Source organism: Anolis carolinensis, chromosome 1 (assembly GCF_035594765.1).
Source record: "Anolis carolinensis isolate JA03-04 chromosome 1, rAnoCar3.1.pri, whole genome shotgun sequence".
NCBI classification, from domain to species: Eukaryota; Metazoa; Chordata; class Lepidosauria; order Squamata; family Dactyloidae; genus Anolis; species Anolis carolinensis.
The window spans coordinates 30,540,028-30,684,206 of record NC_085841.1 but is presented as its reverse complement, the minus strand read 5'-3'; the positions used below and the strand labels follow the sequence as shown (position 1 = coordinate 30,684,206).

Genomic DNA, 144,179 nt, shown 5'->3' with positions numbered 1-144,179 from the left:
TGTCTCCTGGCCATAGTTCGCTCTATCGTTATCCCAATTTCTTTTACCCCCCCCCCTCCATTCCCCGCTTACCCTCCTTACCATTATTTTGACTTCCATCGAAATCGAGGGGAACTGCCTCTTCCACTACAAGGGCAAACTCCCGATGCCCCTCCCATTTCAGCCACTCAAGCCAAAGCTGTTCAACAGCCCCCATCAGCGATCCCAGAGACCGCAATTTCCTCTCAGATAGCCAAAACACAACCAGCATTCCCGGAGAGTGAACAAGCTCAGAGCCAGCCGGCTCCATCTCCAGAAGCAATAGATGCGGGAGATATAGATCCATCTATGGAGGATGATGGACCCTCGTCTACACCTCTAACGGAAACGGAGCAAGATCCCCTCCGTACTGAGGAATTTCGCAACTTTGCTGCCCTTCTCATAAGACTCTCAAGAGCTCTTAACTTGGAGACACCGAAACCCACCAATGTTGTGAAAGACCCGTGTTTCTCTTCTTCGGAGCAGCAATCACCAACACCTACGGCACTACCTACCCTGCCCTATTTGCTCCAGATTATAAAAACAGTTGGCGTTGCACCATCTTTGGTTCCAGCTACCCCAAAAAGAGCTGAGAATCTTTACAAGTTGGATCTGTCGGCAACCTCCTGGCTTGCCAAGATGCCCAACGCTAACTCTGTTGTGAAGGACGCGCAACCTAAACCGGCCCAGAAAGCCCAACTTACCCCTTCTGATAGGGAAGGCAAAAAATTGGACACTATGGCGAGAAAATTTTATTCTTCCGCTTGCCTTTTCGCTAGGATGGCTCACTTTGGAGTATATATGAGCGTATACCAGACGTATCTTTGGAACAAGATTGGTCCCTTCCTTGAATCTCTATCTCCCAATGAGCAGATCTTAGCCAAGGCGTTTAAACAAGAAGCCACGCTCCTCGCGAGTCTTCAGAAGGAACTAGCAAAAAACACCGCCGATGCATCTGGCAAACTTCTAGCAGGAGCAGTCGCCCTACGCAGACACGCTTGGTTGAGGGCTGCTACACTGTCCCCATCCGCTCGCTCCCTCATCGAGGATCTTCCCATGGACGAGGCCGGGTTATTTAACCCTGAAACTGACTCACAATTGGAACATTCCCACAAAATGAAGCAGACCATCAATAAATATGGGCAACATCCTCACCAACCTTATTCTTATCATCAGCGTCAGCGTTGGGGATATCAATCCCAATACTACCGGGGACGTTACAGCCCCTCATTCTCTCGGGGAAGACAGCGCCAGCAGTCCACCTTCACGGGGAACCGTAAGCTGTCTTTCCCTTCCAGGGGTCAGTACAAGGGGCCCAAGTCAGCGGACAATAGGAGACGGCGTTTTTAGCCCGACATCTCCATTGCCCGCGTCGTTATTCCCAGTTCATTCTGAAGCCCGGTTGGCTTCTAGTTCTCTAGTTGTTCAACGCCCCTCCTCTCCAGAGGTTCCCCGTTTATACCTTAACAGGCTCGTTCCATACTTGAATGAGTGGCGGCGAATCACATCGGATTCATGGGTTTTGAGTATTGTGGAGAAAGGTTACTCTATTGAGTTTCTTTCCCTTCCACCAGTGGGACACATTTGTGCCACCTCCCCATCAGATGTACTCCTTGAGGAAATATCTGTCCTAATTGATAAAGGAGCCATCTCTTCTATCTCGCCCAGTAAGATCCATCTTGCCTATTTTTCTCGTTATTTCCTGGTTACCAAACGGGGAGGGGGCCTCCGCCCAATACTGGATTTGCGCGGCATTAACCGTTTCATAAAACCACGCAAGTTTCGGATGGTGTCTCTCCCCACAATTCTCCCCTTCATTAGGAAAGGAGCCTGGTTAGCCTCGGTGGACCTCAAAGATGCTTATTTCCACATCTCTGTTAAAGAGGACCACCGTAGATACCTTAGTTTTGCAGTAGATGACCGTTTCTTCTCCTACAATGTTTTACCCTTCGGCCTCTCCACAGCCCCAAGGGTTTTCACTAAATGCATGTCAGTAGTGGCAGCATACTTACGTCAGCAGCACGTCATGGTCTTTCCGTATTTAGACGATTGGCTTTTATCTTCAAATTCTAGAGACCAACTAAAATCTGACATTCGTTTCACCCTATCTCTCTTACAGACTCTAGGCCTCATTGTCAACCAAGAAAAATCCCACCTCCTACCCACTCAACGCATCAATTTTATTGGTGCCATTATAGATTCCAACGCTCAAAGGGCTTTTCTACCACAAGAAAGATTCCTAAACCTGAAGGCTATGATTACAGAGCTATGCCGCTATGGCCAGGGCACTGCCTGGTCAATCCAGTCCATCTTAGGCCATATGGCGTCCACCACAAACGTCACCGCATTCGCGCGACTGCGCCTAAGGCCTCTCCAAAATTGGTTTGTACGGAAATTCAACCCGCTCCTCCACCGTCAGGATCGCATTCTGTCCCCTCCACCAGCAATCCTGAGGTCTCTCGCATGGTGGATAAAGGAACACAATGTCTGCTCGGGCCTCCCGTTCAACTCTCCTCAACCATCTGTATCACTGACAACGGATGCATCCTCCCAGGGCTGGGGCGCTCACCTCCAGGACCTGACCGCACACGGCCACTGGTCAACCATAGAACTCAGTCTCCACATCAACGCACTCGAGCTCCTGGCGGTGGAGAAAGCCCTCAAATCCTTCGCCCCCCTTGTCAAGAACAGAGTCGTCCAACTGATCACGGACAACACTACAGTAAAATTCTACGTCAACAAACAGGGAGGGACTCACTCACAGACTCTCCTCTCCATCGTATCCCGGATTTGGGAATGGTGCATTCAGAGACATGTCTTCCTGGTGGCAATTCACCTACCAGGGGTGCACAATGTATTGGCAGACTCCCTGAGCAGAACAACTCTAAACAACCACGAGTGGCACCTCCATCGCAGGGAATTCAAATTCATTACTCGCCGGTGGGGGACTCCCACGATAGATCTCTTCGCCTCACCAGCGAATACACAGTGTCCTCGGTTCTGCGCACGTATGCGCCCTCACGCATCCCCAGGATGCCTAGGAGACGCTTTCCTCTTCTCATGGGTACCAGATCTTCTGTATGCATTCCCACCTCTTCCACTCCTAGCCAGAGTGGTCGCCAAGATTGTGTCGGACAACTCCAATTGTATTCTGATCGCTCCCTGGTGGCCACGCCAACCATGGTTCGCAACACTCCTGGAGGCATCACGGGGCGATTATATTCATCTGAGAAACAGTCCAAACCTCCTCACGGTCCACAACGGCCTGGTCAGACACCCGGACATACCATCCTTCCGGTTAATGGCATGGAGGATAAGACCACAGCTCACCTCTCCGACGCCGTCCGTGCTATAATCCTTGCAGCTCAAAAAACGTCTACTAAAAGATCATATACTTACAAGTGGTCTCGTTTCAAACATTTTATTTCCCCCTCTGGAAGTGACCCCTTCACAGCTCCAGTTTCGACGGTACTTGACTTTTTCGTTCATCTCTCTTCCAAACAGATGTCACTCTCCTCTATCAAATGTTATGCGGCGGCCCTATCCTGGTTTAGGAGAAAGGCAGGACAACCGTCACTCTTTCAGGACCCTCTGCTCCGTCTATTCCTAAAAGGTTACAAAAATACTTATCCACCCAGTTCCCTGCCTCCCCCATCATGGAGCCTAGAATTGGTTTTGTCACAGTTGTCAAAACCCCCCTTCGAACCCATGTCGTCCATCGACCTGGCCCATCTTTCGTGGAAAACTGCATTCCTGGTGGCAATCACCTCCGCCAGACGAGCAAGTGAAATTACAGCCCTCAGGGTCGATGCCCCTTACATCAGATTCTCGGATGATAAAGTGACCCTCCGAACAGACATCTCCTTCTTACCCAAAGTAGTGTCTCGTTTCCACATGTGCCAAGATATTGTTCTTCCCGCACTTTTTCCAAATCCGTCCACTCCTCTGGAAATGTCTCTCCATTGCTTAGACGTCAAGAGGGCACTGCTTTTTTACATCAAGAGGACTGCCGCCCACAGGAAGTCACCCAGACTTTTTCTTAAATATAGGAACGACACCTTAGGCTTACCTGTATCCTCACAACGTCTAGCTGTCTGGATCACATCTACCATTCGTTTAGCCTACCAACTAGCAGGTAAAGACCCCCCATCCCATGTGGCGGCGCACTCCACCAGGTCCCTTTCAACCTCTCAAGCCTTTCTTCGGGGTGTCTCATTGGAAGATATCTGCAAAGCAGCCACCTGGTCATCCCCATCGACCTTTGTATCCCACTACAAGCTGGACATCCAAGCCAAACGTGATGCAGCCTTCGGCAGAGCGGTGCTATTTTCCTGCGTGGCATGACCCACCTCCAGGTTGGTAGCTTGTTAGTCACCATATGTGCGCATTTCACAGACAACACGTAAGAAGAAGTATAGGTTGCTTACCTGTAACCGTATTTCTTCGAGTGTTGATCTGTGAAATTCGCACAGCCCCGCCCAGCCTCCCCGCTGATGTCATGCCTCGTTTTCTCAGCTGCTGTCGGCGGCGGAGAACTGAGGCGTAGCCCCGCCTATAAGCATATTTATACTATGGGGAGATTGGGCGGGGCCTCCGCCAAAAAAGTTTCATCTAAAGCTTCTAGAAGGTTCCGAAATCTGCGCAGGCGCATTGGGTAAACCATATGTGCGAATTTCACAGATCAACACTCGAAGAAATACGGTTACAGGTAAGCAACCTATACTTATCCAACGTTCTGCCGACCTGTTTATGTTGGATAAGTGAGACTCTACTGTATATTTATAATCTTATATTATCTGCTTAGAACTGGATTCTACACATATAAATGAATAAATAAATAAATAAACAGATAGATAGGATCCACATCACTATAGCTGGAGATTACATTTCAAGCATTGCTGATTGGTGAGGGTCTAAAAGAACAGAATTCATAATGGAAAAGTGATCTTAGTATTTATTTTATCTTTGTGTTGTTGCACTCATCCATTTTTTAATGCATTTAACTGTTTTAAAATAGGGCTGATGCAAAATTTCAAAGGAAGGTAAAAATATTCTTAGGGTTGTCATCAGCCGTATTGATCTTTATCCAGATACTATTGGTACTTGCCATAAGCATGTCTTGGCCTCAAAGGATTGCCAAAATAAATCCCTGGTTTTAGCTATTCTAACTTCTTACAATGCTCCAGGTATAACATCTCTATGGAATTATGCTGCCATTAAAGCCCACATGGTAAATAAGCTAAATTATAACTAGCTCTTTCCTCTCCTTTCTCGTCTATTGTGTAGACCACTTTTGTTTTTCCATGTTTCACTTATTTAAAGTAAATGCATTTATGTTTCTTGTCCCTTTTTTATTTGTTCCTCTGGAGGTATCTGGACCTGGTACAAATACGTGCTTTAGGGTTAGAAAGCTTTTCCTTTCAAATAAGAAAAGATGCCCCTAAGAAATCTATATTTAAGTTGTGAGTCCTTCACAGAGGCAAAAGTGTGTGCATCATGTAATTTCTGAATATACATAATGTTTTACAATATGTTTTACAGAGAAACATGTGGCTAATACTAAAACTTTTGTTTGGTATTTCAGTAGAACACAAACTTTGTCATCATCGTCAGCTCTTCATGGCATTAATTTTGACTGTCCCTTTTTGTTATTTTTAAAACCTGGTCACTGCAAGTGGCATGGTGTGCATAACAGTTCATTGAAGAGAGGATGATTTCAAATCCAGGGAATTCCTTGTGAAAGCAGAATTCAAAGATCCAAAGCAGCAAATGACAGACTAGATCTATTATACTACCATATCATGCTTTTTGAATTACAGTTAGACGCATATAATGCAATTCAGTGCAGTTCAAACTGAGTTATTTGGCAGTGTAGATCCAGCCTCGTTTTTGCTCAAAACTGTATTTGCTGAGGCTGCTTTCCAGGTGGTAAATGCTTAATGTTAATGGACAGTTTCCAATCTCCTAAGTTCATCTCAGTCGTTTAAAGTGAATACCTTCCAATATCAGCATTTAGCATCTGGAAAGGAGCCTCAGCAAACAAGAGTTTGTGAAGTCGCAGTCTTCCCAATATATATTTCCTCATGTCTACATTTTCTGGTGCAGAATGCAGCAGCTAGACTGATGTCAAGCATACATTCTCTTTATGAGTTAACTCTGGTCCTGCAAACTCACTTCGAGATGTTGGTGTTGACCTACAAAGTCTTAAAGGACTTCAGCCAGTATATCTGTATATTTATCCTATTTGAGGCTATCTGAAATTTGAGGTCTTCAGAGAAGGTGATGCTATGTGTCCCAACACCTTGTGGAATTAGATTGGTAGTTACAAGTAACAGATCTTCCTCTATAGCAGCACCTCACCTATGGAACTACCTGCCCAAGGAAGTTAGGCCGACTCTGGATGCATTATAGAATTATATTATAGAATTAATGCAGTTTGACACCACTTTAACTGCCCTGGCTCAGTGCTACAGAATACTGGGATTTGTAGTTTAGTAAGGCACCAACACTCTTTGGAAAAGAAAGCCACATCTCCCAGGACTCCATTACATGGAGCCATGGCAATTAAAGTGGTGTCAAACTGCATTAATTCTACAGTGTGGATGCACTCTGTCTCTTTTGGTTGGTTCTGGCAGCCAACTGAAACAGTGCTAACATTCAGTGTTTGAAATTGCTGTTTTAATTGTTTCGAAACTGAATCCTAGGGTTATTTTTAGATGGCTTTTAGAATATTTTAATGTTTATTTCTTGGCCATGTTTTAATTGGCTTTTATTTGTTCACTGCCTTGGGAGCCCTTGTGGCAATACAGAAATAATTTAAATAAATGAATGGATACTTAGTAATTATTTCTGAGAGAGTGTGTGTTATAAATTAGCATCCATACATTTCATTTCTTCCTTTCACCCACTTGTTTGGCAATGCATACATGCCCTCTCCTCTCTCTTGATCCCTCCTCGCCGGGAAGGTGATGATTGCTGGCATCTCAGACCAGAAGGAGCATCTATTTCTACATGGAAGCCTCCTGGCTTGGAGCTGGGTTTTGTAACCACGTCTACCTTTGGGCTTAGAATGACGTGATTCTAATTCAAGGGGTTTCTCTTCCCCTCTAAAGAGCATGAACGGTGTTCTTCGGAGGGGAAGAGAACAGCTGTGCCCAGATAGCTGCTTCCCTTCAGGGCTGTTTCGAGTTCAGTGCTAAACTCCGTCATCTGTGGAAGTTTCTCCCCAGGGAAGAGTGGCCTGGTGGTTCTACTAGGACGTCGAGGTGATGGAAAAATTCCCTGAAGTCTTTTGCGGCTATGATGTCAACCATCTATTTTTGTCTTTTGTGGTGTGTAATGTCAAGACTGCCTTTTGCTTACATAACAAGCTAGCTTTCATGAGTTTCATGATGCTCACATGTGTTTATTCTATTTACCCAAATCTAATGCCATTTTTAGTGGCCCTACAGCACAAGAGTCTCCTCCATCAGAAGTGAGCAGCACATGACTGTCTTTATGGATGACTATATAGTCATGGAGTTGGAAGAGACCACAAGAGCAATCCAACTGAGCCCCATATCATGCAGAAACACAGCACTGGATATGGGGGTCATATTGTATTCACTTCTATGGAATACATAGAGCAAACAGTTTGAGGCAGGCCCACAAAGAGTGTATTGTTCTTCTCTGTTCGAACCCAGCATCTCTGCCACCTGAGACAGTGACATTATGTTAGAGCTGGCCCTGCTGATATAAGGCAGCCTCCTCTGCCCGTTTTCCAGGTCCTTCAGTACCCAGCAGATCATAACAGCAGGTGTTTCACTAAGCAATTGATGTTGAGCACTTGTGGTTAGAAATTTGCTTCCTATAAAAAAAAACAGAGCCAAGATTTTGATGTCCCTTCATAGGCTCCTGCCAGATCACAAATGAATTTCTTACTGTGTGTCAGGATGGCTTCCTGATCCTAGTTAGTACCATTTCATCTCTGCTGCTGTAAAAGGATGCCAACTGTCATTCTAAATTTAATTTGCCAGGAGTGCTTGTTATCTCTGGCATATTTTCCATGCAGCCTGTTGGCTATATTTCCTAAGCAGAGGCTGTGGAGCAGCAGCTTTCAGAAACAGTCAGAAGCAGATCTTGGAAAACTTACTCTTTGGTATTACATCTCCAGAGGAGTCATTGATCCACTTTTGATCAAATATGGGCTCTCTAGGTATTTTCTAGACTCTCCGGCATGAATCTATGGTATTCTTGATCTGGAAATCCTTCCGTAAGGTTTGCTATTATTTGTTGCTTTGCGTATCCACACAAAATCTGCATGAAAATAACATTTATGTACATTGAACCAACAGAAAGCAAAGGTGTCACTATCTCAACCACTCATGTGGACAATTTCGGGGTGTTTTGGATTTTGGAATTCAGGTTATGAGATGCTCAATCTCTGTTCTACAGTACATGGGAATTGTCATTGGAGCCATAAAACATACTACAGCTCAGTGGGAAAGTGTGGACTTTGTTAATTTTTAATTTTAATGCACAGAGATCAAAGTTCAGTGCCATGAGATTACGAAATCAGAGAAAGTCAGACTGAATACACCAAAGGTTGTGTAAAGTATGGTTACTTTACTGCCTATTAAATACATTACCTCTTGCTAACTCTGTCATTTATTTTTGGTTCCTAGAAATAATTCAAGATGCACAAGTGGGATAGACACTGCCTGTAGCCAAAGCAGCACCAAGAGGAACAACAAAACTCAATAAAACTTGAGGATTATCCAAAATTTAAAAAAAAACTTGGAGAAGGCATATCTCAGGTGTGTTTATAAGCACCTATGCTAAAGACAGTCAACCCTTCACATTTGCTGAGGCTAGAAGTGTATGATCCCTGTAAATGTGGAGAGAACTTTTATCTGGGAGAACAGCTCTCTATGAATCTCTATGTCCTCCTGCATGTCTCTATAGTCAACTTCAGCTGGAGGACTCAGAGATTCCTAGTGAGATGTTTTCTCCCGGAATCTCTAGATCCTCTAGCATGACTCTATGGGCAACCTCCAGTGGAAATCAACCATACAGTTGCAATTGAGGACCTAGAGATTGTTTATATCAGTGGTTCTCAACCCTTGGCTCCCCAAATATTTTGGCCTTCAACTCCCAGAAATCCTAACAGCTGGTAAACTGGCTAGAATTTCTGGGAGATGTAGGCCAAAACACTTGGGGACCCACAGGTTGAGAACCACTGGTCTTTATGGTCAACTTAGTGTCTCTGTGGTTCTCTATGGAGCACCTACACATTCTTGAGAAAACACCTTACTCAAATTCATGAATAATCAAATCCATAAAAGCCAATCCTGCAAATGTGGAGGGCTGACTACAGCACTCCAAAATAAGGAAGGATTGTTTTTACTATTAGCTTTGTAATGTTGCCACATATTCCTATTTTAGCTCAATAATTCCGCCTTGTAAGGAGCATTATTAATTTATTTCTGCAATGGATCTGTTTCCAAATCTGAAGTTCAAGTCAAACTAAAGATAAAAAAGAGAGTGCTATGATGGTCTTGAACTTGGCCCTTAACACTTCACAACTGAACAGCAGAATGAACAAGCAAACGCGGGCCATCTGATCACTGTTCTGTCCATTCTTGGAGGATAATATTTTACTTCAAATTGTGTATAGCAACAAGAGCCAGCATGGTGCAATAGTTTGGGTGTTGGAGTAGAAGAACTATGGGAGACCAGGGTTTGAATTCCCTCTCAGCAATGGAAACCCACTTATTTCCACATATGGCTCTTTACACATGCATATTTCTGCAAATCTTTCTCCCTTTTTGTCCTTTAAAAACCCAGTAGGTTTCCATGGTCAAAGAAGGATTCAAATCCAGGACTCCATAGTCATAGTCAAAGATTGAAACCACACTGGCTCTGACAAATAAAGAATATGTATTTCATATTATTCATTTTCTTTCCTTTTTTTGGATGGTGACAATTTTAAACACTGAGCTCTCGATGGAGGGGAGGAGGGATTGAGGGAGCAAAGCAAAGTTAAGCAATGGGGATAACCACTCAAAAACTGCACACACAGGAGGAGATCATTGAGTTGATTCAGTTAAATCCTCTACTCACGAGAGAACAATGGAGGCCAATTGAGCGAGTAAGTTGTTTGGAAACAGTCCGCAGCCCACAACAGCGATGAGCACACATAAAGAACGCACATTAAGTGTTAAGAAGTGGAGAGGACAACTATAGTTGGAGATCTATTTCTTTATAGCGAATTCCTCTGACTCATCTCCTTGAGTGTCTCCTTACTCTCTCTGCTGGAAGCTAACAAGGCAGCCCTTCTCGCAAACAAACTTTCAGAGACAAAGAAAGGTAGTCCTTCTCTTCTGTAAACAGTGGGATATAATTTCCTGTGTGAAAAGCTGATATAGTGTGGCAAGGGGAGCTTTGACTGCATTTGACACAGGTTGTTGCCATGCCAAAACTGATTTAGCCAACAGCTGGCCACTGGAGCAGGAAGCGTTTGGAATTCAGTTGGCATGGTTTTAAAAGTGCCGTTTGGGAAATGAGAAAACGTGACCAGCTGAATTTAAATGTATAAAATGTATGGAGATGCACACCCATATTAATCCCGGTGTCGATCATTCTTGTTTCCATGTGTTGGATGAGCTGTTGTGTCCTTGTGTACCCTTCCTGCAGCTGCTCTTGTTTGCTTGATCTGCTACAGTCACACTTTGCAGGTTTGACTTTTGAGGATTTGAATATTCACAGATTTAGTTAAAATTTACTCTTTTGGAATCCTTAGCTCTCCAGTGTGACACTATGGTCATCTACCACTCAAATCTGACCACAGAGTCACACTAGAGGACATATACATGATTAGAAATGATGCTTCTCTAGACATCTGTAGGTCCTCCTCCTCAACTCTAGCATCAAATTAAGGTGGAAATTTACCGCAAGTCACATTGGAAAACCTAGAGATTCCTAGAGAGGTGTTATCTCAGGAAAAAAATTAGAGAAAAAAATATTGGTGGTTTTTCACTCTTGTGGGAATATGAATGTGGAAGGTTGACTGTATATTGGGCACTCAACTTGGAAAATATATGCTTCTTAAATTACTGTTATGGTCATGATGGTTTGCTGCAGAACTCTTTTAGCTATAACCAAAAAAGAAGCTGTGGTTGGACAAGACTGTTCTAGGTGATTTTTGAAAGTGTGTGTGTGTGTGTGTGTGCGTGTGTGTGTTTTGTTTTTGTTTTTTGAGCTAAATCATTGAGAAATGCCAAAGTGGCTCAAAGAGCTCCTGAATATCAAGAATAGGTTTGCACCATGTCATCTGGTCTAATAAGTACAGTGAGAGATTATTTTTCTGGCTCATCATTCTGAACTGGCATCAAGTGAAGCTTCCCTGTGTTGGCAGCCCCATTTTAGGAGGCCAGTGAGACCAGGGAGAAACCTGTTGGCAAAAACCCAGGCAAACGATGAGCCTGAGCTGCCCATTTTGAATGAGTCCCTGCTGTGGTGAGCATACAGATCAGGCCCAATTGAAATTAGCCAGCAAGGAGAGGTGATTTTCAGCCAAGGAAGATTTTATTATCTGCAGATAAGATGCTAGCTAGTGATTCATTCACAAAGTAGATAGCATACAGAATGAAATATGCATGAAAAATCAAAACCAAAAATAACTGGAAACTTTTTATACTTCCCAAGATTCCCTCCTTCTAAATGAGCTCAAACATTTTGCTTCTCTTTTGTTGTATTTAATATATACATTCTGAGGCAGTGGAATCCATTCTAACTATTGGTAGAGCGAGCCTGCCTCAAAAACATCAATATTACTTATTATTTAATATTTATTTACAGCATTTACAGGGGACTCCGGGCGGATCACATTACACATATAGGCAAACATTCAATGCCTTTTAACATAGAACAAAGACAAGACAAACACAGGCTCCGAGCGGGCCTCGAACTCATGACCTCCTGGTCAGAGTCATTCATTGCAGCTGGTTGCAGCTGGCTTGCTCTCCAGCCTGCGCCACAGCCTGGGCCTATCCTTTGAGATTTGTTTTCTTTCAGAGTGCTCAGATTTAATCTCCCGATGTTTTCAATAAGGAAAATAGGTCATTAGTAGAAGAATCTGACCCGAATCCTGAAATGGAGGCAAATAAATGGGAGAGGTAACCAGTTGAGATCTTCCCCAATGACGATTTGCCTATACAGGAAAGCATATAGGTACCCATAGGTTTCCTCCAATAACCAAAGGGTAGTTTAGGGGACAAGGAGAGGTTCAGTGTGGAAGGTAGCACTGAGGCCTATCCCCTGGGTGTCAACTCAGTTTGGGGGCACCTTTTGGAGCACAGAAAGCAAGAGAACATGGGTCTCGTGATCTCATACTAAGTTTGGTTCTGTGCTGAAGCAAGTGAAATTCTGTATCAAAAAAGCTGCCTCATGCTCTGTGTGATATACTTGAATTCAGCAAAAAGCAAGCACGTGATCAGCGTTATGTTGCCTGAAGCAAAGGGCAAGCTAACTGGTCTCACAGCTGAATCTTATTTCAAGTCTGGTGTCCGGACAGCTTCTCCCATTGCATTTGAGGGCAGCAAGATAGCTGAGAGGGCACAGGCCAGGTGATGCACACTTAAGGGCAGCGGACTGTATTCCAATACCTTGCTGCTCTTCTGCACACTCTGTCCTTGGCCACTTGAGCCAGCTGTCTTACTCTACCTAATGACATGCCTGGCCTTTATTACCAAATTTGTTCCACTTCCCCATACCAATGTTCCCCATACCAATGCATCGTTTGTTTGGGATGGGCATCTGGTATGGGTACCTAAGTTTAAGTAACAGAAATGCCAATCTGCCATGGCTGACTAGTTACAGTAGAATCTTGCTTATCCAACCTTTGCGGATCCACAGTTGTTTCTCTAGGCAGCAATTCTATCTTCATTTGTAGTCAATTTTTTAGTAGTCAATGTTTTTGTAGTCAATGTTTTCAATACATTTCGATGTTTTGGTGCTAAATTCGTAAATACAGTAATTACTACATAACATTACCATATATTGAACTGCTTTTTCTGTTGATTTGTTGTAAAACATGATGTTTTGGTGCTTAATTTGTAAAATCATAATGTAATTTGACATTTAATAGGCTTTTCCTCAATCTCTCCTTATCATCCAACATTTTCACTTATCCACTGTTCTGTTGGCCCATTTATGTTGGATAAGCGAGACTCTACTGTATACAATTTAGCCTCCATTCCATTCCATTCTGTGAGTGGGGAACTTGATGCCTTCAAGAAGTCTATCACACCTAGACAGCAGAGATAATGGTAGAGGATGGTGGAAGTGGCAATCTAGGAATGTTTGGAGGGACAAGTGTTTTCTATCCCTGATCTAGTCTGTAAAGAGAAAGTCTAATTAATATTTCAAGCTTGCTGAAATTGACCTGCTGTGGCTATTTTTCTTACTTTATAGAGGATAGTTTTCTATTTGAAGATAACTGATGCTTTTAGGGCTTTCTACATCTGCTCGAACAATTATAGTGTATGACCACTGTCGTAAACAGATGGGGTTTGGCTTCCTCACAGCCCTATGCCCAAATGTGACCAGCTGCCTAGTGGTAGAGAAAATTGCTTTAGGTATGTAGTTCAAGGCTGGGACCACTGCAGAGGAGTGCATTTTCATTTGGTTCTAGAATCATAGACACATAGAGTTGGAAGGAGCTTTATAGGCCATCATTCAGCTCCCAGCTCAGTGCAGGAACTCCAGATACAGCATTTTCAGAAGGTAACCATAGATCCTTTTGAAGATGTTCAGACAGAGAGATCTCACCACTATTGTCAAACCATTCTTTCCATCAAGTTCTTTCTAAACTTTCTAAACTTTTCTAAACAAAATCTGCCCTCCTGTAACTTAAAGTCATTAAACGTGGTCTGGGACAATAGAGAACCTGTACCCTTCTCTCTGTGAAAGTCCTTGAGATATTAAAAAAGAACAACCCCTCAGTCTTCTCTTCACCAGGGCGAACATGGCCAACTCCTTTGATCTGTCCACTTATGTTTTGTTTTCTTTGTTGCTTTTCTATTGCCCTCCTCTGTTACTGATTTATCTGCATGGATCTGATAGATTTTGGATAGATGCTTCCACACTTGGTGTTTCTTTATTTGATTTTGCACTATATATGACCCATAGGAGCCCATCTTCAATTTCTCAACAAAGTTGCCTTCTACCCCAAGTGACCTCTTTAACCAGCCATGGGACAGGGAGAATTGTAGTCAGCCCTTCACATTTGCAGGGGTTAGGGATGCAGGATCCCCACAAAAGTGGGGGGGGGGGGGGACAATTTATATCTGCCAAACCTTAATACTGTTGATCTCGTTTAATGCACATGTTTAATTACCATGTCCACAGAACATATATTTTATGCATTTATAACTTACTAAACTTCTTTTTGTTGTTGTTTTTATTTGTTAGTCTATGTATTGCCTGCCATTTTCCACAATGGGCCACAAAACTCCCCCCAAATCCCCTTTAAGTATTGATGGCAAACTTGTGAATAATTAAATCCATGAAAGTTAAAACTGCTAAAGTTAAGGTTCAACTGTAGTTGTGTAGGGGCCCAATTCTACCACTGACCACGAGGGGATGCTGGACCCTGTTAGTAAAAGAGCTGGATTGTTTCATTGCTACATACCCTTTATTGCATCAATTAGCATCAATAAAGCTCAACTTAGAGCAGTAATGTGTGTCAATGTTCAGTACTGATCAACATCTTGGGGATGTCTATAACCATAACCAATCTCAGCTTGGAACAGAACAAATATGAAGAGAGAACTGGGATCTTGACCTGACCCATCAACAGTCCGATGTTGGATGGTAGATTGAGAAGTCATATTGTTCCCATTTCAATCAGATGTCTTGTACATATTTAAATTACAATGATTAATTCTAGATTTACGCATCTGCACATAGCATAAGCACAGTTCATGCATATTTTGTGTCTCCTATTCTCTTAGAGGGTGTGATGTGATGCATTTATATTTTGACAGTGCATAAACATCCATAATAAAATGCAAAGGCTATCTCTTGCTGAGAGCAGAGATGTTTGTGTACCTGGAAACTGAACACATTGAACAGGTTTGACCTCGTTCAAAAGAGTCAGCAGAATTCCAGTTTCTGTGACGTTTGGCTCTCTTCTCGTTAAAAGGTTTCCAGCTTGCTTAGCTGGTATGTTCTATCACGTTGACAGATAATTTGTCAAACGCAGCCGCGAGGACAGATGCAAAAGAATGGGTACAGTGTCACATTTCCAGCAAAGAGATAAATTTCCTTTTGAGGAGTTCACATCAGGCAAACGATATATCTGCTCCTGTGTTTTTGCCATGATGACAAAATGACTTAATGAATTCGGAAACTGGGCTTCTTTTGTTTTGCTTCACAATTCCTCAAAGCCAAGTGCATAATTTATGCCTTAAGGAAAAAGTAGGACTCGGAGTCATGACTCATTTGTATGGCTATGCAATATTAAAGCCTCCAAGAGACATCAATGACAAACTTGGCATACAGGTTACAGGAATCCGAGACGCTGAACAGCAACACAATCTGTGCCATGTGAAACTAGAGAGGGACTGGTTGATTGTGTACTCTACAACAATCAAATAGGAACAGCACAATCTGAGCTAAGGAAGCAATACTTCTGGTGCAGTCACTTGCACTTCCTTACCTGGTATATGATGCAAGCAATTTTATGGTCAATTGTTTCACTTTTTTCATGTCAGAAGTGACTTGAGAACATACTGCAAGTTGCTTCTCGTGTGAAAGAATTGGCCATCTACAGAGACATTGCCCAGGGAATGCCCAGATGTGTTACCATCCTGCTGGGAGGCTTCTCTCATGTCCCCTCAAGCTAGAGCTGACAGACAGGAGCTTACCCCAGCTGTTTCACTGACTGTTTCACTGGTTACTATAGATTAAGGACACACACATGCAAAAGCAGCCAGGAATAGAGTTTGTGGCTAATCGGAATTATAGTAAGTGTTCGTTCACTCTCTACGTTTGAGCATTATGGGGAAGTAATGTACATTTAGTTTCATGTAGTGTAGTAAAATTATGTAGAGCCCATGGTTTGTGCATTGGACTACAACTCTGGAGAACCATGGCTGTTAAAGTGGAATTAGAATACTATAATTGTCATGTTAGTGAGCTAGAGTTTGATTCCTTACTCAGCCATAGAAACTCACTGGTTGAAGGAGCTGAGCATGTTTAGCTTGGTGAAGAGAAGATGGAGAAATGACATGATTGCTCTCTTTAGGCATAGAGAGGAGGGAACAGGCCTGTTCTCCACTCCCCCAAAGGGCAGTACCAAGTCTAAAGGTCTGAAGTTACAGGATAGATTTTGACTGAACCTTAGAAGGAACTTCTTGACCACAAGAGCAGTTTAGCAATGGAGCCAACTTCTCAGAGAGGTGGTGCAGTCTGCTTCTCTCTTGTTGGTTATTCATTCAGTCACTTCCGACTCTTTGTGACCTCATGGACCAGCCCATGCCAGAGCTCCCTGTCAGCGGTTGCCACCCCCAGCTCCTTCAAGGTCAAGCCAGTCACTTCAAGGATACCATCCATCCAACTTGCCTTTGGCCGGCCCCTCTTCCTTTTTCCTTCCATTTCCCCTAGCATCATTACCTTCTCCAAGCTTTCCTGTCTTCTCATTATGTGGCCAAAGTGCTTCATCTTTGTCTCTAATATCCTTCCCTCCAGTGAGCAGCCGGGCATTATTTCCTGGTGTATGGACTGGTTTGATCTTCTTGCAGTCCAAGGCACTCTCAGAATTTTCCTCCAACACCACAGTTCAAAAATGTCTATCTTCCTTCGTTCAGCCTTCCTTATGGACCAGCTCTCACCACCCATAGGTTACTGTGGGAAATACCATTGCTTTAACTATGCGGACCTTCATTGCCAGTATGATATCTCTACTCTTCACTATTTGATCAAGATTGGCCATTGCTGGTTGCAGTCTGCTTCTGCAGTAATCTTTGCACATAGAAATATAAAGTCTGTCACTGCCGCCATGTTTTCTCCCTCTATTTGCCAGTTTGTCTGGTTGCCATAATCTTGGGTTTTTTAATGTTTAACTGCAACTCAGCTTTTGCACTTTCTTCTTTCACCTTGGTTATAAGGCTCCTCAGCTCCTCCTTGCTTTTAGCCATTAAAGTGGTATTGTCTGCATAAGTTGTTAAGTTTCTTCCAGCAATTTTAACTCTAGCTCTGGATTCATCAAGCCCCGCATGTCGCATGATATGTTCTGCGTACAAGCTGAATAGGTAGGGTGAGAGTATACAGCCCTGCCGTACTCCTTTCCCAATCATGAACCAGTCTGTTGTTCCGTGGTTTGTTCTTACTGTTGTTACTTGGTCGTTATACAGATTCCTCAGGAGACAGACAAGGTGACTTGGTATCCCCATACCACCGAGAACTTGCCACAATTTATTATGATCCACACAGTCAAAGGCTTTAGAATAGTCAACAAAACAGAAATAGATGTTTTTTTGAAACCCCCCACCTTCCTCCATTATCCATTCTCTGGATGGCTTCAAAAAGATGCTGGACAGCTCCCTACTTGGGTGGGAAACCTGCTTTGAGCAGTTTGTTGGAACTGGTGGCCCATGAGAACCCCCTTTTAACTCTCTAATTCTATGCTCCACCTTTTATCAGCTAAAGTCCAGGTTTCCTTGGGAGTGAAGCATCGGGGGAAGGGGGCAGGAGGTAAGTGTCCAACTACTATCTTCTTGTGGAACACAGAACAATGACACAGAATTTGCAAGGACCACTGGAGAGCCCCCGGAGGTCCATACAAATGACATGAACACTTGTCTGCTACTTCATTGAGAAATGGAGTTAATAGGAGATTACCATATTTATGTCTTCTAACTACGTTCCCTAATGCAGGATCATACTTAAAAGTCATTACATTGCTTTAAAGAAGCAGTTATATTATAGAGGGTCACCCAAAGCATAAGACATTATTATGATGTCATCACTTTTGATGATGTCATAATGACGCATTATGATTTGGGTAACATTCTAGAATGTTATTACTTTTCCAAAATGACGTAATAGCTGGCTGCACTATAAACTTGAATGCAATGAGCGATATTTACTCCCAAAAGATTATTGTGGATGGTTATTTGGGGTGGGGGCTATTGATAGTGCATTATTAAGTGTTTTGAAAGAAATTAAAAACCAGCAATGACACACCACTAACACACAATTTTTTTACACATTCTAACAACGAATGCAAACTAAATTACTTTCATAAAGTAAAACTGGAAGCTCTGGTCTTTTGATCCAGTCCAGAAAAGTCAGTCTTATGATCTCATCGCTGCACGAAACACTGACAAGTAATCATAGTACCTATGAAACGCTTTCTGTGAATATGAATGCCATATAAAAGACAGCTGCTGGGATTGCTATAATTACAGGGTGCATTCACACTGCAGAGTTAATGCAGTTTGGCACTACTTTCACTGCCATGGCTTAATGCTATGGAATCCTGGGGTCTGTGGTTTATTGAAGCACCCACCATTTTTGGCAGGCAAGGTTATCACCTATCCCCCTACGAACCTGCACGATCTCTACGTTTGCCGGGGCAGGCCTTCCTCTCGCTCCCGCCTCTGTCATAAGGGTGGTTGGTGGGGACGAGAGAGAGGGCCTTCTCCGTGGTGGCCCCCCGACTCTTGAACTCGCTCCCCAGGGAAATTAGGCAAGCCCCCACCCTGGTGGCATTCAGGAAAAGCTTGAAAACCTGGCTCTTCACACAGGCCTTTGGATAAAGATTGCCCATCCCCATAACAATCATGTTCCACGACCATTTTTGCACTGGTTGCACTTTTTCCTGGTTAATTTGACAGTGACTCAGGGTTTCTCCCATCCCAAATTGCTCTCCCACGAATCTGCAGCACTTTATCAGTTACCTCGAGTTTACAGATTTATATAATGTGCACTTTACCTAGCCTATTATTACAACCTCGCTGCTTTTAATTCCATATTTTATTAAGTCTGTTTTTTATTTTTATAGGTTAATGTTTAAATTTTTTAATTGTGTATGTTTTTGTCTACTGATGTATTATATATTGTTATTGTTTTTATCCAGACTTGGCCCATGTAAGCTGCCCTGAGTCCCCTTCAGGGGAGATGGAGGCGGGGTATAAATAAAATTATTATTATTATTGTATTTTATGACACAGCAAACAAGATAGACATGCTGGATTTCGTGGTGGCTGGGTTGCCGTGGGGGGGGGGGGGGGCTTAACTACTCCAATGATGACTGAGAGCTGTGCTGGCGGTAGTGTAACTACCGGCAGGTCCTATCAAACCAGAGAGGTCTCAGCTGAGGAGTGGAACTAAGAGCACCTAACCCATTAGCATTATGGAGAATCAAACCAAAACGAAGTCTATACTGGCTTGGTCGTCGCCCAGGATAAAAAGGACTGTGATGGATGCTGCTGATTCTGGACATCCATCAACAAGTGGGCTACAGAATCAGAATACAAATGAACAGAAGCGGCAGAAATATACAACGCCAGAAAACTGCACAATAATAATAATAATAATAATAATAATAATAATAATAATAATAATTATTATTATTATTATTATTATTATTATTATTATTGGCCTTGTAAACCTATGACTCTCATGATTCCATAGCATTGAGCCATAGTGTTACAGCGGTGTCAAACTGCATTATTTCTACAGTATAGACACACCCACAGACAATCGGGAAGATCCAAGAGAATCCAATCCTATTTATTATTTGCCACGTGGGATCTCATATGCCAGCAGCCTCTTTGTTGACTGGTTTTCACCCAGCAATGAGTTGAGTGGATATGTAATTACTAAGGCCACATAATTATACAAAATATTTTCTGTGACTCATATCCAGAAAAAAAAACAACTAGATGGATGGATTTCATGGATCATTCAATAACAGGGATTTCAGAAGAGGTTTCCACACACATTACTGAAAGTATCTAGTGATGAATAGAGATGCCTGAATGTAGAACAGCAGAAAATAAGCACCTGTTTGTTTTCATTTATTCCAGTGGGAATGCTGAACAAATACATAGAATTCTCTTGCTTAAATTAACAAAACTAAATTAATTTTTGACAAACAAAATGCCCATGTTAATATAGTTCTTAAATAACCAATTTTCACCTTTGAAGATGAGTAATTACCATGCTGAGGAGGAATAAGTTATTTAAATCAGTGGATGCTAAGTTACAATTTATGTTATTAACTTACTGGTTAAGAGGAAGAGGAAGCTGTAGATTACACCAATACTTCTTTCTCTCTTGTTTTTATACAACTTTTGAAACGTTTTTGTTTTTAAGTAAGAATGTAATGGACCACAATGGGTCCATGCGAGAGAACATCATACTTTAGGGGAAAGTTAAGTGTGCATGTAGGTGTGTTTAATAATATTCGTGAACACTACGCTTTGTAGAGTACTATAATGTGAAATAAAACAAAAGCAAGTGTCCCCTACTGAAGGATCTTAGCAATCAAAACCTCAAAATGGTGAAAGGTGTGGGGGAGAGGAAGAACAAAGGGAAAACTGAGATCTATAGGTGAAAGAGATCCAAGAAGAGTGGGAACATTAAACATTTTGAAAGAGTTTTCTGTAGGGATGTTCTTAAATGGACTGTGTGGTAGATCTCAAGACCTCCATTCCCCAGAATGCATCAGGACCACATTAACTGACTTAGTTCAAGGCTTTGGGATCCTGGGAGTTGTAGTTTGGTGATGCACCAGCATAATTTGGGAGAGAAAGCTAATGACCATGTAAAATTACAGCACCCCTTTTTTATCGTGTCAGAAGTGAATTGAGAATATACTGCAAGTTGCTTCTGGTGTGAGAGAATCAGCTGTCTACAGAGACATTGCCCAGGGGATGCCCGGATGTGTTACCATCCTGTGGGAGGCTTGTCTCATATCCCCACATGGGAAGCTGGGCTGACAGGTGGGAGTTCACCTTATCTCGCAGATTTGAATCGCCGACTTTTAGGTCTTCAAGTCAGCAGTTCAGCCGGCACAAGGGTTAATCCATTGCGCCACTGCGGCTCCTTACAGTACCCATGATTCCATGGCATTGAGCTATAATAGTGAAGCTGCACTGATTCTACTATGTATTACCAACTTTCCCCATTATGAAAGGACATTTTGACCTTTCTATGTATGGGTAGTAGAAATCCTAAGTTAAAATACCACAAGTATTCTGGGTCCTGCGCTTTTGCCTCTCCCCTCCCTTCCAATTACTATTTTGGGAGGGTGACTCTAAATAACTATTCTGAATTAAATTTGGTCTGGGATGGAAAGATATTTATCATCCTGCACTCCGTTCACATAATTCCCCCCGCCCCTTTAATGCCCCCTCCCAGGCAGAAGTGCATGCTTCAGAGTGGACTTTGTGGCCTCTCTAAATGTTTATTTTCTAAGACTGGGTCAAGCTGAGTTTCTTTCTTAATGCTACAGCTTTATCATTCTGTAGGACAGCCCCAAGATGAGTTTAGCCTCTGGTTTGGAGTGAGTTCATGCATGTAAACTTCCAGCAGCAATTGCCACAGGGGAAGTCATTACCAATCATTCCCTCTGTTCATCTCCCAAGGAGGGTATTTGCTTCAGGATTCTAGAAGAAGGAAGTGACTAAATGTTGTATGGACTCTAGGGTATTTTCAACATAAGCACTTCCAAAATATTTTTATTTTAAAACCAACCATACACACTGAAATAACATTTAGTCTTATGCATTTTTCAACAGAAATGCTATGTTGTGGGTCAACTCTTTCTCTGCATTATAATAACAGAAGGTAAGCCTTTTGGGATTAAATCAAAGGTCCTCTGTCCAACCTTTTACAAAGGAAAACTGGGACACAATTTCCTTGGATTGTGTGACTGGTACAATAGAAATCTACCTCATGTGGTTTTCATTCTGTTTTTCAATTACCGTACCTATATTTGCACAAGATTTTAAATTTAAATTTTACATCATTTGATCAAAGCCATTGCATATTCAGTTTACAGATACTCCTTATCAATTATACATATGCATAGATTCCTATTCATTCAAAATGTGTACATTTTTGTTTGGATTCCTCAGTGCTGTGCATTATAACCTGTCTCAATCATTGTCCAAAGATCATGAGGGCATCCACAACAGATTGCATCACGGCTGGATATTTGTTTGGTTACAGCTACTTCACACTTAACACATTGCCTCTTCTTCTTTCTTGTCACATCGTTCTGTGACAACCTCACTATTGAATTTAACTTGAGTCTTTGACCCTCCTGTTTAGTAACCCATCTGGCAAACAATGTTCCTGAATGCCATGCACCATACTCTCAGCCCTTAGAAATCATCCTATGTTTGTCTCACCTTAGGGTTGCAATAAGAAATGACTTGAAGGCACACAACCACAGCAACACCATAGGATATGCCTCCCACTCCCCATTAGAGGCTAAATAAGTAGTTGTACCCTGGCAAATTCCTTTCTCCAAAATCTTGTAACCTTACAAAGAGGTGGAAAAGCCAACATCCTATAAGATTAAATGTCACTGTAATGAAGATCTGAAATAACTGTACGACTTTGTTTTGGCTGTGTTCTGTGTGTGTTATAAATGGATCTTCCCTTTCCTTTACATGAGGAAAATGACTGGAAGCCATTTTTGACGAAGGCAATGACTGAGTGAAGCAACAGAGAAAGCAGCAAGCCCATCAAAGGAAAGATGCCCAGTAATCTTTAGTATTGAACTCATTTGGCCTTATTTCGGCTTTCAAAGATAGTACATCATGCATGTGAGGGTGAGCAACCTGGAAGCAAGATAAGCACGCTAAATAAACAAGATGCTGCTTTATGTAAGAGACTGATGGAAGTTATTTGCCTTTCAGTAGATTTCCTTGCTTTGATTTCCTCTACAGATCTACATTCAGATTTATAAAACATGAAAAACAAATTGCAAAGGATGAGTGGTTATGGAGCCTGCTGTAGTGCTTTTAACAGCAGTCACAGATTAAACAACAGAAGTGAATGTAGCTTTAGCTGGAATCCAGTTCCTTTCAAAGTCTGGCCAGTAGTGAGGCATGATGGGAGTTGCAATTCCATACCATGTACAGGGCCATAAGTTTCCCAGTTCAGTTCCAGTCTAGAAGGCATGTTCCAATTCATAGTTACCTAGCAGTACTGCAGAAACTTACATCACATACATCAAATTTATTTTGTCTGTAGTGCAATGTCAATTACAAAACATTATGATAACATAGCATGCCTGGCCCCTCCAACCCAACCCCTGCCAGCTGTTCCCAAACTCTTATGATAGAGTGGGCAAGTACACCCCCCTTAGCTTTTTCTATGGTTTCTAGAGGTCATGTGTGTGTGTGGGGGGGGGCTGTGGCGCAGACGGGAGAGCAATGAGTCACTGACCAGGAGGTCATAAGTTCGAGGCCCACTCGGAGCTATGTTTGTTTGTCTTTGTCCTGTGTTAAAAAGGCATTGAATGTTTGCCTAATATGTGTAATGTGATCCGCCCTGAGTCCCCTTCGGGGTGAGAAGGGCGGAATATAAATGATGTAAATAAATAAATAAATAAGAGCATTTTCCACATGTTTGGTGCCCCCCAAGGGATTGAAAATACTAAAAAAAAATGCCCACTTTGGTGCAGAGTGCATCGCCAATTTACTGGACCAATTTAGGCATTTGGGGACATATTATTGAGGGACCAGGTATGGCACTCCAAGGTCTCCTAATATGTCTCAATGCCCTTCCACAGTGGCCCACTCCTGATTTAGGAGAAAGGAATTATGTGGCCTAATCCACATACATGACTTAACCAGAATTTCACAGAGGGGAAAAGCATACAATGTGTCTTTCTATTAAAAAAGAGTCCATCTCCTAAAGCTCCATGGAAGATGCTTCACAAAAACAGCTGTGATATCATTGTTAAGTAACTGAGATTTAGGACTTGGTGCCATTTCAGAAAATAGCCTCAGTTCAACGGAAGGTTATTAGAAGATCAATTTGACAGATGTACAAGTTGGTCGATTGTTCTAGTCCACGGCCAGGGCTGGCCCTAGGTAATCTTCAAATGTAAGCGAACAGAATTTTGCCTCCCCCCCCCCCCCCCAAAAAAACCAATCACTGAAAAATAAAAGCATTGGATAAGTGAAAATGTTGGATACTAAGGAGGGATTAAGGAAAGGCCTATTAAACATCAAATTACATTATGATTTTACAAATTAAACACCAAAACATCATGTTTTACAACAAAATGACAGAAAAAGCAGTTCAATACATGGTAATGTTATTGAATTAATAAATTACTATATTTACGAATTTAGCACCAAAACATTGCCATGTATTGAAAACACTGACTACAAAAACATTGGCTATTCACAAATTGACTGCAAATAAAGATAGAATTGCATAAAATAAACTTGCAGTAACAACATTGTCAGAAGTTAAATCCGTAAAAACTTCAGTCCTTGCCATAGACCCAACTTAAGAAAGGTCAGGGCATTCTTGGGGATCCACCTCATTCGGCATATCTTTAAAAAATATTGCCATCTGGCAGATGGTACAGGGTGACAAAGACAAGGACAAACAGACTGAAGCTTTTATCCTGGAGCTGTGGTTATTATGGACTCTGTGTTTTCACACTAATGTGGCATTGGGGGCTCTGTGGTGGGGGTATGGAGGGATGGGGGTGTTGTTTTGTAGTATGTGCAGGGGAAGGCATGTAATTTTCTCATGCAATAGCACAATGACAAATAAAGCTATTCTACTCCAACTCTACGATTCTATTCCCGTTTTCCTCATCACCAGACATCATGACTGGAGCTGATGGGAGTTGTGCGACAGAAGGCATGGGCAAACTTGGGCCTTCCAGGTGTTTTGGGCTTCAACTCCCACCATTCCTAACTGCCTGAGGCCCTTTTCTTTTCCCCCTCAGCCGCTTAAGCTGAACAGCAGGTGGCTTTTGGCCCACCTCCAGAATGCCACAGCAGGCGAGGGGTTAAGCGGCAGTGGGCGGGGCTTCAGGCCACATGGTCAGCCAATCAGGCGCCTGCTGCTGCACCTGGCCAGAGTGGCTCAGCCTTGAGGCGCGGTCTGAGCCACTGGAGAAGTTGCCCCAGGGTGACCGGGGAGAAGTTGGCGGCACCGAGCCGGTGTCTGCCAGCCGGCCAACGTCTCCCTGACCAGCCCAGGGCAACTTCTCCAGCTGCTCAGACCGCGCCTCAAGCCTGGGCCACTCTGCGCAGGTGCGGAAGCAGGCGCCTGGCTGGCTGGCCGTGTAGCCTGAAGCCCCGCCCACTGCCGCTTAACCCCATGCCTACCGGACCGGGCACAGGAGACAGCCCGGCAGCGCCGCGTGGCAGGAGAAGGCCACGCCTGGACGGAGATGCATGAACAGTTTCTGAAGGCGCTATCCTCTAGGGGACGCCGTTGAGGCACCTCTGCCCAGGCGTGGCCTTCCTGCGGCTGTGGCCTGGCCGTGGCTGCTGCAGAGGCAGGCCAGGCCGTGGTCGCAGAGGCAGGAGGTGCCTCAACGGCACCCCCTAGAGGATGGCGCCTTAAGCAACTGCCTAATTTGCCTTGCGGTTGAACCACCCCTGTCCACGGCAACTACATAGAATACAATACATTATGCAAACTGTTGAAGCTTCACTGACTTCTTTATCAGGTAAAATATTAATAATCATACATGAGGAAAAGAAATTGACCATGTTACAGTCACAGGCCACAAAAATCAAACCACAAATATGTGGGAGTGTCACGACCCAGGCTACAGAGCACCAATAACCATACGCAGAGACCAGATTCTATCTAATATCTTTATTAAGGAAATATATAAAGTTAATAAAAGCAAATGTAAAAGTTAGTCCAGAAGCAGACCTTTCAGGAAAGGTCAAAATTAGTCCAAGGAAACAATGTCCAATATGAAATATTAAGGTCCAAAGTTGTAATCCAATAACCGAAACACTCACTTTGCCAGGCAAAGTGAGGGGAGATGACAAGGTCCTTTAGTCCATGAACTTGAGCAAGGCTAGGAAATAACTTGATACTTGAAACAAGGCTTGAATCGTGGAACAAGGTAACGAGGAACAAGAACAAGGTCCGTGGAATAACTTGGTAAAATCCGTGAAACAAGGCAAGGTTTAGTCCTGGGAAACAAGGCAAGGTCCGTAGGTAAACAAAGGCTGGGAAACAGGAGCGAAGGCTGGAAACAAGGACAAGGCTTGAGCAGGAACGAGGCTTGAAACGGAGCGCGCTGTCCAGACACAACTCGCTCCGGAGGCTGACGAATTGACTCCGCGAAGTTACTTCGCGGGTAAAACACCTATATAGAGTCTAACTTTCCCGCCGAAGCAGTTCTCTGGGAACCAGAAACGAAAGCTAAACTCTGAGACCAGATGTTTGACTCCTTAAAGATTCTCACGAAAAGCAGGCTTAATTGGCTACATTCTTAGCTGCTATTCTAGCACTCCTGCGCGAAGCTGCTTCCAAACCCCTCTGTTGTTTACAAAACTCATGGCGAGAGAACACGGGAGATGTAGGCTCAGGGTTTGTTTGACATACTTCTGGGACACAACTTTCTTGCAGGTGCAAGGTTCCCAGATCTGCCTGGGAAAGATCTGGCTGAGAAGATTCCAGTTCTGACTGGGAAGGTAAAAAACCCAAGTTTTCTTCTTCATCAGGCATTACAATGTCATGAGCAGGACTACAAGGCCCATGAGTCATCACACTATCCCCCTCCTCAAGGCCCCTCCCAAACTGGGACTCTCTCCCCGAGGCGCGAGGTCGCGGCTTGGCGGGATAGGTCTGATGAAAGCGACGGGTTAGATCAGGAGCATGGACTGTGGAGGCGTCTTCCCAAGAGCGTTCCTCAGGGCCAAAACCCACCCAGTCAATGAGATATTGCAGGCGGCGGCGGTGAAAGCGAGAATCCAAAATGTCCTGAACCTCGAACTCGTCCTCCCCATCCACCAAAATAGGGACGGGGGCCGGCCGGTCTACATCTGGCCGCACACCATCCGCCGGAAGGAGCAGGGAGCGGTGAAACACTGGGTGAATGCGCATTGAACGCGGAAGTTGGAGTTTGAAAGTCACGGGGTTTAATTGTGCCACCACTGGATAGGGACCAATGAAACGGGCATCTAACTTCCGGCAAGGGCGATGGGAGGGCAAAAAGCGAGTGGACAGAAAAACCCGATCTCCTACCTTGATTTCGGGGCCCGGCTGGCGATGTTTGTCCGCGTGACAAATGCTGGAGATTGGAAATTGGGCATCGAGTTATGCTGAAAGACCTGGCATTTTTTATTTGAAGTTATACAGTTTCATAGGGTCCTGTGTCCCTAACCCCAGTGAATTTAGGGGGCTGATTGTAGTCTGTGGCCTCTTCTCCACAGCCATAGAAAATCCAAATTATCCATTTTGAACTGGATTATATGGCAGTATAGACTCATATAATCCAGTTCAAAGCAGATAATGTGGGTTATCTGCTTTGATAATCTGAATTATATAGCAGTGTAGAAGGGGCTAGTGTTTGCAATCAGGCATTCATATCAAACAAAAATAATTCACAATTGCAAGTTTCCTTTCAAATGCCCTACAGATGCTGTGCATTATCATAATTGTGATACAATGGAACCTGAGTATTTGCTGGGTTGTGGTTCAAGGATCCCTGTAGAAACCAGGTCCAGGTCCCATCATATACAATGGCATAGTAAAATGGTGCCCTTTATATAAAACGGCAAAATTAATGTTTACTTTTTTCAAAAATTTGTATTTGAATTTGAATATATTCATTAAGTGGATCGTTGAATCCATGGATATGGAAGCCTGGCTGTATATTCTGGTAAGAAATCAGACCTTTTTGGATATTTTCTGGCACTGTGTTCCTCAAGAAAAAAAAGGAATCACTTCAGGCGAAGTGGTTTTGTGCCAGCAAGTGTAACAACCGATGACATCACCCTCTTCAAAGATCTGAATGGAGTCCAAGGCCCAACACCTGGAAGGCTGCCATTCCGGCTTCCCACACAGGAGATTAGAAAGTCAATGGGCTTTTACAGAGCACTAAAAGGAATGTGGGTAAAGCTAAAGTGTGCGCATGTTAGTGTGTATTTGGGGGGGGGGGGCATTCACAAAATATCCAAAGAACAGTAGTCAGCTTTCGTTCGCAAAATAAAGCTCCCATGTCGAACTGCCAACATCTTTACACACTAGCAGAATAAGGCAGAGATTATCAGAAACTTTGAGACAGAGCTTTGTAAATGTTACTTAAAGCTACTAGCTTGAGACAGTCATGTTTGCTGGGCCCTTATTAGTGGCACCCCCGTAGCTAGAGGGCTGAGACTGAATTCCCAGATCCTGGCTGTTGCTTCTAAGAAACGTTGACAGTGGAATTTTGTAAATGCTTGGCTTTTCCAGCTGTTATTTGCCCGCAGAACCCACAACAAAATGCTACAAAATACAGTGGCACGTTGCGGGTAGCAGTGGGGCATGCATTCCCCTGAACAAAGAGATGGTGCCTACTCCCCTTTCTTACAATTCCTTTCATTACTCAAAGGAAAGACACTGTAGACAAATACTTTAACAGTAAGTGTGCACCTACACTGTAGAATTAATGGAGTTTGACACCACATTAATAACTCAATGCTATGGAATGATTGGAGTTGTTGTTTTACAAGGTCTTTAGCATTCTTTGCCGGAGTTCTGGTGTTTCACCTTAAACTACAACTTCTAGGATTCCACTGCATTGAACCATGGCATTAATCCTACAGTGTAGATACCCCCTCAAAAGGCAGCGATTATGATGCTTCTTCAGGAGCACTACTTTGTAGGACCTATGAGTCTTTTTGAGAATTAGGTGTATATGTGTAAAACAATATACACTTGTGAGTATGATGTGTTCCCAAGCCATATACAGCGGGCCTTGGAATCCGCTGGGGTTTAGTTCCAGGATCCCCGTGATACTGAAATCTGTAGATGTTCAAGCCCCGCTATATACAATACCGTGGTAAAATGGTACTCCTTACAAGGTAAAGGTTTCTCCTTAACATTAAGTCTAGTCGGGAGGGGGGTTGTGCTCATCTCCATTTCTAAGCCAAAGAGGCTGCGTTGTCAGTAGATGCTTCCAAAGTCATGTGGCCAGCATGACTGCATGGAGTGTCGTTACCTTCCTGTCGAAATGGTACCTATTGATCTACTCACATTTGCATGTTTTCCAACTGCTAGGTTGGCAGAAGCTGGGGCTAACAGCAGGTGCTCACCCTGCTTCCCAGATTCGAACCACTGACCTTTTGGTCAGCAAGTTCAGCAGCTCAGCGGTTTAACCCACTGCGCCACCGGGGGCTCCCTTATATAAAATGGCAAAACCAAGGTTTGCTTTTTTGGATTAAAAATATTTTCAGCTATGAATGATTCTTAAAAAAACAGTGACTTCCTCGCAATTTGATATTTTCTATTGACATTCTATTGTTTGAAGGCAAATCTAGAAATATGGCCACCCCATAAAATTGGTTACAGTCCTAGTATCAAAATAATCTGTGAGTGGCTTGTAAAGGTATTGAAGTGGAATTATTGAATATATAAAATTAATAATATCAAGTCATGTTGTTCTTAATTGCCATCAAGTTTGATTTATATCAGCCCTAAGAATAGGAGCTCTCCAAATCACCCTGTCATTTTTCAAGTCATATTAAGTTATACATATAATGATCAAGTGTGATGTCTTCTTTTGAAGAATTTTGAGAATTGGGTGGAATTAAAAAGATAAGCCCACTGAGTGACTTTAGACAAATCGTGCTCACTCTTAGCCTTAAAAGAAGATAACAGTAAACCTCCTCTGAATGAAAGATGCCAAGAAACCCTGTGATAAGGGCCACCATAAACTGGAGTCAACTAGAAGGCACATAAAAAAGCGCTCAAGGAAGGTGATAACAATTATCTTAGGCCCCTTCTACACTGCCATATAAAATCCAGATTATCTACTTTGATAATCTGTATTATGTGACAGTGTAGAAGGGGCCTTAGAGGTCTGCTGTGCTTTTTCTGTTTCCTGAGATAGAACTGAAGTCCCCATGATTTATTGGGATGATCATATTACAAATAAAATTAGCTGATCTTTGTTGTATGGATATGCTGGTTTAACTAAAGCAAACTGCTTTATGCCAGTCCCAAACTGTGCTATACTACACTGTAAATACTTAGGATGGAGCAGCTGCATTGCAATGTGTTCCGCATAATGTGTGTAGAAGTTATTTTCAGCATTTGAATATTAGTTTATCTGTGAGCTCAATCCTCTAGAACAGCCTTTCTCAATCTGTATACTCTGGAGATTATTTAGCAGCAGTATAATTAGCTTGCAATAAACACATCTGATAACGGTTTTGTACTTGTGTCTTGGTGACTGCAGGAAACTGATTCTCTTCTGAACGCTCAATACAGGCTTTCAGCCAAAAGCCGTTGATGTTGGTTGGACTCCTCCATATTCACAGTGGTGAGTTTAGCACTCACACCTCTGATGAGTCTTGTGGCAACGTTCTAATTATGGACTGATCCATGCACTCATATCTTTATAGACAAGAGACTTTTAAATCTCTCTTTACTCTCTTTTTTGTTTCAGAACAGCCACAATAAGAGGAACTTGGTTTTACCCCAGAAGTGTAGCTTAGTATCCAGTTCCTTATTTTGCTTTCCATAGCATGCAGCTATTAAACCCTTGACATGATATTGGCACACCATGAATTTTCTTCCCTGTAGGGGGATGTGGGGCAGGGGCAGAGCAATATGCAACATGGTGGCATTGGAACACATCTTTCAATTTTCTAAAATTGCAGTTCTCACACCATTACTATATATTTCCAGAATTATGTACCTGCACCAGTGGGCAGAAGAGGAGAGACTTGACAAATGTTTTGGGTCATGTTTAGTTACTCATTTTACAGACAGGAACCTGTGATTGAGAAAGAGAGAAGCCTAACCAAGGTCAGGGAAGTATTTCATGTAATCATGAACCAAGTCAGGGTTTGGACTCTGCTCTTCCACATCCTAATCCCTCTTCATTGAGTCATGCTGGGTGTTGGTGTCACATTCACAGCAAAATAAAGCACTAGTTTGCCAGGGTTGCTTTAGAGAGCTAGTGCCTAAAGGAAAGATTGTTGGCAAGCATTTTAAACATGAATTTTAAGAAAAATATAGTTAGAACAAAGTATAGCAGAACTGACTTGAGAGAATGAATATTTTAAACAAATTTGGAGACCATCCTGTAATAACAATGTTCATGTAATACATGTTGAGCATCTCTTACCCAGAATTCCAAAATACAAACTGTTAAAAAAGCCAAAATATTGGTGGCAACTTTGCTTTCCAATGGCTCAGTGTCCACAAATTTTGTTTCATGGATAATCATATTAAAAATATTTTGTTGTTGAAGGCTTTCATGGCCAGAATCACTGGGTTGCTGTGAGTTTTCTGGGTTGTATGGCCATGTTCCAGAAACATTCTCTCCTGACATTTTGCCCACATCCATGGCAGACATCCTCAGAGGTTGTGAGGTCTGTTGGAAACTAGGCAAGTGGGGTTTATATATCTGTGGAATGTCCAGGGTGGGAGAAAGAACTTTTGTCTGCTTGAGGCAAGTGTGAATGTTACAATAGGAAGCAGGCAGGTTGTGAAGCTTCAAGGCTTTTCAATGCTAATCAAGGTGATCAACTGCAACATTCACACTTGCCTCAAGCAGACAAAAGTTCTTTTTCCCACCCTGGACATTCCACAGATATATAAACCCCATTTGCCTTGTTTCCAGCAGACCTTACAACCTCTGAGGATTCCTGCCACAGAAGTGGGTGAAACAGGAGAAAATGCTTCTGGAGCATGGCCATACAGCTTGGAAGACTCACAACAACCCTTTTTAAAAATATTGTTTGAAATTACCATCAGGCTATGTATAGTAACTGGAAATATGAAACATACATGAATCCCGCAGTTAGACTTGTGTCCCATTTGCAAGATATCTTGTTAATTACATACAGCAAATACAGGTACAGTAGAGTCTCACTTATCCAACACTCGCTTATCCAACATTCTGGATTATCCAATGCATTTTTGTAGTCAATGTTTTCAATATATTGTGATATTTTGGTGCTAAATTCATAAATACAGTAATTACTACATAGCATTACTGCATATTGAACTACTTTTTCTGCCAAATTTGTTGTCTAATGTGATGTTTTGGTGCTTCGTTTGTAAAATCATAACCTAATTTGATGTTTAATAGGCTTTTCCTTAATGCCTCCTTATTATCCAACATATTCGCTTATCCAACGTTCTGCCGGCCCGTTTATGTTGGATAAGTGAGACTCTACTATATTTCAAAATCAAAAAACAAACAAACCCCCAAACAAAACAAAATCCAAAACAATTCTGGTCCCAAGCATTTCAGATAAGAGATACTCAACCAGTATCAGGCAATATCTTATCAAATTCAATGGTAGGGAAGTGAGGAATGTTACGGTCCTTTCCATACTATCATGCCATATTGCTATCCATTACTGAGAACAAAAACAATAACATTTGTACAAGTATTGATATAGAAGATTTTCTTACCTGAGAGGAACAGCAATCTGGGAGTATGATTTTGTTTGGGAAAATACTTAGGAGAGAAAGATTACATCACAATTATCTTTTGGCCACAAAAGACACACACACAAAAATACCATCTTAAAAAAAATAACAGTCAGATACTGGCCTTAAAAGGCCATTAACAAAAAAAAATACCCAGTCTTTTTCTCTCTCCAATGTTTTAGCAGTAATTAGATTCTGTAATATAAGTGAAATGCAAATAGTCTTTATTATAAGTGAGTGCTGAAACATGGGAAGAAATATCCGGTCAACATTGATAAGTTACGTTGTATGATAAGAATATGGGAATCTTTTCCTTTGGGTCTAGACCTCGTTATAGAACATAAGGTGTTCAGCATGAACACATACAGAGAATAGGTACATAAATATAAACACAAATGTCTTATTAATACCAGTATTGTAAGATATAATGCAGGTCTAAAGATATACTCCAAAACAATCATTTATGTGCAAGAAAGGCCCCTTCCACACAGCTGTATAAAATTCACATTGAACTGAATTATATGGCAGTGTGGACTCAGATGACCCAGTTCAAAGCAGATATTGTGGATTATCTGCCATCATATTCAGGGTTATATGGCTGTGTGGAAAAGCCCTTAACTAACCATATGTGCACCTGAAGCTTTATTTGAAGTTTTACTTAACAGCACTTTCAACTTATTCACCTGCTTCTTAGAAAGCTGTCTTATACAAAGGGTACACCTACATTGCAGAATTAATGCACAATTTAAACTACCATGGCATAATGTTATGGCATACTAGGATTTGTAGTTTGGTGAGGTACCTGCACTCTTTGTCAGAGAGGGCTGAAAATCTTGGAAAACTACAGCTCCCATGATTTTATACAATTGAGCCATAGCAGGTAAAGTGGTGTCAAACAACATGTAGATGGACCTCAAGAATGACCTATCCATTTTTGCCAGATTTGGTGCTAGACTGCCTGGCTTTGTCCTACCTAGTTACCTAGCCACATATCTTAAAAAAAATAAATAATGAGAGTGTGCATACATTTTGTATATGATAATTTTAAATTTATATTCAAATTTAGAAATAATTACTTCGAAAGTTGTTTCTATGCAATTTCAAAACCAGATTTAGACTAGCCCGACTTCAAAGAGAAGATACTAATTTTTGTGCTGTGTTTCTGTATTCTATGAATAATATACATTCTGAATACTAAAACTATACAAACAAAACTTTATGTGGGGGACAGTCAATCATTACTCCTCTCTGATTTTCCCCATCACACGTATTCATAGCAATTCTTTCCCTTCTTCCATTTCTTCTCAATTCTGCTCATTTTTTCTTGGCTGCATCCTATGCTATTTTCCTCCAAACCAAATGTCAGATGGTCCCATGAACCCCAGGAACCTGTTGCTCTGAAGTTGCAAATACTATGTTGCTACCATAGGCAGATGTCCGGCTTAATGACTGCCATCTATGATCAGCTCATATATTTTTGAGGTATATAACCAAGTGATCCACACAATGTCCCCCAGTACTAAAATAGCAGAATCACAGAATATGTAACGGTGATTCTTTTTCGGTTTTATTGTGACTACAGTGGGGTTCGCTTTTTGCATTATGTGACAGGAGTGGTTGGTCCTTTATCATAATAAATTGCTCTACTTAATATTTGGCAAGCACTGTGTGCTAATAAACACTTCAGTGTCATGTCTGTTTAAATGCATCTGCAAATGCCCATCTGGATTATGCAGTGATGCAGCCTTCGTCAGCCTGCAATAAACAGAGCATAACAAAGTGTGTGATTGTTAGTTTTAATGAGAAATTTAATGCCCAGAAGATCTCCTAAATAATTCAGCTACCACCACTGGTATATGGAAAACTTGTCATCAAACACAATGGATGCCTCTTGGAAATGATGAATGGCTTTTATATCTTCTTGTCCTGTTCTGAGACAGAAAGTAGAATAAAAAATTGAAAGGTATTTCATAGGTCTCCTCTCAAGGTCTATGTGATAAAGGACAAGTTGCAGTGCAGTTTTAGTACAGCTCCATAGATACTCAAACAGTGATGGTAAAGTAATACATCCAGTCCGTGGGTATATCAGCACACAGTCAATTCCCTAAAATGAATTACTATTGCTAAATTATCACATTTCCTAAACGGCTTGGATTATACTTGAGTTATCTAAAGGATACACATAGTTTATGGTACTCTCCAAACCCTGTCTCTTGCTCTAAACTGTGTAATGTATGATATTAATGTTATTCATAAGCCATCCTAATGAGATTCTTTTGAAAAAGCATGGTAAAATTATTGTAATAAGTACATAACAAATCCCAAATGCTAAAAAATTGTTGGTTGAGAAACAGACTTCATCAGTGTCTATAGACCCTGTAGAGTTAATTATGATCCATAGACATTTATGATTAGATCAATCATGCTTATAATGTAGTAGTAGTAGTAGTAGTAATAATAATAATAATAATAATAATAATAATAATAATAATAATAATAAACTTTATTTCTAGACCCCCTCTTTCCCCAAAGGGACTCAGGGCGGTTAACATACATATAAACGGCAAACATTCAATGCCACAATTTCTTCATAATATCAAAAGTATAAAATGACAATAACATACACATTATAATAAAAATTCCACGTTAAAAAACAATGAATTTAATCATGAAAATCACTAAAAACATTATTGCACAGAGCGAGCATATACCTGGACCAGTTAAAGTGACCAAGTTGCTGAAAATGTTCAATTAACAGAAGTTAGAAATCTTACTTTCTCAAAAGGTATTTTGAACCGGGATATTAACAGTTCATGGAAAGCTGTGCCAAAGCCTGATGAGTCTCAGGGCCTTTCTACACTGCCATATCGTCGAGAATATCAAGGCAGGTCATCCACATTATCTGCTTTGAACTGGATTCTCTGGGGCCCCTTCCACACAGCTATACAAGATCCACATTGAATTGGATTAAATGGCAGCGTGGACTCAGACAATCTAGTTCAAAGCAGATACTTTGGATTGTATATAGCTGTATAGAAGGGGGCTCTGTTTCTACTTTTGGACAGTGAATAACATGGAACACATATTCAATACTCTTCTAATCTGCATATTGTTGGGAAATAGTGCTTGAAGAGCTGCTTTTTCTTGTTTTGTCTGGCACTGCATATTGTATTGAAGTTCTGAAGAAATGCAGGTTTCTTAGAACACAAAACCTATTCCCCTAACCTCAGCTAACGTGGCGGGCTGACTATTTCTGTGTCATTGTTCCACCACAGAAGTCACTCATGGATAAATTAGTCCACATCTACATGCTTTGAAATCTGAGTTAGAGAACTCTAGAGAATCTAATTGCATAGTATGTCTGTATCACATAATAACTGTGCAGTATGTTCTAGACCTGCATATTATGTCATTTTGCTTAGATATTAGGGAACAAAGATTCCTCAGCCAGAGAACTGTGGTGCCTCTCCAAACTATGTACAACACCCAGGATTTCATAGGATCCCAGGTTTCCATGGCAGCCAAAGTGAAGTCATAGTGCTATAACTTTTAGGCATTGAATTTTTGCCTATTTACTGTAAGCCGCTTTGAGTCTCCTCGGAGAGAAAGGCAGGGTAAAAGTGATGTAAATAAATAACTGGAATGACCTGCCGGAAGAACTCTGATAGCTAGATCAGCTGCTGGAATTTAAGACTTAAATAAAGTTTCATCTCTTCCGGCAGGCCTACTTGCTCAATTTTAAGTTATGAATTTCAATTTGCATTTTATCAGTGGATTATCATCGTCGTCGTATTCGTCGTCATCATCATCATTATAGTGCTATAATTGTGTAATGTGAGAGGGATACTCACCAGTGGAACAAAGAGGGGCTTAGCAGAATTATGAAAAATGAAGAAAGGACAATGCAAAACATTTTGTAATTTTTGACTGATGAAACTATATCTATGAAAGATTACATAAAATTTTAGACAAATTAAATCTTCTCCAATACCGTTCTCCTGCTTTCAATTTGTTTAAATATTTTGGGCAATCATTTTGCATTTTCATTGTGTATGAATTATATGTTGCAGAATCATTATTAGTTATGATTATAACAAGAGGCGGCAATGGAGAAAGAATAAAGTGGGGGGAACAGGAATAGAAGGGAATAATGACTGATATTCTTGTGGTATTTTTAACAATCCAATTTCAACTTTTAATTAACTGCTAACAATGCAGTCCCGAGCATTTTCCCTTTAGGTGTCCACTGAGCTCAGTCCTCTAACAAATTTATTGATTATTGCAGTCTCACTTTAGATGCTAAATATTTGAAACTTGTTAGAATGAATGGCAACTTTTTATAGAGTTTGTACCAGTTTGCCACATTTAACTTGTACGTGCCACTCTGTTTCTGTTCTGTAAATCTGTCTTCTGGTAATGATCTGATGCAAAGTTTTCTAGCTTTTGAAACACGCATACTGACATTTAAAGAGGAAACATGTGAGTCATATAGTGTAATTCCATTCATTTCCACTGAAAAAAGTCATAAAGAGTTCAAAAGGACTTACTTTCGTTATGTGTATAGAATTATGTAACCATACATTTGGGGAGTGTTTTAAGTACTTGCCTATGTACACTTCTGTATCTGTGTGTTTCATAGTTGATTGCATCCACTTATGATAAAGAGAAGGAAAATGAATTATGCCAAGTAAGCAAGATACACACAAAGTACTACAAACTGGATGGATAGGGAAGGGATTACACAGTCTTCCATTCCTATTTGGCTCACTGTTCCTTTTAATTTGGTGATTTTTAGCTTAGGAAAATTGAATAATAAATAATAAACAGCTATGCAAGAGTCAAGGCAAAAATTTAAAAATATAGAATAAACAGGATCATGGTGCAGTAGAAAATCATTATTGTTGTGGAACACATTCCAAAGTTTTTTTTAATTGGAGAATAACAAAGAATTTATATAATATTGTAAGCAGCTTTGAGTGCTTTTTGTTAGAAAGGTAGGATACAGATTTGTTTGTGTCAAGAGCGACTTGAAAAACTGCAAGTCGCTTCTGGTGTAAGAGAATTGGCTGTCTTCAAGGACGGTGCCCAGGAGACGCCCAGATGTTTCTGATATTTTACCATCCTTGTGGGAGGCTTCTCTAATGCCCCCGCATGGAGCTTGAGCTGTCAGAGCGAGTTCATCCGTGCTCTCACCAAGTTGGATTTGAGCTGGCAACCTTCAGGTCAGCAACCCTACCTTCACGTCAGCAGTCCTGCCGGCACAAGGGTTTAGCCTATTGCGTCACTGGGGGTTCCTAGGATACAGATGAAATAAATATAAATAGGCTGTCTTCTACTAACCATTTACGTTTTAGATTCTTGTCTTAAAAGTACATAATGAGCAAGTCTCATAATTCTGTTGTGAAATGAACGTGTTCAAGATACATGTAATTAAATGGTAACTTTTTAGATAACATTTCAGATAACAAATTGTTCCAGACCACAATTCTCTTTTGAACTGTCTTTTTAACTCAAAGGAGATTTGTAATTCAGGTCAATTTTATACTACATCTGGCAAATAAAGCAACATACAATTAAAACTGTCTCATCAAGAATTTGTATAAGATACAGATTAAGGTCTATATTTGTGTTTGTAAACCTAACAACTATTATAAAATGTTTAGATGAAAGCTCCAACAATGCCTTAAAATTGCAGCATTGTACTGCTGTGGTGGCTTTAAAAACTAATGAAACATTTGCTTGTTTTTACATGCCTTCAAGTGGAGTCTGACCATATGGCGTATTACAGAGGTCCAGTCAAAATCAGTGGTATCTTTCAGGATACTCCATTTTTCCTGAAAACATTTTTTGGTGCACTTAACAGTCAGTCAACACTATGTGACCTGTGTGTATGTTCAGTCCTGTTCTCGGGTGTGGGTGGGTCCTCAAGTTTTTAGTTTGCGTATTTCTACTAACCTTTGAGTCCTTCAGGTCTGGTAAATATCTCCGTTTTGTGTGGGTCTGCAAATATAAAGATAAGCTTTCAGAATACAAGCTTGCTCTTACCATGTATGATGACAGTCTCTAACCTGCACGTCATTCTCAAATTTCAGGGCAAGGAAATATATGGATACACACACACACACACACAAAATTAAACAATGTAAATTGGGGTGAAATAAAATGTACTTCTGAAGCCAATGCCAATTTAAATCCATGGGCTCTTTTCTGAGGGAACAGAGCTGTTCTCTTATGGTGGCCCTTTTAATTGCTATTATTTGCTGCATGATAGCTTTGATTTATGGGAACTACAGGAATGAGAAACTTTCATTATCCTTGGTACTCAACTACCTTCTCAGATCTTGAAAACTAAGAGCCCTGGCTTCCTTAATTGAATTAATCTACCTGTAGTAGGGGTTCGAGAGACAACAGGAAGTGAGAGAAATTACTCCCAGGAAGGGAAATTCACTCCAGGGAGAGTTGTCATGGGGAAAAGGTGTCTCTCCCCTGAAGCTTTAGCACAAATCCCTGTTTCCACAACAAGCCAAATGTTTCAAAATCCAATTGTTGCAAAGGAAACACTACAGAGGCGTTAACCCTTCCCTATGGCCCCATCTACATTGCCGTATAACACAGTTTCTGAATCCAGATTATCTTCTTTGAAGTGGATTATATGGCAGTGTAGACTCACATAATCCAGTTCAAAGCAGATAATCTGGATTCAGAAATTGGATTATATGGCAGTGTAGATCCAGCCTATGACTCTGCAGACCAGGGTTTGACTTCCTGTTCAACCGTGAAATCTCTCTGGCTGATCTTAGGTAAATTGCACTTTCTTAACCTCAAAAGGAGGCAAAGGTAAATCCCTTCTGAATTTTTTTTTTCATGTCAGGAGCAACTTGAAAAACTGCAAGTCACTTCTGGTGTGAGAGAATTGACCATCTGCAAGGATGCTGCCCATGCTGACAGATGGGAGCTCACCCCTGTCCCCAGATTCGAACTGCTGACCTTTCAGTCAGCAGTTCTGCTGGCACAAGGGTTTAACCCGTTGCGCCATCGGGGGCACCAGTAATAATGATGATACCAAAAATAAGGTTGAAGAACTTTTCTCCACACACCTTTTCACCATGGGGCAATGCTAACATTATGAAGGGATGATGGCAGTGTGCAGCTCCACAGCCCGTTTTCTCTGAATAATGATAATCATGTTAACAATAAGGCTGAAGAACCTTTCCCCATGCATTTTATTTCCAGGGGGGTCAATACTAATACTGTAATATGGTGGGAACATGGCAGTGCCCCATAGACTACTTTCTCCTGTTCATCAGCACCATCATCACAATGATGATGAGTCTTTCCCCACACATTTTGTCTCCATTCATGGTTCAATGGAGGAATAATGGCAAGGCGCTGCTGCTCCACGGCCTGCTTTCCCTTTCTGATTGTCAAAGAAGGTTGATAGAAAGAGGAAGAAGAAAAGGGAGGATGTGTTTGAACATCTTTACTTTTCTGAGGGAAGGGAGCAGTTCACTTTATTTGGCGGGGGGGGGGGACATATTCCTAGATGCCCATTTCTGAGGGAATGGGACAGTTCACTTTTTGGGGGGGGGGGTGATATTCCCACAAGATAATAATATGCCCATTTCTGAGGGAATGGGACAGTTCACTTTATTTGGGGTGTGTGTGTTGATATTCCCACAAGATAATCATATGCCCATTTCTGAGGGAATGGGACAGTTCACTTTTGGGGGGGGGGGTTGATATTCCCACAAGATAATCATATGCCCATTTCTGAGGGAATGGGACAGTTCACTTTTTTTGGGGGGGGTTGATATTCCCACAAGATCATCATATTTTCGTGTCTGAAGGAATGGGGCAGTTCATTTTATTTAGGGGGGGGGAGATATTCCCACAAGATAATCATGTGCCATTTCTGAGGGAATGGGACAGTTCACTTTAGTTAGGGAGGGGGAAGAGACATATTCCCTCAAAATAATCATATGCCCATTTCTGAGAGAATGGGACAGTTCACTATTTAGGGGGGGGGGGTTGATATTCCCACAAGATAATCATATGCCCATTTCTGAGGGAATGGGTCAGTTCACTGTTTAAAATGGGGGAAATATTCCCTCAAGATAATCATGCATGCACACTTTTCTGAGGGGATGGAGATAGGTTTCCTGTTAGGAGGGAGATGTTTTTTTCCACACAATCATGTGCCCTTTTCTGAGGGAATGGGGCAGTTCACTTTTTTTAAAAGGGGGGGGGGAATGTTGCCTCAAGATCAGTGGTTCTCAACCTGTGGGTCCCCAGGTGTTTTGGCCTACAACTCCCCCAGAAACCCCAGCTGTTAGGATTTCTGGGAGTTGAAGGCCAAAACATCTGAGGACCCACAGGTTGAGAACCACTGTTCAAGATAATCACATGCCAATTTTTGAGAGGATGGAGCAGTTCACTTTTTAAAAGGGGGGGGATGTTTCCTCAAAATAATCAGGCACCATTTTCTGAGGAAATGGGGCAGAGATATGATTTAGCGGGGAGAGAGATATTACCTCAAGATAATCAGGCATGGGCCAACTTGGGCCCTCCTTCCAGGTTGTTTGGACTTCAACTCCCACCATGCCTGACAGCCTCAGGCCCTTTCCTTTTCCCCCTCAGCCGCTTAAGCGGCTGAGTGGGAAAAGGAAGGGGCCTGAGGCTGTCAGGCATGGTGGGAGTTGAAGTCCAAACCACCTGGCGGGAGGGCCCAAGTTGGCCTATGCCTGCTCCAGAGAATAATGCGCCCTTTCCCGAGTGAGGGAGGGAGGGGGTGCCGCCGTGCTCAGACTGCCCCTTCCGGCGGGGAGGATCGGAGGGAGGCGGCCTGGCGTTGCTGAAGGAGGAGGCGGACGAGGAGGCGGAGGCCCTGCCCGCCGGGGGCTTGGCTGACTCCGCGGGCGGCGGCGGCGGCGGCGTGTGACGGACGAAGCCCTCCTGCTCCTCCTCTGCCTCTTCCTCCTCCTCCGTGTCTGCTGGGCTCCTCGGGCCGGAGGGAGCGGCGCTTGCTTGCTGCAGTGAGGGACCCGCTTCTCGGAGAGGAGGCGAAGACAAGGCGCACCCTTCGGAAGGGCTCCTTTCTTTCTCCAGGGCCCGGAGAAGCCACGGTCCTCGCCGCCATGAATCCCGCCGCCAGCTCCTTAGCACCGGCCTGGGGGAGGACGCCGGCCGGGCGGAGGTATGGAGGGGATGGAAGCGATGGAGGAGAGGCGCGGGAGGCGCCCTTTTCCCCTCCGAGGAAGGAAGGACGCCCTTGAGAGGGTCCCCATTCCAGCCCCTTTTCTCCTTGGCCTCTCCTTCTCCTTTGAGGAAGATGGAGAAGGCAAACTGTTTTTTTTTGGGGGGGGGGGGGGGTCTTCTCCTTACGCTCATTTTAGTCAGGGGATTTTTCTTTTTCCCGCTCTGGGTTTTTATTCTCTAGCGCTCTTTTTGGGGAGATAGTCGACTCCCTCCCTCCCCAGTGGCCTTGGGAACCCTATAGACACCCTCATGGTTTCCTTCCTGGTGTGGGGAGATAGTCACTGATCTCCTAAGTGCCCTTTGGAACCATGTAGGATTGAACTGGGTCTCATAGAAATGGGGTGATGGGTCACCTCGACTCATCAGTGGCTCTAGGAATTGTGTAGGTATCATGGTTTCCATTCTGGGTTGAGCTGGGATGTGCGGAGGTGGTCACCCAACCCATAAGTGTCCTAAGGAACCTTAAAGGTTTTCGTTCTGGATATGGGGAGATAGTCAACCCCCCCGCATAAGTGTCTTTAGGAATCTTTTAGGTTTTCCTTCTGGATGTGGGGAGATAGTCAGCCTCCTCCCCTCCCACAATTGTCTCTAGGAGCCGTTTAGGCACCATGGTTTTTGTTCTGGATGTGGGGAGATAGTCAGTCCCCCCATAAGTGTCCTTAGGAACCTTATAGGTTTTCATTCTGATTGTGAGGAGATAATCAGCCCCCCCATAAGTGTCCTTAGGAACCTTATAGGTTTTCATTCTAGATGTGGGGAGATAGTCAGCCCCCCATAAGTGTCCTTAGGAACCTTATATGTTTTGTTCTGGATGTGGGGAGATAGTCAACCCCGCGCATAAGTGTCTTTAGGAATCTTTTAGGGTTTCCTTCTGGATGTGGGGAGATAGTCAGCCTCCTCCTCTCTCACAAGTGTCTCTAGGAGCTGTTTAGGCATCATGGTTTTTGTTCTGGATGTGGGGAGATAGTCCCCCCCATAAGTGTCCTTAGGAACCTTATAGGTTTTCATTCTGGATGTGAGGAGATAGTCAGTCCCCCCATAAGTGTCCTTAAGAACCTTATTGGTTTTTGTTCTGAATGTGGGGAGATAGTCACCCCCCCCCCCCCATAAATGTCCTTAGGAACCTTATAGGTTCTAATTCTGGATGTAGGGATATAATCTGCCCCCACCCCATAAGTGTCCTTAGGAACCTTATAGGTTTTCATTCTAGATGTGGGAGATAGTCAGCCCCCCATAAGTGTCCTTAGGAACCTTATATGTTTTGTTCTGGATGTGGGGAGATAGTCAACCCCCCGCATAAGCGTCTTTAGGAATCTTTTAGGGTTTCTTTCTGGATGTGGGGAGATAGTCAGCCTCCTCCCCTCTCACAAGTGTCTCTAGGAGCTGTTTAGGCACCATGGTTTTTGTTCTGGATGTGGGGAGATAGTCACCCCCATAAGTGTCCTTAGGAACCTTATAGGTTCTAATTCTGGATGCAGGGATATAATCTGCCCCCACCCCATAAGTGTCCTTGGGAACCTTATAGGTTTTTGTTCTAGATGTGAGGAGATGATCAGCCTCCCATAAGTGTCTTTAGGAACCTTATTGGTTTTTGTTCCAAATGTGGGGAGATAGTCAACTCCCCCATAAGTGTATCTAGGAAGCCTATAGACACCATGGTTTTCGTTCTGTATGTGGGGAGATAGTCAGCCCCCCCATAAGTGTCCTTAGGAACCTTATAGGTTCTAATTCTGGATGTAGGGATATAATCTGCCCCCCCATAAGTGTCCTTGAGAACCTTATAGGTTTTCCTTCTAGATGTGGGGAGATAGTCAGCCCCCCATACGTGTCCTTAGGAACCTTATGTTTTTGTTCTGGATATGGTGAGATAGTCAGCCCTCCCGTAAGTGTCCCTAGGAGACTTATAGGCACCATGGTTTTCATTCTGGATGTGGGGATAGTCACCCCCCCCCCAAGTGTCCTTAGACACCATGGTTTTCATTCTGGGCTATGTTGGGATTCATAGATGTGGGGAGAGTCACCTCTTCCATAAGTGTCCTTGGTCTAGACATACTGTTTTCCATTCTGGACTGAGTTTCGGGTGTGAAGAGATAGTGCCTCCCCCCAACAAATGTCCTTAGGAACTAGATAGGCATGGTGGTTTAATACTGAATTCAGTTGGGATGTGGGAACACTACCATGTTTACTTAAGTGTATCCTTGGGAACCGCATAAATGCACAATGGTTTCCATTTTGGATTGAGTTTGAAATTTGGGGAGATAAAAATCACCTTCATAAGTGACGTTAGGAACTATATAGGCATCATGGTTTCAATTCTGGATTGACTTGGGGACTAATGGATATGAGGTACTCACCCCCCTGCCCATAAGTGTCCTTGGGAAACGTATAGGCATAATGATTTTTATTTTAGATTGAGTTTGGAATGTGGGGAGATTGTCTCCCCCCCCCCCCCCCCATGTGTCCTTGGCAACCTTATGGGGTCAATTTTGAGAGTTCTCTGTTTTGGGGCTGTTGAGACCCTCTACCGGTGCCCTTGAGAGAGAAGCCCTGAATTGAAAGATGGGAGGATAAAGAGCATATGTGTCATTTCTGCCCACTCTCTGTGTGGGGTGATAATCCAATTTCTTGCACTGAAATCTTCATGTTTCATTTTATAGGGACAAATGTTCAGTTCAAGTGGGTGCTCCCGTTATCAGTCTGGAGGGACACAGATATTTTCTTTTTGTCCTTGAATAGATGTCCCTTTTTCGGTACCCTTCAGTGGTCCTCTGTTTTTGAGGTGACCTCGGAGGTGCTTAGGATTCCCCTTTCGCATGGGAGGAAAATGGGTTTTGGAGTCATTAGGTTTTTGGTCCTAGGGTGCTACTAACTTACCCTGTAAAATGAATGCAGCTTGTCGCCACTTTAACTGCCATGCCTCAATGCTATTGAATGCCGGAAGTTGTAATGTCACAAGCCATCTTTGCCAGAGTGCTGGACCTTCAACCAAACTACAACTCCCAGGATTTCATAACATCGAGTCATGGCAGTTAGTGGTATTGAATTCTTAGTCCTGAGAATGCTTTGTTTTCATGGCGAAGCACATCCACAGAGTTATGGAACAGGTTGACTATCAATGTGTTGTCAAAGGCTTTTGTGAACAGAATCACTGAGTTGCTGTGAGTTTTCCGTGCTGTATGGCCATGTTCCAGAACCATTATCTCCTGACGTTGTGGGCGAAACATCAGGAGAGAATGCTTCTGGAACATGGCCATACAGCACGGAAAACTCACAGCACCCCAGTTTGAGTATCCCTTATCCAAAATGCTTGGGACTTGAGTTTTGAATTTTTGGAATATTTCCATCTATGGGCCCTTTCTACACAGTCATATAACCCAGAATATCAAGGCAGATAATCCACAATATCTGCTTTGAACTGGGTTATCTTGAGTCCACACTGCTATATAACCCAGTTCAAAACAGATAATGTGGGATTTATACAGCTGTGTGGAAGGGGCCTAAATCAGGCATGGGCAAATCTTGGCCCTCCAGCTATTTTGGACTTCAGCCAGTAAGCAGTTAGGAATTATGGGAGTTGAAGTCCAAAGCAGCTGGAGGGCCAAAGTTTGCCCATGACTGATCTATATAATAAGATATCTATGAGATGGAACTAATCACAGAAATCTTTTTGTATTTCATGCATGCCTTATACTCGTTGCCTGCATGTAATTTTATACACAGTATTTTAAATACATTTATGCATGGGACCAAGTTTTTGTAGGTGGAACCATCAGAAAGCAAAGGTCTCACTGCCAGGGTGCCCTATGCTGCAGAATCAATGCAGTTTGACACCACTCTTAACTGCCATGGCTCAGTGCTATGGAATTGTGGGAGTTATAGTTTTGCAAGCTCCCTATCCTTGGGTTGCTGTGAGTTTTCAGGGCTGTATGGCTATGTTCCAGAAGCATTCTCTCGTGGCGTTTCGCCCACATCTGTGGCAGGCACCCGCAGGCGTTGTGAGGTCTGTTGGAAACTAGGAAAGTGAGGTTTATGTATCTGTGGACGGTCCAGGGTGGGAGAAAGAACCCTTGTCTGTCTGAGGCAGGTGTGAATGTTGCAATTAATAACCTTGATTAGCATTAAAAAGCCTTGCAGCTTCAAAACCTGGCTGATTCTTGCCTGGGGGAATCCTTTGTTGGGAGGTGTTAGCTGGCCCTGATTGTTTAATGTCTTTAGCCTTCTAAGCCAAACAGTGCTGGTGCCTCATCAAAGTACAACCCCCTTTGAGTGGTATCAGTTAAAGTGGTATCAACCTCCATCCATTCTGCAGTGTAGGCCCACCCAAAGCATACACACACACCCAGCACCCCGCCTGCCTTGTGTGTAGGTGTGAATAGAGAAGTTGGGGTTGGCGGTGAAAGTCCCCTCCTTCTCCCAGGGCCAAGAGGGAAGGGTAGGCCCCGAAAGCCGCCTCTGGAGGCGGGGATAGATTTAGCCCGGGGAAAATCCTCTCGGTGGCGCGCTGCTATTGCTATTGCTCCTGTCGCCTGCCGGTTGGGGCTGACTCCCTGCCGCTGGTCTTTCTCCCCTGCTCAGGGAGCGGATGCGAAGGGAATAGGGAGCCGCCGGCGCCAAATCTTCCCAGCCCGCGACGACTAGGGCCGGGCCAGCCACCTCGTGTCCATGAGACCGCCGTCTTCCCGTCAGAGCTGCTGCTGCTGCCGCCGCCTTCGCCAGCAGCCGCCAAGCAAGGCGCACGCCTCCGCCGGGCCCAGTTCTTTCTTTGGCCCCCTCGCCTCCTTCCCTCTGCGGAGCAGAAGGTGAATGAATGAATGGTCCAGGCAAGGCCCGCTGGTTGAGCTGAGCCATCATGGGCGCAGCTATTCTGGGGAATGGATGCAGTGTGGCACTGCTTTAATACGCTCAATGCTGTGGAACCCTGGGAGATGTAGTTTTACATGGCCTTTAACCATGGGTTCATCTGTAGGAGGTATGGGCAAACTTGGGACCTCCAGGGGTTTTGGACTTCAATTCCCACCATTCCTAACAGCCTCAGGCCCCTTCCTTTCCCCCTCTGCGGCTCAAGCTGAGGGAATTGTAAAGTCCAAAACCCCTGGAGGGCCCAAGTTTGCCCATGCATAAACCAGGGGATTTGTCAGCTTGAATGGGGAAAAATCAACTTTCTATCTTTTCTCTGACCTGTAACTGAAATCTAGCATTTTCTTCACTTACGAATGTATGCAATAAATTACAGTCACATTCCAGTTGTTGCATATTTCGAAAAAATCACTTGCATTCATCCATACTTTGAAATTACAGTAGCTGTTAGATTGGATGCTAATTAACATGGTCATAAGTGTGCAAACTAAAATTTTATTTAAAGTCATGCTGATGTTAAATGTCATAAAACTATTTGTTGCTACATTCTAAAAAGGGGTATAGTGGTATATGATTTGTGTTGTCGAAGGCTTTCATGGCCAGAATCACTGGATTGCTCTGAGTTTTCTGGGCTGTATGGCCATGTTCCAGAAGCATTCTCTCCTGATGATACACCCACATCTGTGGCAGGCCTCCTCAGAGGTTGTGGGGTTTATATATCTGTGGAATGTTCAGGGTGGGAGAAATAACTCTTGTCTGTCTGAGGCAATTGTGAATGTTACAACTGGCCAGCTTGATTAGCTTTGAATAGCCTGGTAGCTTCAAAGCATGGCTCTTTCCTGCCTCGGGGAATCCTTTGTTGGGAGGTGTTAACTGGCTCTGATTATTTCTTGTCTGGAATTCCCATATGTTGTTCTTTATTTACTGTCCTGATTTACTGTCCTCCCAACAAAGGATTCCTCCAGGCAGAAAACAACCAGGCTTTGAAGCTGCCAGGTTATTCAATGCTAATCAAGATAGACAAGGGTTCTTTCTCCCACCCTGAACATTCTACAGATATAGAGACCCCACTTGCCTAGTTTCCATTATACCCCACAACCTCTGAGGATGCCTTCCATAGACGTGGGCGAAATGTCAGGAGAGAATGGTTCTGGAACATGGCCGTACAGCCCCAAAAATTCACAGCAACCCATTTCACATGACATTGCAATTGTTACATATTTTGTAAAATCACTTGCATTCATCCATACTTTGAAATTACAGTAGCTATTAGACTGGGTGTTAAATAAGTGTCCAAATGAAAATTTAATGTAAAGACATGCTGATGTTAAGTGTCATAAAACATTCTGTTACTACATTCTGAAAAGAGGTATATGGTATATATGGTTTGCCAGTCTATGGCTGGCAAAGGGTTCCTGAAACAAAGGTTAAGAACCCCTGGTCTGTAGTGTAGAATTAATACAGCTTGACTCCAGTTTAACTGCTAAGTATGGCTCAGTGCCATGGAATCATGGGAGTTGTAGTTTTACAAGCTTTCTCTGCCAAAGATTGCTGGAGCTCCCCCCCCCCCCCCCCCAATTATAAATTGCAAGATTCCATAGCACAGAGCCAAATGAGTTAGATTGGAACCAAACTGCATTATTGATCGAGCCTTGTCCCATTGTGTTCAGTGGAACCTGCTCTGTCTGAGAATGAGTGTTTCTGTGGTTTTGAGTCTTCTTTAGATGTTTCTACTTTGCTTAGCATTCTGCTTAGAATTTTTTACTGCCTTTATTTCCCTCTCTTCATTTATCCCTGTTTTTCCTACTAGCTATCATCTAATATATTTTATTCCACTTTTTCCCTCATGAAAATGGTTAGAGGGCCAATATTGTGATATTTTGAAAGTGTATCACTTACTGTTGCTAAGAGAAATAGCCAATGTAGTACTGTTTTTTTATTTCCCTCTCAGTCACTCAATTTGATAACCAGAGTAGTTGAATATTTCCCTGCTTTTACGAGTACGTCATGCTTAAATTATTCTAAGCAACAAAATTTGAAAAATGCTCTGTTCATGGTTTGAAAATGTTATTTCTCTTTGTGTGATACATACTTTGAAAGTGGTTGTTATACTCCAGAAACTGAATTGGTTGAGACTCAATGAGATATTCATTGAAAAACTATAGCAAAATGTGCTGTAGGATATCCTGCAAAAACACAGTTTTTGTCATTTAATAAACCAAATAGAAAATGACATTTATAACCCAGGGAACAGAAATTGTGTTACATAGTGCTATTTGTGTTTTTGAAGGCTTTCATGGCCGGAATCATTGGGTTGTGGGAGCTTTCCGGGCTGTATGGCCTTGTTCCAGAGGCATTCTCTCCTGACGTTTCACCCACATCTATGCCAGGCATTCTCAGAGGTTGTGAAGACTGTTGCAAACTAGACAAGTAGGATTTATATATCTGTGGAATATTCAGGGTGGGAGAAAAAACTCTTGTCGGCCTGAGGCAAGTGTGAATGTTGCAATTGACCAGCTTAATTAACATTGAATAGCCTTGCAGTTTGAAAGCCTGGCTGCTTCCAACCGGGTGGGGGGTCACTTCAGACTAACTCAACTTGACAAGTCAGCCATAGCAGAACACTTGATGAACCAACCTGGACACAGCATATTATTTGAGAACACAGAAATGCTGGACCACTCTAACAACCATCATGTCAGACTACACAGAGAAGCCAAGCATGTGGACAATTTCAACAGAAAGGAGGAAACCATGAAAATGAACAAAATCTAGCTAAAGTATTAAAAAACTCTAAAGTCAGGACAGAAAATAAAGAACAACACTCAGAAGACAGGGGAATTCCAGACAAGAAACAATCAGGGCCAGTTAATACCTCCCAACAAAGGATTCCCAAGGCAGGAATCAGCCAGGTTTTGAAGCTACAAGGCTTTTCCAATGATAATCAAGGTGATTAATTGCAACATTCACACTTGCCACCAACAGACAAGAGTTCTTTTTTCCACCCTGAACCTTCCACAGATATACTGCATTTCCCTGAAAATAAGACAGTGTCTTATATTAATTTTTGCTCCCAAAGATGCTCTAGGTCTTATTTTCAGGGGATGTCTTATTTTTCCATGAAGAAGAATTCACATTTATTGTTGAACAAAAAAAAATGAACATTTATTATATACTGTACAGTAGTTGTCATCATAAACCAGGATAACCCGACAAACTGTGAATCCTATCAAGAATTTCTTGTTACTACCATTATTTCCATGTATAACACTTTATGGTACATACATTTACCGATCCTGCATTCTCTGGTGTTCTGTTTGGCGGTCATGTTTCCAAACAAAAACTTCGCTAGGTCTTACTTTTATAATAGTAATAATAATAACTTTATTTTTATACCCCGCCCCATCTCCCCGAAGGGACTCGGGGCGGCTTACATGGGGCCTAGCCCGATAAAACAATCAAATATCAATGATACAGCAATAAAACAATTATACCAATAAAACCTCAGTTATCAGTAAAACAATCGATAAAATCGACATGAAGCATACAATATTAAAACAGGAGACTAATTCATAAAACCCAGTACAGAATGTGCCAGAATGGGGAAGGTATTTCACGTTTGAAATGGACAATAAAGTGCAAAATAACATTGGCAACACCTCAAGAATGGGGCTATTATAAAATGGGCAGATAGATCATTCCAACTTTTGGGGGTGGCCTTATATTTAGCAATTCAGCAAAACCTCTACTAGGTCTTATTTTCTGGGGATGTCTTATTTTAGGGGAAACAGGGTATAAACCCCACTTGCCTAGTTTCGAACAGACCTCACAACTTCTGAGGTTGCCTGCCAGAGATAGGTGTAAAACATCAGGTGTGAATGCTTATGGAACATGGCCATACAGCCCAGAAAACTCACACAACATAATGTTATTTGTTTGTGGGGGAAAGTGAGGGGAATTTTGTTCCTCAAATACTCTTCAGAGTACAGTAGAGTCTCACTTATCCAAGCCTTGCTTATCTAAGTTTCTGAATTATCCAAGTCATTTTTGTAGTCAATGTTTTCAATATATCGTGATATTTTGGTGCTAAATTCCTAAATACAGTAATTACAACATAACATTACTGTGTATTGAACTAATTTTTCTGTCAAATTTGTTGTATAACATGATGTTTTGGTGCTTAATTTGTAAAATCATAGCCTAATTTGATGTTTAATAGGCTTTTCCTTAATCCCTCCTTATTATCCAAGATATTCGCTTATCCAAGCTTCTGCCGGCCAGTTTAGCTTGGATAAGTGAGACTCTACTGTACTTGATTAAATATGGCTGTGTTTTTAACATTCAGAAGGTACCATCTCTTTACTATGACCTTTTAAGACAATGATGACTTACTCAATGTACTGTGATTCTTTTTGTACTAAATCAAAATATGTATGTTCTTGTTAAAAAAAAAACCTCACAAAGGGTCATGGAGAAGGGTGTTCTGAGATTTGTCTCTAGCCCCCATAAACATATGCTTGTAATTAATGCAAGTGATTCTCTACAGCCTGGGGTGATGTTTTTGTCATTTTTTTTTATAAAAAGGAAAACTGACATGTATTCTGTCTAACTAATTTAGATAGACATGCTCAAATTCATCTCTTATAACTGGAGGGAAAAGACAGATAAGATTCCATGTAGGATATGTGTGCAACTCTGGCAGTTAGAAGGAGGAAATCTATGCTAAGGCCACTCAATGTTTGCAAAGTACACAACCATTTAATTTTAGTAAAGTTTTGTTGCCTATTGGTCATCAGGAAATTGTGGTCTTTGTATTGAGTAATTTTTCTCCTTCTTATCCTGTAGGAAAAGACTACAGACTCCTGTGTGAAGAGAATGGCTGTGACTTTAGAACAGGCCCAAAGGGCGGGCTATGTATTTCTGAAGGCACTCTTAAGATTTGGCTTTATGGTTGCTAATAACCTTGTCGCTATTCCATCCTACGTCCTATATTTAATAGCATTGCAACCTCTCCGATTGTTGGATAGTAAACGATTCTGGTATATTGAAGGAGTATTATTTAAATGGCTTTTAGCGATGGTGGCGTCCTGGGGCTGGTGGGCAGAATATACAGGTAAGAACTATATTCACTTTATAATGAAATGCATATCTAGATAGTAATAAATCTCTAAATTAAAACTCAGAGTTGGGCAAAGGCTTTATTGGAAGCAGTCAAAATCCCACAAAATATACATGTTTGTAGTTCTCCAGAATTACGTATTTTAAAATACGGATAGGAGTAGATATTTTGTGTGTTCCTATGTAGTTATTTTTATTTAATAGAATAACACAACCAAAGACTCCAAGGAAATGAACATTTTTACATTATTTAAAATAATATTAAAACATTTTAGGGTGGGTAACAAAATCTGTTCAAAATAATGAACTATGAAACCATCAGAAATATGCAAAAAGATAAATCAATACAATGTTATTGTGTTAGTGAATCAGATGACAGAAATATAAATAATCAGAGAGGTTCCTAAAGCCATTTTTAAAACTCAGGATGAATGTTAGTATTCAAGAATGTAAAAGAAAGGATAGGGTGTACCTGTTTCTTGCAATTCATCTATCCTAGGTTGTGTTTTGTGATTGTTGCACTGTGGTGGACTATTGAGAACTGATTCTTAAATGTGTGTACGTATAAAACCTGATAAATGCCATTTAGTTATGATTGCTAACATTTCTGGATAAATATTGTTACAGTTCTGCTGATATACTGTGTGGGCATAAAGTGGCAGCAAAAAGAAAAACATTGTGGGCACAGCAACCATGTAAAGAGTTAGGAATGAGAGAAATGAGCTGGTAATTTTTTCCCTGCTGTATGACCCTAGCAAAAATGCTGTTAGCCTAGTGTACCAACAAGATTCCAATGTATGAATAACTATATGTCTTCCTGTGAAAGTCAACATTTATTGGATTTAAAAAGTAGCCCGGGATCCTACTATAGCATTATGCTAGTGTAATGACCTTATTTTTTGAGCTTCCGCCTCCATGCACAGGAAGATGGGAGTAGAAGATAGGTCATCTTCTCTGTACCACTCCTTTCTTGTATCCCTCGTGCCCAAGTAGTATGGATTGGGCTGAACTGATCTATATTGAAAAGATATAAGCTCTTTTTGGATTGAGAGCTTCACAATGTTTTTCCCCTGCGTTGGGAGTGGATATCTCTTCATCTGTGTTAAAAAAGAGACTGGTTTAAGGGCATAATGTAAAGACCAGGTATGTAATCATATAGACTCATAGAATTAGAAGGGGCCTTATATGCCATTGAATCCAATCCCTTCTACACATGCCTAAAAAATGAAAGAAAGCGGGATTAAAAGGGGTGTGGTGGTGGTGGCTAAATGACATTTCAGGAAAGTGTGCATGGAATTGGGTTAACAGCTGGAAAAGCACATGTTTAAAAGGTGCACTTGAAACCTGAATCTGGCCAAAAAACATTCATCTTCGGATGAGTGTATATTTCTGAAGTCATGGAAAACACGTGACTTCCTTCTAATCCTTGGTATGGACTGCTCCAGCGCATGTGCACATCTTAAAAGCCAGAAACAGTTGATCAGGCTGTCAAAAAATGGAGCCATGGATACCCAGGTGTTTCAGTGGAAGCACAGTTGGAAAACAATTACAATTAGAACGCCCAGCAATAATTCCTTTGTTCTGACCTTTATAATATTAAACAGAGCTTGAATTTGCAGTTGGGTGAATAAGAAATCTGCTTGTGTGTACATTTAGATCTCATGAGCACATATGAGGTCCAGTGCAGCTCAGATTTTTTTTAAAAAAAAACTTCCGCCAGATGTCCCCCCATCCATCTTGCATATTTGTGAAATCTGCTACAAAGGAAGGTATCAGGACGGCGAGGGACCATTTTCTGGGACTGACAGGTCTATGTCTGGACTCGCTGTCAGGTCCCATTATTTTTAAACCCACTTTTTTAACCCATATTTTCACGCTGTCTGAAAGTGTCTTTGGTCAGAAACTCCAGTTACAACATCCCTGTAGGTAGCTGAAGACATTTAGAGAAAGAGGCCTTCTCCATCACTAGGTCATTTGTTCAGTTGCTGAACTGCTTTTACCACCAAGAAGTTCCTTTTAGTGTTCAATCAAAATCTATGTTTCTATAACTACTAGACCTGTTTTTTCCCTTTGGGACAGTGTTCTCTTTTCTGTGACAGCCCTTTAGGTTTAAAGAGTTCAGCCATGTCACCTGAAGTATTTTCTTCACCAAGCTGAACATGCCCATCTCCCTCAATCTTTTCTCATTTGTTTTTCCTCCATACCTCTTTATCTTTGCTGCCCTTCTTCAAACCCACTCCAACTTGTCTATATCCTTCTTGAAATGAGACACTCAGAACTGAACACAATACTCCAGATTATGCCTGCCCAACACAGTATATGGCAGGGCTCTCATGATCTGGGAACTAAGGTTCCATTAATGCTGGCTAAAATATTATTTACCTTCTTTGCTAGATTAAATCCAACTTTAGATCAACAGTAATGCCAAAGTTCTTTTTATGTATACTGCTGCTAAGACATGAATCTCTCATTCGATACTTGTGCATTTGGTTTTTATAATGTAAATGTAGAGCATTTGTCTTTGTTTAATGTTATTTTCATCTTAATTTTCTGATTTTTCAAAGTCTTTTTGAATTCTATTTCTATTTTCCTATATGTTAGCTACCTCTTCCAGTTTTGTATCATTCACAAATTTGGTGAGGATTTCCTCTATTCCATCATTAATAAAAAATATTACTCTTGTGCTCATGACAGAACCCTTTGGCACTCTGCTGTAGATTTCACATCAGTTTGAAGGGCAGCCATTGATAGCAACTCTGTAAACATTATTTTCATAATCAGTTATAGAGCCATATGACCTTATTTCTATCTATTCCACATTTCATCAATTTGCAGATCAAAATACCATGTTAGACTTCATGAAATATTTTGCTCAAATTTATATCTCTTGGTCATACATTTTTAAATATTCATTGCTTTGATGGTGGACATTTGTTTTTTATTAGATTTTTCGTGACCCCTTTTCTTAATAAGTAACTTTTGTTTGACTATTGAACTTCTAAGCTGTAAAATTGAATGACTGCTATTTCCTTCCATATTGACATTTTTGCAGGAATTGGGAGGATAATATAGTATATGTTCACCTTTATGTGTTCACAATTTGAAAATAGGAACAGTGGTTTTATCTGTATAGGTTAATATGCCAGTATTAAATTATATTTACTGCTAATCTTTATGTTCATCTGTTGAATATACATGTGTAAATAAAATGATACAGCCAGGAGAACCCTGCTGGAATATATAAAAAAGGAATCCCAAGTCCATAGTTGGGGAATACCATTATTGTTGTTGTTATTACATTATTATCATTATTATTATGTTTATGCCCCACTTTTTCTCTCCATAAAGAGACCATTGATCAAGGCCCAAAGCTGCTCACAATCCTAAAAACAATACAATTAAAAACCTACATAATATAAATATTAAAATAGAATTAAACATGCTAATAGAATTACCCATATTAAGATCAACCAAATTCTCACAGGAGAATGTATAAGGTCTCACACTTCCAAATTCATTATCCAGCCAGATGATACAAAAATAATGGAATTGTGGGGAGATTAACACAAAGGTTAGGCTATGTTTTTTGGCTATGAAGTCTTCTCAAGAGAAGATGCAGACTAAATAAATTGGTCACTGGTAGATGTAACATGTTTCAGATTACACCTGGCATGAGGATGAACCCGTTTCTGAAAACATGAAGGTTGGCTGTTTCTTGGCTTGGCGGGCATAGGAAAGCAGAAGTAAAAAAGTGATAGTGACAGGAAGGGGTTTATTTTTAATTGTGGAGAGGTTGGAAGTAGTAGAAGACTATAGTTTTACCTAGTGGCTGAAAATACAAGTACCCTCTTCTGGTATGATATGGTATTTTCTGAGGCATGTGAAAACAAAGGTAGCTGTGCTGGTTCATGAGAGAAAAGCTTTTAAATTCTCAATTCCTTCCCCTCCTCCCCCCCAAAAAAATCAGATTCAGTGATATGAAAAGTAATAGGAAAAAAATTGTCCTCAGAATATTTACAATTGAATGTGTTATTTATTCTGGTTAAGTTTATTTCCTCATCAATATACATTGAATCCAGTTATCAGTATAGGCCTAAATTCTCGACAGAATGTCATGTTTCTTGGTGAAGTACATTTCAAGAACAGTTGCCCTTTAAAATCCCATTTGGTATATTTTCATGTCCTTTCTGAAATGAAGATATTTAACTGGATTCTTTTAAGAAAGGATTTTGATGGCTCTTGAGTGTGAAATCACTCTAGTTTTTGTCTTGCCTGTTTGATGTTCTTATGGAAAGCTGTGTATGGTCTCTTAAGCGGATGTAAACATTAAATTGCAGTGTGATTTCAATTTTGTTTCTGCTTTCTGTTCCTCATAAGTAACAACAACAAAAGTTAAACAGCTTCGGAGTAGCTCATAGGTTCCACTAGTATGACACACACAGCCTTATTGTCTGGTGATTCTAGTTTAGGTTCTAGTCTGAAATTTAAAGGACCTGACCCTGTTTTGGGGGTAGTATCTTGGAAAGGTATTTAAAGCTAACACCAATGAGTGATGAGAGATTATTGCTAGCGGTTTTGAGTTATTTATTTAGAATCAATTTCTTCTCACTGCTGGATAATGCATTTTCCTCATCTATTGCTTGAAAGGTCTACTTGTGATAATATGTATTTACTGTGACCTTTGAAATTGTGACAGACATATGAATATTGCACTGTGTCCATCTTGAATGTTTTACTGCTTATAAATTCTTTAGAGAACATAGTGAACAATTTATCTTAATAACAGAATTATGTCAGAAAGTAACCAAAGAATGATTCCAACACAGTTATACAATCTGCACAAAAACATGACTAGAAGACATTACAACAGGTATCATAGAAACATCAGTGCAATTTTTGTATATAACTTTCTTCGAAGAAAAGTATTTGGCAGCATTCTTCTTCCAGTAGTCATTGTATTGGATATTTCTATTGCCTAAAGTAATTGTAATAAGTAAATGTCTACTGAAAAGAATTAGCATTCTCTGTAATGTAAAGAGAGTGATTAATTGCCAGTGTTAATTAGATCAAGGTTGTATGATCTAGAAATCTCATCCCCTTTATACTAAGTAAAAGGCTTCATACTTTCTGTGATGAGGCCCTAATATGTAAATGTCCTTTTTTTCCTTTATAGTCATATCATATGCTTTGCAGCTCTGTTATATGCTAACAATTTCTGAAGCATTTGACTTCAGTTCCTCAGATGGCAATGTTCACAGATGTGTGTTAAAACAGGTTGAGGCTGTGATGAAAAGTTCAGATTGCTGATCTCTCACCTGTATTTTCTGTCAGTGACAAAATGATTTACAACTGATGGGGGTTGTGTGACACAATAGTTACGGTAGTTGGTTTCATTATTACTAGAAATGTAGTAGAGAATGTCTCCTTGCCAGTTAATATTTGTTTAATTTTTGGATATTTTCCACTAATGGAGAGAAGACATTCATATAATCATAGAGTTGGAAGAGACCCCATGGCCCATCCAGTCCAGTTGCATTCAAAGCATCCCCGACATATGGCCATCCAGCCTCTGTTTAAAAGCCTCTAAAGAAATGGGCCTCCACCACACTCTGGGGCAGAGAGTTCCTATGTGTATTGCCAATATAATTCTTTTTAAACCAAATACAAGATACAACAATCTTAGGGACAAGCTATGTCAGCAAATGCTTTTCAGGTGAGAGGATCTGAATCTTCCCTTTATTGCCATAGGCATGTCCCCCCTGCTTCGAGTATTTTTGATGCTGTAGCCAGGTTGAGAGAAAGGGGGGGAGGTAAAGAAGAGAATTTGAGCAGGTAAGATAACTAAGCAGGGGGTCAGCTCTGTTTAAGACTTGGATGCCAGAATGTGAACAATTACCAAGTGGGTTATATTTCATAAGAAGAACTGGCAAAACTATGTCAGTATTTCCTTTTCCATAAAAAGCAATGAAATTCATGGATTTGACAATCGTTGATATGTGAATTGAAGGCATATACACACCCAAAGGAAATAGCTGCAGGGAAAAGAAGATAATAACAATAACAACAACAACAAAAACAACAACTTTATTCTTGTATCCCACCTCCATCTCCCTGAAAGGACTTGGGGTGGCTATAGATGGGATAGGAGATACTTTTTCCTGTTGACAAACTTTAGTTTTTCTGACCCTTTACTGGGAAGATCCTTGTAGTTATATGTGTGATAAAATTAATAATGCTATAATTCTGTAACTGAATGATATACTTTATTTGTGAGGAAGTGGGAGTGTTTATTTATTAATAGAGCATTTGTATCCTGCTTTTCTCTTCCTCCAAGGCCAAGGCAGGGGCAGTTGGGATAGGCTAGGATAGGTGTCAGAGACAGAACGCCACCAGATAAGATTCAACACAGTTTATTAAAGATACAGAACCAAAAATGCCCGTAAAAGACAAAGGGCTAGGCACACATTGGCCTTCAAGGTGAAAAGACACTAAAAAACGTTCAGAAGATAAACCGGATTAAACTGGAGTTTAATCCGGGTTAAACTAAAAATGCTTACTTCAGCCTGGCACTTTAAACAAACAAAAGCTGGTAAACAAAGGTTCAAAGAAACACAAATAACTGGCAGCAGATACTTCTCTGCTACCAAGAGCTTTGATTGAGTAACCAAGAAGTTACTCCTCCGAGCAGCAAACAAACTCCGGGTTCAAACACATCAATCAGGGCAGCAGCGGTCAGCGAGGTCTCAATCCGGTCCGAAGGTCGAAAGCCAGGTACAGATGTCTTTAGTTCACCAGTTCCAACGATAGCCACAGGAAGGATAGTCCGAGGTCGTAGTCAGTCAGTCAGTCAGTCAGCCAGTCAGTCCAGAGTAGGCAATTAATGTTCGTCAAAAAGACGACGGAGGTCCAAGCTATTAAGATTAAACACAGGTTGCACAACAAAAGCCCACACAGTTCCTCCCGCCGCCTATGCCCAGTGTCCTTGGTAACTTACGTATTCAGCAAACGAATCACACCCGTCTTCAGGAATTTCCCAACAAGAGCCCAAGCGTTCGTCCAGATTACCTTGCCCAACGCAATTAGCCCTGGATTCTAAACCCCATTTTATGCCAGTTCACAACTCCTCATCGCTGTCAGCTGTTACCCTAATTCCAGGTGCCTCATCCTCATCCTCCTCATCAGAGCTGAAACACCTTTGACTACGCCCCACAGCATCCCCAGCTGTGGATCCCGTTCCATCCCTCCAGCTTGTCCACGGGTCTAATCCTGAAGGCCCCCAATCGCCTTCCATACTATTGTTGCCGGTGGCACCCAAATCCTCCCTCACACGAGTCCATTCCATGTCATCCTCCTCTGAGCTAACCATCTCTTCCTCCATTCTCTCGGTAAAACCCTCAAAGGAGTCCTCGTCAGATGGTTCTGCAAATAAGTCCCGCAGCCGCTTCCTTTCTCGCTCCTCAAGAGAGTCTGACTCCCGAGGAGTCTTACGACCACGTCTCCCAGAATCGGAGCCATAAGGCTCAACCATAACAATAGGTCTCCTGGTATAAAGAGATTTTGGCCTGGGGCTTCTTCTAAACTTGCTTTTCTAATTAATTTTAATGCAGTAAAATAATTGCTCATGTTAATTACTAATGAACGGACCCCGGACTATGATTTAAAATTGTGCAATTTTTAAATGATGTTTTTATAATTGATGTTTTAATTATCTGTTTTTAATTGTATTGTTTTTATAGCTGTTTGTTTTTGGCATCTAATGACTGCTGGTTGTGAATCCCCCCTGAATCCCCCCAGCCCCTCCCCCCCCCTCCTGTGAGAAGGACGGGATACAAATTTATGAAATAAATAATATATACTATGATCTCAGTTATTAAAATGCTCTGTGTGATAGTGTCATTTGAGGAAAGTATTCCTGCTTTAGAGGAATCCTGAAGATTCAAAGAATCTTCACCAAAACTCAGTAATTACTCTAGAAGAGCATTCCCCTTTTCATTAATTCTGTAAGGCCTGAGCGTGCTTGGTGGGCTCAAAATGTTGGTTGGTAGGGTAGTAATTGTAGGGAAAGTCATGCTGAATTGTGTGTTCCTTGTTGAATTGCAACTACCAGTATCCCTCACTGTTGACTTTGTCAGCTAAGACTACTGTGGGCTGCCGTCCAATAGAATTTGAAGTGTCACTTAGTTCACATCCTGGTATAGTCTTTTATCAGCATGCTTTCACATCATGGCCAACTAGTTGCTTGTGAGGTGCTCACTAACAAGTGCTCCATTTCACATTCTTCTGCAATTGATATATAGAGACATGGCATCTTTGATGGTGGGCACACTATGTAGTGTCCTGGCTAGAAGGCTTTGTTGGTTCTAACCTCCATGAATTTGTTATTTCGTTTAAAGATGTTCACTTTGGCATCCATTTCTATGAATTGTGGTGGTGATTTCTTTAGTTTAACTGCACTGTATAGCAAAGTGCTTAGTTTTATTTGCCTTGAATGTCCTACTGTGCTGATTCAGTAAATGACTGAAACTAGCATTATGAGAGTCATCAAAACTACTCAATGTTTTTTCCACTCTGCTTAATTTTATTCACACTTATAATGTTTCTCCTTATTTCCTTTTTATTAAGCCAAATAGCCCTAGATATTATAAACTCACCTTACAATGACTCCACTCCTTTGATTATTTTGGTATGGATTAAAACCTGCAGAATGTGATGTCTTGACATTTGATCCCACTTTAAATGAGTTGCTTTGAGAGCGGTTGCTGTCCAAGACTACTGCCGTCATGTCATCATGGAAGAGCCACACAATGTTCACAAATTTTTCAGGACATCCGATTTCCAAGAGGATGATCCGGAGAGTATTACGATTCACATTGTTGAAGGTCTTTGCAAATAATGTTGACACCTATTCATTTTATTACTGTTCATAAATTCTAGAAAATAGTGTCAGACTGGGCTGAGTTAACTATAACTATACTCATATAATGCTCAAAGACAGTTAGAAGAACTGTGTAACTTGAGGGACATCCAAAAGCTCAATTCGATTTTATGTAAATGATATTTTAATAAATTATATGTAAGTTCTTATGTATAATATCTAATGAACAAAATAGAATGTTTTGCATTGCATAATGCAAGGTGTTTTTTACAGTACTGCATCCAAAGCAATTGTTGTTTCATTTTTTCAGCAGTTTACTTATGGTTAGATATTTCTCCTTAAGCTTCAGACAGAGTTGCAGTGAAATTGCTCCAGTCCTAAATTGGCTTAGTGCTATTGTTCTGCCATCTGTGAAGTCTAGTTAAATCACACAAGCAGCAAAAGAGTTGATGCCGCTACTCCTAACTGTTCCACTTTTCATTTTTTGGCTGCACCTCTGCTTTACCTTTCCTACAATGTGATCACTCATTCAGTGGTGTGTAATGACAATTTTCCCTTTGCCGAATTTTTCTGTAGCCCAAACCCATATTTATTTTTATAGAAGTCTTTTAGGGCAGTTAGCTGAACAGTTTGCATATTCTTAAAAAGGAAAAATGTTTTGTTTTTTTTACATTAAAAAAACAAAATGGAGGAGAGGACAATAGTCATTTGTATAGTTGCGAATACTACCACTACTGCTGGGGTATAGTCTTTGTTTGACTGAGCATAACATAATTGTTCATGTGGCTGCTTGAGACACATTATACATTAGATGTGTCAAAAAACACTTTTTGGTATTCAGAGAAAGAATTTGTTTGGAAAACAGCTCATAGAACTGATTTTCATCATTATACTGTGATCATCATGTTCAACTCTGTCCTTTAGCCTACTATGCCAGAAGCCAGATTCCTGTCAATCCTGTAGAACTGGGTGAATGCTATCACATTTTACCAAACAAACAGCATAGCATTAATAACCTTTAGAAACCTTGATCTAGAAAGTGAAATCTCTTTAAACGAGATAAAGCTTTATCAGAAAAGGTGCCTAAAGATTCAGTAAAATAAAAGGTGAATTTTGCATAAAGGCTGTGTCAGGTTGGTAGAAGCAGGAAAAGACAATAGCAAACCAAAGATGACTATATGATAATACTTGAAGGAAGAAGAAATTAACATACAAGGAAAGAAGGATGGAACGAAGTCCAACAGAATAGAAAAATTGGAGTGATAGAAATATTGGAGCATAGAATCATAGAATAGTAGAGTTGGAAGAGACCTCATGGGCCATCCAGTCCAACCCCCTGCTAAGAAGCAGGAAATTGCATTTAAAGCACCCCCGACAGATGGCCATCCAGTTTTACTGGATGCAGTTTTACTTAGAAAGCTAATGGACCGTACAATTGCAAATAGGCACCAAACAAGTTGTCAGAAGTGGTTGTGCACAGCATCTCCTTGTTGGAGCACTTTCATCAGATGAATCTGTCTGAAACCAGAGATGCAGTGGTACCTTGGCCAAAATCTTCTGGTCAGAAATTAGGTTTTTGTCAATTCAGTAGCTAATAAGGATCTTCTTAATCTATATAGGGAATTGCCGTATATACTTGTATAAACTGACCTTGTGTATAAGTCAAGGGCAGATTTTGGGGCCAAAATCATGGATTCTGATATGACCCATGAATAAATGAAGGGCCATTTCGCTAGGAGGGGAAAGAATGGGTGACTCCTCAGGGAACCAGCTATCCCTGACTATTGTTGGCATTTTCCTGCTGAACTATTTGAAAAGTCCAGAAGAAAGTATAGGGGCCCTGTGCTTCTTTTAGGTTCTCCCAGAATAGACTAAGCACTTGTCTTTTTCCATTCTATTCAGGGAAGGGAATGGTTCCTTTTTAAAATAAGAGTTGCAGTAGAATACTTACATTGTCGATCCAGGTTTTTTGGGTTGATTTTTTAAAACTAAAATTTCTAAACTTACATATCTGTATATAGCAGGCATGGGAAAACTTTGGCCCTCTGGGTATTTTGGACGTCAACTCCCACAATTCCTAACAGCCGGTAGGCTGTTAGAAATTGTGGGAGTTGACATCCAAAACACCCAGAGCGGCGAAGTTTACACATGCCTGCTATATAGGGTAGTCTAGTGTGTTCAGGATACAAATATGAGCATTAAACTGCAAGTTTAAAAGCCGACAGATTTTTTTTAACAGGATTAATCTTGAAATTACGTGGCAGTTAGGAGTTTCTGACTAATTATTGTCTTACCAAAACTGGTAAGATAGGAACTGATAGGAATTTCCAGGTGAGTAAAAAATTCGGTATGAATATCTTCATATTTTATTCTTAGTGGGTGGTGTTTGATGTGAAATGAGTGTGTACTGTATTGCTTTGTAGTAGATTGGGATTTTTTTGACATTTTATTTAGATGATTTGTTTTGCATTTGTACATCCAGTTGTGGAATAACATTTGTTGAGAGTGAATGGATACCATAATACAGTCATTGTATTTTGAAATGACCATGGAGTAGTAGTTTAAAAACACAGTGGACTTCTTTTTTAGCCCTAGTTTTATTTGTATATTTTTAAAATTTAGGTGCCGTTATGTAAGGCAAAAATACTCTTTTCTTTAATAAAATGATTAGACTTGGGTTTCTGAAGAACAACCTGTATACCATGGTTAGCAAAAGTGCTTGAGGGAATACGCTGAATGAATCTAGTGTTGAAGAGAACTGGAAGGAACATTCCATTATTGACATAATGTGTAGGAGTGGGGATTCAGGAACTAACATAGAGAAAGTGTGATTGTACATACAAGGCACCCTGTCTACCTTTCTGCAGATTTTTCCTGTCATCTGCATGGTTTTTGGTAAATGGGTGGAAAATGTCACAGTTGGGTAAAGTATATCTTATATGTACTTTCATATGATTCTTTTCTTTTTGTCTTCAAACAGTTCATAAAAGAAACAGAGGCATTTCTATAGTTGTAGTCTATTCAAAGTATGTCATCTTGGTAAATTGACCCTTTTCTCAGATCTGTTCCCCCTCCCTCCGCCTGTTAACATCCTACACACTATTAGATGAAGCCTGTAATTGGGCTAGCTAGAAAGAAAAAGGATACAGAGAAAAAACTTTGGGAAAAAAAGGTTGGTTTGTTGCAGTGCTAGCTTCAACCAGCTTTTGTTTCTGATATTTATAACTAGGATTGGAACATATGCATGTTATGTTGTTCAGAGAGAGAGAGAGAGATGCTTCATATTCACATCACAAATTTATTTCCAAAAATCTATATAATTATTAACAATAGATGTAAATACTGTGTGTATAAATTGATGTTAGTAACATATTTATCTTCTATAATGCTTAAAATGAGTGTCTCTAATACAATGAAGCAGGAACTAAAGTTTGTTGTTCAGATCAGATCTGTCATAGAATCAGTCTTTGCTATCTTTGTATAGCATGTTAATTTAATGGATCACTGCTATGTAAATCTAAAGGTAAAGGTCTCCCCTGACGTTAAGTCCAGTCGTGTCCAACTCTGGGGGTTGGTGCTCGTCTCCATTTCTAAGCCGAAGAGCCAGCGTTGTCCATAGACACCTCCAAACTCATGTGGCGGCATGACTGCATGGAACGTCGTTAGCTTCCCGCCGGAGCGGTACCTATTTATCTACTCACATTTGCATGTTTTTGAACTGCTAGGATGGCAGAAGCTGGAGCTAACAGTGGGCGCTCACTCCGCTCCCTGGATTCGAACCTGCAACCTTTCGGTCTGCAAGTTCAGCAGCTAGGCGCTTTAACACACTGCAAACATAAATTATTTATGGAGATACTTCTGTGTTATCCTATGTTTCCAGTTAGATGTATAGAGATCGATGTGGAACAGGGCTATCACAGTATTGCAGCACCAGAATTATAGATCTTTTCTCCTGAGAGGGCTTTCCCCCCGTTTTCTGTTGGCTGTTAGAAACTCAGTTTATGTTGTTCTTTTTCAAAATTGCTTGGATCTCCAGAGTATGAAGTTACTTTTTGTTTTTAATTGCTGGTCATTCCCCTCATCTTCCCTTATAGGAAAGTATGTTAGGGTAATATATTGTGAGGTGTTCGGATCAAATGTAAAAGTCCTTGAGAAATATAATTCTGGAAAAATCATCTTCAAGGAAGGTAGCTAAGCATTTAGGAGTTCACAACTGAGAACATCTAAGAGCATCATTGCAATTTCTGGATCATGGGTTATATCGGATACTACCCTAAATATACCTGATCTTGCATGATTTGTCCTGGCTTTTAGCTGGATGGGAGATTACCCAAGAATACCAGAGATCTCCAAATAGTGCTAGAAAACAATCCTACCACAAATCCTGGAGAGCCACTACATTGTTCCAGACCAGTTTCTCAAGTGTAAGGTCATTTTCTTATGATTACATGTGTGCAATACAGTATGTTATTATTATATTCTTCTTCTTCTTCTTCAATTGCACAGTCGTTTCCAACTCTTCGTGACCTCATGGACCAGTCCATGCCAGAGCTCCCTGTCGGCCGTCACTGCCCCCAGCTCCTTCAAGGTCAAACCAGTCACTTCAAGGATACCATCCATCCATCTCGCCCTTGGTCGGCCTCTCTTCCTTCCATTTTCCCCAACAACATGATCTTTTCCAAGCTTTCCTGTCTTCTCATGATGTGACCAAAATACTTCAACTTTGCCTCTAATATCCTTCCCTCCAGTGACCAGCCAGGCATTATTTCCTGGAGGATGGAAATTATTATTATTATTATTATTATTATTATTATTAACTTTGTTTATATCCTGCCTTCCCCCCTGGGGGACTCCAGGCAGTTAACAGCCAGACACTTTTAGCAATTTAAAATAAAACAAATAAAAAAACAATTGTACAAAATTGTGTGTTGGGTTAAAAATATAGTTAAAATACAACAAATACAATTTAAATGCATTTAAACTCCTCCCCCCAACCTCCCCAGCAATCCTTCTCCAAATGCCTGCCTGCAGAAAAAAGTCTTGACCTGCTTGCGGATGGCCAGCAGGAATAGTCATCCTGGTCTCTCTTGGGAGGGAGTTCCACAATCTGTTAACATACACACGTGGTAACAAGTCCTAAGAAACTATTAAATCTCATAGACTATTTTAATTACATTACTTTAGAAACAGAAATAATATTTACATTAATAAAAACATCAGAAATTCTTCTGTAGGCTAGTCATTGCCAATGGCTGGTTAACAACAATTTTTCTTTTTGATAAGTTATCTATAGTGGGCAATAAATAAAATAAAACTGGGAGTGGCATTAAATACATGACCCTTAAACTCTATTGGAATTTTTTAAAGATATGATCTCTCCTAAATTCTTGCCAATGTCTCATAAGAAGTTACGACCAAAGACCTGTACAGTTTCAGCAATCAGTCAGCTTGATGCCTAGGGAAACTATTACACAGGATAACAGTGCAACAGCACCCCCTGCCTCACATTCCCCAACAAAAGGTATATAGAAGCATATTCCCCCTCTGTCACTATGGATACTCTTACATGTTATGAATTTGTTCCTCTGTCACTTACTGGTTTGTGTCATGTGCATATTTGGTTGGTATAGTTTAGATTTTTGTTGTTGCTGATGTGGTAAATGCTTCCAATTTGATAAAGAATAATCTTAATTATTATGTACTGAATTCTCTGTTGAAACCTGAAAGGCTCCTCTGTTATAACTATTTCACTGGGACAAGAGAGTTAGGAGAGGGAATATATGGACAGTTATTTTTCTGTTATACACAAGGGGCAATAATAGAGACTGCAGAAATTGTTTCCTTTTAGTTGATTTCTTAGAGCAGAGGTTTATGATTAACCATTACTATTATTGTTGGCTAATAAAGCACATTTGTTTTTTGAGTAGCACAAATCCTAGTATGAAAATGTAATTTCCATAGCCTCTCAGGATGAGAAAATGCTTTTGCGGTCAGAATTGTGCTGCTTTTTGTTGTTTCCATGCATTTGTTGGAAAACATTGCGGGCATTTTTTCTATATAAATAGCCTACAGGGAACACGTATTCCCCCAGCACAATGTCATCTCTTTTTTCCTTATTAAAAACACATAGACTGTTATGGTTGAGCCTTCGGGCTCTGGTAATAGAAGAAGGGGTCATAAGACTCCTCGAGAGTCAGACTCTTTCGAGGAGCGTGAAAGAAAACGGCTCCGGGATTTGTTTACAGACCCGACAGATGAGGACTCATTTGAGGGTTTTTCTGAGGGTTTGGAGAAAGAGATGGCCAGCTCGGAGGACGACGGCATGGAATGGACTCGTGTGAGGGAGGATTTGGGTGTTGGGGAAACAGGCAATGAAAGCATGGGAGGTGATTGGCGGGTTGCAGGATCAGACCCATGGACTGGCTGGAGGGATGGAGCGGGATCCACAGCTGGGGATGCTGTGGGGCGTAGTCAAAGGTGCTTAAGCTCTGATGAGGATGATGATGTTGGGGCGCCTGGAATTGGGATGGCAGCTGACAGCGATGATGAACTTGAACTGGGATAAAATGGGGTTTGGGACCAATGTCTAATTGCGTTGGGCAAGGTAATCTGGACGGACGCTTGGGCTTTTGTTGGGGAACTTCCTGAAGACGGGTGTGACTCGTTACTGGATACGTAAGTTTACCAAAGACACTGGGCATCGACGGCGGGAGGAACTGTGCGGGGTTTTTCTCTGTGCAACTTGTGTTTAATCTCGATAGCTTGGACCTCCGTCGTCTTTTTGACGGGCAATACCTACTCGCACTGGATTGACGCTGGACTGACTGACTTCGATTCCGGATTATCCCTTCTGCTGGCTATCGGTGAGACCTTTGGATTTCTTGACGACTACGCTTGGCTGTAGACCTCTGGACCGGATTGGGACCCTGCTGACTGCCGTTACCCTGACTGCTGTGCCTGGACCTGGATATCGTTGGCCGCTGAACCTTTAACTGAATCCTGACTACGACCACGCTTCTCGCTTGCTGCAGGAAGGAATAAACAAGTCTGGTTTATTCCCCTGCTGTTTCTGAGTAGCAGAGAGGAATCTGCCACCAGTCTGTTGTTTACATTTTGTCTCCTGTTGATCTTCTTTTGTTTGCATTGTTTGCCAGGCTGAAGTAAGCACTTTTAATTTAATCCGGATTATACTTCTGTTTAACCCGGTTTATCCCTTTGAACCGTTTAAGCTCAAACTGAGCTGTTTTTGTTACTTATCACACTGAAGTCAAGTGTTTGCCCTGTTCTTTGTTTCCTATGGGCGTTTTTAGTTCTGTAACCTCAATAAACTGAGTTTTGTTTCACTTGCTGGCGTTCTGTCTCTGATAGATTGCCCAACGCCCTAAAATTTCAGTGAGGTACCAACGTCAAGAAGACGATGGAGGAAATCAAGGCTCGTTTGGATCAGCTGCAGGCTGCATTTTATGCTGCACAAGCAGCACAGCCAGCTAAGGGACATGTAATGACTCCTGAACGTTTTGATGGGTCCCGGAACAAATTGCCTACTTTTTTTGGCTCAAGTTGAACTTTATTTTTCTCAGATTAGCCCACAAGCTTTTCCTACGGACACCAGCAAGGTGGCATTTATTTTGAGTTTACTGACCGGTTCAGCGGGACAGTGGGCAACTAATTTGATTTTGGGTAATGACCCAGTCAAGGATAATTTGGTTAACTTCAAGAAATTATTGTCGGACACTTTTGGGGATCCCCTCCGTATGGAGAATGCTAGCTGGGCTCTTTACCGGTTAAAACAGGGAAAAGGGTCTGTTTTGGACTATTTGAATAAGTTTAATTCTCTTCACCATCAATTGGACTGGGGGGAGAACGCATTTATGCTTTTGTTTATAGCTGGTTTAAGTGACCATCTTCAAGATGAACTGGCGCGGTTAGAGCCAGCAGAAAACTAGGACGCTTTGGTGGCTAAGGTTTTGCATTTGGACGCCCGGTTTGAATCTCGTAAACAATCTCGGGCTATGTATGCGCCATCTGTATCTGTATCTAGGGCACCTGTGGCTAAGGGGGAGGAGCCTATGGAGCTCGGGGTGTTTAGAAAGTTGTCAACGGCGGAAAAAGATCGTAGAAGGCAATTAGGATTATGTTTGTATTGTGGGACTGCTGGGCACTTTGCTAGGAACTGTAACATCAAGCCTTCTCAGTTTTCGGGAAAAGGCCAGCCCTAGTGCGATGTGAGTCCAACGCACTAGGGCTTACAAGGCAGTCACTAGAGGGAAAGAAACATGTTTTTGTACCCATTTCTCTATCTGTTGGGGGAAAGGAACTTGTTTCAACTCTGGCATTGCTGGACTCAGGGGCTACGGTTTCGTACGTGGATGTTGGGTTTGCAAGAAAACATAGGCTCCCTACAAAATGTAAAGCATGCGATATATGGGTGGAAGGAGCGGATGGGAGACTACTGGAATCTGGGGTGGTTAATCGTGAAACCTCAGGAATAACATGGGAGGTGCAAGGGGTAACTGGAGAATTTGTATGGGACATCACACGGTTACCAAGATACAATGTAATTCTGGGAATGGATTGGTTAACTTTGGTGAACCCTCAAGTGGATTGGGTGAAGCGTACTATAGCTTTTAAAAGGCAGGGATGTTTTGTTTTAAATTCTTCCCAGATTGATATGGAGGGTGTGCCTACTGAATACAGGGAATTCCAAGATGTTTTCTGTAAGAAGGAAGCAGATAAGTTACCGCCTCATAGACCATATGATTGTGCGATTAGACTGGTGGAAGGCGCTAAGTTACCAGCAGGAAGGTTGTATGCTCTAACGGTACCTGAAAGGCAAGCCTTGAGAGAATTCCTTGATGAGAATCTAGCCAAAGGGTTTATTCGTCCATCTAGCTCTCCAACTGCTGCACCTGTGTTTTTTGTGGCTAAAAAGACAGGGGAGCTTAGACTAGTATGTGACTATCGGGTTCTTAATAAGCATACCATTCGTGATAGGTATCCACTACCTTTGATTTCGGAGCTTCTCTCAAGGGTTCAAGGGGCTAAGATCTTTTCTAAACTTGATCTACGGGGGCGTATAATTTGATTAGGATACGAGAAGGTGACGAATGGAAGACGGCATTCAATACATGCTTCGGATGTCACGAGTTTCGTGTGATGCCCTTCGGGTTATGTAATGCGCCCGCCGTCTTCCAAAGGTTCATAAATGACGTGTTTAGAGATTTGATTGATCAGTTTGTGGTTGTTTATTTGGACGATATATTGATTTTCTCAAAAGATGAGAAGGAACATCAGCAACATGTGAGGCAGGTGTTGCAACGTTTACGGGATAATGGGCTTTTTGCTAAGGCCTCCAAATGTGTATTTAACGTGTCAGAGGTGGAATTCTTGGGACATGTAGTTTCAGGAAAAGAACTAAAAATGGACCCGCACAAGGTTGACGCTGTCAACTCCTGGCAGGAACTCAAGTCTAAAAAAGATGTACAGCGTTTTTTGGGGTTTGCTAATTACTATCGAGAGTTTATTCCAAACTTTGCTAAACTAACTGTACCTTTAACACAGCTATTACATAAGAAGCAACCGTTTGTGTGGGGAAGGGAGGCTCAAGATGCGTTTGAACAGTTGAAATCTAGTTTCCAAGATGATAATGTACTAATACATCCAGACATTGATAAACCATTCATAGTAGAAGCAGATGCTTCTAGCTATGCGTTGGGGGCTGTGTTATCTCAAAGGGATTCATCAGGGACCTTGCGTCCCTGTGGATTTTATTCCAGACAACTAACACCTTTTGAACAAAATTACACCATCTGGGAAAAGGAATTGTTGGCTATAAAGGTGGCTTTTGAGGTGTGGCGGCACTGGTTAGAAGGCGCACGTCATCAAATCGTGGTCAGATCTGACCACAAGAACTTAGAACATTTACAGACTGCCAAGAAATTGAATCAACGCCAGATTCGATGGGCCTTGTTTTTCTCTAGGTTCAACTTTAAGGTTCAGTTTGTGGAGGGGAAGGTTAATTTAAGGGCGGATGCTTTGTCTCGTAAGCCAGAGTTTAAAACTTGGGCCCACAGGTTCAAAGCTGAGTCCAGGAGCGCATTCAACTGCGACCCTGTGTCTTCAGGAGGAGTTGTAAACCTATCTAACACAGGCTGAATCTCTTGTTTTGCTAAGAAATAGTACATTCCTGAACACCTATGGGAGATATATCCTGCTGGTTTTGCTCTACTTTCAGACTTAATGCAAATGGCTTTTTCTTCTGAATATGTAGTTGTATATTTCTGCACACATTGATTCATGGTTTGTATCCTTTTATAGAAGATATATTTTGTCGTATATATGAAAATAAATATGATTCTAGGGTACATTAAAACACTCTTCCATTGTAGTTCCTGTAAGAGTGTTCATCTCTTTATGGAACTCAAGGAAATCTATGCTGTGGTCCTCATAAGAGAGGAGTTATCTCCCTCAATTTCATAGATTGCTAGTTTGGAGTACTGAGAATAATGAAAATAAATTTCTGCAGAGCCTCAAGAGCTTTGACCTTAATCCTGAACTTTCTTGTCACTAAATATATTATCAGGAAGAATCTCATTGTTCTTGTCACTTCAGTTATAACAGTGAATATTAGAAAAATGAAGGCCACAACAGTAGAATTTATTTAACACTGGAAAAGAAATGTGTTGAATTTATATTTAAAGTCTACTTTAAAAAAACACATCTGTAGAAATAGTAAATTGAGAGCAAATATTTGAAAGGGCACCTGCTCACGACAGTGTCAGGAAGCCACATTCAGGCGTGTTTACTGACTGGTTATCCTGACATGAGAAACCAATACTATCTGCCTGAACTTGCCACACCAGCAGCACTGTACTACCAAAATAAAGTAGAAAGGCTACTTTAAAACAGGCACAAAATGTCTCTGATAAAGAAAATTTCCCAGATTGCTGCTATATTTTGGCTCCCTAGTTTTAGATGAGTACATAGGCTGCAGAATGCCTGGGGGTTGCAATGTGGAGCAGTTAGTATGAATAATTCCTTGGGCAAAACCAATGCTTTCATTTTGTTTTTGCATGTATGAGCGCGTGTGTTAAGTCTCGAGAGAATATTTTTAAATATTTTAGGATTTTTTCATGCTAATGCATATTGAGATGGAGATAATGATAGACTATATGAAGTAGAGTTGTTGAAGACTGTATGGGTAGACTTCGGCTGGTAGGATGTTAGGAATTGTGGTACTGTAGTTGAAGTCCAAACACCTGGAGGGCTGAAGGTTGTCCATGCCTGTTGTAAATGGATCATTTGCCCATTCATTGAACTATCTTGGCAAACCACTGTTTCTCAGTCTTGAAGTTTCCATCTGTAAAATGGGAAACTATATTACTATAACTTTAAAGTATTGTTCAGCTTCTATATTTTGTTCATAAACTTCAAAATAGGGGAGGATAATGAATTAATGAAATTTGCCATTTTCTTTATTAAAATACCAGTGTAGACTGATCACATCTGAATATTCCATTAAACATGATCAGAATTGCCACCTATTCATTTTGACCCAAATTTCACCTGCAATGCAGAATTCAGATATTTAACATCTGAAAATGAAATGTTTGGCTTCCTCTTCTATGCCTAATCTTCCTCTTTTGTTGCTTGGAGTCCTTTGTGGGTAATACTGCTGCTGTTGGATATGGGGCAGGAGTGAGAATAGTTGAAGGTTAACTAGTTATTTGGGACACACTTTGCCAATTTCCCCTTTCTACTCCTACTAGGTTTACCCAGGGCATGTGTTCATGCCATTCTGTTTGATAGCCTAACTCTCTAAGCGGAAAGAAATGAACATTGACAGCACTAGCCTTGGGAAAGTAAAGTGACAACTGTGGAAGGTTGAGCAGAAAGGAGAACACATCTCAGACTTATCCATTCCCTTTTGCAGCCTTGTCTGCATTTCCTTTAGGATCAATTGTAAGATTCTTCTTCTTCATTTGTTTAGTCGTTTTCGACTCTTCGTGACCTCATGGACCAGTCTACGCCAGAGCTCCGTGTCGGCCGCTGCCTCCCCCAGTTCCTTCAAGTTCAAGCCAGTCACTTCAAGGATACCATACATCCATCTTGCCCTTGGACGGCGTCTCTTCCTTTTTCCTTCCATTTTCCCCAGCATCATGATCTTTTCCAAGCTTTCCTGTCTTCTCATGATGTGGCCAAAATATTTCAACTTTGCCTCCAATATCCTTCCCTCCAGTGAGCAGCCGGGCATTATTTCCTGGAGGATGGACTGGTTGGATCTTCTCGCGGTCCAAGGCACTCTCAGGAAAAAATTCAAGAGTGGTCTTTATATTCTGACTTGGTAGCTTCTATTGGAATCACAATAAATATTTTTGTTCAAAACACCATTTTGGATTTGAGCATTGAAAGAGAATATTTTCTAACAGGAGCCGGCTATAGGGAGCACACAATGCCCCTATTAAAGCAGCTCCACTGGCTGCCAATAAACTGCCGGGCCCAATTCAAGGTGCAGGTTTTGACCTATAAAGCCTTACACGGCTCGGGCCCTACCTATCTCCGTGATCGCATCTCCTCCTATGAACCAGTGTGGACCTTGAGATCTTCCGGGGAGGCTCTTCTCGCTCTCCCACCACCGTCTCAAGTGCGGCTGGTGGGGACGAGGGAACGAGCCTTCTCGGCAGTGGCCCCCCGGCTCTGGAATGCATTGCCAAAAGAGATCAGGCAATCCCCTACATTATCCAATTTCCGTAAGGAACTGAAGACCTGGTGGTGTCGGCAGGTTTTTGAGTAATTATATTGGACTACTGCTGATTTCTGAGCCTGAATATATGGCACAAGATTTCTCTAGCCTAAAATGATACATTTTAATATATTGGTTTTATGGTTCCCGCCCCCTTGATCTGGTCATGTAAGTGTGATTTATTGTTATAATTGTATTATTTTACTTTGTTTAATAATGTGTATTATGTTGTTATGTAATGTTTGTGTTGCTTTTATGACTGTAAACCGCCCTGAGTCCCATCCGGGAGATAGGGCGGTATATAAATAAAGTTTTGTTATTATTATTATTTTGAATAAATCTTCTAGTAAGATTTGTAAATAAACAAGTGGCTTTCTTTATTATGGAAAGCCATAATAAATTTCCATCAATCTCAGTAGTTTACTTCTGAATATAATACCCATTAGTTATTTTCCTTTGATTTCCAATTTCTGATCATTTTATTGACCATTGACAATGACAATTGAGCATTATTGTGACCTGGACTTGAGATCATTTTCTTCTTCATACTACACAGAGAATGTCATAATCTCTTTTAGGCTATCTTTTAAGATGTTGGATAACACAGCAGTACAGAACAAATATTATTTAACAGTGGTACATTTCAGATCTGAAAATAGCTCAGAAAAGTAACATTCAGTAGCTGGACTACATGTGACAGTGGCAAAACCTTTTGTTTAAATTGGCTGCCCTACAACCACACTTGAAGCAGGAGCTGGAAAGGTCTAATTTTTAGAAAAAGGTAGATGAGTAAAATTGGATAATTCCTGCACCTGTGCTTCTTTTCGTGGAGCTTTGCTCCCTGGTGCTTTTCTCTAATTCAAGGTCACTTCCAGTTTCGTAGTTCAGCAGAGGCAAAATAAGCTTGAATTGAGTTGATAGAGTGGGGTAAAAGGGAGCACTTGCTGTAAAATTCAGGCTGGTCCCAGTTTAGGTCAGTGGTGGGCCACTAGGTGGGTCCAGGGCCGCCTTCTGTCCCAACATTCAGTCCCACACAGATTGCCAAAAAAAAAAAAGAAAAGAAAAGAATACCTGGTGTGGCTGAAAATTGTTGTTGTTGAACATGCAGACATATCTCTATACATTTAAAAGGTGAATTACTAGTCCTGGAATCTTCCAGGATTGGAATTCATTTTACCCAAAACAGGGGCAGTCCTAGAACCCCACAAAACCAGTATTTGATTAATGCTAACTCAGAGTTGCTGGAATTCCATAGCCTCAAGTCTGGGCTTTATTCCTATGGATCATATAGTCTGAGCAAGATTCAAACAAATAGGTGTATTGCTTATGTCTGGTTTTACCCCAGAAAGTGTAGAATTGTGAGTAAGAATATTGGGGAAAATAAATTATTTAAATATTTTGCATGTCAGATAAACTGAAACATAGAAAGTTCGGCAGTGTCTAGTCTTAGAGGGGGAGTGCTTAAAATTACCCATACAATTTTTTTAAATCTGCTTCTGCAAGTCAGTGGGCATTCCTGAAATAGAAAGCCATATTTACAAATTATACACCTTATACAAATATAGGATATTTGTCTAATAATTATTACACTTTATCACTCTGCATTTAATACTGAACAGAAATAGAACCACTTTATTTCAGACATTACCACCTATTCTAAGAGAATTTATCTGCCTTAGTTGTAAAATAGAGTATTAGATGAGGAAAAAGAGTTGAAACACAATGAGCTGCCTATGAACTGTAGTCAGTGAACTTGGAGCTGGAAAAGAGCCATTAAAAACCGGAAAACTCTTATAATTTCTGTACCTTCTGCCACACCCTTGCTTAGACATTGGAGGTTTATTATTAGACCCAGTTACACTTTAGAGAAGTTAAGACAATCGCCTATTTCGCCTGAAATAGCCAGTATATCATGAGAGTTTAGCTATATTACTTTGCTTTAAATGTACAGTAGAAATGTAATGCTATCATGCAGAATAATCAGAGGATTCCTTAAACCTACACCTGTTGATAAACTACAAGTTAGCTGGCATTGCCCCCCCCCCCCCCCCAATGTGCGATGGGAAGTTACTGCTGACTCTGAGAGAAATAAGGTCGAACATTGTGAAAGCCACCCACTGCATGACTATCAGCCTCCTCCCAGTAGACTCAAATCAAGGAAAAGCTTCATGAGAACCACCACTCTTCTTAATGTTCCTCCAGCAACAGCAAGAGTATCCCTCTGGGCAGCTAAACCAGGCAATTCCAACTGGATGGTCCCCCATGAGAGTCTGCCTTCAGGGGCAAACCAAGAATGGGCAACTTGGAAGTCCCTAAATAGACTCAGAAGTGGAGTGGGCAGATCAAAAGACAACTTGGCAAGATGGCACTACCTGGAGGAATCCTCCACCTTGTGTGACTGTGGAGCAGAACAAACAACTCCGTGTATGCATGCTTGCCCACAATGTCCTGTCTCATGTACCGAGGAGGAGTTGTTTAAAGCTACGGACAATGTGGTTGCTATTGCCCGCTATTGGTCTAAAACTATTTAGCTGCTTGTGATTCCTTTATTTCATCACTTTTAAACTTATTTATTATGCAATGCTTTTGACACAAAATAAAAAAAATCACGGGGGACCAGCCCACGCCAAAGTTCCCTGTTGGTCATGGCCACCCCCAGCTCCTTCAAGGTCAAGCCAGTTACTTCAAGAATAACATCTATCCATCTTGCCCTTGGTCAGCCCTTCTTCCTTTTTCCTTCCATTTTCCCCAGCATCACTGTCTTCTCCAAGCTTTCCTTTCTTCTCATTGTGTGACCAAAGTACTTCATCTCTGCCTCTAATATCTTTCCCGCCAGTTTGTCAAATGTCAAATAAATGTAATTTCTTGAGAATTACTGTTAAATATGGGCCTAATACTGTACTTCATACTATACCATACCATAAATTCTGTACTTATTCGATATTAATATTGAAAAATGCCCGGTAATTAAAAACAAATAAAGACAAACTTAACTTAATCTGATCTAGTTTTACTATATTATACATCTATTATAATTTTTGTTTAAATTATTATTTCTTTGATTTTTTTTACCATTTTCTTGCGTTCTGGTTGAGTTCCAGTTAACTGAGAGTATACTGTATATGCTTTTCTATATGGGCAAAAGAATAGTTCTGAGCCCGAATAAAGGGGAAAACATTGTTTTCAGTACTTACTATAGATCTTTTCAAAAACGTGTATTTAAATAATATATTAAAGAAAAAAGTATGGTACCTGATTAATTTGGGATATATTTGTAGTTGATATCTTAACATAACCGATTAAAAATTGAAGTTTTGATCTAAGTTTAAATGAAAAAAGGTGCAGTACCGTTCTTGAGAATTTAATAGTCATAATCTTAAGACATATAGCCAATTAAAATGGCACAGACTGCACGTAGGTAAGACTCTTTGAGAGTTTTAGGACAATACTACAGAATGATTATCTTTTTCTCATTTATAGTATGACCAGCTCCTTAGTGATTTGGCAGAAATTATCTAGAACATAATGGTATAGTTTGGCTAATAAGCTTTCATAGTCCCCAGTGTTATTTCATAGTTTCACAGTGGCCTAATTTTAATGATGCACCATGCTATTTCAAATAATTAGAGATTGACAGTAGTAAAGTGAATTTTTTATGAGGATCATCTAATGTTAGTCACACATCTGAATGCACTAGAACGGGGTGTCAAACTCATTTTCACCAAGGGCGACATCGACCTTATGGTTGCCTTCAAAGGGCCATTTGTAATTGTAAGACTGTATAAATGCAACCATGTTGCCCTTGCATTGAAAGCCTCGCAGGCCACATAAATGATGTGGTAGCTGGATTTTGTGTGAAGCCCTTGCGTTTGACTCATGTGCACTATGTCATTTTAGAAGAGAGCCCAATTGTTAACATCATAGTTGTATCTACACAACAGTGAAGGAGCCAACCTGCTTTATTTGAATGATGAAATTATCACAGGGTTTTTATGGCAGAATTTGTTCAGAGAGTATTTGTCTTTGCCTTCCTCTGAATCCGAGGGATTATGATTTGGCCATGGTTACCCAGTAGATTTCCATGAACAAGCAAAGAATGGAACATTGGTCTCCCATATCTGAGCCCCATACTCAAACTCAAACCATTACACCATGCTGGCTCCCTCCTAGAGCAATAGAAAGTGGAGTGTTAGATTACAGTCTAATCAGCTGTGATCTCTTTTGGCAAATCCGTCATTCCAACAGATGTGAAAAATATCCTAGACCAGGCCAAGTTTTTGTGTATGCTTTAATTATACAATCACTTCACCTTATGAATATATCTTTAAGGCTATTGAAGCAGCATGAGGTCATAAACGAAATTAACCTCCAGGTGGATAGGTAGAGCCATGCAGCTTTGTAGATAAGCTTGAGATAGCAGCTTATCCTTCCCTATGTTTGAGCTGTGAGGAAAGGCAGGTTACAAATTATTATTAATATTAGCATTATTGCATTGTGTGTTTTCAAAAATATGTGTAAACCTTACTAAAGTCTCTCATAAAACATCGACATTATATTAAAAAGGAATTAATTTATGTAGCTTTAAAACCAACTTGTAACTGTTTTTTGTGTTTAATTTGTAAAATCATAACGTAATTTGACATTTAATAGGCTTTTCCATAATCCCTCCTTATTATCCAACATTTTCGCTTATCCAGTCAGTTTATGTTGGATAAGTGAGACTCTACTGTAGACACCTTTTCCCCATGATAACTTTTTCAGGAATCAATTTCCCTTCCTAGGTAGATTTCTCTCCCACCCTGTTGTCTCACCAATGTTTTTAACTATGAGTTGTTTGTAAGTCGAATGTCTATAATTCAGGGTCTGCCTGTATTCGTTAATGCTGAAGATGCAAGAAAATTATTTGCTTTTTATGCCAAGCTGTATTCTTAGATCAAGGATGAAGCTGCATCTGATATCATCCCTGACCTGGTAGTAAAGGATAATGAGAGTTGCAATTTAACAACATTAAGGGAGCCACACATTACCTATCCTTGCATTGAGTTGTACCTTTACACTTTGGATTTTTAATATACTGTGGCTTTCCCTGAGCAACAGATTGAAGGTGTTAGGGCCCTTCTGTGTATTTACTGTTCCTTTAAATTTTATTTTGACTGTTGTTCTCGTAGTTCAAATTGCTTGGTTTCATTCTTTCTATCTTCCTTGTTCTCTTCCACCTTTTCTTCTTCTTCCTCTTCCTCCTCTTCACAAAGGAGCCAATATTTTTGTTCGTGTTCCATAAACCTGCTTTGAAATACAGTACACGAATAACATCATGTTGATTGAATACATTATTTGTAGGAGTAAAGATGTGATTAAACCTGTTCCTTTTAAGGGTGTTGCTTCATGCATAGAAATCAAACTCAAGAGTCAGGGAGGGTTGCAAAAGTTAGCTGCATGCTGTGTTTTTATTTTTTATGAATTAAAGAAAAAAGATTATAGATATCATATGTTTCTAGGCAGCTAACACTCAAAGGAAATTTCTGTGAAACTCTTAGACTACATTTGTAATAAAACAGTGAGGTTTGACTCATGGAGCCTGTAGGTGTGATGGAAGATGAAAGTCTAAGCGGGCAGAAATAGCACATAAATTGTCTAAGGCAGAAATAATTGCCATTTATAGCATCTATAAGCTTTCTGATATCACTGTGACTGATGGAGAATGGAGTTTCCTCTGCTGAGATCATGCAGATTGATAGTCTGTGCCTTTTTATTTAAAAAAAGATGACATTCTTGTTTTTAGAAAATCTAAATTGGACTTCTGGCTATCGGTGGTTACATCAGGAAAGGATGATACAGCCCACTTCAGGTCTGGATATGAGGAACAAAATGGAATCTTTATATTCCAGGGTGGTCCATCCTGGCTATAGTTGCATCCTGCATTGTAGATTGTTAAAGTGGTTGGATTAAGTGACCTCCAAAATCTTTTGTAACACTTTCACATGCACAAATATTTTTTTTTCTTTTGTAGCTGGCAATAATGTTCTCTCTTTGGTGTACTGTATTATTTGATCGTTGTTGTGGCCTATAAAGGTGAGGCAGAAAAAATTTGTTCCTTTTCTAAACTTTATCTTCAGATGTTTCTCAGTGATGTACTTTGCTTGTTCAGCAGCTGTAACTCTTGATAATTACTAGTTTCGTTGGTATTTTTTTAAAATACCTTTAGGCATGGAAAATTAACGTAAGCATCTCTTAAGCTATGTTTGTTTTTCTTGTTTCAGAAGTCAAAGGGATGCTTGTAAGCTCAGCAATTCTAAAGTGAAGAATAGATCACAGGGGCACTACAGATTTGGAATCCAGACAAATTAAGCATAGTTCATATGTTTCCATTTAGCATGTTACCAGCCGTTATGTTTTCTTCCTATTGCCTAGAATATTGTTACTGATAAAGATCCTCTTTCCTCTGATAAACTAGTCAATTGCTACTCGCAATGGTGGTCTGTGTACTGTTTCTGGTTAATGAGCCTTCAGGTTTTGGTCTGTGGCATGTTTCAAAGCAAGAAAAAATAGATGTAACCACTGGGTACAAATATTGTACCACTCCCTGTCGCATTAGGGGGAAAAACCTGCTAATCTGTTCTAGGCCACACCCCACTCTTATTGATTGATCTCTGTAATGAGATCCTTAATTCCCTTTTATAGAGTCTGCTGAAATTTATCTTGCTGCTGCTGCTCAGTCGTTTAGTCGTCTCCGACTCTTCATGACCTCATGGACCAGTCCACGCCAGAGCTCCCTGTCACCGCCCCCAGTTCCTTCAAGGTCAAGCCAGTCACTTCAAGGATACCATCCATCCATCTTGCCCTTGGGCGGCCTCTCTTCCTTTTTCCTTCCATTTTCCCCAGCATCGTGATCTTTTCCAAGCTTTCCTGTCTTCCTCATGATGTGGCCAAAATACTTCATCTTTGCTTCTAATATCCTTCCCTCCAGTGAGCAGCCGGGCATTATTTCCTGGAGGATGGACTGGTTGGTTCTTCTTGCGGTCCTAGGCACTCTCAGGATTTTCCTCCAGCACCAGAGTTCAAAAGCGTCTATCTTCCTTCGCTCATCCTTCCTTATAGTCCAGCTCTTGCATCCATAGGTTACTAAGGGGAATACCATTGCTTTAACTATGCGGACCTTCGTTGCCAGTGTGATGTCTCTGCTCTTCACTAGAAGTACTTCCCAAGAAGTAAACGTCTTCTGATTTCCTTGCTGCAGTCTGCATCTGCAGTGATCTTCGCGCCTAGAAATATAAAGTCTGTCACTGCCTCCACGTTTTCTCCCTCTATTTGCCAGTTATCAATAGGTTTAGTTGCCATGATCTTGGTTTTCTTGACGTTTAACTGCAACCCAGCTTTTGCACTTTCTTCTTTCACCTTGGTGATAAGGCTCTTCAGCTCCTCCTCGCTTTCGGCCATCAGAGTGGTATCGTCTGCATACCTAAGGTTGTTAATGTTTCTTCCAGCAATTTTAATTCCGGCCTTGGATTCTTCAAGCCCCACATGTTGCATGATATGTTCTGCGTACAAGTTGAATAGGGAGGGTGAAAGTATGCAGCCCTGCTGCACTCCTTTCCCAATCTTGAACCAGTCTGTTGTTCCATGATCTGTTCTTCCTGTGGCTATTTGGTCTTTATACAGATTTCTCAGGAGACAAACAAGGTGACTTGGTATCCCCATATCACCAAGAACATGCCATAGTTTATTATGATCCACACAGTTGAAGGCTTTAGAATAGTCAATAAAGCAGAAGTAGATGTTTTTCTGAAACTCCCTGGCTTTCTCCATTATCCAGCGGATATTGGCAATTTGGTCTCTCGTTCCTCTGCCTTTTCTGAACCCAGCTTGGACATCTGGCAACTCTCGCTCCATGTATTGCTGGAGTCTGCCTTGCAGGATCTTGAGCATTACCTTACTGGCATGGGAAATAAGTGCCACTGTACGGAAGTTTGAGCATTCTTTAGAGTTTCCCTTTTTTGGTATGGGGATATAAATTGATTTTTTTCCCAATCTGATGGCCAATCTTGTGTTTTCCATATTTGCTGGCATATGGCATGCATCACCTTGACAGCATCAACTTCCAAGATTTTAAACAGCTCAGCTGGGATCCCGTCGTCTCCTGCTGCCTTGTTGTTAGCAATGCTTCTTAAGGCCCATTCAACCTCACTCCTCAGGATCTCCTACCATAAACCTGCCCGATCTCTTCGATCATCAGGGGAGGCCCTCCTGTCGCCACTGCCTGTATCCCAGACCTGCCTTGTGGGAACAAGGGAGAGGGCCTTTTCTGCTGTGGCCCCCCTTTTATGGAACTCACTGCCCATCGAAATCAGGCAAGCCCCCACTCTTTTAGCCTTCAGGAAAGATTTAAAAACCTGGCTTTTCCGATGTGCTTTCGGAGAGTAACTATTACACACTTCTTTTGTTACTCCCCCAACATCTATCCTCTAGATTGTTTTTTATCTTATGTCCCTGTTCTTCGTGGTTGTATTCTTATCCTTTTCTCACCCCAAGTTTTAACTAAGTGTCTCATGCGGCCCGCCCTGTTTTATATATATATATATAGATAGATAGATAGATAGATAGATAGATAGATTTTGTGGTGCATTGTACATGATTATTTATTGTATTGTTTAATTGTATTATGATATGTTGTTTTATATTTTGCTATATTGTACTGTTCTGGGCATGGCCCCATGTAAGCCGCCCCGAGTCCCCGTTGGGGAGATGGTGGCGGGGTATAAATAAAGTTGTTTTATTATTATTATTATTATTATTATTATTATTATTATTATTATTATGTCTGGTTCTAATTCACTCACCACACCGTCAAAGCTATCCTCTATATTATTATCCTTCCTATACAGATCTTCTGTATATTCTCGCCAGCTATTCTTGATCTCTTCAGCTTTTGTTAGGTCCCTGCCATCTTTGTTTTTGATCATGCCCATTTTTGCCTGAAATTTGCCTCTGATATTTCTGATTTTCTGGAAGAGATCTCGTCCTTCCTATCCTATTGTCTTCTTCCACTTCCATGCATTGCTTGTTCAAAAATAGTTCCTTGTCTCTCCTGGCTAACCTCTGGAATTGTGCATTTAATTGGGCATTTAATCTCCCCCTATCGCTGTTTCCTTTCGCCTTCCTTCTTTCTTGGGCTACTTCCAGTGTCTCAACAGACAACCATCTTGCCTTCTTGGTATTCTTTTTCTTTGGGACGTACTTTGTTGCTTCTTCATGAACAATGTTGTGGACTTCTGTCCATAGTTCTTCTGGGACTCTATTTATTAAATCTAGTCCCTGAAATCTATTCTTCACCTCCACTGCATATTCACTGGGAATATTTGTGAGATCATATCTAATTGGTCTGTGTATTTTCCCCATTCTCTTTGGTCTGTGTATTTTCCCCATTCTCTTTAGTCTGATTCTAAATTTTGTAATAAGAAGTTTGTGATCTGAACTACAGTCAGCTCCAGGTCTTGTTTTCACTGACTGGATGGATGTCCGCCACCTTTGGCTGCAAAGGATGTAGTCAATCTGATTTCAGTGTTGACCATCTGGTGAAGTCCATGTTTAAAGCCGTCTTTTAGGTTGTTGGACGAGAGTGTTCGTTATGCACATTGAGTTTTCTTGGCAAAATTCTATCAGCCTACGTCCTGCTTCATTTTGTTGTCCCAGACCATGCTTGCCTGTGATCCCGGTTATCATTTGACTGCCCACCTTAGCATTCCAATCTCCTGTAATGAGAATAGTGTCTCTTTTTGGTGTGTTATCCACTAAGTGCTGCAGATCCTCGTAGAACTTATCTAATTCTGCTTCTTCAGCAGCTGTGGTTGGGGCATATGTTTGGATCACTGTGATGTTAAATGGCTTGCCTTGAACTCGATTGAGATCATTCTGTCATTTTTTGGGTTGTATCCAATCACTGATTTCGCAACTTTATTATTAACTATGAAGGCTACTCCATTTCTTCAGTGTTCCTCTTGTCCGCAGTAGTAGATCTGGTGGTCATCTTTTGTGAAGTGGCCCATTCCACTCCATTTCAGTTCACTGACTCCCAGAATGTCTATCAGCATGAACTCTGTGATATGATGAAACAAAAAGAACTGACATACATATGGAATTCTGCAATTTTCTACTAGATTGAAGTGTTTGTTCTTTTAATAAGTCAATTCAAGGGGCCGGGCTGTGGCGCAGCTGGTTAAGTAGCCAGCTGCAATAAATCACTCTGACCAAGAGGTCGTGAGTTTGAGTTTGAGGCCAGCCCGTGTCGGAGTGAGCACCCGACCATTAAAATAAAAAATAGCCCCTGCTCATTGTTGACCTAAGCAACCGAAAGATAGTTGCATCTATCAAGTAGGAACTTAGGTACCACTCTGCGGGGAGGCAAATTTAACTAATTTACGACACCATAAAACTTGTCCAGCTCCTGTTTGGAATGAGGAAGTATCCATCAAGATGCCACAATGGATGATGAAGCAGCTGCTCCCCCTGTGGCCAGAATCGAGCATCTCCTCAGGAAGCTGGAATCTGGAGAATGTCAAATCGCCTCTGCATCTTTGTCTCTGTCTCTGTCTCTATATGTTTATATGGCATTGAATGTTTGCACATTGTGATCTGCCCTGAGTCCCGTTCGGGGTGAGAAGGGCGGCATATAAATACTGTAAATAAATAAATAAATAAATTCACCCAAGAACCTTAACTCTCTGATCTTTTCAGAGTCAGTTCATATGTTAAATTTTTTAATGGACATCTCAGTTTTATGGGTTTTTTTTTTCAAAGTTGGTATGCTCTCTGGTTGCCCTTTCAAATGAAGACCACATCTCCTTTTAGATAACAAATTTCATGTGAGAGAGCCATTTCTTTTTTCATTGGGCTTTTATATTTTATAGTTCTGTTTATATATGTTCCTGTGGGTTATTTCTACTGATACTAAATTTGATTATTAGTGGTGTGGGGTTGTTCACTTTTTTGTAATATGTTCAGATATTTTTTTCTTAGACAGGTTAAAACATAATAACTAAAATGTTTACTGTTCTTTATTAAAGAACTAGCTTGGTGATCCGGCGGTGCCTGGGTTATTAAAAGAAGGCATTCTTTGTTTTGGGATGTTAGGTAATATCACTGAAGTCTGGTCCAGATCCATTGTTGGCTGGGTTCAGTGCTGTCTGGATAAGGGTGAACTACAGCTCCCAGATTCACAGGACAATCACCCCCAAATGCTGACAGTATTCACAGTTGGCCATGTTGGGTCTGTATGCCAGGTTTAGTCCAAATCCGTCATTGGCTGGGTTCAGGGCTCTCTGGATAAGGGTGAATTACAACTCCCAAATCCGAGGTCAATTACCTCCAAACCAGGCCCATATGCACAGTTGGCCATGTTGGGTCTGTGTGCCAAGTTTGGTCCAGACGTCAGCTGGGTTCAGTACTTCCTGGATGCAGACGAACTGTAACTCCCAAACTCAAGGTCCATTCCCACTAACCTCTGCAGTATGTTCAGTTGGTCATGGGGCTTCTCTGTGCCAAGTTTGGTCCCAGACTATTGTTGGTGGGGGGTCACAGTATGAGTGAAGGTACTGCAAGTCCAATTATCCGTGGCAAGTTTGGTCCAGATCTATCATTGGTTGGGTTAACAGTGCTCTCTGGATGTCTGGATGTAGGTCAAGTACAACTCTTGTAAATCATTGTGAATTCTCCCCAAACCTCTGATCAAATCCTCTCTTAACTATGTGCTATAGGAAAAAGTAGGAAAGGGTTAAGGTAGAAGCATTGGGCAAATTAAGGAACCCTGGGATGTCAATTCTGAAGGAAAAACAGAACGTCTAGGATGAAATTGTGCCCTCATGAAAGCCTTCACTTGGATGAGGGGCAGCATGGTGTTTGTGGAGGACACTGGCAGGGTTTGGGTGCTCACTACAAAGTGCATGTCAGTGGAGGGAGGGCCGTTGGTGTCTCTTGCTCAGTGGGAACTATGGCTGTTTGTGGAGGTGGGAGGCTGTCTGAGTAAGTGGACACTTCCTCCACATACACACATACACATTTTTCATTTTTATTATGTGTATAATAAATTATGTGTATAGATTGGTTCTACCTTCATCAATTGTACTCTCTCTCTTGGATACCTTCTTTTCCTCTTGATCTTGTTTAAGCTTGGAGATTTATCTCACAGCATTTACAGTTGTGCATCTTCTCTATTTCTTCAAATTCTTTTTCATAGCCATCTTGTTCTGGGAAGTCTTCATTTTAATAAGTTTTACTTTGACAACATTTCATAAACTAAGCACCTAAACAGTATTAATTTGTTCATATACACCTATTTACATCTTCTTTTCACCACTTCCTTTGACATTTTGATTTCCAGTTCATTTATGTATCAAATGAATCAATTCAGTAGTATTTTATGCATTCTTTCTGAAATCTTTACTCTTAAAAGCAGTTGTTAATGGGTGTTGGAAAGAGAGAATCAAATTAGATGGTAACAAATCTGAATTTATTAAGCAAAGTTGTACTAACAGAATGTAGGAGTGTTTCATTTCACCTTTTCCTGTTCTAACAGGTGTTTTTTCTTTTAAATACAAATTAGTGTGATCTACTAGTAATAGCAATATTAAGGATAGGTTGATAGTGTGTGTTGTTTAATAATAAGTTGTTGTTGTTGTTGTTGTTGTTATGTAGGCAGTGAATAAAATACACTCAAAATCAAATTGCCATTCTCACCTACAATATCTAGTACAGAAATGGAACTTGTATAAGATCCGACTTAAGCATTTCTCAGTTGTCTCAGTAGATCTATTCTAGTTGAAACTACCAGCTAGAGTAGCATATATAGTATTGTGAATTGATTTGTAGATATTGATGTAATATATATAATTTAAATAATTTCTTTCTTCCCCCCCCCCCCCCCCCCCACCTCTGGAAAAAAGTCATAGAATGGGGAGATGATGTTAAAACAATCTCAGAAGATGAAGCCGTGATGTTGGTGAACCATCAAGCAACAGGAGATATTTGCACTCTAATGATGTGCCTTCAGGACAAAGGCACGGTATGCTGTTTTCTTTATATACAATTATTATGTACTGGGTAAGCCTTTCTGAGTACTTCCTGAAAACTGCAACACTGGAAGAAGTAAGGTATTTCATATCCAGCCCCGAGGCACAAATGTATATCCACTGAGCCTTTTAACTACCTTTCTCCCCCTGCAGATGAAATAATGTTACCTAGACCAGGATTTGTTAAACTTTTCCACTTGTGACCCCTTTCCAGAGAAATTTTTACATGACCCCAGATATATAAGTACTGTGTATAAATAGGCATAAAAATAAAACATTTCTGATAATAAATCAGCACTTGCAAGCCTTTCTAAACAGGCTAATTTCCCCTTTTTTGGAGTATAGCGGAAGCATTTTCTGCAGAATCCATTGTAAACACTGCATGCTTTTCCAAAAAGATTTGTGTAAACGGGTGCCATCCAGAAACCTTTTATTGTTTTCAAATTTTGTGACCCCAACATTGAGCTAAGGGGCCTCATTTGGGATCGGAACCCACAGTTTAAGAAGCAGTGCCCTAGATGGCTATTTCTTAGAAGCAAGGTGCACAAGCATGTATAGTGTTTGCAGGCCATGAATAATTTAAAATGAGTGGCCGGGGGGGGGGGGGGGAACCAAGGGGGAGGCACAAAGAAAGACTTACTTCCTAATGCCAGTGTCCTACTAGATGAACTATTCTTTATGGAGCGAATGTTACTCAGCAACAGAAAGAAAAACAGTGAGCATTCAAGAACATTAAACACTCTTATTTTTGCTTTTATGTACTGGAAACAATGGCTGCCAAATGAAACATACTATACCAATGTGGCCATTTATTGTAACACATTCTTAAGCCTGACTGAAGAAGAGGCAACGTATTGGGAATTGCGTACATCCCATTACCTCCGATATTAATTGTGAGGTCTGGTCTGCAAACAATACTGGTTTGGAGAAGGTTATGATTTGAGGCTGATTTTAGCACAAGATAGATTTTACTTTAAAGTAAATATTTGTTTTAGTATTTAATATTACTGTGCAGTATAAAAATACAAAATGGTATATACTAGCTTTGCTCTATTTGAAAGAAAAGACGTTTAAACTCCTCTCTCAAATACCCTTTCAAAGCATATAAGAATTACAAACTCATTTCAAAAATTCAAAGAAAAAGGATTTATCTCAAAATTCTTAACACACAAACCTATTTTTTCTGTAAAATAAAAATTGTGAAGATATTGGGATAAGGTGGAAATTTACTTCCAAGAGATCATGCTGTTATAGATAAGTACTTGTTGAAACCTAACAGCACATTAACATTCTCAAAGGACCCCACTGAAATGCATGTACAACATATATGATCATGTTATTGCAGCAACCTGTCTCTGAAATTGTTTTTCTTTGTATGTACTGACAAGTTCTTATCTGATCTTTTTCAGGTTGTTCGTCAAATGATGTGGCTGATGGATCATATTTTTAAATATACAAATTTTGGAATAGTATCTTTAATTCATGGAGACTTCTTTATAAGACAGGTAACAATTTCAAAATATTAGCGGTATCATTGTTTTCCAGATATTTAGATAGATTATTTTCTATTTCTGTTTATAGAGTATAAAATATTGAATCTCAACGAGAATGAACAAATTATTAATTCTAGAAGTTTCAGAATTGTAGAATGTGTTTGTGCGGGGGGGGGGGGGGAGCATCATGTGTAAATTATGACAAAAGCTATGGAAATGTAATGGTTTCCTACTACGAGCAGGCATTAGGAGTTATTCAGTATTAGGAGCAGGCACCGTGCTCTATGTGCATACCACATTTTTCAGATCATAGTTTGCAGCAAATTATGGTTTAATGCATTTGGAAATAGGTGAAAAATGCTTATTTTGGTATATAAGATGGAAAAGAGGAAAGTTGTGGAAACAAACTCAACCTCAGTCTATGAAAATGAAAAAGTGATGGTTTTATTTTTCTTTCCTCAGCCCACTAAATTTAGTATATCAACTGGACAAAAACCTTTGGGAAATTTTGTTGAAAAATACCCAAAGAACTATAATTGATTTCTTAAGAAAAATAATTTTCTTTATTTTACTAGGGTATCTTTTCTATTTTAGGGAAAAGCTTACCGTGACCAGCAGCTTGTGCTTCTCCAAGAACATCTAGAAAAATATTATAGGAGCCGTGATCGCAAGTGGATTGTATTGTTTCCAGAGGGTGGTTTTCTTCGAAAAAGAAGAGAAACCAGTCAGGCATTTGCCAAGAAAAACAATTTGCCATTTCTCACACATGTTACATTGCCAAGACTTGGGGCTACACAGGTTATATTGAAAAAGCTGGTAGCTCAGCAAGAAAATGGAACTCTGGCAGGTGGAGATGCTACGGAAGCAGGTAGAGCTCATCATCAAATGTTTGTATATTTAATTGCCCTCTTACCAGAATCTCAGTAAGTGACAACTTTTGTATATGGAATATTTCATAGACCATATTGCACAGGCCAGTTTACTCACAAATTTGATGTCTTTATAATTTGGTCCTCATGCAAACTTATGAAACACTTTTAAGCTACAGTAGAGTCTCACTTATCCAACACTCGCTTATTCAACGTTCTGGATTATCCCAACGCATTTTTGTAGTCAATGTTTTCAATACATCGTGATATTTTGGTGCTAAATTCATAAATACAGTAATTACTACATAGCATTACTGCGTATTGAACTACTTTTTCTGTCAAATTTGTTGTATAACATGATGTTTTGGTGCTTCATTTGTAAAATCATAAACTAATTTGATGTTTAATAGGCTTTTCCTTAATGCCTCCTTATTATCCAACATATTTGCTTATCCAACGTTCTGCTGGCCCGTTTATGTTGGATAAGTGAGACTCTACTGTATAACCAAATTGAAATTTACTTTTCATCTCTAATAGTTAACAAATACTTATTTATTCTTTTTCTTTCAAATGGCTGAAAATAAGTAGTTGTTCTTGGATCATTTAATTGCTTCTGTTTGTTAGCTGTTCTTGGGATCATAGAGCATAACACACATGTATTTGCATCAGAGGAATATTGTCAGTTTGCAGTAGACAGTGATGATTAGTTCTGTATCTTTGACTTTTTTCAGTTGTGCATCTATTAGACTTTCATCAGCAGAACAAGAATATATAGCTTTTTCACTTACTGTGTTAAAATATTCAAAATTCTTTGCAGCTTTTAAAACAGTTCTAATGGAATCATGTCCTCCTCATTTAGGGCACCAGTCTCCACTGTGGTCTTTGTGGGCTGGAAAGTTTAAAAAACTGCTGGCTTGATGTCATGGAAATAAATTCTAAAACAATTTGTATCCATTACTTCTTTTAGAAGAAGAGGTCTTTACTCTGTTTGTGTGTATGCAGGTTTATTTAACTGGACTACAGTTGTGCTATCTGCATTTTTGGGTGGTTCAAATGAACAAATAAGTTCCAAGCAGTACTGAAAAGTGGAGGCTGCCTTCTGAGAAGTAGACACTGCTCAGTTGAATAGTGTGTGGAAATGTAGTTAGTCATAGTAATGAAAGATGTTATTCTACTGAAAACCTGAAATGTTATGAGCATAATGGAGGTTTTGCAGATGCAGAAGACTGGTGGGGGGTTGACCATTCCTTAGTGTGACTTCCAAAGTATGTTCTACCTTCCCACAATTTGCTTTTTTGATTTTTAATTTTGATCAGAGTAGACTTCTATTTTTCCTTTGCTGAAAGATAGGCAAAGAGAGTATCCAGAAAACAATAATAGTAAGCGGTGACCAGCTGCATTTCTGCATGCCTTTCACCTGAGTTTTCTACCTTCTTTGCTTTTAAAACATTGTGTATGTTTATTTTTCTTACATGAAAAGTACAGGTGCACAGACTGTTCTACTCCAAAATCTACTGCAAATCTGGAGATCAGGGTTTGAATTCCCAGGTGGGCTTGGAAATCCACTGGGTAACTTTGAGCAAATCACATTATCTCCCTCTTAGAAGAGAGCAAAGTCAAATTATTGAACAAATCTTGCAAAAAACAAGATGGGGTCACTTTAAGGTTGCATAAGTTAGAAATGACTTGAAGGCTCACAAGAACATCATGTAGTACTTTCAGGGCTTCTTCTGTTGTCCTTTGCTGTGCCCTATACAGTCAAAGCAAACTTCAGAAAGAACAAAGCTGCTGAGAAAGTGGGACAGCAAAGACTTTGTTATGTAGTTCAGGATTTGATTAATTACAAAGATCCTTTTTTGGTTTTAGTATTGGACAGTTGTGTATTTCAGACTGGTTCTCCTGCTTTAGACATACTTTTTTTGTCTCTCTGCTGCTGGAAAGGTCTTTGATTTAGAGCAGTGATTCCCAACCCATGAGTTTTCTGTGGGGTCACCAGACTGTGGTGAGCTATGAAAATGTTAAAAAGGGAAAACAAAAAATTACACCGTAGCATCCTACACATAGATTTGTTTGCGTATATTATACTGAAAAATCTATTTTCTATGTGTTTTTATTTACTCTATTTAAAGGTCTATTTTTAAAGTATTGGAGTTGTGAGTCACTTTGCCTCTGTAAAATGGGGTTGCGACTCGAAAAATATTGGGAACCTCAGATTTAGAGGAAACAATCCTCTTCTTGTGCTTGTGGCTATAGTAAGAGGTGGAGTTGCACTGAATCACATTTCTGGTTCACTGGCTGAAATCTCCAGGACATCAACTGGATATTAGTGTGGATCTGCTCTCTTTTGTTGTTCTGTGTTTTCTGTTGTAGTCCTCATAGCCTTATTTTATTAGCTGTAGGATATAGTTCTGATGACTGGTCCTCGTCATATTTTTACCCACAATTTCTGATAATCTTCATGCTAATTTCTCTGTGTTACAAGACTTTCCCAGCTGTTTTTTTTCTTGTTAGGTTTTTTTGAGGGAGAACTTTCTATTAAACTGTACTGTCTCCTTGCTGGTTTTTTGTTTTTTTTTGGTAGCTTGATGTTATTTGTGGTCTTGTTGATTCACGTATACTTGCGCTAAACCTTCCTGCTACTACACTTGTAGAAAGTTATAGCTTCTGTTATTCTCCCCAAATCCCTTTTGTTTGCTTCAGTAGCACTTGGAGCCTCCTTTGTTAGGGAATATTATATTCAGTCATCATAAGCTTTCAAAACACTTTATTTTATTTAGTTTTTGTAGACTTACTGAGCACTTTTATTTATTTTATTTTATGTGTTTTTATTTTTAATTTTTTCTCCTGTAGCAGAATTTGAAAGTAGTGCGTTAAAAGTAATCACAGTACTTTGTTACATTATATTATATAGCCGCTCTGAGTCCCCTCGGGGAGAAGGGCGGGGTATAAATGCATGTAATAAATAAATAATAAATAAATATTGTTACACTACATTACACGGGACAAGGATTTTTGTTTTAACCATTCTTAAAATGTTAACAGGGTTGCACTGGGTTAATAAGCCACATTGGTTTTAGAAGGACTTTTTTCTATTTTTAAATAGTTTAAAAAAAAGAATGACAAGTAACACCTTATTAATGTATTACTAACATGCCACTTTTGAAGTATTTTGAAAAATACCAGCTAAATGGTCTCTCATTGCAATTAATCTAAATAATACAGCAGTAGTCCTGGGTCGAAAATGCTGCTGCTTAATGCCAGTTTGGTGAATGCTAAAACAGCTGCCATTTTGAACAGGATCCTAGATTAATGTGCTGACTCAATATGTATTACAGATACCAGGTTGTATGAGGATAGGAAAAAATAATCTGTCTCAGTTTTGCTCACTAGATTTTTCTGTGCAAAACAAAAGGCAAGACTTTGTTGGCAGGAATGTTGAATTGCAGTGGTCTATTATTACAGAACTGTCCAAAAATGATGTTTTGGGTGCTCAGGCCGAAAAGATAATTCTATCACTCAACAGCTTGCTTTTATTTCACAGACGTGTAGTTGAGACAATTGGAGGGGAGGGTGACCTTGGTCCATGCAAGTGTTTTCAATAACGAAAAGCATTGTTCTAGAGATTGTTGGTAGCTCATCTCCTCCTAGTGTTTCAAGGAAAAGGCTGCAATTTCCAGTCAAAGAGAGGAAGGGCTCAGCCTTCCAGATCCTCAGAAGTTCTTCAGAGGATCAGCCCCCTGCCAGTTGCTCACTCCTGCCTTAAGGTGTCCCAAATTCCAAGCTATTTTAGGCCTTTAAATGGTAGGAAATAGCACCATGAACTGGAATCACACACGTAACTCTTTCATCACTGCTACTGCTTGAGCATGGAAGAAGCAACATCTTTTAAGAGAATTCCCAAACGATTAACCTATTTAAGGGAAAGAGAGCAGATTGTACAAATGTAGTATAGGCTGCATTCTTAATCCAAGATCAACTCATCCATCAACTAGTGTCAGCTCACTATAGCTGCTCCCAAATGAAGACACGAGGCGTGCTCTGTTATCACTGGAAACTTTTACTACAGGAAACATTGACATGAAAAAAGCCGAAAGTGCCGGCAGCGGTCACCACTCTCTTATATACCCTCCCCCTTATAACAAGATACAATTCCCGCCAAGAGAAAATCCTGCTAAATCCACCTGCCAAATCTGGTAGCCGTTTCCTCTCAGGGTCAAGCGTTGCAGGTGCCTTATCAGTCTGGAATATCAGTGGCTCTGATTTCTGGCACCAGAATCCAGGCCCTGAAAACTGGGTCCTGACAAACTAGTATATTTCTATTTTACTGGGATAAATTTAAGTTTGCTTAACTCTTCCAGGTCTTTTATCTGATGGCTGGCTCAGGGGTTCTGTTAGAAAGATAGAATGTGAAGTAGTTTTTAAAAAAAACTAAGACATAGGCTGAGGTCCTACATGTCTGCCAGGGTAGTTATGCTACGAAAGCCCTGCACAATCCCTCTGCTGAATTACATCATAGTGCATCATGTAATAAACAGTGAATGTGCATAGCTCTTACCTGGTTATTCTGAACAATGTGCAGTGTACAGTCAGTTATGCAGTGCACATTGACTTGCTACTCTATGCACATGTGTAATGGTTTTGCATGTGGAACTCTGCTATCAGCTGTATCTCTCTGTTCTTCTTTGTCCACAATAGTCACTCTGAATGTGTGATGCTACTTACATCTGTATAGGTAGTGAATTAAAATAAAAGAAATTGCAATTGTATGTTTTTGTGTGCTGGAGTTTTGAAAAAGAATATTCATGTAACCTCTTAAGGTATGTTGTTGTTACAGTTGTTGCTGTTATGTTTATCTATACACCGCTTTTTCTCTCTACAGGAGATCAGAGCGGCTATTAACTAAAATAATATTTATTATCCACCACCATTATACTTACCACCTGATCATTATGTCCAGTGTTAGAGTCTAAGACCTAAAAAGCCATGTATGTAAACATACAAAAAATGGGTCCAATGCTGAACCTGATGTCACCAATACCCTTCCAAGTGGTATTGTCACAGATAATTATTAATGTGAATTTTTTCACTGCTATCTCTTATACAATATCTAGGTTGTTAAGTATATCTAGAAAATCTAATAAGGATGAGTTAAGATTTACTGAGCTCAGATGGATTTACTTCTGAATTGTCACGAGTAGGATTATGTTAAAGCATTGATTTAAAAAAAAATCAAAATGAAAAGCATTCTAGTTCATACTTAAGGTCACCTACAGAGAAAATAAATTTGGTATCCAGTCTAAACTCTTGCTTTACATATTTTGGACTGTAGGTAACAACAACTTACCACCAAAATATTTTCTAGAATCTAGAATTTAGATGCATTCTGTAGCTTGTCTGTTCAGGGTGAACTTCCTTTTTGAAATTCAAGTCTGCTACAACTCGGGGTTAAATTGTATTTCTTGTTTTTAATGATGAATAAACATTGGATAATGTATGAATACATTTATATGCATTAATTTGATGTTTATGCATTGCCTGCCATTGCTCTAAAATGCCTTTTGTAATTTTAATTACAGTGTGCCTCTCAAGAGATGTTATGTTAGGCTTGTGTAGAGGGATAAATCTACTCATTTTAGATTGTTGTGTTTCCTGGTGTGTCAAGATATATAACCAATCGTTTTAGTTCTGGTCATCATATGAAGCCTATGTTTTGTGTTTTTACGGGCCTACATAATAAGTCTCATAGTTAGGTACTGATCCCATAGATCTGAAAATGTCACACAAAGTGAGGTTGTACCTCTTAATTTGACCATTTATTTTTCCAACTTTTCAAATTTTCCAAATTCTTGTTATCAAGTCAGATATTTACAGTTTGAGAAATTATAAAGAATCCTGTTGGATCTAGCAACAAGCAGCTCAAAATCTTTTGTCAATGTTTTAAAATCAATTTCTGACAAGTTGTTTCTTTTCCCCTGAAAGAGAAGCAGCAAAAGTTTTGGATTCCATGGTGACAGCAGCCCCTTTGCAGTCTGTGTCAATAAAATTTTGTCCAATAGTCCTTAAACAAAGCAGGCAGGCTTGTAAACAAACTTACAAAAGTTATTTTATTCCAGGTTTTATCTCACAATGTTTTAAAATATTTTTAAATATTAAGAAGCTGGAATTCAGTTGAATCAAATACTTCATTGAGAAGTGACTAACTTATATGTCAGATCAACCTGATGGAGAAAGCAATAGTGCTGTTGTTTGGTTCAATGACTACTCCATTTTTGGACAATATAGATATAGATAGTGGTAGTGATACAAAAATGGTTTCAAGGAAAGTACATTTGTCTCTTCATGTTCTGCTTCTTCTTGCATAGAATTTGTGTACACTTGAATGGCTTGTATGATTAAAAGGTTCACCTCCTTTTATTGTTCTAGGAGTTGTAAGAATTTGTACTGGCACTGGATGAAAGCATCCCTCCTAAAGAGTACATTCAGAACTGTTTGACCAAGCTATTGTACTTGGCAGCTTCTGGCTGCAAGAGAGCCAGAGGAAAGGAAGGACCTGTGGAGACTAATAGATACATGCATTCTGTAGTCTGCAGGGCTTCCATTCAATTCTCTGTGGGCTCATTTACTTGATTTCAGAAGATCAAGGACTAGGAGTTCTCCAGAAATGCGGTTCTCCAGAGATGCAGCTCTAAGATGCCATATCTGAAGTATTTACAATATTGTATTTTTGAACTTATCTGAGTATATTTAAGTAGCTGATTAGAAATGTTAGCCTCCTCATTACTAGTATTTATTTATGCACATATGTCTGCAATGATGTAATACTTATTGAGATTCAGTGTAACATCTGGATAGTGTGTGAGTTATACGAGGAAGATATATCTCCCTCTCTATGAAGCTTGATGGGTGTCATAAGGTCAGTCATTCCCATTGCCTAAACTACCTCAGAGATAGAATGGAATAACACCCACTTATGTCATCCTGAGCTCTTTCAAAGAAAAATGTATAATGTATAGTTAGCCCTTCACATTTGCTGGGGTTAGGAGCACAGGAACTTCTGAAAAACCACAAATAAAGAAATTGCTATTTTTTTCTAAGAGCAAACTTCTCTTGGAATGTCTAGGTCTTCTGGCATGACTCTGATCAACTTCTTCTTTCTAGAAATCTCTGGCACTTGCAGTATGACTGGAGGAAGTTGACTATAGGGTCACACTGGAGGACCTAAAGATTCAAAGTGAGAATATTTTAACGAAATCCACGAATAATCAAATTTGCAAAAGTAAAAACCACAGAGATCAAGGGACAGCTCTTTATAGATAATAAATATAGAGCAAAAGTGCTAATAGGTGGTTCTTCCCAAACCTTGTTATCCTGCACCAGACTTGTTCATAGACTGTTCCCTCCACAATGGGATGGGTTTCCAAAGATAGGAAGTGAATTTGCATTGTCTTAAGCCATGAGGTTCTACATTAGATTTGGCAACCCTATGTATTTCCTTTAGCACCAAATTCTTTCATAGTTAATGTTTTCACTCGTCTGATGTGAAGGGTGCAATGGCCCATATATTCCAATCACCCATTCAATATTTATCAAAATTGCCTGATGCAGATTTTATGCAATATTCCTAAGAGTCTGCATGCTTCACTTTTGTCTGGCAAGGGTAGGCTAGGGGCCATTCTGATCAGTTTTGGTTATCATGGGAGGTGGACATCTGTCTTACTATTTTGCACACCCTATTTCAGTATTTCGAGGTGCCCCGGTGGTGAAGTGCGTTAAAGCACTGAGTTGGAGACCGAAAGGTCCCAGGTTCAAACCCCAGGAGCAGCGCGAGCAGCCGCTGTTAGCTCCAGCTCCTGCCAACCTAGCAGTTCAAAAACATGCCAATGTGAGTAGATCAATAGGTACCGCTCCGGCGGGAAAGTAACGGCGCTCCATGCAGTCATGCCAGCCACATGAGCTTGGAGGTGTCTACAGACAACGCCGGCTCTTCGGCTTAGAAATGGAGATGAGCACCAACCCCCAGAGTCAGACATGACTGGACTTAACGTCAGGGGAAACCTTTACCTTTACCTATTTCAGTATTTCAGATGTCTTGAAATATCATTAGATGAATACCCAAAGGTAGAGGCCCTGCATAGACAGGGATTACTTCCCAGAACCTACCATTTCTACTGCAAAGAAGACCTCAGGTATCTTCCCCGTATCACTAAGAAAGGGAATCAGTCTTGTATATAACATTTGCCTGGTGCAAGGCTTAACAGTCTGGCAAGGAGCAATATGAGTTAGAATAGGAATGAGATCTTCATTTATCAGCAAGCAGAGCTAGCATGTTTCTGAGCTGCAAACATGTTGCTAAAGCTACCTCTTCTCCCACCCGAATGCCAAACTTTATACTGATGTAATGTCATCATGTATAAAGTGATGTGCCTTGGGGCAAAAAAAAAATGTTTTTACATATATCCTGTTAGATCCTAAGCTGCCAATCAAGATATCAGACTGAAGATTGTGGTGAACAGCTCAATAAAAAATGCTGCTGCTCTGAAACTGCTGTTGGGCAGCTATGAAAGAAACAAATTCCAGGCTTCCTATCATTATTAAAGGGGTTGAAAATAAAACTACAATCACTCATTTACAAGGCTATAGTGTGACAGTATTTTAACATTATGTGCACTTCTGGTTACTGTAACTCACAAAGATTATTGTAGAGCTGGTAAAAAAAAATGCAAAAGTAACAATCAGGATGACCAAGTGGTTTAGGGAAATCCATTTTTTTCTTTATTTAAATATTTATATTTTGTCAGTAGTTCACTGCAGGATACAAGCATTAAAAACCCCAGCTAATTTTTAAAATTTCAAACCACAATTTGAAATAATTTAGAAAAATTATGAACAATTTTAAACAGTATACACAGTGTACTCTGAAACAAATCCACAATTAGTTAATCTATGACCACCTATGAGTAAAGGTTATTAATACGACATCTTCTTAGTTTTTCTTTTTCTTAAAAAGGTAAAAAGGAGGCTGCTGGTTTGGAGAAAATGGATAGGGAGAAATGTTCCTTCTATCGTAATAGAATTTGAAATGGATGAATCTGAACAACATCATTGAAGCTAATTTATTTTCATGGATATTGGTCCACTTTTTCAGATACTCATAAGAATAGAAACTAGGACTGAAGCTTAGTGATAGGATAGGAGAAGGTACCTCAGGAATCATATAGTTAAACTATGGAATTTGTTGCCAAAAGATATGATGGCCACTACTTTTATATGGCCACTAGCTGTGCCCGGCCACGCGTTGCTGTGGCAAAGTATGGTGGTATGGGAAATAAAGTATTGAGGAATTGGTGGTAGTTAAGGTAAAGGGTAAAGCTTTTCCCCTGACATTAAGTCTAGTCGTGTCTGACTCTGGGGGTTGGTGCTCATCACCATTTCTAAGCCGAAGAGCCAGCGTTGTCAGTAGACTCCTCCAAGGTCATGTGGGATGACTACATGGAGCGGCGTTACCTTCCCGCCGGAGCAGTACCTATTGATGCACTCACATTTGCATGTTTTCAAACTTCTGGGTTGGCAGAAGCTGGGGCTAACAGTGGGGGCTCTCTCCACTCCCCCAATTCAAACCTGTGGCCTTTCGGTCCAAAAGTTCAGCAGCTCAGCGCTTTAACACGCTGCGCCATCAGGGGATATTATTTCCTAAAGGTTGTGAATATACAATATTTCTGATTGGTTTTTTTTTTTTGTTTGTTGGAGGCAAGTATGAATGCTGCAATTAGGAAAAATGATTAGGATGTAATGGCCTTGCAGCTTTAAAGCCTGGCTGTTTCCTCCCTGAGTGATTTTTTTTGTTGGGAGGTGTTAGCTGGCCCTGATTGTTTCCTGTCTGGAATTCCCTTGTTTTCAGAGTGGTGTTGTTTGCGATATTTCATGTGCTTCTACTGTCTGTGGCCCTGAGAAAACAGAGGATTTTCCAGACTTTGATGATGGGAATACTTTGTTGGGAGGTGTTAGCTGGCCCTGATTGTTTCCTGTCTGGAATTTCCTTGTTTTCAGAGTGGCGTTGTTTGCGATATTTTATGTGCTTCTACTGTCTGTGGCCCTGAGAAAACAGGATTTGCCAGACTTTGATGATGGGAATACTTTGTTGGGAGGTGTTAGCTGGCCCTGATTGTTTCCTGTGTGGAATTCCCCTGTTTATTTACTGTCCTGGTTTTAGAGATTATATTGTTCTGCATTATTCTATCCCAGTAATTATTTCATATTAAAGAAGAATCTCACTTATCCAACATTCGCTTATACAATGTTCTGGATTATCCAACGCAGTCTGCCTTTTCATAATCAATGTTTTTGTAGTCAGTGTTTTAAATTAATTGTGATATTTTAGTGGTAAATTTGTAAATACAGTACAGTAGAGTCTCACTTATCCAACATAAACGGGCCGGCAGAACGTTGGATAAGCAAATATGTTGGATAATGAGGAATTAAGGATAACCCTATTAAACATCAAATTAAGTTATGATTTTACAAATTAAGCACCAAAACATCATGTTAGACAACAAATTTGTCAGAAAAAGTAGTTCAGTACACAGTAATGCTATATAGTAATTACTGTATTTATGAATTTAGTACCAAAATATCACGATATATTGAAAGCATTGACTACAAAAATGCGTTGGATAATCCAGAATGTTGGATAAGCGAGTGTTGGATAAGTGAGACTCTACTGTAAATACTACATAGCATTACTGTGCATGGAACTACTTTTTCTGTCAAATTTGTTGTATAATATGATGTTTTGGTGCTTAATTTGTATAACGATTACCTAATTTGATGTTTAATTGGCTTTTCCTGAATCCCTTCTTATTATCCAACATATTCACTTATCCTGCCGACCTGTTTACGTTGGATAAGTGAGACTCTACTGTATATTTCTAATCTTATATTATCTGCTCAGAACTGGATTATATGAGGCTCCTTCTTCACAGCTGTATAAAATGCACACTGAAGTGGATTATATGGTAGTGTGGAGTCAAGATAATCCAGTGCAAAGCAGATAATATAAGATTATAAATGGGTTATATAGCTGTGTTGAAGGGCCTTGAGTCTACACTGCCATATAATCCAGTGCAAATTAGATAATTTGTGGAAGAAGTCTAAGTGAGGCCTAAATCTGCCTGTCCCCTAACTGAAACCTGGCTGTCCCTTGGTTGCTAGGCAACCAAGTGGGCAGAGATTAGCCCTCTAAACTGGCAGCAATTGGATAAAAAAAATATTCCTCTCCCTCTAATTAGGACTTTCTTTTTCTTTTCTTTTTGTTGTATCAACTTTGAGGCGTGGATGATGGGTTGTGTTGTCAAATTTTGAGGTTGGGGGCAGGGCCGGCCGGAGATATTTTTTGATGTGAAGCGGGGGTGCTGAAAAGCGCCCCCGCCACCGGCCCCGCCTCCCGCGCCCTGGCCCCGCCCAGCGTGCCCTGGCCCCGCCTCCCACACAGCGTGGGAGGCGGGGCCAGGGCACGCTGGGCGGGGGGCGGGGCCAGAGCTGGCCCCGCCTCCCACGCTGCTCCCGCTCGCCCGTCTGGCCTTTTCTAGCAGGCCAGACTTCAGCGGAGGTCCCTCCAGGCCGCAATCGCGGCCTGGAGGGACCTCCGCTGAAGTCTGGCCTGCTAGAAAAGGCCAGACGGGCGAGCGGGAGTAGCGTGGGAGGCGGAGCCAGCTCTGACGCCGCTCCCCCCCCCCCGTCCAGCGTGCCTTGGCCCTGCCTCCCACGCTACTCCCGCTCGCCCGTCTGGCCTTTTCTAGCAGGCCAGACTTCAGCGGAGGTCCCTCCAGGCCGCAATCGCGGCCTGGAGGGACCTCCGCTGAAGTCTGGCCTGCTAGAAAAGGCCAGACGGGCGAGCGGGAGTAGCGTGGGAGGCGGAGCCAGCTCTGACGCCGCTCCCCCCCCCCCGTCCAGCGTGCCTTGGCCCTGCCTCCCACGCTACTCCCGCTCGCCCGTCTGGCCTTTTCTAGCAGGCCAGACTTCAGCGGAGGTCCCTCCAGGCCGCAATCGCGGCCTGGAGGGACCTCCGCTGAAGTCTGGCCTGCTAGAAAAGGCCAGACGGGCGAGCGGGAGTAGCGTGGGAGGCGGAGCCAGCTCTGAGGCGGTTCCCCCCCCGCCCAGCGTGCCCTGGCCCTGCCTCCCACGTTGCGTGGGAGGCAGGGCCAAGGCACGCTGGGCGGGGGGGGGCGGCGTCAGAGCTGGCTCCGCCTCCCACTCTACTCCCGCTCGCCCGTCTGGCCTTTTCTAGCAGGCCAGACTGCAGCGGAGGTCCCTGCAGGCCGCGATTGCGGCCTGCAGGGACCTCCGCTGAAGTCTGGCCTGCTAGAAAAGACCAGACGGGCCAGGGCGCACTGGGCGGGAGGCGGGGCACCGTCAGGGCGGTGCCCCGCCTCCCGCCCAGCCTGACGGCGCCCCCCCGGGCCTGCGCCCGAGGCGGCGGCGTCAGGTGCCTCAATAGTGGGGCCGGCCCTGGTTGGGGGGCCTGTACTTTTGTTGTTTTGTGAGTCGCCTTGATGCCATCACTCTTATATATATATATATATATAGATAAGGCAGCCATTGTTTGCAACTTGATGCCTATTTATTACTTTCATTTTCAAAAGCAGTACAGTAATACCTTTTCAGAGTTTAATTTGTTCCATGACCTATCTCTTAACTAAAACTGTTCTTATCTGAAAGCGAATTTTTCTATTGAAATGCTATTAATCTGTTCCGGCCTCCCAAACACGCCCCCCAAATGTTTTTTTGTTCTGTGTTTTTAAATAAGAAAGTGTACTTTATAAATATGGAGCCCCAGTGGCGCAGTGTATTAAAACACTGAGCTGCTGAACTTGCAGACCAAAAGGTCGCAGGTTTGAATCCGAGGAGTGGAGTGAGCGCCCGCTGTTAACTCCAGCTTCTGCCAACCTAGCAGTTTGAAAACATGCAAATGTGAGTAGATCAATAGGTACTGCTCTGTTGGGAAGGTAATGGCACTCTATGCAGTCATGTTGGACACATGACCTTGGAGGTGTTTATGGACAACGCCGGCTCTTTGGCTTAGAAATTGAGATGAGCACCAACCCCCAGAGTTGGACATGACTGGACTTAATGTCAGGGGAAACCTTTACCTTTACTACTTTATAAATACATGTATAAATGCACATTCACATGGAACAATAAAAAAGAAAGATAAACTTTAAAATAGTAGAAGCACAAAGTTGTGGCAAGGATGCACATTTGAGGCAACAAAATGTGTGTTGGCCAGTGTCAGAGCAAGGCAAAATCTGCACATTCACATGGAACAATAAAAAGGAAGACCAACTTTAAAATTGTAGAAGCACAAAGTTGTGGCAAAGAAGCACAAATGAAAAGGCAGAAGCATCATTTTTTTCATACTGTACTCATTACAGCCTCCCCCTCTCTCTTGCTCTCCCTCCCTCCCTGTCTTCATGAAGCCAAACATACCAGGAATAAAACCACACAAAATCAACTAACCCAAAGTTCCCCAAAGCAGACAAGAGCAAAGAAGATAACAATCTCCTAAAGCAGACAAGAGCATGATACATGGAGGCATGAGACACGGAGGCTACTCCCTTAAAGCTAAAGCCATATACTCTTGCATTAGCACACCCTCTAGCGCTCTCTTAACTCTAAGTGCTGCTCGTATATCAAAGCAAAAACAAGGGATGAACAATAGCTCTTAACTCAAAATGCTCTTAAGTTGGGATGCTCTTAGGTTGAGGCTCCACTGTATGTCCCTGAATATTCATTAGCAGCATCTAGGTTAGCAACAAGAGATCTGTTATCACTTGTGATGCAGGCAGCACAGGTTCCAGTTGGTTCTTCAGTCTGTTCATAATAATGAGCATGTCGCCAAATTTATCTTTTCCGATGCACCCAAAAAAGGTTGCAGCTTTATAAGGAGATTGGATCATCCACTGGGCCACTTTAACAGAATTCTGAGTAGATCCACCAGCATGATACTCTACTTTGAACTTTTTCATTGCCTGGGCATATGAGCTGTGGGGTGCTGTTGCACATGTCCTGTTTATCTTTTCAATGGCAATTGGTTGGCTACTGTGAGCAGAGTACTGGACTAGAGGGGCTTTTGATTTGATTCAACATTCTCCAGTGCAGCTTGTTTCTTTTCTTAAGTAGAGACAGAGTAACAACTACTACCTTTGTGCTAAACTTTTTTTCTGTGATGCAAGGGTGCCCTATGCTGAGATCTGTTTTACTGTGAGTTCCAGTGTGCATGCCTGACTCTTGAAATTTATTATTTTAAATTTGGAAGCTAAGCAGGGTCAAGGTCAGCCCTGGTTAACACTTGATGGAGACTATCAATAAATGCTAGGTCCTGTGAGCTATATTTCAGAAGAAGAAACTGGCAAAACCACATGTGACAATTCCTCACCTGAGAAACCCATATAAAATTCATAGGTTAACAGGCAACTTGAATGCACATGCACACATTGTCTAGAGAGGGCTACATGTAAAGAGCAGGATATAGATATAGTAGTAATGTCAGAAAACAATGAGACGTGATAGTTGAGATGAATAGAGGTAAAACAAACAGTTCTCTGGAGATAGTCCTTTGAAAAATTGATCTGGTTTCTGTTGAATCAGTGAATTTTTGGCAATTGAACACTGGCTAAAGAGAAAACCCCAATATCTTTTTATAGAGAAAAGAATAAAAATAGCTTGACTACTGGAAGTGTCTTTGGTTACATTAGATAAGCCAAGCATGCAAGGAGAGGCTTTGGAACTCTTCATTTTCCACATCATATCTTCTGGCTGCAGTCCCACTGCTGTGCCGAGCTGAATTAAGATACTAGGTAATACTTAATAAGTTCAAAGTTCGCTTAGTATTCTTGAAACCTGGCTGTTCCATCAGCTAACTGAGTGTTTTTATTTAGACCAATGTTTCTCAAACTGTGGTCTTCCAGGTGTTTTGGACTTCAGCTCCCACAGTTCCTAACTGCTGCTAAGATGGCTGGGATTTCTGGGAGCTGAAGTCCAAAACACCTGGAAGACCACAGTTTGAGAAACACTGATTTACACTGGCAGACCACATTGTTACCATTGTTAAACCTAAAGGCATCCATCCTATGATGTTTATGTTTACATAGGAGTGCAGATACAAAACATGGGTCCCATTTCTGTCATGTGGAGACTTCCAGTTCAACAAGAGAAAACAGCATTAAAAATGGACCAGACTACTTTAAAATGACCCATTTTGTGTTTATGTTACGTAGCCAGTCACAGTATTTCTCTTAATATCAGGCTTTTACTGTTTCATTTCTGTCTTTCTTGCGTTAATGTATTTATACCCTGATTTCCAACTAAGACTGACTTCTGCTGGCTTTCTTTCTGTTTGTCCATTCTATTTTTGTAGCATTTTTACTCCTTGCCGTATATAGTCTTTAGGTGTATGCTTCCTCCAGCACCTTAATAGGATAATAGTCCCTGGTACCTACCTCTTTCCTAATCTTTACTGTATAAAACTATTTGCACTTTTCTGGCCCACTACCTTTTTTAGGAGCCAACCCAGTTTTTTTTTTATCAAAGTGTGCTTATTGTTTATTGGTATATGTGATTTTATTTGTTTATGATTTGTTTTTATTGCTGAGTTTTATATTGCTTGTTGCCAGGCTTGGCCCCATGTAAGCTGCCCCGAGTCCCCTCGGGGAGATGGGGCGGGGTATAAAAATAAAATTATTATTATTATTATTATTATTGTTATTACTACTTTGTCTCCTCTGCCTGGAACTATTTCTGACATCCACCTATCAAGCTCACTTCCTATTGCTCTTTCAACCACTTTCTCAAAACCTCTTATGAAAACACCTTAATGTGCTTTCTAATGTGTTTAAAATATTTTATGGTGGTACTGGCATCTCCTGGAGCTGTAGTAATTGCTGATGTTGGGAGCCAAGCCAGGTAGATGATGGTAATTCTTTCAACCTACTACATTTCTTTCAAGATACAGATTATGTTCTCTGAGGGAATGGCACTAATGCTGATAAGCATTGTTCTATTTATATAAATCTGATCTGAAAAGACCCACCCATCATTATAGCAGGGAAGCCACTTATGTAAAGTCAAATAACACTTTAAAATGTGTTGTAGAAGGCTTTTATGGCCAGAATCATAGGATTGTTGTATGTTTTCCGGGCTGTATAGCCATGTTCCAGTAGTATTTTTTCCTGACGCTTCGCCCACATCTATGGCAGGCATCCTCAGAGGTTTAAAAAAATCTTTTTCACTTTAAATCTGGCTTTTCAAAAGCTTCTGATGTGAGTTATAGTATTTAAAGTAATAGATTAATACAAAGTACAGATAACAGGACAGAATCAGAGCAAACAGTTTTGAAACTTCAGAATTAGTAATAAAATAACAATATTGGTGATTAAGCATTCAAAAATGCCTTCAATTGGTACTTGAAACTACTTTGTGTGCTTATTTACACCTCCCTGAGGAAGTTGGCTTGGTTTAGATAAGGATATATTTCATAATATCTGCTGTTGGGGTCACCTTGCTGATGCATGTGGGAGAGAACCAGATAAAACTATCACAGATCAGATGAGAAGTTTCTCATGTAACAGCTTTCCAATAGCTTGGTGGACTTCAATACCAACAATTTGGGTTTGGGGATTTAGAAATAATCAGGCAGCTTTGGTAGACTTATTCGGATCTTCAAAGAGTGGGAATGAACCAGAATGTTCTCATCATTCATGCATGTGTTATCTTCAGTAAAATGTAAACAGCGTTCTAAGGCAGAAAGCACTATATGTCTTGTCTAGTAGCACATTATTATTGGCACAAGACATCAGGACAAATGCAATTAAGGCCAAGATCGAAAAATCAGCTGATGACCCAAAATGCAGACTCTGCAAGGAAACCGATGAAACCATTGATCATATTCTCAGCTGCTGTAAGAAAATCGCACAGATAGACTACAAACAGAGGCACAACTATGTGGCCCAAATGATTCATTGGAGCTTATGCCTCAAGTACCACCTCCCAGCAGCAAAGAACTGGTGGGATCAAATACCTGCAAAAGTATTGGAAAATGAGCACACAAAGATACTGTGGGACTTCCAAATCCAGACTGACAAAGTTCTGGAACACAACACACCAGACATCACAGTTGTGGAAAAGAAAAAGGTTTGGATCATTGATGTTGCCATCCCAGGTGACAGTCGCATTGACGAAAAACAACAGGAAAAACTCAGCCGCTATCAGGACCTCAAAGACTCTGGCAGAAACCAGTGCAGGTGGTCCCGGTGGTGATGGGCACACTGGGTGCCGTGCCAAAAGATCTCAGCCGGCATTTGGAAACAATAGACATTGACAAAATTACGATCTGTCAACTGCAAAAGGCCACCCTACTGAGATCTGCACGCATCATCCGAAAATACATCACACAGTCCTAGACATTTGGAAAGTGTTCGACTTGTGATTTTGTGAAACGAAATCCAGCATATCTATCTTGTTTGCTGTGTCATACAATAATAATACTAATACTAATAATAATAATAATAATAATAAGCTAATATTGTTGCAACTAGACCAAAACATGAGTAATATATTTGTACTGAAATACAAGATTAGGTAAACCTGGCTAAGGTATTAAAATAATTTTCAGAAACTTTATATTATGAATGGATCTTGTGGATGTGAGTTTATCAACTTTTTTTTGGTTTTTTGTTTTGTTTTGTTTTTGGTGTGGTATATCCATATTGGAGTGGGCAAGATATAGCCTGCTATGCATGTGTGTGTAAGATATCACTCACTGGCACATGATAATACTTTGTAAGGTAGGAAAAGAGGAAGGCCGCATTCCAGCCGAATAGACTCAATCAAATAAGTCATGGTCTTGAGTCTGCAGGACCTGAGTGAGGCTGTTGAGGATAGAGGGGGACTTGGAGGTCTCTCATAAATGAAAATTGACTTGAAGGCAGTTTATAATAACAACCACCTCCACCAGTTTTTATAGCTCCCAGAACTTCCAACTATTTTTGAACAGATGTAGCTAGGAGATACAATTTTCCTATAATACAAAGATCCGTGATTACTTCTATGATACTAATGGTCTGTGGGAACTCCCAGGGATATGATTGTCCTTCAGAACCACTGCAGAACTGGATACCCTTGATTTACACTTTCAGTTGTGAAACATCTTGTTGTGATCACTTGAGCTTATGTTATAGCACAGAATGTTCTTGTACATATGACTGTAGAAAGAACAAAGTAAACAATCGCTATAACCTAGCTTCTGTGGCAGAGTGGAGTAGCCAGAATTCACAGTGCTCAAAGCAAGGATGCTTGGGAATTCAGTCTTTGTGAATACAGTAGAGTCTCGCTTATCCAACGTTCTGGATTATCCAACACATTTTTGTAGTCAATGTTTTCAATACATCATGATATTTTGGTGCTAAATTCGTAAATACAGTAATTACAACATAACATTACTGCGTATTGAACTGCTTTTTCTGTCAAATTTGTTGTATAACATGATGTTTTGGTGCTTAATTTGTAAAATCATAACCTAATTTGATGTTTAATAGGCTTTTCCTTAATCCCTCCTTATTATCCAACATATTCGCTTATCCAACATTCTGCTGGTCCGTTTTTGTTGGATAAGTGAGACTCTACTGTACTGATATTAACTTGCTTGATTTTCATCTCCTGAACTCCATATGAATGAATTGTTTATTGTACCAGCCATAAGCCATGACATCAAATAATATATAACCTTTAAAAGTACAATAAGCACTTTCCAATATAAACATTAAAACTTATTCCATATATTGGCTCTTTAAATTACAATAGCAGTGATGCGATAACAATGCAATGTCTGATTTGTATCATTCCAAACTATCTCCATTTCTATTTCTAGCCTCCGCTGTGGTCTTTACTAATTTAGCTCTGATTTTCTGGGCTGCAACTGCAAATGTGGCAACCTTTAATGTTATATTTTTGGAATAATCCGCTAACAAGTCCCAGATAACTGCTGACTATTGCTATCCTGAACTCATGTACAGATTAAAATGTAACTACTCACTGGATTTTGCACTTGTTTCAATATTGTTTTGCTCCAGTTTTTGGTGTAAAAAACATACCAAATATGTGTTGGGATTGGATAAAAATCCTTTCAGAAAATGAACGTATGAGAAAATACAGCTAAAACAGTATCCAAATACGAATATCATACACATTTTTTGAAAAAGAATTACAAATGGGTGGAAATCAAGATGGACTAGGTTTATGATGGAAAATACAGTACATACAAAAATGCCACAAACTGAAAATAAAAGTCACATTCAGAAAAATCTTCACCTTAGAAAGCAAGGGTATCAAATGGGTCTGAGTTTGTTATGTGTAGCGCATTGAACCAATCTATGTGTAAGATAAGTAGCCTGTTTAAACACTTGTTAAAACTGAGCTTTGTCACTGTTAAGAATTTTGAACTTTTAAAGTTTCAGAACATCAACCTAAACAGCATTTGGGCATGCTTTTGTATTTGAAATTTCGCCCTCTTTCCCATTTATTGCAAACAACAATGTTAAGACAAATGGTGCCTGCAGAGAATTTAGTAGAGAGGTGTATAAAACTTTAAAATAAATAAACCTTTAGTTCATTTATATTTGGTTAGTCTGAGTGGCTATTAAACCTGCTTAAGTTGTGCTCTTTTTTTCTGGGTTGTTGGGTACTTTCATTATAGTAAGATAACCTAAGTAGCAAAGTTATGTCTGAACTTAGAATTTCATCCTGTTTCTTATCAGCAATGATGTTGATGTGGTAGCTTTCTGATGGAAATATCTTGCTATATGGAGTGGAAGGAGAGCTCTCATTTTCCTGTAATTTATTTTTTTCTGTATAGATAACTGAATTGTTGCAAATTAAAATATTTCAATATCATTGAGAAAATGCATTTTAATTTGATGTTTTAATATATGTATTTTTAATTCAAGAATTATTAAATATGGCTGCTTTTCTGTGTGCTAAATTGTTAGTAGCTCTCATTTTTATTTAGAAAGTATGAAGAAGATTTTTTTGGAAGATTGAAATTCAGTGAATTGGGGGCAGGGAGATCTTTTATTTAGAAAGTATGAAGAAGGAAGAATTTGTTTTAAATATTTTTGAAAGACTGAAATTCAGTGAATTGGGGCAGGCAGGCCTTTGCATTGAAATCTTCCACTAAAATAAATATACAGTAGAGTCTCATTTATCCAACATAAACGGGCCAGCAGAACGTTGGATAAGCAAATATGTTGGATAATAAGGAGGGATTAAGGAAAAGCCTATTAAACATCAAATTAGGTTATGATTTTACAAATTAAGCACCCAAACATCATGTTATACAACAAATTTGACAGAAAAAGTAGTTCAATACGAAATAATGCTATGTAGTAATTACTGTATTTACGAATTTAACACCAAAATATCACGATTTATTGAAAACATTGACTACAAAAATGCGTTGGATAATCCAGAACGTTGAATAAGTGAGTGTTGGATAAGTGAGACTCTACTGTATTAATAGTTTGTCACAGTCCGGAAAACACACAACAACCCAGTGTGCCATAGGACTTCTGGTATTTTCTTGAATACCGCTTTGTTTATTCCTGGGTTGAACTTGTTATTGGAACCAGATCTGGTAAGGTAGAAGTTTGCAAGCATGTATATGGGCTTTATGTCAATCCAAAAGAGACACCCCCCCCCCCCCCAATAGAACATTGCACTTAGTTGAACTTTTAAATACTCACTTAAAGCCATGACTTAATTAACATCTTATTTATTTACAGAATTCTCAATGTATATCTCGTAATGCCTATTTGATTTTTGAAATCCTACTTTATTGATACTGTCATTAAAGCTGCCAGCTGCTCACTTCAGCCTTTGAGACCACTGCTTGAGTCCCCTTCGGGTAGAGAAAGGCGGGGTATAAATAAGGTAAATAAAATAAATCTCTCTAATTTTCAGTCTCTCTCCAGCACCATGACTTGTATACTCACTAATTGTGTTGAGATGTGAGGTGGTAGAGAGACTGAGGATCTGAAAGATGAATGAGCAGTAGCACCAGAGTTGCTGCTTTAAAGACAGAAACAGGCAGCAGAAAAAGGCATTTGGGTTTTGGAGGTTTTTGAAATTTGGGTTTTCGGATGAAAGAGACTCAACCTGTATATGTAACTCAGATCAAATGTAGACATATATATGTAGCCACTTAAAACAAGGGAATTCTGCAGTTAGAAAAATATGAACACTGAAAATCCACTTGAATACTTTCCTATCATATAGTAACATTTAGTACTTCTGAATCTCATGGTATACGGTCATAGTATATGAATTATGATTAAGAATTAATGAGATAAAATGTTAGAACAGAAGTAGAATATTTGTGATTGGAATTTTTAGTATTTTCCCTCTTTTCTTTACATATTGCCTTTTTTTAGAAAGCAAACCAAAAGGTCTTCAATGGGTGATAGATACAACGATTGCATATCCCAAAGCTGAACCCATAGACATCCAGACCTGGATTCTGGGCTACAGACGACCAACAATTACCCATGTACATTACAGGTAGGAAATGCATCTGTTGTCTGTAATTGTCAATTCAGCCTGCAAAATGGACTTTGTAATACATCATAGAAAATAACAAAACATGAAATAAAATATTTTGGTTATTTTACATTTTTAAAGTGTTTTTGCTTTCTGGAAGGTACATCATTTTGAATGTGGAAACTAAAACAGTTGTTCATAAATCTTTCTTGCTAGAAAGACAGGTATTTTCCCATCCAACAGACCAGTCAGAAAGCCAGACCAGCAGTAAGCTTTGTGAATTAAAACTAGTGCTTTAGTTGTGGTTAAATGTAGTACTTAAGACCTATTTGAAAGAAGGTGTTCTGTTTTGCTTAAAATTGGACATAGAGTTTCTAACCATCAGTACCTATTGGAAGGAGTGGGGACATCAAGGTGGAAGCCATGTATTCCTTCATTAATTCATTAAGTTCTTCAATGCACTGCAGGCTTATGGACACACGTTAGTTCCCTATTCTGAACTTGATTCTAATTCTGAGTTATTATGCCAGTCTACACACTTAATACCTCAACTCTGCTGGATGGCTGTCTTATTTTTAAAGACTGAATTATTGGGAACAAATTGCTTATGAAAGAACATACCTACATGCACAACATGACTAGTGGGTGGATATTCTTTAGCTGCCAGTGTGCCAGAAGCTTCAGTATATCTATCTACCTCAGGTAGCAAGGCTGTGGTAATTATTTTGATTCTTGCAAATGCTACCCATGAGACTGCCCTTGAAAAACAAATGGAAACTTTTGAGTTTATGCAAAATATTGCAGCTAAGTTGTTGTTTGGTGAAAACTACTTTGAACATATTATGGTTCTTTGATATTGGTTGTTTCTGAACCGGGTAAGGGTATTAATCTCAAAGCTCCAGACTGTTTGGTTCTTTCCTTCAAACTGTGATGAGATTCCTCAATCTTCAGAGGCAGTCATATAGCTTCTTGCTAGTGTTCGCATGGAACACTTTCAAGTGAGATCTGCCATATCTTGATGTATTTCTTAAGCTGTTTAATTCAAATCTTACTTTTCAAAGCAGTCTTTGGCTTGCTGGCTTTAGTATGAGACATTGCAATTCCTTTATGTTTTCCGCATATAGTGGGTCCTTGGTTTCCAATGGAGTTTTGTTTCAAGACCTCTGTGGATACTGAAATCTAGCTACTCTATTACATACAATATGGCAGTAAAATGGTATTCCTTATATAAAATGGCAAAAACAGAGGGTTTTTTTTGAATTTTAAAATATATTTTCAAGCAACGGATGGTTGAATCCATGGATACAGGATTCATGGATATGAAGGGCCAACTGTACTGATTGTTCAATGGATTGTTTCCATAAGTTTCATCTATAATATTGTTTTAACATTGTGTGATGTGATAAATTGTTGTTAATGTTATTTCAAAGTTTTTGTGGACTGCTTTTAGTCTACCTAGCAGAAAAAGACAGGATAAAAGCTTTAAAAAATAAAATAAGTATTTGTTAAAGATGTCTCTGGCATTCATAATGAGGAACAACACAGCTTCTCCCCTTCCCAGCTTCAACTCTATGTTATAAGGCCCAGCCAACCTGATATGAAGGAAAACTAGGCTCTAAAAGTGAAACTGGGCAAATTCAAGGCAAAGTGAGTTTTACTCTTGCATAATGTTTTTAGGCTTTGTACTGGGCCTTGAACTAGGATGTAATAAATATAGAAAATGATGGATGTCTGTTGACATAACCAGTTTTCTGTACAAGTCCTGTCTTGGCAGATATAATGGTTCTTCTTTAGCACACTGGTACACTTGCTATCTAGTGGTTTAAATGCATATTTTAAAAAGGCAAGCAGACACTGCCTATGTTTTTTTACCAAAAAATCTCTTCACATACTCACAATCCATGATGGCAACTTTGTTGGACCAGCATGGTTATTCTTCTCTGAAGGGAATACAAGAATAAAGTGGTCTTCATTCTAATCCAGCTTTGCAAACTATATCTAGCATGCAGTCTAGCAGCAGTGGAATTCATGTGGAAAAATTACATGACACTGATCAGTTTTTTCCCTCTGGGCTATAAGACTTCCTCTTACAAAAAGTATAGTTATTGTAGAGAGGTTTAAAGTATGCGGTGATTTAAGTTATTAGATCAGATTTTATTCAAATGTTTTGGACATAATTCACAATTAGTCACAACTATATAACTGTTAAGATCTATACAGAACCATTTCTTATTAGCTTAATGGTGCTTATTCTCAGGTAAATATATAGGGCTGCATTGTAAATCTTAATAAAATCAGAGATTGTTCTCAATAGAACTTACTCCTTTATGGATGACTTTAGGATTGCAACCTGAATATAGTTAATCAGTATAGTTAATTTTCATTAATCTGGAGAAAGAATGTGGGAAGGGAGAAAAGGAATGCAGCAGAATCGTTAAGACTCACTGGTTTTTGTTTTCATGTGAACTTTTGTGGATATATACTCATATCTTCAAATGCAGTACTAAGTAGTATTAAGGCACATGAACCAAATGTGCAGATATAGGATGGGGGGGGGGGGGGGAGAAAGGCTCAGTAGTACTTCATGCAAAAAGAACCTGGGGATTATTTTTGGACATAACATGAACATGAGCCAGCAGTGTAAGGAAAGTAATAATACCATTATATTCTATGGTGGTCAAGCTTCATCTGGAGTCTTGCACACAGTTCTAGGCACCTCATTCTAAGAAGGATATGGACATGTTGAATCAGGTTCGGAGAACGGCACCTAGATGGCTCAGGATCAGGCTATTTGGCTGACTTCATCTCAGATCCTGGCCCTGAGATCTTCAGGAGAGGCCCGTCTTTCGGTCCCACCTCCCAGCTCAAGCTTGGTTGGTGGAAGCGATAGTGAGGTCCTTCTCGGTGACTGCCCCTCGATTCTGGAGCTCCCTGCCCAGGGAAGCCAGAATGGTCCCCTCCTTGCTGTCCTTCTGGCGGCAGGCTAAAACCCATTTATTCAGACAGGCTTTTAAGGAAGACAGTTGTTTAAGATTAAGGTTTTTAGTTTGAACATATTTATTTATTTTAACTGATATTTTAAATACCAGTTCTATTTTAATTCTATTTAATGTTTATATATTTGTAGATTTTAAATTGTACTGAAATGCTTTTTAATGTAAGCCACTTTGATAAGAGATAAGGAGAATAAAAAGTGAAAGAGCTGGGCATGTTCAAGCTGGTAAAGAGAAGACTGAAGGGTAACGTGATTGCAGTCTTTAAATACAGTACAAGGAGATACGTTCCAAAGTGTGGACACTTGAAACTGGATAATTGTGAACCCTATATTTTGACTGTACTTGGGCTAGAAGCATGCCATTAGATTCTCATTGGAGGACCTAGAGAGAGAGAATTTTCTTGAGTTGCTTAAAATCTCTTGAAGGCTTTGGATAAAGATATGGACAATAGAGAAAGGATTAGGGTCTTGTTCTCTTCTGTACTTTGTTTTTCTTCTTCTCATCCTCATGTAAAGTACCATAATCTCAGTAAATACAGTCAGACAAAGAAGATTGGTAAGGGACACTATGTATTTTTCCAGTTTGTTAAAAATATCTATGTCTTGCATTTTCACTTTTACCTACAATGCATCTTACAACACAAGCTGTCTTATCAAAAAGCTGCTATACTTTAGTGCGTACATACCCAATATGGTATACAGTGTTACCTTACTTATTGCGGGGGCTACGTTCCAGGACCACACGCAATAAGTGAAAATCCACGAAGTAGGGACACTATATTTATTTTAATATTTATACATTATTTTAGTAGTTATACACTATTTTAAGTCTTCATCAACCAGTGGTGTGTTGATAAATCGGCTCCTACTCCTCCCACTGCCGCTTGGGGTCCTTTTCTCCCCCTTCAGCTTCTCCTTCCTCCCTTCCTTAGGCTGTAAATTGTAAATTTTTATGATTTATAATATTCTTTTAGAGTTTATTGAAAAACTGCAAAACAGCGAATCCGCGAAAAGTGAACCACAAAGTAGTGAGGGAACACTGTAAACCTAAATAAATCTTCAGACTTAGTGCACTTTTCTCCACATTTCTGGCCCCCACTCGTGGAACATCTTTCCCCCTTTTCTTTAATAAAATGACAATTCAAATGTGTATACTGCAGCACCTTTAATCATCAAAATGGAATTCTTCCCACCTGAATGAAAGTGGATAAAACTTGTGGTTGAAATGCTGTTTGATTCAGTGCATGCCTGCTACTGCACTGTGAATTTTAGAGAAAGCTGGAAATACTCTGACAAGGGCACATGACAAAGTAAAAAGACACTTTCAGCAAAATGGGTACCAGGCACATCTTAATATGGTTTGGATATCTTCTGTAGTCCCTTTGAGAATTTTTGTGTATTAAATGTAGCACATTTATCAGTCATAATTGTTCCTATTACCTGGAAAGTTTTTTCAGCAGAGTGGATTGTAGTTAAGCAGCACTTAAGAAATCCCCTGAAGGCAGTAGAAACACAACAGCATGAGATGGACAAATAAGAGGTGCATTGGCAAACATCTTGAAAAATGTTTGCTTCAGACTGCCTTTGAAAGGTTAACCACAGCTACTTTCTCCATCCCTTTAACTGGAAGTCCAATGCACAGCAGTGTTACATAAGAAAAGCCAAAAGGCACTTAAATTGGAGAGTTCACTAATGAGAGTGGAGAGTAGCTTTTGACCTTTCAATATCTTCCAGGCTTGTTGAAGCTGAAATGACATTACAAGTTCCTAAAAAAACAAGATAGCACTCGTATGAAAGGAAATGTGTTGGTGGGATTAGTAAAATAATTAGAGTGAGTGGGAAGTTTGATATTGAGGAAGTTGGCTGTTTTTAAGACTACAGCAAAGTTACACTCCTCTAGTAATTATATTATGGTATTGTGTAAGGAGGTGTGTGTGTGTGTGTGTATTTAAGTAGCCAGTAAAAAAGAATCATTCTGTGCTTTTGGTATAAGTGCTACTGTTGTAACATTCTGAAAACATTGAAAAGTATTTTCTTTGGGGGACGTAAGTGGCTACTATGACAGTGTGTGTTCATGCTGTGGATTAGTGCTATATTTTTAGAAAAGAATGAAATCATGATGTGAATTCAGTATAAGATGCACTGCGCATAAATGGACACACACATGCCTAGTAACAAGAAAGAGGGGTTGCTACTATCAGCTGTGCTTGTCCTTATCTGCACCTTCTTTTTTGGTTGGTTATTCTATGTTTCTAATAACCAGTATATTTTATTGTTTTGCATTTATCATCTCTTAACTGTTGTTACCTACCTCGGTTCATAACTATGCAATAAGTTAATAAGGTAGTTTTGGGTAAGATTGTTTTAATATATTAACTGGGGTATGTAGTTGTAGTGTAAAGACATTTTATAATGTTTTTCTCCACAAGTTCTTGATTAGAGTCAAGAGATTATCAGGATATGAAATAGATCAAGGTAGACGATAAAGAGTTGTGGCATAATTAGGATATATAGCGTGTGTCTCTCTCTGAAATATTCTTGCGAGGTGAAAAAATAAGGACTCAATAGAGACTTTGTGCTTGTGAGTAATAAAAACAGTTCTTCAAAAATAGAATAAATAAATATATGTCAGGTTTTGAATCAGAAAGGCAATTTTTTTCATAAGCATAATTACTATTCTATTCTCTTTAAAATGCAGGATTTTTCCAATTAAAGATGTACCTCTTGAACCCGAAGCCCTCACTGCTTGGTTATATCAAAGGTTCATTGAAAAGGAGGATCTCTTGTCACACTTTTATAAAACAGGTAGAATGTCTTTCAGATAAAAATGTAATCACTCTATTCAAGCATGTTTTCAGTTAAGATTTAATAATCCACAAATCCAACCTGAGCTATGAACTTGCACTTCCAGCCTCAGATCTGCCACTCACTGCACAATCTGGTACATTTTATGGAGAAATCTTTCTTTTGATCCTGCTTCTTTAAATATTTTTGCTTTTCAAATATTTATACTATAGGGCCTGTGACAGGGCTTAGAAATGCATGGTCCTAAAGATTTTGGATTGCAGTTGCTGTTGGGTGTAGTCAGCCTAGCTAGAGGTGATGGATGAAATGGATTACAGTTCAACAAATTATGAAGGCCACACTTGATCCACCCTGGCCAATGAAGCGTCCTACCACAGTCACTCACGAGTTTCCCAGTCTAACCCTTTCCCCCTACTGTCAATTGCCTTGGAGTACTTGAAATCTCTTACTGGTTTTATCTACAAGATAAGTGGCAATATTGGGTTCAATATAATACCTGTTCATTAAGGAAATGGAACCCCCGAAGGCATAGTGGGTTAAAACCTTGTGACTTGAAGGTTGGGTTGCTGACCTGAAGGCTGCCAGGTTCGAATCCCACCCGGGGAGAGTGTGGATGAGCTCCCTCTATCAGCTCCAGCTCCATGTGGCGACATGAGAGAAGCCTCCCACAAGGATGCTAAAACATCAAAAAAACATCCGGGCGTCCCCTGGGCAACGTCCTTGCAGACGGCCAATTCTCTCACACCAGAAACGACTCAGGTTGCTCCTGACATGAAGAAAAAAATTAAGGAAATATTTTGCATGGTACTTTAAAGGTGCTTCATGCAGGTTTGTGAGGGATTGAGAAGTCTCTAGGCAACTTTCTTCACAGGCCAAATTTCCTAAAGTTCCACCCCAGCCAGATACACTTACAACAAAGTAATTCTACTGGACATAGACCTTCTCAAATACCTCAGCTCTTCCATTTGTACCTCCTGCTCTTTGAATCATTTGCCTGATTTTAAAGCTCTGCTTGAAATAATAAAATGTTAAATCATCCACATGGCAGTCTCCTGGCATGGTGGAACCATCTGTTCCCATCTTCTGATCTTCACTAGCATAGTATATATAGCAGTACAGTGCAGGAATACTTTCACAGTCTGGTGTCAATTATCCACCTTACATCACCAACTAATGTTCTTTCCACTCTTCCAGCTGTCCTTTTTCCAACTACTTAATAAATGCCTTTTTATCCACTGGTTTGAACACCGAGATAATTAAAGCCTGGTATTCACCAAACCAGTTAAAATGAATTAATCTGCTCCAGACCCTGTGTATCAAATATTAAAAGCAATACTCTTATTCATATCAAGCAGCTGCCAAACAGTAAACTAACTCAAACCCTACTAACAATACATTGAACCTTGACACTAGGATCATCAAAACTTACAGAAATCTTTATCAAAGCACAGTCAGACAGAAACTGATATAGCATTTACTTCTCACGAGCTAAATGGGAGTTGACAGGCCGGTGAGTACAAGCTTATAGTCTGAAAGTTCCTATTAGCCATCATACATATGGTTTAAATGTGCCTTAAATATGTTTAAATTAGCAACCATGCAAAGTGGTGGATTTATAATTTAAATTTTGCCTTGTTTTTGGTTATTTTTGAAGCTTGTTTTTGCTGCCTTTCTTCAAGAGAATATGACTGTGTGCCAGCACTAATGCCTATAGCACTGGTCAGTTTTAAAACTTTACATCAGGGGACAGTCAGTTTCAGTGCTGTCAATGTCTGTGATTCAGTGACTCATTCAATTTATTGTTCTGTTCAATAGGATTTGCTGTAAATCAGGCGTATCAGTTACCATACAGGGATAAACTTAAAAAAACACAGACCAAATATCTCTGAATGATGAAGAAAACAATGGGGAGTAGAACATGGAGGAAATGTGGAAAATAAAATATGGTGTAGATCATGAGGGGATAGTATATGAATCTGTACAGGGCTTGTCTATGGAGCATCCTCTTTCATATCATTTGAAAAGTATGAGCAAGGAAATGTGCCAATATTTCTGCTCCTGATTTTTTTTAACAGAAAAGAATAACTGGTGCAAAAACACAGAAATGAGGTGAGATTCTCTAGTGGTGATGGAAGTATATTAATTCTCATCCCATTAGATTTCTTTAAAAAGCATTGAATATCTTAATCTGGTGTGCTTTCTGACCCTAGTAGGAATTCCAGTTTATGGTGGGGTATAAAATGCTCAATACACACAGGATATTCCAATTTGTTGGGTTCAGAAACAAATGCATTTCACAGTACTATAAACCGCAGGCTCACATTGGGTGAAATGTTTCTTTTGAGTAGCTCCTTGTTTGGAAACTATCCTTGCTAGAAAAAAATATATAACCAATACAGAAGCAGTAGCTTTGCATCTTAAATAACCACCACTTGTATCTGACAGGTGGCTGAAAATCCAGAAACATAATTCGCAGCTCTTCAATTGACAATTTCATAAAATGCCTACCTTGTAGGTATAATTCCCTATAAATTATCTTACAAACATGACTCCAAGGTGCTAAAATGCTTCATTTACCTAGATCAGTGGTTCTCAGCCTGTGGGTCCTCAGATGTTTTGGCCTTCAACTCCCAGAAATCATAACAGCTGGTAAACTGGCTGGGATTTCTGGGAGTTGTAGGCCAAAACACCTGGGGACCCACAGGTTCAGAACCACTGATCTAGATAATAGTTACAATACATGTGTTATTTTATCTTTCTTTCCAGCTACAATTCTTTTAAAGTTTTTAAGAGCCTGAAAACTTCATTTTGAGACTTTTAATTGATTTAATACATTTGCTCTTCAAAAGTAACATAATAAACATTTTCTTCGTGCCGAGAAATCTTGTGCTATATGCAATGGATAAATAGCTTGAATTGTTTTGTATAGTACATAGAGAGCTAGTTCTACGTCTGCTCTGTATTCTTTTACAACCAGATCAGACAAAACTTGCCAAAGGTCATCCGGACACCCAACTAACATACTTTTTCATTCTCTTTCAGGAGCATTCCCTCCCATTCAGGGACAGACAGAAGTTGTTTCCCGGGAGATGACCCTTAGTAATTTGTGGCTAGTTCTTGTACAGTCCTTTGCATTTTTGTCAGGTGGTATGTGGTACTGCATTCTTCAGTATTTTTATCAATGCCTGTTTTAAAAGGTGAATGAGCGGGACCTGAGTACACAGTGAGAGAGATGGTACTTTACAGAGTGCACCGTGTTATGTGCGCAAATGTGAATATGCCAGGATAAAGGAACATGCTGGATGGACATTATCTCCTTTTGAAGGGTTTTAAACTCCACTAGAAGAGAGGATCAGTCATATAGAGACCTGATGATGTATTTTACAAACTTGATATTTTTTAAAGATGTGTCTCCCCATACGTTTACGTCAGCGGAATCAGAATTTGAACAGGAGACACAAGTAATACAGCCACCACCGGTGAACATCTGCAGCAAGAATGCTTTCACCACAGGTAGTATTCAGCCTTGTAGTTAAACCTTCGAATCTTCAGCAACTTTTTCTCCAGTAGTCTGTACTGCAAGTCTTGTAGTAGAGATCCCTCAGCTACACAAACTTGAGTGTATTGTAATTAATCATGCTGGATCTGTTTAATGTACTCTGCAGACTTGGTTATGGTATTGTGACTGCCCCATGTAACCTGTTTAGTAGAGACATTTAAAAAAAAAAATCTCAGTGAGATCTTGTATTGGAAACCTAGAAATGGAAAATTATTCTGCAAGAAGGCATTATGGTGTCATGAAGTATTGAAAGAATAGTCTATACCTCATGGACCCAATTATTCTTACCAAGTTTTCTGTCTGGAAGCCTCTTGTAAGAGTATTTTAAAATGGCCCATCTCTCAATCTGCTTCCCATTTTGGTTTTAGAATGCATTTCCCAAACTTATAAGTATCTCTGGGTTTTCTTGTTTTTGTTTTGCAAAATGCACTTTTGAAAATGCAATACAATATGAAAAGGAGCTTCGCTTGAACGAAGTGTAGATGCTGTTCTTATCAGATTTGCTTCTTGAGAACTCCAGCACTAAAATGTATTGAGTTGCCACAGTCTCGCCAAGTTGATCTATTTTCTTCTTAAAGAAAGGCCTTTATTTCTTCTTAAAGGCCTTTATTTCCACTTGACACAATAGCACTCAAAACATCTGTGAGAGAGTTTGTGTACACAAAATGCCAAGAACCTCAATGTTTTGCTTTATATGAAAAATAAGAGGAAGTTAGGATAGTCACAGAACAGTGTATCTAGTCATTGGATAAAACAAATAGGAAGGTATTTGCTTTACCATCCAGAGGTATTGTAAAAATTCTCTGAACCATGAAGGGCATTATTAAATCTGTCATCTTACTGCAAAATGTCACTGCCATAGAAAGGGAATTTAAGAGGCAGGCTGGCATTAAATCAGAATTTGAAGTATGTTAAAGTTTTCTAATGGTTTTGAAGGAAAGGTTTCTGTGTTTGTTATTTATCCCTCTTGGAATGTTTTGCATCATGTCTCTATGGCTACATAAGATATCTATTAAAAACATTCCTAGAAAACAGTTTTCTAATTTACACATACAGACCTGTAGACTACATTTCAATTACAGAATGTTGCCGTTTATGAAATGTAAATTTTTTTCTAAGAGCCAAGCCAACAGTAGTTGTCTGTGCTGAATTTGAGACCTATATTCTCCTGGGTTTTTTTCCAAATCACATGAGAAACAGTTTTGGTGAGTAGTATACAAAATAAAAATATAAAACCACAAACAGTATACCTTTTTTCCTTTTGGTTTGATTGGGAAAGAGGGATGGGGGAATAGATGCATTTTCCTGTGTTATGTACACAAAAATTAAATATGTCAAATACTATTTTTAAACATAAAATAAATGTCCATGTAGATAATACCCCTAATTCATTCTCGATTATTTACAGCTATATTTCATTCATATAATACCACTACAATTATAGATCAGAAAGTGCAGCATCAAATGCAGATTTTAAAACTTGTTTTTTTTTTTGGCACACAGCTGGAAACTAACGTAAAAATAGAATCCATCTTAACAAATAATAACAAGAATATACCTCCAGTCCCCTGAAGATGTCCAAGACAATGTTGTAAATATTGATTTGCTTTCTTATGTATCACCAGTTAACTGCCATACGATTTAATTTAACTGGACCACATATTTCAATTTGTTTCTGTTCACATGGCAGAAATCTCAGTTTCTAGGGACTGGTGGTGATTTGACTGACTCTTTGTGGATTGTATAAAGTTATGTCCCATTATTTCAGTTAAATCCAATTCCAAACAGTGTGTTTGGATGTACCTTACATTAGATTGATTTTTCCCTCTCATATCTGCCCTGAGAAATGTGAACCAAGTTTAGTCACAGTGTCTTCTGTATGTTTGAATCAGAAAAAACTGTGAAGATACACTGTTTTTAGGAACTCTTAAATAAAAGCACTTATCTGTTTTCAACTTTAGTTATGATTTCAAAATTATGTATTCATTATGCAGTATTCGTACTAAATTCAGCAGCAAAAATTCAGAGTATAATCTTAGAACTGCGACTAATCATAAGTTAATCATTTCAGTGTTCTCCTAATTGGATGAATGTGTACCTCTAACTATGCAGTGTGTTCATCTAAGTCTTGTCTCAACCAGAACTTTTGTGAGTTAATATTAACTTGGTTTCTCTTAACATTTAACAACTAGCAGTTCAGCCCTACACATATTTCCTTGCTTTTCAAGATCTATTAATCCCCACCTGAGCTTTACCACACAATAATGATTATGAGTATCTTGTAGATCTAAGACAATGTCCAAAGATGATGGACATTGTCTTAGATCTACAAGATACTCATAATCATTATTGTGTGGTAAAGCACAGGTGGGGATTAATAGATCTTGAAAAGCAAGGAAATCCCTCACTCCTTATACCATACTTGAATTTAGTAACCTACGTAGGCTTCACCATAAGTACGCAGTGCACAGGACTGAAGAAACTACCCTTTAACTCCCATGATGTAGGAAGGCTTGAGAGCTATAAGGTGTTATTAATTTGAATTAAAATGTTATGCTGTATCATCCCCCCTAAAACAGTGGTATCAAACTTGAGGCCCTCCAGGTGTTTTGAATGTCATCTCACAGAATTCCTGGTAATTGGACAAGCTGCCTAGGGTTTCTGGGAGTTGGCCCAAATATCTGGAGGGCCACACATTTGACACCTCTATCCTAAATCATTGTGGTTCTAGCTTTTCTCATGCCTTAGTCAACCAGATCTTTACATTAGAGATAAGGAAGAAATGACCTTAAAGATTCTTCTTCATTGTCAATTTGTAGTGAGATAGCATGGATGTTGCAAGCCAATATCACCTTTGTCATCCTTACTTTACACCACAATATTGATTTACACAGAGTCATTATGGAAAATTCACACATGAACTCTTGGGTCAACCTACAATCTTCAAATATCTGTGGGGCTAATTCAGATAACCCCACAGATGCAACACTGATGCAGATAGGACTGCTATGCTGTTCCAGAGGACAGGACTACTTGCACTGTATATTTCCAATATAGATTATTAGGAAAAACTTCCCAAGGATGAGAAATTATTGCCTTGAGGTGGAGGGTGGGTGGGCTTGTCTTCACTGAAGATGGAATATGGTAGTTAACACCATGCTTTGTAGATGCTTTCTTGAGCAAGTCCCTGGAGAAGATTAACACTCAAGTCCCTTCCAACTTCATAATTCTATGAAGACAAAGAAGCATTTTTAGTAATTTCAATATCAGATTGTAGAGTCAGTATTGGCCCTTGGATGCCTGAATATTCGGTATCCTTTTGCAAAGCTCTAAATGGTTGGTAGTGACAAACTAGTCATACAGCTCATGTTGTCACAATCTGCATGTTGACTTCCTTTCCAGAACATTATATGAAGAAAATAATATACCCAATGAATAGCATTTTAGAAAATACAGTAGATTTTCAAGATCAGTAATGGCATGGTCTTTCCAGTTTAGATTTCATGCCATTCAATTAATTACTCACATAAATCGGCTTCCCCCCTTTCTTTTTCTGACCATCTGTTTTTCTGCAGGTTTCCTTGTAACATTAACAGTTTGTACTATTAGTGAGGACTTTGCTTTACAAGAATAATACTTTATAGAGCCATAGGTTTTGTATTGTTCAAAGTATTTAGTCCTTTGAAATCCATCAAAAATAAAAATAAATCAGGGACCTTAGCCCTTTGTTTTTTGTTTGTTTGTTTTTTTACAATTTTAAACTGCTGTTACGTTCCAGTAGACCCTTTAAAGTCATAGGTGGAAATTATTTCAAAATGGGCTCCATGTTTAATAAGAAAAACCCATTTGTTACTATTATCACATTCTTCAAATGACATTTCTGTAGGAATCTGTAGGTCCTCCAGTGCAACTCTATAGTCAGCTTCTGCAGGACCTACAAATGCATAGATGAATTTCACTAGAGGACCTAAGAGAGAACATATTAATGAAATCTGCAGATAATAAAATCTGCAAAAGTGAAAGCTGTATCTTCTGTGGAGACTGCTAGACTGCTTCTATGTTCTCTTTTGAGAAGGGTTTACAGTGTGCTTAAGTGTTTAGTAGCTTCGCTTTCCCATTCATTTCCACTGCGGTAGCTCAGACTAACAGCTTTGTACATTAAAGTAGTTTGGGGTTTTTTAATGAAAAAATAATGGTGATGAAGCACTATAATGGTAAAAGTACACGTAGAATATGGAATGAGTTGGTATTGCTTAAAAATACAAAATGTCAAAAAGCATAAGAGGATTAAAGCTGGTTTGTCAAAGTTATATGTGTTCATTCGCTCTCAGTATAATATGTAGAATACCTACATGAAAAAATGTTGCATTTTTAAGATGACATACAGCCTAGCTGTGGTGGCTCTTTACTGTAATCAAATGCATGGTTGAACTGGGCCAGTCTAATATAATTATGCAAATGTGGAAAGTAAGTTTCATAATCCACCAGCCACAGTATTGTGTTTCCATTCTGTTCTTATTTCTTTTTGGTGTTAACAGTACCCCATTTGTTGTTTGTGGCCCAATGTTCCTATTTGGTGCAGTGGCTCACCCCATCTGTGAACAGAAATACATTATTATAATGAACAAGCATGTGGATTCAAACAGAATTCACAAATTACCTCTAGACAAAATATTGTACATTCTTCCAGTCAAAGTCCATGAAATGTTATGGAATATGAAAGAAATTATACTCAAGAGAGATGCTCAATGATTAATCATGGTTTTAATTTTCAACCAAAAGGACAGCTCCCTGTTAAAGTATAGTAATTGTAATGTCTTGGGATTTGGTGGAGATGTGGTATGAAACTGCATTTATTCACACGATGAAGTTGAGAGAGAAACTATCGTTTTGACTGTGAATTATTTTCATTTCTGTTGTATGATTCTGTATTGGTTTTCTCCCTTTTCAATCCCACATCTTTTGTTTTATGCCATGATCAGAATGAAAGCTGATGATTCTGTTCAAGGATTGGTCATAGTTGGATTTGTAGTCGAGTTTATTTATTTCTTCGATTCCCATCCCATCAGCAGAATTAAACAGCTAACATTCTTTTTAAAAAATCTTGGTACAAATATATATTTCAAAAATGCTTTCCTCAGAACAGACAAATAAATGGCACCATTAGCGGGTTTGGTCCATTGTGACAATTTGTTGGGCTTCATGTTGTAATTGTTAAAGAATGTTTGATAGGAAATGACGGAATTGTGCCCACTTTATTTTGCATATTATAAAACATCAGATTAACTGCTTTTCCTTGTGTTAGTTGGATAAATATATGATTGGGTTATACTACTGCCAGCACACAATTAAATAAATATCACCAGTTCTAAGGCACACTTTGACCCTCATTTAAGGGTCTTCAAAAATGAGGTGTACCTTACATTCGGTGAAATACAGTAGTTCCATTTATGGCTCTCAGGAATCACAAAGAGCAGCTTTTTCCAACCTGGTGCTTTCCAGATATTTAGGACCACATCATTCCTGACCTTTGCTGTGTAGGCTAAGGCTATCATTCAAAACATCTGGAGGGCACATGGTTGGCGAAGCCTAACATTAGGACTCATCTTTCTGTGCAAGAAAGGACTGGATTGTTTTTTCTTTGAATGCACAGTTGCTGTAACATCTCTACAAATATTTTCGCAGAGATACAGAGACCAATCTAGGGTTATGAAAACTACAGTAATACTTAAGGATACAGATTACTACAAAAGCTTTTGATGTGGCAAGTGGATTCTATTTTCTGTTTTCTTTTGATTTGTTGTAACTTACACAACTCCTTCAAAAATAATAGAACTTTTAGCTTAAAAGAAAGCGTTTGCGACAGGTGACATTCATTTGATGTTCCGGTGAGACACTAAGACCTTGTTCAGACTAACAGCCATAAGCAGTTGTTGTGTTTTTGTAACCTGGCAAGACTTGTGAGGAGTAACCGTTCTGACATTTCCAATATGGCTGCTCAGTGGTGTGGCTCTTTATTTTGAACGGCCATGACACTGCAAACGGACAGCTGTTCCGTGAACAAGTGACCATGAATGTCCCCAGAAATGTCACCTGAGGGTGAGGCCTGCCAGGCCACAAGTCTGGTGATGCCCCTGAACCTTCTCGTGCTTACATAGAGCCATCATCTGGACCTTAGTCAAAGGGACTCTAATAGATAAACAGAAACTATTGGAACTCTTAGGAACTGACCGATGCACCTGGAACAGTCCCAAGACTGTGTGTTGGGTTAATGTCTACCTCTTCATTTCTCTTCTGGATTTTGTTTGGGTTTAGATTTGTGGGGGCGGGGGAGGGGGGGTTGTGCTAACAATTAAAGTGGTTTTTTCCCCCAAAGTTGTTTTCATCCAGAGGGTGGGGGGAAACCTGAACGCTGACGTTTAAAACACTAAGACATCCACTGCTCACCAACCTTGTTCTGCACATATTTGATAAAAGCCATTGTTTTTAATTCCTAATATAAACAATGTTTGTTTGTAAAGTTTCTTCCTGCTGGGAAAAATGTATTTTTAAAAGGAAAAAATATCCCTCTTTTGGCTATAAGAATGTCAGCTGTATGAGCAGGTGTGACCATATCATAACATGCTGATCGGATATAAATCAATAAAATTTATACCTCTCAGGACTCTTTTTAAGTTTGGTCTTTCAAGTAACAAATGGGCATGTCCTGTGGATTGTTTTGTTCAGATCCGCTGATCTTCTCAGCTGAGGAAGCAACAAACTGAGGTGATTTGAAGGAATGTGACACTAATTTTGCTCTTGAGAACTTATGTAATGACCAACATATAAGGTTTTCTCTTACGTTGACTACTAAAATGGCATTGTTAGAAGAGTTATAACGATCATTTTGCAAACATTTCCCTCATTTCCATATAAAATTTTCCTGCCATAGAGACACAGGGAATACATTTTAAAGCATATGGCAGAGAGTTTGCAAGCCACCTGATCTATATTTTAAAGCACAACAAAAACAGTGACTATCCCCTTGTTTAATATATTTTTGCTAAGGCTAACTTTCCAATTCATCAAGATTTCCTTATTCTTTCCTGCTCACATAGATTCCCCCATCAAACTTAGAAATGAAAGCTTTTTTTTCATTTTGTCCAAATGCATTTAGCCATCTACTTGTTAGATTATGCCATGCCATGGTTTATTAGAGAGTATAGTTTAGTAGTGCTATACTAAGCTATATACTCTAATAAAGTTTGATCATTCATTAGGTGGTGCAGCGGGTTAAACCGCTGAGCTGCTGAACGTGCTGACTGAAAGGTCGGCATTCGAATCTGGAGAATGGGGTGAGCTCCTGCTATTAGCCCTAGCTTCTGCAAACCTAGCAGTTCGTAAACATGCAAATGTGAGTAGATCAATAGGTACCGCTCCAGAAGGAAGGTAACGGCGCTCCATGCAGTCATGCTGGCCATATGACTTTGGAGGCATCTACGAACAACACTGGCTCTTCGGCTTATAAATGGAGATGAGCACCAACCCCCCAGAGACAGACACGACTAGACTTAATGTCAGAGGAAAACCTTTACCTTAACTAGTCATTATCCACAATGCTTGGGACCAGAAGTATGCTGGATTTTGGGTTTATTTATTTTTTGGATTTTGGAATATCAGCATTTGCATAGATAATGTGTAGATAATATGTAGATAATCTTGGAGACGAGGCCCAAGTCTAAACACAAAATCCATATATGTTTCATATGCACATAACCTGAAGGTAATTTTATACACAATATTTTTGATATTTTGCTTTCTGATGGTTCAAGGTTTATGTACCTTGAACAATCAGAAAGCAATGGTCTCCCTGTCTCAACCACTCATGTGGACCATTTTGGATTGTGGAGCATTTTGAAATTCCGGGTAAGAGAAATTCAACATATAGGTTAAGATTGGATCCAGACTTGGCACTTTAGTTTCTTGCCAACTACAGTTTGTATGAACCACAATTTCTTGTATTCACTTGAAACAGGAAAAGGTGATTGTGTAAAAACACTCTCAGAATCTTATTTTTTTTCTCCTTTCTCATGAAATGGGGAAAAAGGATATCATGCAACTCTAAATCTCACTGCAATGTGATCTCATCATAGTCAAGTGTTTTGCCTCACATTCAATGTGACTGTTTCCCCATATATATATATATAGAAAAGCAGATAGACTGGTTAGATAACTGTATATTCTCTTCTGTGAACTAAAGCAGAGTAACAAGCTTCAGACAAGCACAAAGGTTTGAAGACAACCTTATTGGTTGCCTATACTAATACTTTTAATTTGCAGATGAGAAAAACTAGAAAGAGTGAACATCCATAGGCTAACAAAATGTACGAACTGAAGCATGATAAACAAACAATGCAAATGAAACCAATAAAATCTGGATAGCTGCACAAAGGAAAAGAGCCCAAATATCTTTTGAAATAGTTGGATCTGACATTGCTGTGTGAATCCCATTTGTATGGCAGCTCCAAAACAATTCATTGGTGAAATCTGTGCTCTAATAATAAAACTTTATTTATTCCCTGCTCCATCTCCCAAAGGACTTGGGGCGGCTTATATTGGGACAAGCCCAAAACAGTATCACATCAATAAAAACAGTAACACAATAAAATCACAGTATAATAACACATCTTATAAAAATTAAAATAACGTAAAACATAGTAATCCCAATCAGTAGTTAACCACCATAGGACATGGGCCATTTTAAGGGGAAATGGAAACCTGAAAGTGCATGTTCTTCAATAACTAGGGATGGGAGCAACTAAAGGCAAGGAAGTGAATGGAACGGCCAAGGCCTATATAGATAAAAACCCTGCATCCTATAGCAGACAAATATGAAGAAGAGTTTCTAGAAATTTAGAAAGAGAAGAAAATAAACAGGAAAGGTTCTTATGCAAGGAATCTTTCCAGAATGCTCTGGTTTTGTACAATTGAGGGATTTGACAATTGTATAAGCCAGCAATGGAAATCACAATAAGGCATTTTAAAAAAACAAGTTCTTCTATATCCTAGTTTCAGAAGGAGAAATGTTTATATGGTATTCAAGGTACAAATGAGAGTAATCCTATTCATTGCCATTTGAACAGCACAGGTTCAAAAAGGAGGGAGGGGTTATAACCTACTCGGCCAAAAAGGCTCCCCAAGGATCAACAACAAATAAATAAATAAGTCTCCACTTTAGGTTTATAATCTAAAACAATGAAACCATCAGAAGTGAGGAACTGGCAACTTTTGGCAACATGTTTTTTTGCCTTAAAACTCTTCAGGGACCGGCAGCAGATGTCTTGGAGGTTGGCATCAATCCACAGTTCGCCACTTTGAGTATTATTGATCTAAAAGATATTGCACCAAAGTAGGAGAAAAGAGGAATGTGCAGACAATGGTACGGGTTCTGACAGATACAAAGGCAATTCTTCAAATTGCCATTTGGGTCAAAGTGGATTCCAGGAATGGATGGAGCAGGTCACTCCGCAGAGCTGGTTGCATAGTTCTGCCCCCACCATCTCTCCTTGGGACAACCTCATGAAGTGAGTTTTAGAGCTCCATGCTTTTCATTGCCAGTTGGGTAGCAGTCTTGAATAATCTTTTCAGGATGTCAGAAGCCTTTTAATATTTTCTGGTGCTTTTTGGCAGGTATCTGAAGTTTATGCGTGGTGCTTGTATACTTCCTAAAGTCCCAGAAATTGCTGCCAGTAATAAACAAGTCTGCTATCTCACTTTGCTTCACACGTTGCCAGATATGCAGCAGGAGAGAGCTGACACATTAAGTGTTTTACTCTGATAGCTGTTCCCCCTCCCAGTTCCAGAACAATTGTCATCTTACAAACTACAGGGATTGTAAATATCCAGTGTTGCATGGTACCATGTTCAATTCCTTGTCCATGAGCAACAATGGAGCTCGCTGTTTGCCAAGCAAAAGTCCAGCTGCTTTATGGAGAGAACTATGTAGTTGTTAAGGGGGATTTGAGCTGAATTTCAGCTCAGATGCCTTCTATGTGGGAGTGAGAAGAGCTTGTATCTTGTCAAGAGAGGAGTTATGCTTTGTTGTTCTCCAATGAGAGGGACACATGTGGCAGTGCCATATATATATTGTATGCTACTATTTTTCAAAGGCCAAGTACAAATTAATGAGAACAGAATTTGGCATCTTTCAATAGAAAGTAAAGTAAAATCTCAAAAGGAGTTGCCAGCTGGTGTGGTTGCAACACTCTGCTGGAGAATGTGTGGGCAGTGTCTTCTGAAATGTCAGCAACTTAAAGGGGTGGATAAATAAGTTTACAGAGTTTGGAAGAAGTCCTGTTTGGACTACATTTTCTAAGATCTCACAGCTGGCTTGACCATTGGCCTAGTTGGGGATTTCTGAAGAAGAGAAGGTTATTGTTTAAAGGTTTATTGAAAAGCTACACATTCGCAGGATTATTATTATTTTATTTAAAGAGGATTATTATTATTGACACAAAGACACAGTATGACACAGCAAGTGAGAGATATATGCTGGATTTATTATTTTGATTATTATTATTATTAATATTTATGTATATCCCAGTTTTTCTCTCAGTAAGAATTTAGAAAAAAGAGAAAGGGGAAAGAAGTATTTTAGATATAAATATCTTATCCAAACACATTGATACACTAATAATTTCCTAAGTTACCCCCGGTAGCACAGTGGGTTAAACTGCTGAGCTGCTGAACTTGCTGACCGTAAAGGTTCGAATCCAGGGAGCGGGGTGAGCTCCCACTGTTAGCCCCAGCTTCTGCCATCCTAGTAGTTCAAAAACATGCAAATGTGAGTAGATCAATGGGTGCCACTCTGGCGGGGAGGTGACCTTGGAGACATTTACAGACAACGCTGGCTGTTTGGCTTAGAAATGGAGATGAGCATCAAACCACAGAGTTGGACACGACTAGACTTAATGTCAGTGGAAAACCTTTACCTTTACCTAAACTACATGTCCTTTAAGTTGATATCTATAAAATGAATGTTCAGGTGTAGCTAAACCAATAAGATCTTCTCACCATAGAACAATATTATTATTATTATTATTATTATTATTATTATTATTATTAAACTTTATTTGTACCCCGCTAGCATCTCCCGAAGGACTCGATGCGGCTTACAAAGGCCAAGGCCTCAACACACAATATAACAATACAAAACAAAAGGCAAATTAAAACAATTAAAACAGTATAAACAACAAGCAGTAAACAATACGCTAAAACACAATAAAACTGGGCCGGGCCAGAGTAATGGGTACAAGATTAAAAGTGCTGATGTGACAGGTGAAATATAAGGCTTATAGGGCAAGTGCAGGGTGCGATATGCAATCTAAGTTCTAATAAAGTGCTTATAGGACTTGGTATTGGAGATTTCCTATTAATCTGGGAAGGCACATTGGAACAGCCAGGTCTTCAAGTTCTTTCTGAAGACTGCCAATGTAGGGGCCTGTCTGAGATCCTTGGGGAGGGTGTTCCAGAGTCGGGGGACCACCACGGAGAAGGCCCTGTCTCGTGTCCCCCCAACCGCGCTTGCAACGCAGGCGGGATCACGAGCAGGGCCTCTCCAGACGACCGAAGTGAACGCGTGGGTTCGTAGACAGAGATGCTGTCACGGAGGTAGGATGGTCCCAAACCGTTCAGGGCTTTGTAGGTAAGCACCTGCACCTTAAATTGGGCTCGGAAAGTAAATGGCAGCCAGTGGAGCTCCTTGAACAGGAGGGTTGACCTCTCTCTGTAAGGGGCCCCAGTTAACATCCTGGCTGCCGCTCGTTGGACCAGTTGGAACTTCCGAGCCGTTTTCAAGGGCAGCCCCACGTAGAGCGCATTACAGTAGTCCAGTCGAGGTGACCAAGGCATGGACCACCCCGGCCAGATCAGCCTTCGCGAGGTACGGTCGCAGTTGGCGCACGAGTCTCAATTGTGCAAAGGCCCTCCCAGACACCGCCGACGCCTGAGCCTCGAGCGTAAGCGATGAATCCAAGAGGTCTCCCAGACTGCGGACCTGTGGCTTCAGGGGGAGTGTAACCCCGTCCAGCACAGGTTGCCACCCTATACTCCGGTCAGGTTTACGATCGACCAGGAGGACCTCTGTCTTGTCGGGATTGATCTTCAGCTTGTTCCTCCTCATCCAGATAGACACAGCGGCCAGGCACTCGTCCAGCACCCGAGAGGCCTCCTTGGAATTAGGTGGAAATGAGTAGTAGAGTTGTGCGTCATCTGCATAGAGGTGACACCCAACTCCAAAACTCCGGATGACCTCTCCCAGCGGTTTCATGTAGATGTTAAAGAGCATAGGAGACAGAATAGAGCCTTGCGGGACCCCACAGCTCAAAGGCCAGGGGTCTGAGCAGGCGTCTCCCAGCTTCACCATCTGGGATCGACCCTCCAGGAAGGATCGGAGCCACGACAAAACCGTGCCCCCGAGACCCATCCCAGAGAGTCGTCCCAGAAGGATACCATGATCGATGGTATCGAAAGCCGCTGAGATGTCCAAGAGAACCAACAGGGTCACACTCCCCCTGTCCAGCTCTCTATGGAGGTCATCCACCAAGGCGACCAAGGCTGTCTCGGTGCCGTGACCAGGCCTGAAACCAGACTGTGACTGATCTAGGTAGTTGATGACATCTAGAAAACCCTGGAGCTGGGAGGCAACCACCCGCTCCAGCACCTTACCCAAGAAAGGGAGGTTGGAGATTGGTCTGAAATTGTTCAGCACCGTGGAGTCAAGGGAAACCTTTTTAAGGAGTGGACGAACCACAGCTTGTTTCAGGTAAGATGGAAAACCCCCCCTGCTCCAACGATGCATTAATGATCAACACAAACCAATCAACCAGCCCCTCCCTGGCCGATTTAATTAGCCAAGACGGGCAAGGGTCCAGAGCCGACGTGGTCGCCCTCACAATAGATGGGGACATGTTTATCTTTCCAGCCTCAGAGTATTAGTCTTGCAACAACAGAAGTATGCAAGATCCAGCAACACAAGGGTAAAGAGACTACACCTGTCTTTCTATCTATACTCTGTAGCTTTCAACCAATGGAGTAACCACCAAAAATGTCGACATTTTATGGCATAAGGAGCCCTCAGTGGCACAATGGGTTAAATCTTTGCGCCGGCAGGAGTGTTGACTGACAGGTTGGCGGTATAAATCTGGGGAGAGCGGGTGAGCTCCCTCTGTCAGCTCCAGCTCCCCATGCAAGGACATGAGAAAAGCCTCCCACAAGGATGGTAAAATATCAAACATCTGGGTGTCCCCTGTACAACATCCTTGCAGACGGCCAATACTCTCTTACCAGAAGCAATGTTTAGCCATCGAAATTTACTTTCAGTGAGTCACATTCTCTCAGCTTCAGGGGGAGGCAAGGACAAATCTCTGAACTAACTCTGCCAAGAAAACCCAATGATAAGTTCATTTTAAGGTCTCCATAGGTGGAAATCAAAGGCAGACACGCAAATAAAAGACATTTGTTGGCAGCTAAATGCAAGCAGACAATTGCTTGGGACAGTAGTATTTTGATCTATTCTAGCCAAAGTGGAAACAAACCCGTGTTTCAGTGAAATGAAAGCAAAACAAAATGCTTCTGCCAAGAATCTCACTGTCAAGGTTACAAATGAACCGCAAAAGGAAGCAAACCAATCTGAAAGGCAAGAGGAAAGAAAGCCAAGCATTTTCATGCTCAGTGAAGACCAACCAGAAAGATGTCTGGATTTCCCCGGCTTCATCTTTCCTTCCATCTTGGCCGGTGGGGTCACTGGGACTCTTGCCAACAGATAGCTTTCATCTGGTGTTTTAAATAGATGACGAAAAGGAAACTGGCAAAGAGGGAAAGTGAGAGGAGAATACATGCAATATTTTAATTATTTCCCCTTGCTAATTTACAGGCTTTAAAAATGCCTTATCAGTTTCATTAGGGAAATCATTTAATAATATGATACATGGAATGTTTTTGCTCCATGTTCTTGAATCATACTTAATGGAAGCCTTCAAAGTTGGACAGTAAGTGGACATATTGGTTTATCTGGCAAGTGGGAAGGGAAGACTGGACTTTGGTAGCAATTTTCTATGTCACGTTGAGGATGTTTTGTTGGGCGTACTAACAAAATACCCTCCCCATAAATATATAGCAGAGTAACTTATTAGCAGCAGCGTGAACCAGCACCAGTAGCCAAAAGTGATAAAAAGAACAGAAACACAGAATCCAATGTTATCTCTTCCTTAGGAGGCTTTTCTTTGTAGTAAAATAATATGGTTGCACTATTTATAAGAACAAGGTTTCCATAACACAAACAAAGTTCTTTATACAGTAGAGTCTGACTTATCCAACACTCGCTTATCCAACGTTCTGGATTATCCAACGCATTTTTGTAGTCAATGTTTTCAATATATCATAATATTTTGGTGCTAAATTCGTAAATACAGTAATTACAACATAGCATTACTGCCTATTGAACTACTTTTTCTATCAAATTTGTTGTATAACATGATGTTTTGGTGCTTAATTTGTAAAATCATAACCTAATTTGATGTTTAATAGGCTTTTCCTTAATCCCTCCTTATTATCCAACATATTTGCTTTTCCAACGTTCTGCCGGCCCGTTTACGTTGGATAAGTGAGACTCTACTGTACTTCCTTTTTTGAGCAGCAGTGGATAGTGAGATCCAAGCAGCTGTGGGTTAAGCCTGGTGAGGAAAAGAAGCCAACAATTCCAGAATAGATCTCACCAAGTTGAGGCAGAAGCCACCGAGGTATTTTATTTAATTTCAGCTGAAAGTGAGGCCAGCCCGCGATAATTCGCTAAAATAGGCTGAGATCCATAACACAGCAAAACATGCACTCTTATACAGTTTTCTCATTTGAAATTATGTGCCTGCCCCCTGAACTGGTTTGGTGCTGATTGGTCAGGGCGTTTCTGACATCATCAGCCTGGGAGGAGTGGCTGGGGGCTCACACGCCTCATCCAATGAGATCCTGAGCCCCACCTGTGATGCTGCCTCCCTGCTGGCCAATGGTGAGAGAGGAGGCGCAGCTACAGCAAAACAAAGAGAAATATTTGACATGATGACAGAATTACGGTTGGTCCTTCCCGGACCCTTTTGTCTAAATGATCTGGCGATAACTGAAACCCATCCAGCCTGACCTTTCTATTTACATAAGGAGCCTCGGTGGTGAAGTGTGTTAAAGCACTGAGCTGCTGAACTTGCAGACCGAAAGGTGCCAGGTTCAAATCCCGGGAGCCTCCTCTCACACCAAACTTACACAGGAGCTTCACACAGTAGCTTTACACACAGCTTTACACATGAGGCCTTCAACCTGGGGCTTCTCCCACCGAAGCTTCTCACACAGAGGCCCTGTCATGCTCTGAAGCTTCTCTCAAAGACCCAAAGACCCACCTCACACAGAAGCTTCCTCTCACAGACTGAGGCCTTTCTCCCACTGAGGCAAACTAAGACAGAGTAGACACACCTGCTTATATCCTGCAGCTTTTGCTGAGTCACTGCATCTATTTCACCCTTTCAGTGCTTGACTCACATTTTTGTAATTAAAAATACCTAGCTAATTTTTAATATTTCTGACATGTTTGCTTCAAGAGAACAACAAGGAGTGCATCTACACAATAAAGGTAATATAGTTTGAGACCACTTTAACTGTCATGGCTCAATGCTATGGAATCCTGGAATTTATAGTTTGGTGAGATACCAGCACTCCTTGGCAGAGAAGGCAAAAGACCTAGTAAACTATAGCTCCCAGGATTCTATAGCCACCGCAGTTAAAGTGATGTCAAACTGCATTACTTCTGCATTCTAGGCAACTTGGGTATGCTTTCTTAACATCCCCCAGAATGTGCAGATCGTTTTATTGAGATGGCTCTTCCAAAGCATTTTTATTCTAGCTTGCAGATTTTCAAGAGTACAGTTGGTCCTCTATATCCACGGATTTTGCATCCACTGATTCAATCTTTCATGGCTTGAAAGTATTTTTTAAAAATCCAAAAAGCAAATCTGGATTTTGCCATATCATATAAGGCACATCATTTTACTACACTGTTACATAGAATGAAACATGAGCACCCATGTATTTTGGTATCCAAAGGAAGTTCTGGGATAAAGTCCAATTGATACCAAGGGCCCATTGTATTTTGCAAAGGTAATATATCACACGCCCTATTTAAGCACAATCTCCTAGTATTAAAATACTGCTCTCTGTTTCATTTGAAGAAGCGACTTTTACTCCGTGAAATCTTATGCTGAAATAAATTGGTTAGTTTTAAAGATGTATGTATCAAGATTTATTTTTCCTTTGCTCTTTTTATACTGAAACTCTCCGACAATCTCAGAGGGAGCCCATTTTACACTATATTCAAGAATTATTACACATATAGTCATATTCAAAGAATATACTTATGTTTTACATGAATATGGGAGCATGTAAAAGGCATAACCCAGGTAATTCTTTTATGGCATTCTTTTATGGCATGAAAAGATAAATGTTGAGGCGGGACCAAGCTTGTTTTCTGCTGCCCCAAAGATTAAAACATAGAGTAATGGATTCAAAAGGACAAAAGATTCCAGCTAAACATTAGAAATAGCTTCCTGATGGTAACAGCTGTTCGATAGTGAAATCAGGTGAGATTGCAGTGGAGTCTCCTTCGCAGATTTTAAAACAGAGTCTAGATGGCCATCCGTTGAGAGCACTTTACTTGTGTGTTTCTGCATGGCATGGGGTTGGACCGGATGATCCTTCGGGTCTCTTCTAATTCTATGATATTATGATCCTGGAAAAGCTTTAATAACAATAAATAATAATAATAATAATAATAATAATAATAATAATACACTTTATTTATATTCCGCTTTATCTCCCCGGAGGAACTCAAGAGCGGATTACAGAATGCACATATAAGGCAAATATTCAATGCCTTTTACACACTGAACAACAGCATACAATACACAGACAAAGGTAAAGAAAGGTCTTCCCCCCTTTTCATCTCTTGTGTCTGGAGGCGATGCTCAACTCCGGCCATGGGGAGGTGCTCTTGTTCCATTTTTTCCTTGCTAATGTTGTCCATAGACATCTCCCATTGTGTTGCTGGAATGTCTGCATATCTGCACAGGGTGCCCTTTAACCTTCCCGCCGAGGCGGTACCTATTGATCTACTCGCATTGCATACTTTCGAACTGCTAGATTGGCAGAAGCTAGGGCTGACAGTCGGGAGCTCACCTCGACTCGAGGCTTTGAACTACCGACCCTCCGGTCAGCAGATTTCCTGCAGCTGGTGGTTTAACCCACTGCACTATCGTGGCCTCACAGAAATAAATATCTTTCAAACATAAGCTTTCATGGACTCTAATCCACTTTCTGAGCCATCAGATTTATCCATTTCATGAAGTAGATTGAGTTCATGAAAGCTTAGATATGTTGTTTACTCATTCTCAAACAATTCCTTTATATTTAATTACTTTAAGGTATTAATATTTGCGTATTGTCCAATTGTGCAATTAATGAGAGCCCTTTAAGTAAATTTAAAGGTTTTCCCCTGACATTAAGTTTAGTTGTGTCCAACTCTGGGGATTGGTGCTCATCTCCATTTCTAAGTCAAAGAGCCCGCTGTTGTCTGTAGACACCTCCAAGGTCATGTGGCCACTGGCATGACTGCATGGAGTGCCGTTACCTTCCCGCCGGAGCGGTACCTATTGATTTACTCATATTTGCATGTTTTCGAACTACTAGGTTGGCAGAAGCTGGGGCTAACAACAGGAGCTCACCCTGCTCCCTGGATTCAAACTGCTGACCTTTTGGTCAGCAAGTTCAGCAGCTAAGCGGTTTAACCCACTGTGCCACCAGGAGCTCACAATGAGAGCCCTTTATCCACGTTTATAAATGGACAAAAGGCAGCCAAACTTTCCAACAGTTCATCTCCAAAGAGAGTCCTGAGCTACAACGACTCCCTTGTACATTTTTCAGAGTTTGTGTATAGGAAAACATGAATTTATCCTAATACAAAGAATGTGATGTGGGTTTTTTCTGTTGCATCAGTGGCAAATAACAGCACATGGGCTCTCTTGATAATTTTTATTGGTTTTGACATTAAGAGGAAATGGAAGAGTGGTGCCCTGTGAACAGAATCATGTGAGTCATCTGAAGATCTCAATCAACCATGCAGTTGAATTAAATCTGTACAAATATATATATATCAAATTTCATATGACAGCATATCATCCCATAAATGCATGTGAGTAGCGGGAGAAGCTAATGTCACTCTGTCATAAAATAAAATAAAGGGGAGAGATTTTATTAAATGATGTTTTATGGTGTTTATTAAAATCAGTAGCTTAGGAGACAAGCTGATTATTCTACAGAACAGTAAAAAATACCAAGTTCTGGTGAAAAGTCATTATTTGTAAATTTGCGTTTTTCAAAAGAAATGAGCATTGGCACACTTTAAACCAATATGTGTCCCCTTGTCCTTTCTCTTTTGTGGTATGTCCTTTCTTTTCTGTAGTGCCCTATTGAAGTTATTTGCAATGGCAGCTGGTAGAAGGAGGAAGGGAAGCCCTCGGCTGGAAATATATTTAGGTCTCAGGGACCATCTGTTTCTGTCCCTTGTGACCTCAGCATTTTTTCCATTTGTTTCAATGGAGCTTACTCAGCCCAACCGTCAGCTGCATTTGGGCGCTTGCTTTTAAGTGCAAGTCAAAATCATAGTTCAGAATTTGTAGATTCAACAAAAACCTACCATATTCCAGCCTGGATTTCGTATTTGGTGGTGATCAAGATCACTTTCCTGAATTGAGGATTAATACAGTCTGATCTGGAATCAAAGAATTGGAAGAGACCACAAGGGCCATCCAATCCCCTGCCATGCAGGAACGCACCATCAAAGCATTCCTGGCAGATGGCTATCAAGCCTCTGTTGAAAAACCTCCAGAGAAGGCGATTCCGCCACACTCGAACGCAGAATATTCCACTACTGATCAGCTCTTACCGCCAGGAAGTTCTTCCTAATGTTTAAGTAGAATATCTTTTCTTGCAGTTGGAATGAATTGCTCTGTGTCCTAGTCTCTAGAGCAGCAGAAAACAAACTGGCCCCTCCTCAATGTGACGTACTTGCAAATACGTAAACATGGCTATCATGCCCCTCTTAACCAAGCTAAACATATCCAGCTTTTTAAGCCATTCCTCATAGGGTTTGGCTTCAAGGGACTTGTGATGGCATTGATATTGGAGGAGAATCTCCCTTATATGACCTTCTTAAGCACTGAGGTCTGCTGGGAAGGTTCACCTCTGCGTCATATCAGAGGTGGATATGACACATGGGAGAAGGCCATGTTGGTCATGGGATACCACGTGTCGCATACACTCCCTTTGGAGGCCCAATTGATATCAACACTGGCTTCAATTAAGTGCCAAGTAAACATACAGTGTCATAGCAGGTTAAACTGCTGAGCTGTTGAACTTGCTGACCAAAAGGTCGGCGGTTTGAATCCGAGGAGCAGGGTGAGCTCCTGCTGTTAGGCCCAGCTTCTGCCAACCTAGTAGTTTGAAAACATGCAAATATGAGTAGATCATCTGTAATGCTCCGGCAGGAAGGTAACAGCGCTCCATGCAGTCATGCCCATGGCTGCATGACGTTGGAGGTGTTGGACGTTGGACAACGCCGGCTTTTCGGCTAAGAAATGGAGATGAGCACCAACCCCCAGAGTCGGACACGACTAGACTTAGTACTAGGGGAAAACATTTACCTTTACCTTAAATACATGGTTGTTTATTAAGCCTTTTGGTCTTACTGATTTATTTCTAAATGATGATGTACTGGGTTTCTAAATTATTTTCAAAGCTTGTTGATGGTTTTAATATGTTCTTAGCTAATTTATTTCAATTATTTTAATGTTGTTTTAAAATGTTTTGAACTGTTGCTATCGATTTTACATGCATGGTATCCTAAAATCCTTGTAAAACGACAAATCCCACAATTTCATGGCAATTGAAAGTGGTGTCCAACTCCATGCATTCTACAGTGTAGATCAGTCATGGGCAAACTTCGGCCTTCCAAGTGTTTTGGACTTCAACTCCCACCATTCCTAACAGCCTCGGGCCCTTTCCTTTTCCCCCTCAGCCGCTTAAGTGGGCCTGAGGCTGTTAGAAATGGTGGGAGTTAAAGTCCAAAACACCCAGAGAGCCGAAGTTTGCCCATGCCTGGTGTAGATGCACCCTTGCTCTATGCAAAACTACAGGAATTGAAGAAAAATATCATGTCTGGGGCAGAATTCTTATTTGTGCCAAACTACCTTCATTTTGCTTCCACTCCATTGCTAAACTCTTTGTCTTTTCCCAGTTTGGGGTGAACGGTCGTATCAGGATAACTAACATCAGAAGCTTACATGCCCACCTTGTATTGGAGCAAAAACAGTTTGATCTGAAATACACGGATTCCAGATGGTTTCAGGATACTGAAGCTCTGACCTCTTGTGTTCTACAGATCAATATGTTAACATGTTTTCCCCACAAGCGTTACTTGCAGAGGACATAGAGTAACAGAAACATGGAAGACCTGTACATCCAGTACCATTTATAACTGGGGCCGGTTTTATTTTTGTTGAACTAAAGGACATGCCCTTATCATATCTAACAGGAGAAGAATATGCCTGGCAAAAAATCAGGACGAATTCATCTCGGCGAAATGCAGCTGTTTCTTCGTGTGCACAGCTTCTGTTTGAAGAGGTAAAGGTTAAATCAACAAATTAGCAGGAAAGGAGGAAATTGAAAGGGACAACACATTAGCTATTCTGCATGTAAAAGGCAGGTTCAGTGAGAGAGAATGAGTAAGGGTTTTTAGGTAATGTAAAATAAGACATTTTTAATAAACTCTCCTTCCCCGGAGGTTAGATGACCAAGGAGCCCCCCATTGGCACAGCGGGTTAAACTGCTGAGCTTCTGAACTTGCTGACTGAAAGGTCAGCAGTTCAAATCCGGGGAGCAGGGTGAGGTCCCATTGTTAGCCCGTTTCTCCCAACCTAGCAGTTTGAAAACATGCAAATGTGAGTAGATCACTAGAGTAGATCACTCTGGCGGGAAGGTAACGGCACTCTGTGCAATCATGCCGGCTACATGACCTTTGAGACATCTATGGACAACGCCGGCTCTTGGACTTAGAAATGGAGATGAGCACCAACCCCCAGAGTCAGTCACAGCTAGGCTTAATGTCAGGGGAAAACCTTTACCTTTATGTTACCTAGATGACCATTTGCTTGGATTGCTTTAGCTATGAATTTCTGTGTTGTAGGAAGGGTAGAAGAGATGTTCCTTTCTGTCTCTTACAGCTCTACAGTTCACAATCATTTAAACATGTTAATAAAGGAAAATAAGTACTATTTTTTCCGTTTCACCAGCTGCGACAAATAAAAAAGAGCCAGATGCAAATTTAAAACACACATACGATCCAGTTTCTCGAGGCAATGTTTTCCATATCACCTATTGACACAATCTTCCGTGGATTGTCAACAATACTTATGGGTGGTTGAAGCAGATAAATCAGTGCAATTGGTTGTAGTGAGGAAACCACAGATCAGGGTGGGCAGTTTTGGCTCCCCTTCTGATGTTCTTGGGTGTTCATCCCATTGGCTAAGATGGGTGTGTCTGTAAGGAAATACAGTACAACCTCCGTATCCATCAAGGACCTATTTCTGAACTTACGCCAAAAAAAAAATTGAATACTGTAATAGCAAACCCCATTAAAATGAATGACTTCTCATGGAAGTTACTATCAAGCCTAGTTGAAGGACCTATACACTTCCTATAAAAGTGTCCTCTTTAGAAAATTTACTGCGCAAAGCCGATAACATCTTCCAGAAGAAGCATTCCATAGACTTGCCTGGAAGCCCTAGAACAGGGGTGTCAAATTATTTTATGGAGTTGTCTTCAATGGGCCGTAGAATTCATGGATGGAGAATCTGTGGATACAGAGGGCCAACTATATACTTTTTAACATAGTGGTCAGTGCTCTTTAGTTTTCACACAATTTGGGTCCTCAAATGTTATTGAACGATAGCTCCCATCACTTTTTTATCATCCGCCATGTGAACTGCGATAATGGGAATTGCAACCCAACCCAATCTGCTATCATAGTTGTACAGAAAAAAAGGTGATATCGAACAATATTTCTCTTTCCACTCTGTTTGTGGCTCAGATTTCACAAGATCTGTATTGAACTATAGCATGATTTCCTGCCTATCTTAAGAAATGTCCTGATTTGTTCCATCTCTAGAACAAGGCATGTGCCTCTGTGTTGCTGGTTCCCTTTTGCTGTGGAGGAAGGGGAGGGAGTGTACTCTCTGGACAAAGGCCAGTTGATCACGTCTTCACTGCTGTCAGTTATTTAATGGTGTGCAGCCAACGACATTGACCCTACATTCTGACCTAAGTAATCAATCAATTTGATGTTTAAGACAAAAGTGGTACTTTGGGGTGATAAGGTATCTATTTAATATCAAACAAATCCTACATTTGTGAGATTCTTTGCCTTTCTTTATCCTCCTATTGTTCATTTCCTCCTTTATCTGCTGCTGCTTTAACTTTTGTGTTGCTTTGATAGGCAAGCCTCTGCTGTACTCAGGTTTCAAATGTGCTGATTTAAAATGAATGCATTACACAAAGATATTAGAAACATTTCATCAGTTATGTACCTCCTGTCCAATTATTTCAGTATCATTTCATGTGCAAATGTATTTCCAACTTCCCAGGGCTCCAGCCATATTTGCTAGCAGCATCCAATTTCACTGAAGGGTTGTTGTATGTCTTTCAGGCTGTGTGGCCATGTTCCAGAAGTATTCTCTCCTGACGTTTCGCCCACATCTATGGCAGGCATCCTCAGAGGTTGTGAGGTATGGATAAACTAAGTAAGGAAAGGAAAGAATATATATCTGTGTCCAAGGTGTGGCAAGAGTCCTTTGTCACTGGGAGCCAGCATTAATGTTTCAGTTAATCACCCTAATTAGCATTGGAGATGTTTTGTCCCTTGCCTGGGGGCATCCTTTGTTCAGTCAAGCCTTCATTGTGTTGGTTCCCATTGTTGTCGACTGTGTTTTTAGAGGATCGGGCCCCTTAAGGAGAGAGCCGATCCGGTCCTGAGAGAACGGACCTTGGCGGAGCCAATAGGAGAATATGAGCCGCAATACAACCTGAAGGCGAAATGAAGAAGGTCCGCCAAAGTTGAAGGAAAATCCGCCAAGGAGTCTTTATTGAGCGATTCAGCTGAAAAGGACTCTAGTAGTGATCATTCAGTCTACTAGGGTACCATATAACCCAAATAAAGCCATATTTATACAATGTTTCAGTCTGACAGCCCCTTGAATTTCCCGCCCCGCTCCCCCCGCCCATCTGATCGCGGATAGGCTAAAGGGTTGAACGAGGCGGGCTTTCGTTTCCCGCCTTGCTCTGCTGGCCCAATAGGGAGTTGCTTTTTGTCCCCACTCGGGCCAATCAGAGAGGAGAAGGCGGGAGTTATTGGAACAATGAAGTGACTGAGCAGGAAGGATCGGATTAAATCCTGCCCGGCCGAATTCTAAAGGGATTAATGACAGCAATCAAGGGTTCCTGTCACGTACACGGATTTCAGATATGCCTTGGGGTGTCAGAGGTGGAAGTAAGGATGGGTGGCGATGGGCCCAGCAGGGCGCCTTCCTGAGATGTCATTTGGAGGAGATATGACAATGTTTGCCTTGAGGGCGAATCACCTTTAGGTCAAAATACTCCGAATTCGGCGACTCAAGCCCTATATTGTCCATGCAATCTGAATCTGATTAGGTTAAGCGGCAGCGGATTAACCTTTTGTTTTTGGGAAGGTAAGCCTGGGTCATAGGAAATGGGGCATGTCCTGGGGCTCAAGTTGAGTTCGAAATATTCCCTATCTGATTTCATGAATTGGCAATTATATGAAATAAAATGAAAAATAAAATAAAGTTGGAATATAAACCCAGCTGGGAAAAATACATATTTTCCGGGGATCCCAAAGAGTACAAATACATATAGGCAGATAGATAGATCTCAAGGAGGTAAGGGAGAAGCCATAGAGGTGGGTTACATTGCATGAAGGGGAATCATGAATGATATAAACAATTGGAAAACATTTGATAAGAACGAAGTACACAACATCTGGGGAACCCAATATGGAAATTCATAAAAGTGGAGTTTTAGCAGCATGATTTCACAATTCATGAAGTTAGCCCAACGATTAGAAATTCATACAACAGTGATTCATGAGGGTGTCCGG

The 144,179-nt window shown here is 40.3% G+C and overlaps 1 protein-coding gene and 3 long non-coding RNA genes across 7 annotated transcripts; 2 read left to right on the top strand and 2 right to left on the bottom strand.

Moving 5' to 3' along the window:
- Window positions 1-16,507: 16,507 nt before the first annotated feature.
- On the top strand, window positions 16,508-23,229 carry LOC134296580 (uncharacterized). Its single transcript, XR_010003377.1, has 3 exons — window positions 16,508-17,754; window positions 21,810-21,858; window positions 22,694-23,229. It is a non-coding gene; the product is annotated as an uncharacterized LOC134296580 (long non-coding RNA).
- A 9,642-nt stretch (window positions 23,230-32,871) lies between these two features.
- Window positions 32,872-41,344, bottom strand: LOC134296571 (uncharacterized). The gene is made up of 3 exons (XR_010003368.1): window positions 41,202-41,344; window positions 38,626-38,670; window positions 32,872-37,964 (listed from the first exon to the last, which is right to left on the bottom strand). It is a non-coding gene; the product is annotated as an uncharacterized LOC134296571 (long non-coding RNA).
- Window positions 41,345-41,723: 379 nt separating this feature from the next.
- Window positions 41,724-126,542, top strand: lpgat1 (lysophosphatidylglycerol acyltransferase 1). 4 transcript variants are annotated; one of them, XM_016990663.2, is made up of 10 exons: window positions 41,724-41,863; window positions 46,501-46,724; window positions 51,628-51,895; window positions 86,453-86,571; window positions 87,988-88,083; window positions 88,666-88,939; window positions 110,402-110,543; window positions 116,216-116,322; window positions 118,398-118,431; window positions 119,365-126,542. In XM_016990663.2, exons 3-10 carry the CDS (start codon window positions 51,658-51,660, stop codon window positions 119,420-119,422), a joined length of 1,068 nt encoding a protein of 355 aa, XP_016846152.1. In that variant the 5' UTR covers window positions 41,724-41,863; window positions 46,501-46,724; window positions 51,628-51,657; the 3' UTR covers window positions 119,423-126,542. The 4 variants fall into 4 exon arrangements, with proteins under 4 accessions (XP_016846152.1, XP_016846151.1, XP_016846149.1 ...); XM_016990662.2 differs by lacking the exon at window positions 118,398-118,431 and having other exon boundaries at window positions 110,417-110,543; XM_016990660.2 differs by lacking the exon at window positions 118,398-118,431.
- On the bottom strand, window positions 92,370-93,418 carry LOC134296576 (uncharacterized). The gene is made up of 2 exons (XR_010003372.1): window positions 93,122-93,418; window positions 92,370-92,850 (listed from the first exon to the last, which is right to left on the bottom strand). It is a non-coding gene; the product is annotated as an uncharacterized LOC134296576 (long non-coding RNA).
- Window positions 126,543-144,179: the final 17,637 nt, after the last annotated feature.

Coding starts and splice junctions, on each gene's coding strand:
- lpgat1 (XM_016990660.2), top strand. CDS start 51,658: ATGGCTGTGACTTTAGAACAGGCCCAAAGGGCGGGCTATGTATTTCTG. Junction 51,896..86,452: donor CTGGTGGGCAGAATATACAG/GTAAGAACTATA, acceptor TCTGGAAAAAAG/TCATAGAATGGGGAGATGAT. Junction 116,323..119,364: donor GTCACACTTTTATAAAACAG/GTAGAATGTCTT, acceptor ATTCTCTTTCAG/GAGCATTCCCTCCCATTCAG.